At 36.5% G+C, this 144,179-nt stretch overlaps 1 long non-coding RNA gene across 3 annotated transcripts; it reads left to right on the top strand.

The window, feature by feature from the left end:
• Positions 1-28,659: 28,659 nt before the first annotated feature.
• Positions 28,660-124,662, top strand: LOC131280067 (uncharacterized). Of its 3 annotated transcripts, XR_009187650.2 has the most exons (4): positions 28,660-28,878; positions 45,554-45,646; positions 123,836-123,890; positions 124,476-124,662. It is a non-coding gene; the product is annotated as an uncharacterized lncRNA (long non-coding RNA). The 3 variants fall into 3 exon arrangements; XR_011648828.1 differs by lacking the exons at positions 123,836-123,890; positions 124,476-124,662 and adding an exon at positions 51,650-52,510 and having other exon boundaries at positions 28,660-28,864; XR_011648819.1 differs by lacking the exons at positions 123,836-123,890; positions 124,476-124,662 and adding an exon at positions 51,650-52,510.
• Positions 124,663-144,179: the final 19,517 nt, after the last annotated feature.

The following is a 144,179-nucleotide window of genomic DNA, read 5'->3' as shown; positions in this document are numbered from 1 at the left end:
AATGACACATTATTAAAATAAAGAGAAACACCTCTCTAGGCAAGCAGGAGTGAGTAAGAAGAAAACATGAGAGAAGACATGAGTAATGAGTAGAGAAATAGGCAAATGTTGAGATGTGCAGAAAATGATTTTGAAAGAATCAGAAGTTAACACATAGCAACCAACTGTCTTTTAAGTTCACTTAAAGAAAATATCTCAGTGTGTTGAACATTTCGCCGTTAGGATAACACCACTTATTGTTACAACCTTAGTCTGTTCCTCACGAAAGTAGAATTTTAGTGAAACAAAGACATATTTAGAGAAGATTTTTAACTTTATTTATTTTATGATTCCAGAGAGAAAAACATAACAGTAGAAGGTTGCTAGTAAAACAAAACAAAGCAAATAACAAAAAAACCCACATTTTAATATGAAAATTGATTTAATTTTCTAGTTTTGCAGCAGTACTAGGATGGTTTCTGTGGTGTGTGTGTGTGTGTGTATGTGATAGTTCTTTAACTTCATCTTCTTGAGAGGTAGAGCAAATGTAGTTTTTCAAGATTTATATGTATTAGCATGAAAGTAGTACATAGACCTCACATTTTCTTAGAAAAAAATAATTTCTAATCACTAAATAACATCAAATCAATAACTAAGAACTCTTTTTAGTAAATTGAAAGAAAATGAGTTAATTTCTAAAAAATTCAGAGTTTTACTATTTTTCATCCCAACCATGGCCACAGCCCTTTCTCTTGTGTCACAGGCATACTGCCTGGGGTTTTGATGCCACAAAGACATCATTGCAAGAATGCCGTGGTTTCCTGACTGCATCTGTCAATGGGCATTACCTGACTGAGGAGAAGGCAATGGCTGTATTAGTCAAGTTCTCCACAAAAATAGAACCAACAGGACATGTGGGTGTACACACACACACACACTCACACACACAGGAGATTTATTATAAGGGCATGGCTCATGCGACCACGGTCTCTGGTCAGTCTGAACACTCAGGCTGCTAGCCGGAAACTGTAGTAAAGGTGATGTTGAAGTCTTGGCTTGGAATTTCCTAGGTGAAGTTGTCAGGCTGGAAATTCTGGAAAGAGTAGATGTTGAAGTAATGAGGCCGGTTTTAGCTGTTATGACCTCCAAATGATTTGATGAGGCCCATCCACATGACAGAAATCAATCTGTTTTACTAAACGTAAAGAGGCTAATCCCATTTACAAAATACTTTTGCAATAACAACTAGGTCAGTGTTTGACCCAACAACTGGACACCATAGCTTAGCCAAGTTGACAAGTAAAATTAACCATCACAATGGCAAGGGAAGTGTAATGATGAGTTGCTCGCACCATTGTTGAAGATTTCGCTGTTACTACCACCCCTTGTTAAACTTTTCTATTGTTTTCACCTACTGAAATGTGAGCAGATGTGATGAATTTGCCTTCTGGATAGAAGCTGTGAGAAAGTGTATGTGATCTGTCACATTCACCCTGTGCCATAAGGACAAGCTATGTTGCAGAAAGTGGCTATTGCATCATATTTGGCCAGGAGCAAGGAGCTGAGATGGAGTCCACTTGTGATGGATATGTAATGTGAGTAAGAAAAAAAGCATTGCTGCTTAAAGCTACTATGATTGGGGGCTATTCACTGCAGCACTACTTAGCTCACCCTGATTGATAAAATGGGTACATAATAATTTGGCAATTCACTAGTTGCTAGTGCAGAATGATTCAATAGGTTCAGTTACTTAAGAAAATATATCTGACCATGACTTTTAAGTTATTGCAAAATTTAACCATATAAAACCAATATTTCTTAAGAAAATAAGTAATATAAGACTTTATTCAATACCTACAAACTCTAGAATCATTGAAACTTCAAATTCAATGAGATCTTAGTTCTGTACTTTAATGCCATACCCTTTGTGGACAGAAACATCTTCAATGTAGTCTTCCATCTCTGTGGATGTTTGGTAACTATGTAACTCATGGTCTTTTAGAATCAGCAAATTCTATTGTTGATAATTATAATTGTTCAGTAGGACTTCCTTAAATTTGGAGATAATCATATTCCCAGAGGTTAAATTATACTTTAATAGGAAATGGTCTTCTGAGTCACTCAATTCTGCTGCTGGACAGCTTTAATTATTAGGTAGGACTTTTTAATGTTTAGCAACATCTATTCACTGCTACCTAAAATTTGCAAGTTCTACCATGAAGGGAAGCTTATATTAAATCCATTCTACTGTTCATTTGATAATTCTTAAAATATTTGAAGGCCACTGTCATGTCCCCCAAAACTCTATTCTCTAATCCTAAATATTTGGTTTCTTTAGCCATTCATTACAGGAAATCCTTATCAGATCTTTTGAAGAAATTGATTCCTCTCTTCTGGACAACCTGGTTTACAATAGTCTTATTTAAGGTATAACAAGAAGAATATATGACATGCCAAATAGGGGCTGACAGTTGTAGAATATACCAGGATTCTTTTTCTGGAGCATTTACTTCTGTTATTTCAACCTGGGCTGAATTAGCTTTTTAAGAAGTTGAATCATGGAATTGGATAGTCTAAATTGCCCAGGACTTTTTCTTATAATCTCTTGTCAAGTTGAAGTTAACTTTCTCCTTTTATTATGTAATAAATTGTTGGAAACTAAATATAGAAAGTTAAGTTTATCTGTAATAATGTTCAAATTATTTGAAAGAAACAATTAAATTCCAAAACATGACCATTTAAACATATGATTAGTACGCCTATGTGTTCATAAATTGACATCAAAAAATGAAATATTTCCCTTAATTTATTAAATTATTTGGGTTTACATATTGATATAATCTTCAGCAATTATATTGCAACATACTCCCTGGCATGCTTGTTCAACACCAGAAGTCGACATATCATTGTGAAATTTTCATGTGGATTATTCACACATAGAGGTTCCCCATTCCATTCATGCTACTAACAAGAAAAATCATTTGCTAAAATGAGTTATTTCAAAATATTGAAAATCGTCAATAAGAGATAATCAAGGAGTTACTATATAGCAATGAGAATGAACAAACTACAATTTCAGTGCAAAGCCTGACAGTCAGATACAAAAGAGAATATATGCATGGAGTACAATATCAGGTAAAAGTGATCTGTCACTTTTGAAGTTAGTATCATGGCTGTCGTGGGGGGCTGGGCAGGTTATAACTGGAAGAGAGGTAAGAGGTTGCTTCTGAGGTGCTGATAATGTTTATTCCTTGATCTGAGAACCAGATACACAGTTGGGGAAAACTCACCAAACTGTAGTCTTCTGATGGGTGCACTTTTCTGCATGTATGTTATACTTCAATAAAAAGTTCATGTTAAGGATGTTGCAAATTTTTTTATGGGGAATTATAATCACATTTCCCTGAATTCATTCATTAAACTATCTTAAAGATAAGCTTATTTCCAGACTTTCACCAGGGAGTAGTGTTATTCCATCTTCAATGCCATCCTTATTTTGGTTACATTTTAGAGAAGCTTTGTAGAATTACTACAGTTTTGCCACTGCTAAAAGTAGTGTACGTGTAATAATTGGCCCTTCTAAACTGCTTTTCAGATGGTACCAAAGGAAACTAGGGTTGTTTTGGAAGCTGGTTGTGATTTGAGTAGTATGGTCTCTCCACTTAACCTCCCACTACTCCTTCAGGTAAGGAAGAGTAATATTTCTTTACATAACAAGCTGAAGAGTATTATATTTCTTCATTTTATTGGCTGCAGTCCTAGCCTGATACTTTCATATATCTCTGTTGGAGTCTGCTGAAAGAGACAAAATGTGCCCATTAAAAGTAATTGATTGCCGCTTTGCTTCAAAACACCGGACCAACCCATAATTAATAGTAACTTAAAAATAATGGAATCAGAAGGTACTGATGGCTACAGTTGGAAAAGATCAATAATGAGAAGAAATGAAATACAATAGAAGTACAATATTCATTAAAATAAAGAAGAAAGTAGAGAAGAGAAGGAACTGAGGAGGGGTATAAAATGAGAAATGAAGGGACATTAAGAATGGAAGAGATGAAATGTTAAAGTGATATTCCTTCCCCATCCATCTCATATCTACCCCACCCCAAACCTGCTGTAGCTTCCCTTCCCCAGTTCTCAGCTCTTAGTCTTACACTTGTTGGCTTGATTCTATTAGAAAACTTCTCAACCTCCACTCACTCAGGACATACTTCTTTGCTTTGTTATTACTTTAATTATTTTAAGAAACATTTATTGAGGGCCAGGAAATCTGCTTGGTTCTGAGGATGTACTCCTCTCAGGATAAGCATTGCATTACTAAATAATTACTTTAAAATTTATAAGCTTCTAAAATTAACACAATCATTTTTGTTTTTAAACATTTTTTGAAAGACTTTCACTTACAGGTCAGTTACAAAAGTAATGCAAACCCTATACAGGGAATTCCAACATATACCTATCCCCCAAGACACCCAGATCCACAAAATTTTAACATTTTGCCACATTTGCTCTATCAGCCTATCTATCTATCCATCTATCAATTCATGAGTCTATCTATCTCTCTATTCATTTCTGAACACTTGAGTGTAGGCTGTATACATCGTGTTCCTTGAACATCCAATACTACCATATGAACAAGGATATTCACACATTTAACCAACCACCTTATGTGCAGATAACAAGTTCAAGAAATTTAACATTGATATCAAGCTTATAGTCTATATTCCATTTTAAAAAATATTTCCTAATAATGCCCCTTTGAGCTTTTTCTCCTTTCTTATTAAATCCCATCTGGGCTCATATAATGCATTTAATTGTCATTGTCTCTTTAATTGCCCCCTTTTTTTTCTTTTTTGTAAAATTGTGGGAACAGACATGCAACATAAAATTTCCCATCTCAACCATTCCCAAGAATACCATTCACTGTGATTAATTAGCTTCACAATGTTGCAGTATGTTCATCAGCTTTCATTACTAACATTCTCCCCTCTCCTCAATGTAAATTTTACCCCTACTATGTTACCCTTGGTAACATCCCAAACTGCTGATTTATCATTACATTTTATGATTTGCCTTTTTACTTTTTACTATGGGAAGTAAAAAGTGGAGTTACAAAGCAAAAATGCAATAGTACTGGCATTTATACCTACCCATGTCATTAACCTTAGTGGAGATCTTTATTTCTTCATGTGGCTTCAATCCATTCTCTATTATTCTTTCCTTTCAATTTGCAGGATTCCTATTAGCATCTCATGTAGGTCTGGTGTAGTAGTGATGAACTCCCTCAGGTTTTGTTTATCTGATAATGTCTTAAATATCCTTTATTCTTGAAACATTTATGTTGGATATAGAATTCTTGGTTGGCAACTTTTTGCTTTCAGCACTTTAAATATGTCTTCCCACTGACTTCTTGCATCCATAGTGTCCAATGAGAAACTGGCACTTCATCTTATTGAGACTCTATTTTATGTGAGGATGTTGCTTCTTTCTTGTAGCCTCCAGAATTTTCTCTTTATTTTTAGAATTCAACAGTCAGATTATAATATGCCATGGTGTGGGTCTATTTGGGTTTATCCTATTTGGAGTGAACTGAGCATCTTGGATATGTATAATTATACCTTTTGTTAAATTTGAGATGTTTTCAATCATTATTTCTTTGAATAGTCTCTCTGTCCCTTTCTCTTTCTTCTCCTGAAACTCCCACAGTGTGTATATTGGTCTGCATCATGGTATGCTGCAGGTTCCCCAGGCTTTGTTTACTTTTCTTTGTTGCTTCTTTTTCCTGTTCCTCAGCCTGAATAATTTCAATTGCTTTATCTTAAGTTCATTGATTCTTCCTTTAGCCAGCTACAATTTGCTGTGAAATCCCTCTATAGAAATTTTAATTTCTGCTGGTTTGGTCTTAAGCTCTATGTGACTCATTTTAATAATTTCATTCTATGATAGTTTGGACCTCTCTGTAATATAGAAAAACATGTTCTTAAACTTAACTGAGGGAAATGAATGTGGTTCAAGTGACTGGACTCCTGCTTACCACATGAGAGGTCACCGGTTTGGATCCTGGTGCCTCCTGAAGAAGACAGCAAGCTGATGCAGTAAGATGATGCAACAAGAGATGTGGGGAGGAAAATCATAATGAGAAACACACCAAAGTAGGGTGTGGAGGTGGTTCAAGTGATTAGGCATCTCCCTCCCACATCAGAGGTCCTGGGTTCAGCTCCCAGTGCCTCCTAAAGAAACAAAAAAGATGAACAGACACTGCAGGTGAAACAATCAAACAAACAAGGGGCTGAGGGAAATACACAAAGAAAACCAAGTCTTATAAACTTAATTGAGGGGAGCAGATGTGGCCCAAGCAGTTGAGCACCCACCTCCCACATGGGTCAATTCCTGGTGCCTCCTAAAGAAGACAAACAAGAAATGAGCAAAAAAGAGTAAGATAAGCAAACAGTGAGCAGACAATAAGCAAAAACAAAAATGAGCAGGGAGAAGATGTGTCTCAAGCAGTTGAGTGCCCAGCTCCCACATGGGAGTTCCTAGGTTCAGTTTCCTGATGCAAAAAAAAAAAAAAAAAAAAGAGCAAAACAACAACAAGAAGCAAAAACTATGAACAAACAGACAAGGGAGCCATCTCAGTGTGTGTGTGGGGGGGAGAAACTTAATTGATTACTGTGGTTGTGTACTTATTGTAAGTGGAAATTTTGAAGAAGTTACTTCAGTTAACGTGTGGTCCAATTCAAACAGGATGGGTCTTAATCATATTACTGGAGGTCTTTATGACTGGAATGAAATTCAGACAGATAGAAGGAAAGCCACAGAGAGAACATCCAGAAGTTGAACATTGATGAAACCCAGAAGAGAAGGGAAAGCCAGGGGAGGCTGCCATGTGCATTGCCAGGTGGTAAAAGGGGCACAGAACCAAGGATCACTGGCAGCCAGCCACAGAACACCTTTGGATGAAAGCATTACCTTGATGAGACCTCAGTTTGGACTTCCGCCTAGCCTCAGAACTGTGGCTAATAAATTCCCATTGCTTAAGCCAACCCATTGCATGGTTTTTGAGCAACCAAGGAAATTAAAACACCATTTCCCTATTTTATCTTGTGTTCCTCTATCATTTTCCTGATTTCCTTTAATTCTTTGTCTATGTTTTCCTTTAGCTCTTTCACATTTAGGGCCTTTTTAAAAAAGTCCTTTTCTTGTATATCTTGGGTCTGGTCCTCCTCGTTGATGTTTAACTTTCTCTTTTCCTTAGGCCATTCCTTGCTGGTTTTTAATTTTTCTGTTTTGTAATCTTTTGCTGAAACTTGGATATTTTGATACTTTAATGTGTTCTTGCTGGAGTTTTCATGCTGAGGTATCTCCATCTAAGCTTGTATCCAGCTAGTGTTAGGATAAATCTTTCCTTCAATACTAAGAGCTAAGAAAAAATAAAAAAGCGAGGATAGTCTTTGCAGATTGCCCTGTGTGAGTGCTCTTCTTCAGAGTTTATTCATACAATAAGTTTATAAAAGAGCTTGCAGCCAAAGTGTCGTGGCCTCCCTGGTCCTTTCTACACAACCATCTTGTCTTTGGCATGTAGGCTGCCCTAAGAGTTCCCCATTTACATGGCTAGGAATGCCCACTCTTCCCTAGGAAACTGTTTCCTCATGGTTCTAGGCACTGCACTGTTTGTTCCACAGCTAACAATCCTTTGTCTCAGGCAGCCACAACCTGACTCCTGCCCCACAGTGTTCTGTAGAGCTGCCTTCTCTACACAGAGAAAGTTCTGTCCAGGCTGTTGCCAGACAAACTGGGCCAGACATACATGCTCCCAGTCTGTGCACAAGTAAACCTGATCTTTTTAAATTCTCTTTTGGTTTGGATTTCTAATTCAGTAAATATAAATAATTTTGGTTTACTTTGTAGTTAATCAAATAAATACAATTATAACTGGCTTAAGATATGTCTTTATTCCTGTTTAGTCTCTGTTGTTCCATGCTTGAAAGTTAGGTTATAGGGAAACTAATGGGTTTTAAGTGCTTATTTTATGCCAGTGTTTTCCTTTAAAAGTGGAATTGTATATATAGGACATGTAATACATTCAAAAAGAAATTTTTAAAAAAACCTATACCCAGATGACTAATTCAAGAAATCATTGGTGGGAAGCAGACTTGGTCCAGTGGTTCGGGCGTCCGTCTACCATGTGGTTCAGATCCCGGGCCTCCTTGACCGTGTGGAGCTGGCCCACGTGTAGTGCTGATGCGTGCAAGGAGTGCCCTGCCATGCAGGGGTGCCCCCTGCATAGGGGAGCCCCACGCGCAAGGAGTGCACACTGTAAGGAGAACCGCCCAGTGCAAAAGAAAGTGCAGCCTGCCCAGGAATGGCACCGCACACACGGAGAGATGACACAGCAAGATGATGCAACAAAAAGAAACACAGATTCCTGTGCCGCTGACAACAACAGAAGCAGAAAAAGAAGAACATGCAGCAAATAGACACAGAAAACAGACAACTGGGGCGGGGTGGGGGGGAAGGGGAAAGAAAGAAATAAAATAAATCTTAAAAAAAAAAGAAATCATTGGTTGGAAAACCCCTAGTGAACATTAGTTTAACTTTATTAATATTGAAGTGATTGACTAATATTACACTCTTTGTGGCATTTGTAGATCTAGAAAGCCTTAATTTTGCAGTCACAATATTTCTTTTGTTTGGCAAATGCAGACAGAAGACCAGTATCATGGGATCAAGTAGTGTTAAAAATATTTACAAATAACTTTCAGAGTGCAAATAAATAGGCAAACCTTACTTTTGTCTGATACAGAACCTGCACATGCACCCACACCACAATAGTGCATTTTCCCAGAAACCCCGACAACAGTGCTAGCTTACTTTCAGGGGCAGAATAGGGCTCTTAGGGAGCATTTTACTTCTTAGTTGTTTTTTCTGCTATCTCTGGATGTCCTGTGTGATAGTCTGACTACTTTAGAGGCCTGCACAACTATGCTCCATTCATTATCATCATAGCGAAAAGAAATCTACATAAAACATAGAATTATAGAGGTTTCTTTGCTTATTTACATTACAGTTTATGTGAGAGCCACTTTGGTTTAGATGAATATAAGTTTCCGCCATTCCACTGCAGTTTAGACATGTAAAAGTTTCCACCATTACTAAAATAAGTATATTTTATCATTATATAGTAAATTTGATTCCATGCTAATAGTCTTAAAAAATTATACCTTGGAAATCTCTAGACTTGAAAGGGCAAACTATTTGTAGCAGTTTGATATTATTGATGGATTCCAAAAAGAAGTATTGGATTATGTTTGTAAACTGGTCTTTTCCTCTGGGCATATTAGAGTATATTGGATTCAGAAGTTTTGCTTTTACTTGATTAAATAAAGATAAAGGCTTTGATTGGGCCATGTCCGTAGGATGTTGGGTTCTCATCCAGAGAAACCACACTGCAGAGAAGGGAAATTGGAATTTTTGAGCTGGAGCCTGGAGAGTGAGCACACAGAGGAGCAGAGCAGCTGAGCTTAGAGAGACTGAAGCCCCAGGGAGAGAGAGAGAGCCAGTTGCCTCATAGTCTGCAGCTGGTCTTGTGGAGAGAGCACAGCAGCTGGGCTCAGAGAGAAACAAGCTCTGGGAAGAGAGGAATCCAAGAAGCCTGAAACCTTGCAGATGTCAGCAACCATCTTGCTCCAAAACAAGGCAATAGAGTTTGGTGAGGGAAGTAACTTAAGCTTTATGGCCCGGTAACTAAGTTTCTACACCAAATAAATACCCTTTATAAAAGCCAATGGATATTGGTATTTTGCGTCAGCACCCCTTTGATGGGTTAATATACTATTAAAATGAAGGGTTTAGTAAATTTAAGCAATTAAATTTTATCCCTTAACTTTGCTGTCTAAATGGCTGACAGTTGAACACCGACAATATTAGTTGCAACCACTAATTGATGAAACCACTATAGATATTATAATTAATAAAAATTACTTCTAAATAATAAGTCAGCCAATTCATATTTATTTGCAGATGTTCTATGTTTCTTGCATGATTCTAGAACTATGGAGGAAACATATATTCCCTTAAGGATACAGAAAATACAAGGAATGTATATTTAAATGCCTAATTAGGTGTATAACTATACTTGCCATGGGCATTAAGAGAAGGGAAGAACCATGAAGCTCTGGGGTGAAAGCTTGACCCAAAGGTCAGATCAGATTTAGATGAGTGGAAGAAAGCAGGGAAGATATTTTTTGGCAAATCTGAAATCTAGGATTGGATGTGAGGCTTTGAGTGTCCACAGCAGTCGGCACATGCTGAAATGTACCAGGAGAGTACATTAAATTGGCACCTAGGGCGGACTTAGAGAGAACCCTGAAGATCTTGAAGATGAACAGAAAGCAAAAAGACAGAGAAGGGCAGGGAAACTAACATTTATTGGTCTTATATTACAAATAATAATATATATAATTTATTATTAGCTTATCCTTTGCCAAACATTGTTCTAAGCAGTTTATATAATTTAAATTATACAATCCTTATGAAAATCCTATGAGTATGTATAATTCTGATTTTCATTTTGAAGATAAGAAAACAGAAACATCCAGAGATTGTCACTAGGATGTTTTGCACATTTTGTATGTGGAATAACTAAGATTTGAAGACAAGTAATTCAGATTCCAAGCCCATATGATTTAAATATTTTTGCCATCCAACATGATGAAGAGGTTTAAACCTAATAAATTATGCACAAAATCCTGTGAAATAGGTATCATCATTCAAATTTTCAGGTCAATATACTGTGCTCATAAGCTATATAACTATCTTAGTTATAGCTGAAGATTCTACTTACCTGAAAATATGATACACTGGATTAGAAAAGATCTTATATATACATTCAACCAAAATTTATGGGCAGTAATACTGTGTCAAGCACTGTTGGAGAACCTGAAGGTTTAACTCTATGACTTTTTAATTAAATAAATGTTTCATAATGTATTTCTACACTTATCTATATATATATTTTTTCTTTTAGGATGTACCAGGTGTTGAACCCAAGACCTCATATATGGGCAGCAGGTGCTCAATCACTGAACTACATCCACTCCCCAATGAAAGTTGTTTTTTGTTTGTTGGTTTGTTTGTTTTGTTTTTAGGAGGCACTGAGGGATCAAACCCAGGACCTTGTATATGGGAAGCAAGTGTTCAACCACTGAGCTACACCTGCTCTCCTATTTGCATTTTAAAATTGCTTGGCTACTATTATTTTCTTCCTACTAGCAACATTTACGTTGACCCAGTCTAAATTCAGCCTAAGCACTGCCTACATCCATGCTTTGAAGACAAGGCAGGCAACAGGAGAAAATAGCCCATTACCAAATGAGGAAAATAACAGTGGCCAGTTTCCTCTGGGGTGGAACCAGCTAGCACGGCTTGTGAAAAAGATGGTTGAATATTCAGGAATTTTGAAAGCTGGTTGTTTCACCAATGATAGCTTGGAATTGGTCACAGTGGGAAGTAAAATTAGGGTTTTAAAAAATTTTTTTGAGCCAATTTACCAGAACTTTATTACCCTACTTCTCCCCTCTGGGACTGTCATAGATTCCCCCTCAGTCTCTGAGGTGCCCAGCGCACGTGTGAGTTGTTTCCTTTTTCAAAGAGAGCTGACAAAAATGAGGAAGGGGAAGGGAGTTAGTATTTTTTGAGCATCTGCTGTATATCAGGCACTGTGCTCATTGTTCTATGTAGGAACTGAACTGAATTGAGAAATACAGTTATTGCTCCTATTTTTGGACAAACCATTGGGTCTCAGAAAAGGCCAAAGAGATAAGAAGAGAGAGAGCTGATTTCCTAGGCAGAGTATGCGTGACTTCAAAATCTGCAATCTTTCCACTGTATCCTAACTTCAATCTGAGTAAACATGTCAGTAAGTTAATCCCCCAGTTTAGTTTAGAATTTCTAATTTTGAAATGCTTTGGTAAATAAGAAGCATATTTGCTTTGTTCATTTATTTATTCCTAAAGGACTCATGGAGAAGTGGTTGAGTCCAGACCTGACAATGAGAGGCACATTTACTACCATAGGTAGTAATGAAAGAGTTGAGAGAGAGAACTTGAACAGGAAGAATGGGGATGTGGAAGGCAATACCTCCTCTTTAGACATTAATAACAGTTAAAAAGAAGATTTTTTGGGAAAGCAAATATAGGTTTCTTGATATCCAAGAAATTCTACCACATTCTTACTTCACTTAACGTTGAGCCAGACCCTGCTGGAGGAACTTACTTTGGAGTATATGATAATCTATTTCCCCAATGTAGCAGATGAGACTCAGTTATAATTTCTCTACACATGATTCTTTTACCCCTTTTATTCAAACCTATAGTTAGCACTATACTTGTTAAATATATGTCCCAGAGACTTAAATCTCAATATGTTCATATGCTGATTGAGCTTTGAATCTCAGCAGAATTGCAGCCAACACCTACTCTCCAGTTCATCAGACTCATCCAGGACAACTAACAAAATGATGGTGATGGACACCTCCCATCCCGAAAGGTAAAGAGCATCTACAACTATAAGCAAAACAGTTCCTTCCATCTGCCCCATATCTAGGGCTCCTTTCAATCTGAAGCAGAGTGGACAACACCATCCCCAAATTCTCAAGATTGAAGAATGAACCAACACAAAGTGGGAATGCAACCATGGACCAAAGTAGACTTATTATTGTAGTAATGGAAGAACTTGTAACATTGATATGAAGACAGTGGTCACCAGAGGTTCTGGGGGAAAGGGGGAGGAAAGAAGAGGTAGAACATAGGGCATCTTTTTGGCATTAGAATTGTACTGCATGATATTGTAATGACAGATACAGGCCTTTATACATTTTGTGAAATCCTATAAAACTCTACAGTGCAAATTGTAAATCATAATGTGAACAACAGACCTCGGTTAGTAACAATGCCTCAATATTTGTTCATCGATTGTTACAAATGTACCACACTAATGAAAGATGTTGTTGATAGGGGAAAATGTGGGAGAGGTAGGAGATAGGGTATGTGGGAATCCCCTGTACTTTCAGTGTAACTTTTATGTAATCAAAAACTTGTCTAAACGTAAAATTTATTATATAAAAAAAAAATGATAGAGCCTGGAGATGGTGTTTAGTAACTTTTGCACATTTTGAGTTGTGAACTTAATAACAGAGACCCCTCTTTGTGTATTAAAGCTTAATAACATGCCACTGTTTTGATTATTAAATTTTGCTTCTGGTTGGGTTGGAAATAAAATTAACAGGAAGATGTGATAAGGTTAAAATTGTCCTAATGATCAAATTTTGCTTCAGATTAGTTGAGGCTTGTAGGTGCAGATCTCCCTATTTATTACCTATTTATTATAGTGTAACTTTGGGTAATTCATATTTTCGCTCAGTTTCCTCATCTATAATTTAATGATTATAATGATAGTCACCTAACAAAGTTGGGTGACTATAGATAATCTATATAACATTTCCAATCTACCTTTCTAAACAACTTCTAGCATTTTCTTATAGAATCTTTAATTTGAGTAAAACCTTTCTTCTTACTATGCTTTGCTTTCCTGAAATACCTTCTTTTCTCTGATTCTTCAATCTTGTGCAATTTGAAACTTCTGAGTCAAGTTCAATTTCTTTCTGAAGCGTTCTTAGTCCATGATACCTGCTTCATGGTTCTCCTTTTCACGTCTGAACTCAGTCCTTATTTTATGTCTTCCTCATCAATTTACAATTACAAAATGTCTTTGACATTTATTGTGATGGTGCTTTGGCTTTTGTGTTAGTGTTTGATACATATATGTTCCTTTCCTTCCCAGCAAGATTTTTAAATAGCTAGAAGATGGGGGCTGGTACATTTCTTTCCATTTCATATGGCACCAGAGTGTTTTGTACCTGGACAGTCTCAAAGAGCAACGATGTGGACATGTGCTAAAATTCATAATCCTTCAAGAGTGTTTAGTATAGAACTGCACACAGCACGAATGTTTAATAAGTATTACTGTAATTACTTACATTACACTTCTCTAATTGGAGCATTTTCACAGTATCCAACCTAAGCTTTGCTTAGTTTCTTGATTTGCACAAATTCCTATGAAAATTAACAAACACCATCTTAGACAGAAGAATAGATATGACTGCATTTTTTCTTTCTTTGTGCATGACCTGTTTCCCTTTGGGTCTGGAATTTTCATTTAGGATCTGGGAGTAGTCAAATAAATTCTTTTCTTTAGTTGCCTACTTGATGTTTCAAGTGCAGAGAGGCAGTATATTTTGTGAGTTTATTGCACTGGGGCCAGAATTTTTGGCTTTGAAGCTCAGTTCTATCACCTATACATTGTATCTGCTTAGACAAATCAGTTGATTTCTTTTTACCTTCATTTATTCACTTGAGTGGGGATAATAATCACATTTTTCTCATATGAATGTTGAGAGAATTAAATAAGTTAAAACATACCAGTGCTTAAAACATTCCTTGACATGTAGTAATTAATAAATATTACCTATCATTTGATGATATTTACCTTTATTAAATAGAATTTTTATTACTAGAATTTTTATTACTAGACAATTTTAAACAATTTTTATTACTAGAATTTATAGATTCATTGTATTAAAAAACTCTTAAAATATCTTGATATCTATTGGTATTCTTAACATTCCTTTTTCCTACAGAGCTAAATGATACATTTCTATAGCATGTGTGTATAAACATATCTGTATTAACCTAAGAAGAAGGAACCTACTAGCACTTCTTTTGCCAGAGGAAAGACACATTCATATGCATGGTAAAATTTCCTGGGGCTCCTCAGTCCCCTTTGTTTGCATATTTCAATCAGTGGGTCTTGAATTATCATGATGAGCTAATGAGGCAAACAGTCTGTGTAGTCCAGTGCTGAAGCAAGGTTTAAAACCTGATTTCAATTGAATATTTTTTTTTTATTATCCATGTTTTTCTCCTAAATTAGTGCTCTCAAACTAAGGACACACTTTCAAAGGCATTTCTGTAATTTGAGATTATTGCTGTTACTGCCCTTAGAATTTTTTTCCCAAGAGGGTTGTAGAACCAATAGCCTTTGCACATCGTGAGCATCTAATCAGTTATAATATGCTAATAAGTTTTACTATGGTGTGGTCTTGTGCTTAGAAGCACAAACCTTATTGTAAATGTCAAAATAATTCAGTTCTTAATATATCCCCTGTAGGGATACATTAATAAGGGCTATTGAAGCAAGTGCTGTAGTAGCTATTTCATAATAGACAAAGATGTTTTCACTGTGTGATTTGGAGACTGAAATCCAGAGAGACAATAAATAGCCAGTTTTTAAATTTCAGAATGTGATGTTTGCTTCCCCACAGCATGAAGGAATTTCCCTGGAAAAGCTTCATTTACTAGTCCACCATGACAATGCCAAGGACAATAGAATTTTTACTCGTGATTGACAAATAAATGAATAGATACACATTCATCACAGTGTTACAACGATATATGTCACAGCCGAAGTGATTTTCCAGCTAGTCTAGTCTAGCACCATTGCTTTGCAGATAAGAAGTCGAAGACATTGAGTGACAACCATAGTAGAGTCACATCTAGAACCCAAGTTGTTAGATGCCAAGTTCAATTTTAACATTTTCGTTTATTATATATTGTACCATATATAATAATGATTTGAGGAAAGGAGGATAAGTGTTAGACTTTTCTGCACAGTGTATTAAAATATTGCATTTGAGTAATTATTCAAAAGATCAAAAGATTTTCTGAGTATCCTTGGTGCTATATTCTTTATTCATGCAAACCACTGGTTATTGCTAATTTTTGTGTTTTTCATGAATCAACTTCTACAAGTTCGTTGATCACCAACCTTAATTAAGATGGAGCTTAAAACAAAATCTAACATTGTTGATAAACACTCCAGAAGTTGTGACAACATTCAACAATTCTTTATTTTATCTTGCCACCAGGAGGCAGCACAATCAAGCAAGTCTTTCTGTTTTCATTCTTCATCATATGATTTTTAATAAACCTGACAAAGGGAAAAGTTTACAGGAAAAAAATAACACTAAATAGATTGATATAACCCCATAATATATCACTTCACTGGTCTTTTACCCTGTGGGTTTAAGCTATAATGACTTCAGCGGGACAAAGGACCAGCTTTGAGAAGCAAATAACTGGAACCCAGAACTGGATGGCCCCAGTGACCAAACCCATGACTCCTGGGTCCAAGGAACAGGTGTTCTTCTATGCATCTCCATTTCAACTAGGAATGAATCTCTTTTCAGGTGTCATTATGGTTTTGAGGAAATATAATTAATTAGGCATGAGAAATCCTGGCTTTTCCATACACTAAAATCTTGGCCTTTTAACCTCACTGAAATCCTCTTGACCATAATTTTCTAACATGTAAAATGGGGGAGATGAGTTCAAATCGATTTTCTGCCCATGATAACCTTGCTGAGGTAATAGACTATGCTTCTAAGAGAAAATGGGCAGGGAAAAATGTGACATTTCTTACAACAGTGAGATTGACAGGAGATCTCCATGTGTCTGTGTAGTCTAACTCCAGTTAGGAAGAGTGATGGCCAAGTCAAAACATATCCCTTCACAAATATGGCACAGAGTTTCCTAAACCTGGAAAGATCCAGTCTTCATACCTCACAGTAGGTTTTAACGTCTCTAGAGTGCACTTCCTATCTGTAGACGTTGAGGCACTTTGATGGAAGATTATTTCTGATATTTAGAACACTGGCAGGCTGCCTCTTGGAGATTTGTAGCTACTGTGATTGACAACTGGTTTCAGATGCATTTTTTTATTGCTTTGGTTAGGTGTGATTATATATCAAAATGATTTGCTAAGTGCTTCAGAATAAAAGGAAAGGAGGAAGTTTTCTGCTTGTGTGATCTCTAAAGATCTTAAAGGAATTATTTGTAAAACAAATTGGCTAAATATCATTTATAACAGCCTTAGTGAAGGTTTCTTTTTCATATACAAAAGAGACTTGGAAATGAAACCAGCGGACTTCTAAACTGAATGTGCTAGTTTTGGGATATGAAAACTCTTATTTAATTTTTTTTTTTTATTGTCAAGACTGATATATTCAAGTTAGGAGATGGTTTCTTAGTTAATATTTCTCACATAAAATGAAGATACCCATGCTTCAAACCAACCCTCTGTTATTATTCAATTGCATGAAAATTTACTCACATTATTCAGGAATATATATGTAAGGAAAACTGAGGTTAAAGAAAATAAAGGATTTGAACAAAAACATTTAAAAATATGATATTGGCTGACTTTACTCAGGCCCATACACTACTTTTCAAGCTTAATTCACATGTTTGAACGGTTGCTGTGATCATTTTCCAGGTAAAAAATTACAAAGGGTTAGAGGACCAAAAAGCATACTCCTCTTTCTCTTTCCATTAGGGAATGCATCAATTTCATTAAAGTAATACTTTTTGCTTTTGCTGTTCAGATAATGCAATGTATTTGACTAGTAGCCAAATGGCAAAATTTCTATTTCTCTGTTACTGACTTTGTTGGAAACCTATTAGCATTTGCAAAAATATAATTGCTAGCGTTTTGATATCAGTATCCTAATGGGTTTTTTTTCCCTTCATGACTATGAAGGCTTTAAAATACTTATTTCTCCAACAGGCAGTAAGAATCCCCTTTTACACCATTTTCTGTGATGTCCCTGCAAGGGCTCCCCAAACCAGATTTTCCGTGGTTCAACCAGGTCCCTACCAGCAGAAGAGCATATTTATAGTGCTTCTAAGGTAGCACCGCACAACTCTTTTTGTGGAATTAATTGAAGGTTACAAAAAAAGATAAGAGCTCATTGGGAAAACAATCCCAAAGCGTCATGCTATTCAGATACATAGTACCAAAAGCATACAGATTAATGTTAGAAACATCATGGGTTTGCAACTGAGAGGGAATCAGAATGAGAGAAGACAATTTTTCCTTTCTTCATTGATAGCAGACTTCAAATACACACTATTTTTAGCTCTTTAAAAATTGTTCAGTGCCTTGGTCTAGCAAGATTCATCATAAAGGCATATTGTTCTTTAACAACTATAGTAGGAAATGTGTTAGTGGAAAATGATGTTATGGAACACATTATGTTTACTTTACTATGAAACCTGTTGTAGAATATGTCTTGATTCTTAATCTAGAGATCTATGGCAAATGTGGGTCATGTGGATGTTGATGTGCAAAATTCAGTTATCTTAACCCCATTTTACATTTAATAATTTTCCCTTTAAGGGTAAGGATTTCAAGGCTGAATTTGGATTTCAGAAAATACAACATCTTTCTAGGAGGCACCGGGAACTAAAGTTAAAAAGACGACCAACAGAACAGGGAGAGCAAACAACTGAGGGGGAAGGCAAGAAATAAACAAAATAAATCTTAAAAAAAAACAAAACACAAAGTACAACATATAACAAGTTTTTAACACTGAGAAATAATGTTCTTTTAAGAGTGTGATGCTGCATATTGTATTTAGTTTTCATCTTGCAACATTCCATTCACAGTCCTGGGGATTTTTCCAGGTCATAACGTGAAATCCTCCATCATAATTAGAGAAACAAACAAAATCCCCCCTCCCTACAAATTAAAGAAGCTAACAAACAAATAAAACCCCAGAACTTTCCAGTCTAGCCTCCTACAGTTTCTGTCCCTCTGCTAGCTTCGCATTGCTTGGTTCCTGCTGGTCTATGCCTAAGCAGACTGTAGACAGGTTGACCATCTGCTGCTAGTTCACAGCTGTCTCTTCAAAATTATGAAGAGACATTATGCTACTGCTCTTCTGTCCCCAATTCTAAAGGCCTGAATATTGCTATCCTGTTGTTTTTACCACCTGCTGAAAAGCTGACAAAATAGGTCTCTATTTGGAATCCTCAGTTTTGAATATTCTTTTAAGACACACAAATCTCATTTCTTGTTTTCTAGACATGTGTAATACATGCAGAGTTCTTTCTAAAGCATTGGTTTTACTGGGATATAGCTCCGGTCCTCAGCCAAGTGTTGGAGACCTAACTAAAAGTGTACATGTTCTCATTCACCACCCAATCATAACAATTTGTTTCTGCCACTGAATATGAATATTATTATAGTTGATATTAAACTGTTCTGTTTTCAGTTATTGATATGAAATTTGGACTCAGGGTTTTTGTGTTATATTAAGACAATGAAGGAAGATAAAAAGTATTCAGAGAAGCAACAGAGAATGGGAAATCTTTGTGAATATTAAATGAATATTGTAGATCTCCTGAGACTATCTAATTCTTGGAAAGATTAGCATGGCTCATTCATAGCACTCCTTCTTTTGGCCGAAATCTTTGTGCACCTTGGGCTTTCAGGTAAGATTTTACTAATGATGTTTAATAGCACAAGTCCATAGTTTTCTACTTTAAGAGTTAACGTTTTGGGAAGCGGATGTGGCTCAAGCGATAGACCTCCCACCTACCAAATGCGGGGTCCCTGGTTCAGTTCCTGTGCCTCCTAAAGAGGACAGTGAGCTGGCTCAATGCGCAGTTGCGGCAGGTTGGTGCAACAAAATGATGCAACACGAGACACAAGAAGAAAAGCACAATGAGAGACACAACAAAGCAGGGAAAGGAGGTGACTCAAAAGATTAAGCACCTCCCTCCCACATCAGAGTTCCTGGGTTTGCTTCCCAGTGTGTCCTAAAGAAACAAGGAAGACGAACAGACACAGTGAGTGCAACAACGAGGGGATGGGGATAAATAAATAAATTAATTAACCTTAAAAAAAAAGATTTAACATTTTCTCATATCTCATCTAACAAACTAAATTTTATTTTGAAGAAGTCATTTTTGTAGAGATTTAAAATAAAAAATCCAGACACATTACATTCCAAATTATCTGTTACGTTAAAACCAACCTGCTGCTGTAAAGTCACAATACTTCAAATCTCAGGATTTGCCGTTGGGAAAGATCTGTCACTAAGGATTCTTAGGTGTAATTGCTTAACTTCCATTATCAGTGTTTGATGCAGAGAGGTTTTTAATTACTCTCTTTTTTTTTTTTTGGTTCTGCTTCAAAGCAAAGTTTATCGAAGACATGCTTCCATGCTTTTTTTTTTTTCCCATTGCTTTATGAAGATTTTGCCTACAAGAGCTCAATTGTCCATTTTTATCATTTCAGAGTTGTGGCTTCAGAAATGGCTAATTTTAATCCTTATTCTGTTTATTATAAATAGATGTTGGGTTAAACTGAAGTTGGAGATAAACACTTTAGGAAAATTGGCTTAGGTCTGAAATAAATGGCCTGTTTGTTTCATGCACCAGTAGCTCTTAATTTCATAGTACAGCTTTGAGAAACATTTAATATTTGAAAGCTACATCTGACTAGGACAATTACCCTTCTTGGCAAGTTGAGATAGTAAGTATGGCTGGATTGTTTTGATGAACTGGTAGAAGCATATTTGTGGTTTGTTTACAAGATATTCACTTGCTGCTGACCTAAAAATGTATCTTAACTATTGTTCAAGGCAGGTCTGGCAGGACCTCTGCTTGTGATGATTTCAACATTTGTAATTATTGCTCTTTTTACCTGATGTAACAAAACTGTACCTCTAAGTGGATCGATACTTTTTTTTAAAACTAAATCAGACATACGTTCTTTCTCAGTCCAAATTAGTGACGTTTTATCAGAGTTGTAGTGTAATGCCTACTCAATCTGTGCTCTACACTCGGTGTTTGGTAATCCAGGGTCAGGAAGCCTAAGGAAAGGGCATTTCTGAGTGGCAACTCAAGTAGTTTCTGTGGTGGCCTTTTCACATTTGCCAACAGTCAAACATTTCTTCCATTTTTCATTTTTCCTTCTTTCACCTCGTTTCACCTTACTGTTTATACTTTAAGCTCACTGATAACTCTCATTAAGTGATGTTTAGGATTGATGAATTATCAATCCTTAACATCCTTTCCAATATAACACAAAACACTGTCCTAATTTGGATAATTTGTGCAAAGTCCCAAATCTTCATTTTAGCACATAGTGCTAGTCTTTCCTCATCACCCTTATTCTCCCAATGCCCCACATGCCTTGTAAAATTGTGATCAAAGAAATATGACTCTGAGATTGTAATCCAAAGGCTGAAACACTGATTTTTATATTGCTTTATTAGTTTTCAGCCTTTTAAATAGAGAGGCCAGTGGATTTTATCATGCAAATCACTGGCTTTCATGATAGCCAACCATATATGTTGGTATAATCTTATTTATCAGTTAAGCAATAGTTGGAAGAAAACATCTTATTTCTTTAGTTTTATGCTCACAAATCTGTTACTGAATCTCTGTCATTTGTGATGCAATATGACAGTTCACCTATATTAAAGGGGCCAAGGGAGAATGGCTCTTTTTGTTGAACACCTCTATTGTTTGGCATTTATGCTGAAATTTGTCAAATAGCCCTTCCAAAATTTTACTGGAGAAATATGTAAAAAAAGTAAATGGATCTACCTAATTTCTGTTGGAGAAAAAAAATTACAGAACAAGAGCTTAGAAACTCTAGAATAGAACCCTACAACTGAAATACAACACAAGCCACTTGACTAGTTAATTCTAAATTTTCTAGCAGTCATGCTAAAAAAGAAACAGGTGAAATTAATTTTAACCCAATGACTTAACTCAGTTTTAACTCAATGAGTCCCAGACATTATTATTTCACCATATAGAAAATATATAATTAATAATTTGATATATTACATTCTTTTCTTTGGTAATCAGTGTGTATTTTATACAGACAGAATATTTTAATTATTGTTAAGGATATTTAAGTGGCCAGTAGTTACATGTGTCTAATAGACATCAGATTGGACAGCACAGTTCTAGAGCAATGGTTGATGACTAGTCCCTCAGCTCTTTTAGAAAAGCAGATACTTCCAGTATTTATTTGCCTAATTATATTAATTTCCTGACTCCTAAAAACAAGTGCCATATAATGGGTTGCCTTAAACAATAGGATTTTAAAGTTTAAGGCTAGAAGCCCAAAATTGAGTCTTCAGCAAGGGAATGCTTTTTTCTCAGACTATGATATTTTGGGACTAGCTGACTGCCTGTACCTTGATCCTTGGCTTTTCTGTCACATGGCAATGCACACAGCATGTTCTTCTTTTCCTTCTGGGTCTGCTGATGTCCATTTACTTCCTGTGGCTTTCTTTCTCTCTCTGTCTGAATTTCATTCTGTTTATAAATGATTCCAGTAATCTGGATTAAAGCCCAACCAGATTCAGTTGGGCCACACCTTAGCTGAAGTAACATCTCCAAAAGATCCTATTTAAGGTAGGTCCATGCCCATCAGGCTACAGATTGCAATGGTTAAATTTATGTGTCAGCTTTTCTAAATTATGATGTCCATTGTTTGGTCAAACATCAACTGATCTCATTGTTACTGTGAGGCTATTTCCTGGATTTAAATCATTAGTCAATTGGCTCTATAGTTGGTTACAGGTACAATCGACACAAGATTTGCCTTCGGCCAATGAGAGAAGTTTCATCTTATCATCTGAAGGCCTTAAAGGGAGAACTGGTGATTTCAATAGTCAGAAAGAATTTCCATCTCTACTTCAGCTAGCCAGCTTCTAGAGAAACTTTCATTGGAGTTCCCAATTTACTGCTTGCCCTGTGCAATTCAGACTTGCAATTCCCACAGTCATGTGAGCCAATTCCTATAATATTAATACATCTCATAATATTTATATTCATATCTCTCCTGTCAGTTCTGTTTCCCTGGAGAATCCAAACTAATACATGGACCAAGACCATGACTGGGGAACACAATTCAATCTATCACACTAATGTGGATGATACTTGGATGGTTAAATTTTGTATAGCTAGTAAAATTGCATTCTCATGAAAAATTGAGAAGCCCAACTTGTCTTCTCATGCAAAGAGTCATTCCATTAAAGCAGATATCCATATATTGATAAGTTATGAGATTTCCTCCCTGCCAGTCATGCTGATGAAGATGATAGCTATTTGATTTATTTTCATAATTGTTTAGTTTTAGAGATGATATTAGAGCAATTAATATCTCTTATATTTAGAATTGTCACAATTTTTAAGATGACGTATATCCTATCAGATTTGAAATAATCTTCCAAAATTTAAGTTATTTATTTTGAGAATTCACTGTAAGAAAAATTGACTTGGTAATATATTTAAATTAGACAATGATCGCATTTTCTTGTACATATGGAATAACACATTTAAATGTAGAGTACAATGGTATACACTATAGAATTAAAACAAACACTACCTTCTATGGAGAGAAAAGTGGCAAGTTTAATTCCCTAGGAAAACCGCACAACTTAACATCTTATTCTTGCCAAATAGCTTGACCTCTTTAAAAGCTCTAATCTCATTTCCAAAAGGAAATAGAAAATCAATGAAAACATCAACAAGTAAAGTAAGCCAGCTGCTTCAAAGAGGAAATAGAAAATCAATAAAACACCCAGCAAAGTAAGTTTTATGGTAATAATTTGTAAAGGAAATTAATCTATGCTATAAATATGTATATATATGTGAAGTGTACAGAATCACTAAACACAAAATATTATAGAAAAGTTGATTCTCTAGAGAGTTGTATTATTATTCTTTTCTTGGTTGGTTTATGAAGCAAACAAGGGCATGAGTTAACATTAATCATAAAATAGTTATTGGATACATTATTATAATTGGGGTTGTATTTATATCCTCTGAGCCAAAATCCTTCTTATTCTATATTTTTACTTGGATTATGTTTTGATGCAAGACCAGATATAAGATGGTGAAATCAAGAAACTTCATTCTCATCAATCTTTCTATTATTCAGAATCACTCTGAACAAATGTCACTTTTGGATTTTTTTTTTCTTCTTCTGCGTTTAGTCACCAGTATAAATCTTACTACTACTTTACCCACATATGTCACAGATATAATTTTAGGTATCCTAGAAGACTTCATACATTTATAGAACAAGGCTTAACATATTAATAGGAATGTAATTCCTTTTACATGGCTTTTAATCTATATAATTTATAATGACTTTAAAATCACCTCTAGATATTTTTATATGGTAAAATCTTTAGAATTGTGAAATTGCATTCTAAATTGAAGGTAGATAATATTTTAGTTAGTTTAATACTACAGCATGGGCACTAAAACAAATGTATCCTGGAAAGATTTTTTTTTAGTTCCTATGTGAATTAAGAAAATGGTAGATATTATGAAGAGGATTATGTGGTCTTTAAAATAAATTTCAAAGCTCTGTTTTCTTTTTAAACAAAATAAACATTTTAATTTAGAACAGTTTTATATTGATAGAAAATTTATGAAGCGAAAACAGTGAGTTCCATCTACCCCACACCAAGTTTCCTTTATTATTTACATCTGACATTTGTACAGCACATTTGTTACAATTAATGAACCGGTGTTGATTCATCATTATTACCTAAAGTCCGTATTTTACTCAAATGTCTTTGTTTTTTATCTAATGTACTTTGGCTGTTTCAGCATCGCATTCAGGCTACGGCATTGGGTTTCACTGTCATGTCTCCAGAGGCTCCTTTTGACTGTGACAGTTTCTCAGATTTTCTTTTTTCTTTTTTTAATAACCTTGACAGTTTTGAGAACTTGTCAGATCTTTTGTAGAATATCTAAATTGTGGTTTGTTGACGTTTCTCTCATGGTGAGACTTGGATCATGGTTTTTCGCAGGAAGACCATAGAGGTAAAACACTTCTATTTACAAGGGGGTCCTTAAGGGTATATACTCTCCATAGTACTTATTGTTTTTTATGTTAACCTTGATTGCTTGGCTGACATACTGTTCGTTATCTTTCCGATGGCTAAATTACTTTCTTCCCCCTTTCCATACTGTAATCTTGAGAAGGAAGTCACTACGCAGAACCCACACTTAAGAAGTAGGGGTTTATGCTCAACCTCCTTGAGGGCAGAGTAGGCACAGAAGTTATTTGGAATAATTTTGAAATAACTTGTATCTCTTCTCCCCTGTTTATTATTTATTTATTCTATAATTTTTTTTTTTACGTCACTGAAGACTCATGGACATTCCCTTTATACTTTGTTTTATAACCCAATACTATTTTATTTATTTTTTTCACTCAAATTGCTCCATCTTTGGCCATTGGAAGCTCTTTCAGATGGCTCCTGCATCCTTTTGACATACTCCCATCATTTTTTCAAAGCACTTCCTTACTTTCTGGCAGTACAAGACTGCTCCAGGCTCCTTTTGTATGCTTTCTGCAACAGCTTTAGAATTAGTCATTTCTCCAAAGAGCCCTGGTTCCTTTTGTGGATAATGGTTTTAGAAACCAAGATATGGACTTTCAGTGTGCTCGTTGCTGCCATGGGTCATTGCTTCTACACTCTCTCAGTTGATAGAGCAAGGAGATATATGCGCATCATTTACATTTTGATCCTTATATTCCTATGGCTTTAAACTCTATCATAGACATAAAGAGTCTAAACCACCACTATCTTACATTTGTAGGCTGCAGGTTTTATAGGCTAATGGTGACCTGCTACCCAAAATTTCTTCTCTTCTTTGTGCCAACCTTGTTTTATGGATGGAATCACTACTTGCCTATTTCTGCTTTAAATGACAACTTTTTATTTTTCAACTAGACACACCTATTAGAGATAATGGTCATTAAACATGCAAAATAATAAGAGAAGTTTTTACTAGTTTTTGTAGAAGCACAAAAGAAGGGAAATTAACTTTACCTGCGTGAATTTCAAGGATGGATATAATGTTTTAAATGACTTTAAAAGTCATATGTTCTACATTTTACTGTCTGCAATTACTTTGAGTCTTTCCACAAAATGATTCATTCTCTAAAATATATCATATCATGTGTGATTTTGAGTACTATAATTTGCTATTACTGGCTACCAAAAGTAAGCGGTGTATCTTAGTTTTCAAAATGCACTTAAACTTTTTACTGTGCATACCTTTATATAGTAATTTCACTTTATATGTAATTAATTTCTGTATTAGTTTCTGTGGAGGTAACCACAAAAAAATAAAAATCTCAGGGGCTTATTTCAATAAATACTTATTTCTACTCTGCTCAGCTCCATGTGTCTTCTCCTTCTTGGGCCCAGGACGCTGGAGTGGTCCCATCAGGTAATGCTGTTCTCATGTTGGACGGCAGCAGTGCAAGACTGAGTCTGCATCAAATCACACCTGAAGCTTCTGCTTGGATGTGGAAACTGTCACGTGTGCTCTCATTCTATTGGACAAAGCCTAAAGTCCAAGAGTGAGACAGGGCTGTCTACTCTTCCTACAGCAGGCATAAGGTAAGGTATATGAAATGGATAAGGCCGTAGAAAATCATTACAGGGACTGAGTGAGGAGTTGGAAAAAACAGTTGAAATTCCCAACATTTGCCTAAATACTTACATGCTAGATTTAGGTTCAGCTGCACGTGGGGGAAAAAAAAAAGAAGAAACTCTTTTACTCAGCTCTATGTGATTTCATGGATTAAGATGGTTCCAGTTAACAGTATGGAGAAAGGGATGAAGAAGAACACATGACAGTTGTTTTTTCAGAAGGGTCTAGCATAGCAAACGTCTGCATTTAATTGCCAGAACATAGCCACATGGCTATACACAAATGCAAGAGTATGGCACATAGTCTTTATTTTCTATGACTGCTTCCAGCTAAAATTTTTATTCCTGTGGGAGATGTGGAGAAAGTGCCTGGAACATAAACATCCTAAGAGGACTAGGAACACATTTCTTCAGATCAATCACTTAAAGTCTGGAGAAAGAAGGAACATAAGGTAATTGAAAAAGAACAGATGAAAGAAAGGAACAGGTAAAGGAAATTCAGAAATAATATTTCAGTACAGTGCTAAACGTAATGAAATAACAAAGGACTTTGAATAGAGGAGAAATATGATATGCGAATGGAAATGCCTTTCCATTTTTAAAGAGATACAGATCAGATTCTCAAAGAGCTACAGTTCAGTAGTTTTTCTGCTAACGTAGTGATCCTTCTCAGGAATCTAATGTCAACTGAAAACTACCCCAGACTTGATTCAATTCTTCTTACAATTCTTCCTTTTTATTTGTTTTAAGTAATTCATTTCATCTGGTTTTCTAATCAAATTGCTTAAAAAGGAACTCAGATTCCTGGAGTATGCTTAGCTGTTCAAATATTTTCTGAACACGTTAATGGACTTGCAAACCAGCTGAGAGGAAAAGTTAGACTGAAAAGTGCATTCTGTGCTCTGCAAAACTGGAGAATTAAAGGATGTGTTTTGTACCTAGACATTGAATTAGGACACTGAATGTGATTCTAACTCTTAATAAAAACGAGCAAATGTTGGTATAAAAATAAGGTAGCGTATTAGAGCATAATGGGAATTTTATGTTGAGAATTCCATTTATAGCATTTTACTTAGTAACATTTCATGTGCATAGGTACACTAGATGTATTTTGTTTCTGTAGTACTTACTTAACCTTTGATACCTACTCCTCATCTTTTATAAGTGTTATTTAAGACAGATGCTAATATTTCTGGAGAGGGTTCAAAGATACTTTAAAAATAAGTGAGCACAAAAAAGTACAATAATTACTACTCATACTTAAGCAGTCTGAAGGGTGGACTTAAAGTTTATTTTTATACGCTCTCAACTGCTTGTGCTTTGATTCTTTTATTTTGAGCCTTGCTTTATTTTAGGATATGACATGAATGCAAAAAATTCTATCAGAATGCATCTGGGGAACTACTATGACCTGTAGAATACGGCATCAAAGGAATCCAGGGAAATATATGCTATGAACATTTAATAAAACAACTACCTTGACTTAGTGAATATTTTCATTCTTTTTAATTATGAAAATTTATCATTGGGATAGTGGTTGAAAGTTCACAAACACGAAAGTTGAAGAATATGTGATGTTTCAAATGTCTGCATTCACTTTTCTGTGTGATGTTTAGTTCTACTTTTATAGATGTAGGGATTATTTAAATCTATTACTAAATTTGGTAGTGTATTTTATAACAGGGATGGACTAAACAGTGATTATGTAATACTATGTATTATGTAATAATTATGTATCAACGTGGCCATATAATTTTAGTTGTTTTTTAAATTCTCATAAATTCAGTTAACTGCATAATAATATGCTAACCCACTTTATTAGATACTGTTACAAGTTCATGATCCATATTTCAGAAATGAACTGAATGAATGGTTCTGACTATATGTTTCAACAGTATTTTTTTTTTTTGCTTCTCTGACAAAGGAAGACTGAGAAATCCCTTCCCCCTCCCACCATACACACACACACACACTTTCTTTTAAAAACCGTCATCAAGAAGGAGAACATTCTTTGCTTCCCTCCCTCTACGGTTGAAAATGACATTTATAGGGTCTACAGCGCATGGGGTGCTTCCAAATTCCTTCCCCATATACCCATGCTTGCCAAATAGCTTCAACTTTGTGAAAACATCACATTGTTGGGACAATGCCCAAAATTAATCTTTCCCAAACTTTCAATTGGGGAGGCAAATATGTGGAAAAGTGCTTGGGGCCGTTTGCTGTTCAAAAGACTTCAGCTCTCCCAGCCAGCCCTTCAGTTTCTAAGCCTCTGCCACCGTTTTAGCAGCACGCTTTGCTTTTTTTTGACAGCAGGAATAGCTCTTTGGCCCAATTTCTCCTCTAAACTTTAGCTAAACTTCAAACTCTTCTGCCTTTTTCCGCTCTTTCGCTGAACCTAGTGATCACATGCTGAGTAAATAATCTGTAGACCATGATCCACTGTCCTGGCAGGCTTGTTATCCAGACTCTAAACTCCCCATGTCAGAAACCTGCCTGGTGAGTATTCCCAGGTAGGTCTCCTAACTGCCTCCCCCACTGGATACCCTCCTCAGCGCCTCCTCCTTCTAGAACTCCCTCCTAGCATGTTGGCTATATTTGGAAGAACTAATTGGTGGTTCTGGGGTCTTTGTTAGGAAAAAGTGACACTTTTTTTGAAGTTAATAAAAATCTCTTCAGCCTCAGCCTTTTATCAGATGTAACAAAACATTGTTTGAACAAATACGCTCTCAGTAGTGGTGGCAGTTCCTTTCTGCTTCTCCTAGCCAGCAGCATCTCAGGGAAGAAAATGGCAGGAGAAGTTCCTTAAAGGCATCAAATTAGCTTTTGAACAATGGCAGTTCCTGATACAAAAGTGCTCTACAAATCAATACCTCGATGAAATTAGTTTCCTATTTGACTGCGTCTGTATTTTTGTAATACCTATTTAGCTAATCTATTTCACAGTTGTTCTTAAGCAACTTTTAACGTATGTGTCGATTCTGCAGAAAACTTTTTCCTTATGTTATGGACTCTTTTGGAGGAAAGAGGCATTATTTATTAAAAGTCACAATTAGGAAAACGACTGTAATTATTCAGACATCAACAAAACAAAAATGGAATCCCTTTAGCCTTTTTAAATAGAATTTTCTTGAAAGACAATAAGGGAGAAAGATGACTAGAGCCACCAAAGGGTGGCTGGGAGGGGCCGTTGGTTTCTTCTTTTTTTCATCTTATCAGCCGACCACCCTCAGGACCCCCACGCAAGCTTGAAGCATAACTAAAAATAGAGTGATAACCTTAAGGCTGTTTATAAAGGAATTCTGAACCTACCTGTGCTCTCTAAGCATGCATGGTTCCAATAATACAGAAAAATATAAACGTTTATTCATACAGCTCTATCTACTTTTCAGGGATTTTTTCCCCTAGAAACAGAAGTTTTTTCTTTTTAAAAAATTTAGATAGTTGGTTTTATACAATTGCATAAAATATTAAGTGATCGTTCTTCCTTAACCTAATGAGGTGCCAAATTTAACTCATCAGTATTTGCATAGTCAGAAGTGATACATGAATATATTATATTTAACTGTGTAGGAGAATGTATCAATGTGAAAATTCATGTGTAGTAGAATGTACCCAGTAAAAGTTAGAAATCAATTTTTTTATAAGTTCAAATTGGCATAACTAACTTGACAAACTTAAATAGCAAGCTATTATTAACACCTTTTCCACAGGTGCATCATCATTTATAAAATTTGCAGAACTAAAAGTAATAAAGGTAAAATGAGACTTTATCAAATCCAGAAAATATATGAAAGTAAGGTGCAAAATGAAGTGAGTACTTATTCATTAATTGGACCATTCACTTAAACAAAAATGTATCCAATATCTTTTATGTAGCAGGCACTGATTGTCAAGGTGTAAGTAATATATGAAGGAATACTTTCAATGAGCTTATAGAATTAAAGCACCTCTTAATTAAAAAAATATTTATATATAGTCCAAAGCCAAAGCCAAAATAATCCAATCAACCAGCCAACAAACACAAGTTTTTGAGATATCACCAAGGAAAAGAGAGATGTGATTTTTTTGTTTGGAAAACCTAGCAAGAATTTGGTAAATTGTCCATCTTCTTTTATGGGACTGGACCAAGGCAACATGTTCATAAAGTATATTATAAGATCTAAAACTAAAACAAAACAAACCATGTTTTTCTCCTTAAGACTGAGGAATGAGCAAACATAAAGGGGGAATGCAACTATGGACTAAAGTGGACTTTTTATTACTCTAGTAATGGAAGAACTTGTAACATTGATATGTAGACAGTGGTCACCAGAGGTTCTGAGGGGAGGGAGAGGGAAGAATAAGTATAACGCGGGGCATTTTGAGGTCATTGGAATTGTTCTGAATGCATGGCAATGACGGATACGGGTCAGTATACATTTTGCCAAAACCTGTAAAATTGTGCTATGCAAAATGTAAACCATAACGTAAACTGTAGACCATAGCTAATAGCAATACTTTGATATGTGTTAATCAATTATTACAAATGGACCACACTAACGTAGGATATCGTTAATGAGGAAAAATATGCAGGGGGAGTTTATATTTTTGATGTAACATTTATGTAATCTAAGCTTCTTTAACAATTAAAAAAAAGACACCTTTTCCCTAGTTTGCATAAACAGATGTTAAAACAGAGGTTAAAAAATCTGGTTGATTTTAGTTCAGTTGACTAGAGATCAAGGACTCCTTTTCACATTTGTTTCTAATGGTCAGAAACTTTTGTTTACTTTTTATCATTTCCTCAATAATTTCAAACCAAATTCTCCCTATCCTCATCAGTCTCTTGATTATTCCATACATTAGATATGATATGTTCTGAAGTATCAGAGCATACCACAATATATCCAATGTATATTCTTTGTCATTATTAGACTTTCCTTAGAGAATCAAAATGTAAAATTTATTGCCTTTGTTTTAATTCTTCTGTTTTTGTTGTTGAGGCAAACTAAACATGCTTTATTCATTTTGGAATAATCTAGATGTATAAATATGAAATTGGGAATGACTTAGATCTTGATTTTAAAACAGGTGTTGGCAAACTCCTTCTATAAAAGACTGGACAGCAAATGTTTTAGGCTATGCAGGCCCTGAGTTCTTCTTTCAACTCTTTTTTTTTTTTTTTTTTATTTTTAAATTTTTTTATTTTTTATTGACTTTGTAATAATATTACATTAAAAATATATATGTGAGGTCCCATTCAACCCCACCCCCCCACCCCCCCTCTCCCCCCCCCAACAACACTCGTTCCCATCATCATGACACATCCATTGGATTTGGTAAGTACATCTTTGGGCACCTCTGCACCTCATATACATTGGTTCACATCATGGCCCATACTCTCCTCTATTCCATCATGTAGGCCCTGTGAGGATTTACAGTGTCCGGTGATTACCTCTGAAGCACCATCCAGGGCAGCTCCATGTCCCGAAGACGCCTCCACCTCTCATCTCTTCCTGCCTTTCCCCATACCCTTTGTCCATTATGTCCACTTTTCCCAATCCAATGCCACCTCTTCTATGTGGACACTGGATTGGTTGTGTCCATTGCACCTTTATGTCAAGAGGAGGCTCAGATTCCACCTGGATGCTGGATGCAATCCTCCCATTTTCAGTTGTAATCACTCTAGGCTCCATGGTGTGGTGGTTGTCCTTCTTCACCTCCATCTTAGCTGAGTGTGGTAAGTCCAATAAATCAGATTGTAGGTGCTGGAGTCTGTTGAGGCTCAGGATCTGGCTATCACATTGTCAGTCCAGAGATTCAAATCCCCTAAATATATCTTAAACCCCAACATTAACTGCACCTCCAGCACATTAGCATGAAAGTCTTATGAAGGGAGATCCCATCTGAGTCCAGATTCATCACACATAAACACCATTTCCAAAGAGGGGCCATCTGCCCTGGTAGTTAACCCCATTGGCCATGACCATAACTCCCATGGGTCTCTTTAGCCCTCAAAGGAACCAATATCTGGGGGTTGTATCTGCTTTATCTGTCTCTCTGACTCTGCTCAGTTGTGCATGAGGGCAAACCTTCTGCCAGCCTCCAGACTCTTTTTTAGAAACTCGTAGCCATATAAACTCATTTCTCCTTTCCATTTCCCCCTTACTTTAGGTCAAACAGCATTTTAAAGTCATGGTATTTTATGTAGACATGGATATTCTGCTGATCCGCATTGAACCTTCCGTATAAGGTCATTTTCCAGTTGCATCATCAGTTGGTAGTTGATAGTGGTCCCTCGTTGCCAGGGAGGCTCATCCCCGGGTGTCATGTCCCACGCTGGGGGGAAGGCATTGCATTTACATGCTGAGTTTGGCTTCGAGACTGGCCACATTTGAGTAACATGAAGGCTGACAGAAGGAAATTCCCAGGCACAAAGTTGCTCTAGGCCTTGTTATTATTTTGGGTTTATCAGCTCACAAGCATAGTCATTAGTATCAGGGGCTCACTGTTGAACCCTCACTCCCTCCCGGTCCCCACCACTGTACCTGGGAGACTGTCGCTGCTCCCCTAGGGACCACGACAGAGCACCACTGGCCGGGAACCCAGTACCCCCCCTACTGTGGTTTTTAATTGTTGCCACTATGAGTATATCCAAACATTACCATGCACCCTGGACATATGTTCTGTACAGCTCCCTGTCAGTCATATATCATCTGTCATTGGTATCCCATACCAGTATCCCTCCATTGCCATTGTTGAAACACTCTGTGATCCAGAACTCCCCGAAATTTGAAGCCCAATATAATGTCATGGTCCCTTACTAGGGAATGGCATATAGCGATGAGTTTAAAGGATAGATAAAGAACTTGGATAAAGTTAGATAAAGAACTTAGATAAAGAATGTTGACTTGAAAAAATTCCACATCCTATTTTTTTCTTTTTCTTTTTTTTTTTTTCCCCCCCCCCCCCCTAATTATTCAGCTTTTCTTCACAGGAGTCCTAGACCACAGCAATGTATATATATAATATACAGCACTCCCACACATCCACCAGAAAACCTTTTCCCTTCCACAGTGATACTCTTACGCCCTATTCATATCATATTTACTTAAAGTGATGTACAGAGTCTGAGACATTAGCTTTCTAACAAGGTGACATCTGTGTTTACATTATGGTGCATACTTTAGGATACACAGTTCTTTACATTTTTAGTTATCCTATGTTTTACATTATGGTTTACATTATCAGTCTGTCATCTCCTATATGTTATGGTGTAATATTACATGTTTTATATCCATCCTTGTGTACTCTCAAGAAACTCCTCTCTTACCCCCCATTTACTTTGGTTCCACACATTTAACGTCCATTTTCCCTTCCACCTTGGTGCCCTCAGTGATAGCCAACCTCCGTTTCCTGAGGAGCCACTTCCAGAGATAGATGGAATAGTGTTCAGGGCCTAACTTGCTCAACTGCCCCAATGCCCTGGGAGCCACTCTTTCTCTCGAGGGATACAGTTCCCTCTATTGGATGGCATTAGTCCTCCCCAGGATGTGGGTCCACCCCCACTCTCACTACTTGGGTTTCTACCCCATGGTGTCACCCACTCTGGCAGAATGAGCATTTAGACATTCCCCAGGAGCCCGTCCTGCATCAGACCCTCCCCTCCGAGCATTCTAAACAGGTAACCCTCTTTATTATATTTTGATATGATTTTCTCGGCATTTTACTCTCCACCAACACCTGACCCTCTCCTGTGTTCGTATGCTACCCCTCCCTCCCCCCACTTTTGGGCAACGTTACCCACCCGTCCCTCCCCAGCCACCCTCAAACCCGCAAAGCCCCAAGCAAAGGCAACCCCTTGCCCCCCTTTTATCTCTTCTTTGTGTTCATACTTACCACCATCTCGTCTTAAATTCCACCCCTGCAGACATCAGCTCATATCCTTCCTCCACCCTCCGATTTCCTGCAAGCCTATCGTTCAGTCTCTTGCTATCTAGGGCAGCTTGTTTATTTCATATCATTGAGGTCATGTAGTATTTGTCCTTCAATGTCTGGGTTGCTTCACTCAACATAAGGTTCTCAAGATTCATCCATGTTATCACATGTGTTTGTAGTGTGTTTGTTCTTACAGCCGAGTAGTATTCCATTGTGTGTATATACCACATTTTATTGATCCACTCGTCTGTTGATGGGCATTTGGGTTGATTCCAACTTTTGGCAATAGTGAACAATGCTGCTATGAACATTGGTGTACATATATTGGTTTGTGTTCTTGTTTTCAGTTCTGCTGGGTATATTCCCAGCAGTGGTATTGCTGGGTCATATGGCAAATCTATGGCTAGTTTTTTGAGAAACCGCCATACTGTTCTCCAGAATGGTTGGATCCTTCTGCATTCCCACCAGCAGTGGATGAGTGTTCCCCTTCCTTCACATCCTCTCCAGCACTTGTATTCTTCTGTTTTTTTCATAGCTGCCAATCTTATGGGTGTAAGATGGTATCTCATTGTGGTTTTGATTTGCATTTCCCTGATAGCTAGAGATTTGGAACATTTTTTCATGTGATTTCTTGCCATTTGTATTTCTTCTTCGGAGAAGTGTCTGTTTAAGTCTTTTTCCCATTTTTTAAATGGATTGTTTATCTTTTTATTTTCAAGATGTAGGAGTTCTTTATATATGCAAGTTATAAGTTTCTTATCAGATATATGATTGCCAAATATTTTCTCCCACTGTGTGGGCTCCCTTTTTACTTTCTTGACAAACTCCTTTGAGGTGCAGAAGGCTTTAATTTTGAGGAAGTCCCATTTATCTATTAGTTCTTTTGCTGCTCGTGCTTTTGGTGAGATATTCATAAATCCATTACCTATTACAAGGTCCTGTAGATGTTTCCCTACACTGCTTTCTAAGGTTTTTATGGTCTTGGCTTTTATATTTAGGTCTTTGATCCATCTTGAGTTGATCTTTGTATAAGGTGTGAGATGGTAATCCTCTTTCATTCTTCTACATATGGCTATCCAGTTCTCCAGACACCATTTGTTGAATAGGCCACTCTCTCCCAGTTGAGAGGGTTTGGTGGCTTTATCGAATATTATGTGGTTGTATATGTGAGGTTCTATATCAGAGCTTTCAATTCGATTCCATTGGTCTATATGTCTCTCCTTATGCCAATACCATGCTGTTTTCACCACCGTAGCTTTATAGTATGTTTTGAAGTCAGGTAGTGTGATTCCTCCAATTTCGTTTTTCTTTTTCAGTATGTCTTTGGCTATTCGGGGTCTCTTTCCTTTCCAAATAAATTTCATAGTTAGTTTTTCTAGTTCCTTAAAGAAGGCTGCATTGATTTTTATTGGGATTGCATTGAAAGTGTAGATCAATTTTGGTAGGATAGACATCTTAATAATGTTCAGTCTTCCTATCCATGAACAAGGAATAGTCTTCCATTTATTTAGGTCTTCTTTGATTTCCTTGAACAATCTTGTATAGTTCTCAGTGTATAAGTTCTTTACCTCTTTAGTTAAATTTATTCCTAAGTATTTGATTTTTTTATTTACTATTGTGAATGGTATTTGTTTCTTGATTTCCTCCTGATCTTGCTCATTATTGGTGTACAGAAATGCTACTGATTTTTGCGCATTGATCTTATAACCTGCGACTTTACTAAACTCATTTATGAGTTCTAGAATCTTCGTTGTAGATCTCTCAGGGTTTTCTATGTATAGGATCATGTCATCTGCAAATAATGAAATTTTGACTTCTTCCTTTCCAATTTGAATGCCTTTTATTTCTGGTTCTTGCCTCAGTGCTCGAGCAAGTACTTCTAAGACAATGTTAAATAGGAGCGGCAACAGTGGGCATCCTTGTCTTGTTCCTGAGTTTAGAGGGAAGGAGTCTAGGATTTCTCCATTGTAAACAATATTGGCTTTAGGTTTTTCATATATACTCTTTATCATGTTCAAAAAATTTCCTTGTATTCCAATCATTTGGAGTGTTTTTATCAAGAAAGGGTGCTGTATTTTGTCAAATGCTTTTTCTGCATCAATAGATATAATCATGTGATTTTTTTCCTTCAATCTGTTTATATGGTGTATTACGTTGATTGATTTTCTTATGTTGAACCATCCTTGCATACCTGGGATGAATCCCACTTGGTCGTGGTGTATAATTCGTTTAATGTGTTGTTGAATACGATTAGCAAGTATTTTGTTAAGTATTTTTGCATCTAGGTTCATTAGAGAAATTGGTCTGTAATTTTCCTTTCTTGTGATGTCTTTGTTTGGCTTTGGTACTAGGGTAATGTTGGCATCATAGAAGGAGTTGGGTAATGTTCTTTCTGTTTCGATGGTTTGGAATAGTTTCAGCAGGATTGGTGTCAGTTCTTTCCGGAATGTTTTATAGAATTCACCTGTGAAGCCATCTGGCCCTGGGCTCTTCTTAGTTGGGAGATTTTTAATAACTGATTCTATCTCTCTGCTTGTGATTGGTTTGTTAAGATCATCAATTTCTTCTTTTGTCAATATGGGCTGTTTATGTGTTTCTAGGAATTTGTCCATTTCCTCTAGATTGTCATTTTTGTTGGAATATAGTTTTTCAAAATATCCTCTTATGATAGTCTTTATTTCTGTGGGGTCAGTGGTGATATCGCCTTTCTCATTTCTTATTTTGTGTATTTGCATCTTCTCTCTTTTTTTCTTTGTTAGTGTCGCTAAAGGTTTGTCAATTTTGTTAATCTTCTCAAAAAACCAGCTCTTGGTCTTGTTTATCTGTTCAAGTGCTTTCTTATTTTCTATTTCCTTTAGTTCTGCTCTTATCTTTGTTATTTCCTTCCTTCTTCTTCCTGTTGGGTTACTTTGTTGTTGTTTTTCTAATTCCTTCAAATGTGCAGTTAGTTCTTCAATTTTTGCTCTTTCTTCTTTTTTGATATATGAATTTATGGCTATAAACTTCCCTCTCAGTACTGCTTTTGCTGCATCCCATAAATTTTGGTATGTTGTGTTATCATTATCATTTGTTTCAAGGTAGTCATTGATTTCTTTTGAGATTTCCTCTTTGACCCGCTGTTTTTCTAAGAGTGTGTTGTTTAATTTCCAAATCGTGGTGTGAAATCTGGGCTTCTTTCCCTTGCAAATCTCCAGCTTGACTCCACTGTGGTCAGAGATAATGTTTTGTATGATTTCAATCTTTCTGAATTCGTTCAGCCTTTCTTTGTGGCCTAGCATATGATCTATCTTGGAGAATGATCCATGTGCGCTTGAGAAAAATGTATATCCTGCTGTGTTTGGGTGTAGCGATCTATATATGTCTATTAGATCGAGCTCCTCTAATATACTATTCAGATGTTTTGTTTCTTTGGTGATTCTCTTTTGAGATGTTCTGTCCAGAATTGATAGTGGTGTATTAAAATCCCCCACTATAATTGTAGATGTATCTATTCTTTCACTTAGTTTTTCCAGCGTTTGCCTGACGTATTTAGAGGCACCCTTGTTAGGGGCATAGATATTTATGATTGTTCGATCTTCTTGACAGATTTTCCCTTTGACTAAAATGTAGTATCCTTCTTTGTCTCTCACAATTGTTTCACATTTAAAGTCTATTTTGTCTGATATTAATATAGCTACTCCTGCCTTTTTTTGGTTATTGTTAGCTTGTATGATTGTTTTCCAGCCTTTCACTTTCAATCTCCATGCGTCTCTGGGTCTAAGATGTGTCTCTTGTAGACAGCATATGGATGGGTCATATTTCCTTATCCAGTGTCCCAGTCTGAATCTTTTGATAGGTGAGTTTAATCCATTGACATTCAGTGTTATTACTATCAAGGAATTATTTGTGTTAGCCATATTTTGATTGGATTTGTGTTTGTCATATTTTGTTTGTATATTTTTTTTTTGTCTTTTTTGTTGTTGTTGTTGGTCTTATACTCTCCTCCAACTTTGCCTTTCCTGTTTTTTCCTTTCTTCCTGCAGAACTCCCTTTAGAATTTCTTGAAGGGGAGGTTTCTTGTTGGTATACTCTTTCAGTTTCTGTTTGTCTGCGAATATTTTGAACTCTCCATCATGTTTGAATGCTAGTTTAGCTGGATAGAGTATTCTTGGTTGGAAATTTTTTTCCTTTAGTACCTTGACTATATCATACCACTGTCTTCTTGCCTCCATGGTTTCAGAAGAGAAATCAGCACTTAATCTAATTGAGCTTCCCTTGTATGTGATGGTTTTCTTTTCTCTTGCTGCTTTTAGGATTTTCTCTTTGTCTTGAGCATTGGATAATTTGACAAGTATATGTCTTGGGGTGGGCCTGTTGGGGTTTATGACTTGTGGAGTGCGCTGTGCTTCTTGGATATGTACATCTGTCTCTTTCAGTAGATTTGGGAAGTTTTCAGCCATTATTTCCTGCAACACTCTTTCTGACCCCTTTCCCTTCTCTTCACCTTCTGGAATGCCTATAATACGTATGTTTGAGCGTTTTGCATTGTCATTCAGGTCCCTAAATCCTAATTGGATTTTTTCTATCTTCTTATTGACCCCTTCTACTATCTGTTTGATTTCTGATGTACTGTCTTCCACATCACTAATTCTCTGCTCTGTCTCTTCTAGTCTGCTGATATTTGCTGCAAGTGTATTTTTGATTTCTTGAACTGTGGTGTTCATTCCCATCATATCTGTTATGTTTTTGCGTATGTCTGCAATTTCCCCTCCAAGTGATGTCTTCATGTTGTTAACCTCTTTCATTACTGCATCAAATTTGTCGGTGATAAATGTTCTGAGATCTTTCATTGCTTGTGCCAAGTTTTGCTCCCCTTCGTGATTATTGGTTTGTTGATTGGATTCAGCCATGTTTTCCTGATTATTGGTTTGGTTCGTAGATTTTTGTTGCTTTCTGGTCATCTCTTTATTTTGACGAATTTAATCAGTTCCTTAGCTTCTTTGTCTGCTCTTGGAGGTTAATTAGTTGTTATTTTTGCACAGGTGTTATATCTTCTCTTTGTCACTTTTTTCTTCTTATTCTAGTTACTTGTTGTTGGTTAAGTTCACTTTAGAGGAAAGTATTAGTGTTGGGGAAAGGCAATTGTGTAAGCAAGGGAAAAGTGTAAAGTTGTATTGGTGATGTATGTTAATAAAGCAGGAATATGAGATCTGGAAGGATGGAGGTTAGATTCATGTAGATTGTATAGGGTTATAGCTGTAGGTAGAGTACCTTTTATGAAGTTGATGACTGAATTTGGGAGGAATATGGTATGAACTACACAGCTATTGTTTTCATGAGAGAGGGAAAAAGAAAAGAAAGGTAATAGTTTCAAGAGTGGATAATAGACAGAAAACAGAACAAAGGTATTAGAAATTAAGAGTTAGACACTTTGTGGATCAAAGAACGGGAGGTGGGGGGTGGAATATAGGAGAGACAGTAGATGATAGTGGATATCAAGATGCAGGGGAAGGGGGATAGTGTAGGTAGCCTAAATCAGTTCACACAGAAATGAGGCAGTGGAGGATGGGAAAACCCAGCAAATGTGAGGTGTTCCCTGTAGCACCTATTGTATACTTGAATTAAAGTAAAAATAAGTGGAAGATGAGGGACAAGAGGGAAAGAGAAAACCGAAAAAAAAAAAAAAAAAAAAAAAAAACACAAACTAATTATAATAAAGAAAAAAGAAAGGCAAGAAGAAAGGAAGAAAGAAAAAGAGGATGGGCAAACGGTGGGGAACGGATAGGGAGAAGAGAGATACAGGTACACACGTGTCACAATTGCAACACTATCTAAAACAACAACTTCCCCCCGCTTTGCCCTAAAACCCCCCCGTCTGTCTGCCCAAATGGGTCTGCAAGCACCTCCCTTCCCACAAACCCCCAATAGGCCGCCCAGGGCCCACGAACTCCCCAGTACTGCAGATGCTCAAAAAAAAAAAAAAAAAAAAAAAAAAAAAAGAAACAAAAACAAAAAAACAAAAAAAAAAAACAAAAAACAAAGAAAAAACAGAAACCCCTCCGCAGGCCCGGCTCCGCCCGCCGCGGAGGCTTGGACCGGCTCTGCCCGGCTCCTCACGCCGCCTTGGCCTGGCCTGGCTCCGCCCAGCTCCGCTCGCTACAGCGGCCCAGCCGGCTCCGGCATCCACCTCCCGCCACCGCGGCCTGGACCGGCCCTGCCCGGCTCCATACCCGCCGCGGCCTGACCCGGGCCCGCCCGGCTCCAAACGCTACCGCGGCCCGCAGCCGGGGCCTGAACCGGCCCCGCCCGGCTCCAAACGCTGCCGCGGCCCGCAGCCGGGGCCTGCACCGGCCCCGCCCGGCTCCAAGCGCTGCCGCGGCCCGCAGCCGGGGCCTGCACCGGCCCCGCCCGGCTCCAAGCGCTGCCGCGGCCCGGCCCGGCCTGGCTCAGCCCCACCGAGCGGGGCTAGATGCCTTGTCTCCGCCTACCCAAGAAGGGAATCCTCTACAGGTAGCTGGGATCTCCGTGTATATTTCACAGACGAATCCTCTCTGTTACCTTCCCTCCAAATCGATGTCCAGACACCTCCGGACCAGCAAAAATCCCGAAACAATCCGGTCCCAAAGAGTCTCCAACGCCGCCCAGCCGATTCCCTGCAGAAGACTCTAACAGGGATGTTCACTCAGCCGCCATCTTGCCCCCTCTCCTTCTTTCAACTCTTTAATTCTGCTTTTGTAGTGAGACAGCTACCACTGACAATATATAAATGAACAGGCATGGATGTGTTCTAATAAAACTTTATTTTCAAAAACAGTTGAGTGGGTAGGTACTTATATTGACAATGTTTTTGATGAATCATTACTTCTAAGACTGAGATCCATTAATGGTTTGGAAAAACCAATAAGCTACTTACTCCCAAACTCTTTTCTTGGGGTGGGGTGGGGAGGTAGATTGCATCATTCTCTCCCTTCTATTTCATTACCAGATACGATTTTTTTGTGTGGTCCTTATAGTTTCAAATATAGAATTATAGACTGCCAAAGCATCAGGGTTCCCCTACATCAGTGATTGCTTCAATCCTTTTTCTTGTCATGGCATGTATAGAAAAGAATATTTGTATAATACATTTGGGTAGTGATGGATGAGGAAATCATCCTAGAGCATTAGACTTCCAGGTCCCTTCCGCTATCCTCAGGATGCTCACACATATAGGAATTGCTCTGCTGGAACACACAGGTTAAAAATTTCACCCTAGTTGTTTTGTTTTTTTTTTTAAAGAATTCTTATTGATATGTATTCATATAACATGCAATCTATGCACAATGTACATTTAATGGCTTTTGGTATAATCACAGAATTCATCACCACAATCAATATTAGAGCATTTTCATTACTCCCCACCCCTTAGTCGTCACCACTTAATTGCTCTATCCTTGCCTGCCATTCATACCCACTAATCTAATTAGATCTCTATAACTTTATTCATGTGTACACTTTATATAAATGGAGTCAAACAATATGTAGTGCTTTCTGTCTGGTTCTCTCATTTACGATATGTCTCTCTTTTTTTTACAATTAATGAAAAATATTCATATGTTACTAGTCACTACAGTCCATAGTTTGCTTTAGGTACATTTTAGCACTTGCCATTTCAATTCTGCTCTTGTATACCTCCAAAATATTTTTAATCTCATCCATTGTGTCTTTCATTCCCATAAGATGTTACTTTCCGTTGCAAGCTTTCAAATTCTTCTTTATGCTCACCCAGTGTCTTCTTAATATTCTTTATCTCTTTAGCCATACTTTTCTTCAACTGCTTGAATTGATTCAGGAGATTTGCTTGAACGTCAAAAATTACTTGTTTTAAATCCTGTGTCTCACCAGGATTTTTAATTTTTTTCCTTTGGCTGGGCCATGTTGCCCAACGTTTTTAGTGTGACTTAAAATTTTTTGCTGATGTCTAGGTATCTGATTATGTTAGTGAGTTTGCTCTGATGTTCAATGACTCTCTATTGCCTAAGATTTTATATTTTATTGTTTCTATTTGATAGCTCTTTGATTCTTGATTCAACTTATTCTAGATCTTTAAAATAGCCTGTGTTTGGTATGGAAAGAAGGGACTCAGTAATGGGGCACAGACTGCATCCAGGGGGCCTGGGACTAGATACAGGAAAGATGCCTAAAATCTTTTTTTTCTCTTCACTTTTCCAGTCTGCCAACAGATGAGGCACTTTGGAAAACCTTTCCACAGAGGTCTGTGTTCTCTCCTCCACCAGGCTGTGTTTCCAGGCTGGTTAGAACTGCGATCCAAAGTCAGGCCTTGCTGTTCAAACTCCCTGAGTAGTGAGTCCACACTCAGCCCTCCACCACACCCTCCTTCGTGCCAGGGAGGAAAATGTCTGCTTCCCTCTCAGTCAGGGGCAGTTACTGTGGGTTTTACCAAGGCTGTTCACCTCGAGGGTAGGGGATGGGTGCTGTTTCCTGATAGCAGGCGATTAACTCACAGTTTTCGCTTACGCCTCTTCCTGTCTCACTTCCACTACCACCTGGACAATGTGTGGCACTTCTCTGGTCTTTAGGACCCCAAAGAGGTGTTTCTGACAACTTCTACCTTTCCCCTGCCATTTGTGTTAGAGAGGTGTGCCCTGCCAATCTACTCTACTGCCAACTTGCTGGAACTCCTGTTAGTTGTTTCAAATTGGAAATATTTTTTGGCAGGGGCTAGAAAAAGCATTGGCAATTTTTATTATGCCCTTTAAATGCTACAAATTCTTACTGGATTCCAACTTCCTCCCAATCCTTCATAGTCTTGAGTTCCATTAACCTACGCAGAAAAATAAGAAAAATAAAAATTCTCCAGGTGTGCTTATGATCTTCTAGAAGGATACATTATGGTTTATTGAAAAAAGCATTGGGCCTAATTTGGGAGAACAAGTTAATTATTCTAACTCTGCCTCCAAAGTGTTTATGTCACTTTCGGACAATCATTTAAATTCATGGACATCCATTTCCATTTTTGTAGAGAAACTGGTAGAAACAAGATGTTTTCTAATGTCTTATTCAAGACAAATATTCTGAGTGTTATTATATACAAAGTATACAGAAAAATTTGAGGTTTGAAAAATCCATCTTTTACTCTCTGAGATGAGGTATTTTATCTGGAGTCCTTGCTTTCTGTGTTAGTCAGGGTTCTCTCGGAAAACAGAATCAACAAGAGATATAAGTCGATAGTAAGAGATTTATTAGTCTCTCACGTAGCTATGGGGATGCACAAGTCCAGGTTCCGCAGGCAGGCTGCAACCAGGAGCTCCGAGTAAAGTTCAGTAAAGATTCTTGAGTTCTGGGAGATGTTGGCTGTGCAAAGATGAGCTGGGAAATTCCCTCTCAATGCTGCAATCACTTCCCCTTTTAAGGGATTCAACTGATTGGGTTAAGTGTTACTCATTGCTGATGGAAATCTCCCTGATTAATAAAATTATAATGTGAGCTATCTAAGATTTGGCTAAAGTCCATAAATGCCCTTGCATTACAGTTAGCCCAGCGCTTGCTTGACCAAACAACTGGACACAATTACCTGTCTGCGTTGACACAATAGCCTAACCATCACACCCTCCGAGTCCTTTTCGTTCATAAACTGTTAATTGTTTATAAAATAATTTCAATAAAATCAGCTTCTTCTACAGGAAAGTGAGTGCACTAAAATTTGTAAAATGATTTCCAGCATCATCTCTCCTCATTCAGCCTCAGAAACTCTACTAGTGCAGTTTATTAGTACATGAGCTGCTGAGACAAACAACCCCAAATTACAGTGGCTGGTCAAGTAAATGTATATTTCTCACATGCATCCCAGTCAGTTGGTGCAGGCATTACACAATGCAGTGGCATTGTGTAGAGGTTCTCTGCTGGATGCAAGCATCAAAGGAACCAGGCACCTTTAGCTAGGAGTCCTCAGACCTTGGAGTCTTCCACAGACAGGGAATAGGAAGCTAAGCTCAAGCATGCCTTGGGAAAGCAGATGAGGCTCAAGCGTTAGGTTCCTGCGTACCATGTGGGAAGTCCCTGGTTCAGTTCCTGGTGCCTTTTATAGAAGACAGCGAGCTGGCACAACAGGCAGGCATTGTAAGCAGATGCAACAAGAGACACAAGAAGAAAAAAAAAAACAACACACAAAATGATAGACACAACAAAGCAAGGAGCGGAGATTCCCAGTGCCTCCTAAAGAGGGCAAGCAAGACAGCAAACTGATGTGATGGGCAGGCACAGCAAGCTGTTGCAACAAGATGATACAGAAAGAGACACAAGAAGAAAAACAGAATGGGAGACAATAAAGCAGGGAACAGAGCTTGCTCTAGTGATTAAATGTCTCACTCTCCTATCAGAGTCTCAGATTTGGTTCCTGGTACTTCCTAAAGAAACAAGGAAGAGGAATAGACACAGCAAGTACAAACAACAAGGGAATGGGGAGAAATAAATAAATAATAAAATTTAAAACTAAACAACAACAAAAAGCCTTGGGAGAATTTTAAAGACCAAGCCAGGATGCGGCATACAACACTTCTGCCATGCTTCCTTGGCTGGGATTCACTCATATGATCTTACATCACTGTAAGTAATGCTTGGGAAATAAAACCTAGCTATCTGCTCAGAGGGAAAGGAACCAAGGTTTGGGAATACATAGCATGGCCTCTGGCACTTGGGTGTATGTGCACTTCTTACCTGGTGTACACGACGGACAATGGTCAAGTTAATCTTCTGATACCAATGGAGGAGCAAAAGAGAAAGCACACGTAAGTCTCAGAATAAAATGGTGGGAGCTATGACTTTAAAACTCTGAGATACTTCTGAGACACCACAGTGGGAATAAGGCTGAGCTATGCCTACCATTGCAAATTTGAGTTAACAAAAACCCTGAAGGACAGCAGTCAAATAAAGGATCTATTGCAGATAAAATCATGCTTAGTTGCAGTGTTTTTACAGGCAGCTATTCATGTAAACTGCCAGAACTCTAAGTGTTAGAAGGCAAGTCTTCTGTAATAGATCAAATGGAAATGGTTTAAAATGAACGTAATGACGAATCGGTGCATATTTGATTAATAGGTCCACACTAGTCAAACAAACACACATTCACATGCATGACCCTATACTTACTCAGCTTTCATGTAAACCTTCTTTCTTACATCTATTTCTCCTTGACTGTACTATTTATGATGTATGATAAACTAGTACCATCAAGAACTGTTTTGAGAATGATGTACGTAAGCAATGACAGAGTCTTTTTTTTTTTTTAAGGTTACAGTTGGTGAGATACTTCAGCTTTTTTAGCTTATATGAAACAAATGGAAGATGAGACTTCTTCTGCTCTTTTGGACTCTTTGTGTTCATGTAAGTGACAAAGAGATTATTGGCCGTTTCTGGACTCCTTACACTAATGCAAGTAATAAAAGGATGATTTGCTGATAGTTTCTGTTGTGCTGTGAACCTGTGTTCCCATGATTGTAGCAACTCAATCCTCAAATCACTTTTTGATACATTGGACTGTTTGTTTATTTATCATGTGCGTTACTTATTGTGGGTTCCCCCTTCTAACTTGCAAACACTGGAAGGGTAGATGTTTTTCTCTGTTGTATTTCCTTATGTATTCCATGTACCTGGAACAATGGTTGGTATATAGCAGTAACTTGATATAGATAGGTTTCAAATGAATGAATGTTCTCCCCATCTCTATTTCTAAATTGTAATATGTATATTATTAGAAAGTGTGTCTTTTTTTTTTTTTTTTAAAGATTTATTTATTTATTTAATTCCCCCCTCCCTTGGTTGTCTGTTCTTGGTGTCTATTTGCTGCGTCTTGTTTCTTTGTCCGCTTCTGTTGTCGTCAGCGGCACGGGAAGTGTGGGCGGCGCCATTCCTGGGCAGGCTGCTCTTTCTTTTCACGCTGGGCGACTCTCCTCACGGGCGCACTCCTTGCGCGTGGGGCTCCCCCACGCGGAGGACACCCTTGCGTGGCACGGCACTCCTTGCGCGCATCAGCGCTGCGCATGGCCAGCTCCACACGGGTCAAGGAGGCCCAGGGTCTGAACCACGGACCTCCCATATGGTAGACGGACGCCCTAACCACTGGGCCAAAGTCTGTTTGCCAGAAAGTGTGTCTTGTTTAAGCTTTACATAGGGTTAGTCTTTACATAATACAACCACAAAAAAGACCACCTGCAACTTTGCTTTCACTCAGATGGCTTTTAGCTGTGCTGACTATAAATTGGCCTCATGAAATTAGAAGAGGGCTATCTGAGTCTAAAAACTTTGCCGTCAGCAATTAATCATTCTTGTGCACACCAGAATATCATCATTGAACCAATTCTCATACGATTCTAAATAATTGCTTACGTATACACTGAATCCACAAATTTAACCTGGCAAAACACCCCACAAAAACCAACAAATCTTTAATTGTTTTTGAAGTGCTCTCAAATCCTCTTGGTCAAGGTCAGTATAAATAAATCCATGAAATTACTGTTGAATACACTTTCATTTCCCACTTATTTAATTATTAATTAAATAATTAGTTAATTGCCAAGGAAAGAGTTCTTAAAAACAGTCTGCCAAGATTGCTTTATCCTAATGGAGGATAGCATTATGTAGCTCTAATGTTTTTCTTTATTATTCAATTTTATGTAACTACAAATTAAATCAATTTACTTAAAAATACACTAAGAGAAGCTTTGTAGAGGATAAGATAATCACTGTAAGTAAACCAGGGGTCCACATGCAATCAGGGAAGACGTCTGAAGGCTTTGCTTTCCCCTTTCTTTTGGCTCCATTTTTCCTTCTTTAACCGCTTACTCTTTCAAAGGCTGTCTCCTTTAGATTTTCGACCAATTGCTCATATTATCTTGTCTTCCATAGGGTAAGTCTTGGGATAGCAGTTTTCATACTCTAAAGCAGTAGTTTTCAATCAATCTTGGAGTGTGCAATCTGAAGTCAATATAGTGGGTTAACTAGTTTTTTGTTTGTTTTTTTTAATACTAGAACAGAATAGGGTAAAATAGAATGGAATGGAATGGACTAATATGGGATATAATAGGAAACATCAGGGCATAGTTCTGTAGTAAGGGTAAGTATAACTTTATTAAACAGTTGTTTCAGTTATTTATTATCTGTAAAAATATGTGCATATATAGGATCATGAAAGATGATGTCATTGTACTCGAGTAGGGATTCTAAACCCAAAACCTATAATTTATGGTTTAGAGTTTTCATAAATCTCTTGAAATGGCATGCAAATCTGTGCATATGTATATATTATCTATGTATATATTTATCATTATCATCTTTTTAGGGACAGAAATGACTCTTCCATCAGGTTTTCAAATCAGGCTTGCAACCCATAATTTTAGGAACCACAGCTCTAGGAAGAGGTATTCTTATTAGATGAAGTCCAAGAGCCAGTAACACCCAAAGCCAATAAGCATCCAGTGCATTTTGGCTCTTCTTTCACACCAAGGACAGCCATATTCTGTTGGTTTATCTGTGAGCGTTATTGATCATTAAAAAGAGGATGGATTTGATAAGGTCTTAGTAAAATATCTCTTCCTATAAAGGTAATTTATTTCCTGTCACTTAAATCTCATTCAATTAAAGTATCTGTTTTTTATCTTTCGTGTCCAGGCCATCTCTCTAATACAGAGACTTATGATAAAGAGAATATGATGAACATTCATTTATAAAGTCCAGACAGCTAGGCATAGTTCTACTTGATTTCACGAGGTTCTTTTATTAGGTCTTTTCAAAAACCTTAGAGAGTGTGTTAGTCAGGTTTCCCGAAGGAAACCGAACTGACAGTGTATACATATAAATATTATGAGATTTATTATAGAAATTGGTTCATGTGACTACGGGGAATGGCAAGCCTGAATTCTGCAGGTCAGGCAGCAAGTTGGGAACTCTAAGGAAGGTTTTGTTTTAGTTTTTTTTAAACATTTTTTTTTTTAATTTTTATTTTTAAAAGACACTTAGATTATATAAATGTTACATAAAAAATATAGGCGATCCCATATGTCCCACTCCCTACCCATCCCTACAACATCCTTCATTAGTGGGGTACATTAATTACAATTGGTGAACACATTTTGATGCATTGTCACTAAGGGTGGATTATAGTTTAAACTCCCTCCGGCAAAATTTTGTAAATTATGCCAAAATATATAATGGCCTATATCCATCATTGCAACATGATGCAGGACAATTTCAATGTCCCCAAAATGCACCCATATTAAACCTATTTTTCCTTCTCCCTCCCCTCAGAACCTCGGGTGTCCACTGCCTCCACATCAATGATAAAAGGTCTTCCAGTGTTAGAATAACTATAAGTCTATAGCAGAAGAGAGGAAGGTTTTGGTAATTCCCCAGGAGAAGGTAGTGGGCTGAAGTAGAGATAGAAATTCTTTGTTCTGACTGTCAAAATTTCTCCCTTTAAGGCCTTCAACTGATTGGTGAGGCTTCTTTCATTGCTGAAGGCAATCTCCTTTGTTGATTGTAGATGTGATCAGCCATAGTTGCAATCAACTGAATAGTGACTTAAATCCACAATATATCCTTACAGCAACAATCAACCAGTACTTGCTTGATCAACAATTGTACCCCATAACCCAGCCAAGATGGCACATGAGCTTAACCACTGCAGTGAGGAAATAGTTTCACACCAGGAAATAGAGGTGAATGGGAAAAGTGCTCTACTAGCGCTGTCCCAGGCAAACCAGGACATACGGTTATCCAAAAATGACACTAAAAATATCTCATTGGTTCTCTCTCGGTTATCTTATAGCTGTAAGAACAGGAAATTGGTATTTACATGTTCTGGTTGTATCATATGGATAATTCATTGTGTATTTGTGAACAGATTTGTATAATTCTGTTATAATTTTCTATTAGTAAAATATGTCCTTGTTTCACCAAAAGTTTCTTAGTTTAATAAAGTTCAGGAATGATGAAAGAATTGAGCTAAATATAAAAGTCTTGTTCTTTGATATGTTATCATCGTACCTAGGAAATATTCTAATATTCAATATAGATGTTTAAAGATGTTATTGAATACAGATGGAGAATAATTAGGAATTAGATATAATTTTCTTCAATGACTATAATGATAATATGAACCACTACTTTAGTGGGAAGTAGTTCTTTACTTGGAGTCCAAAAATGTAGGTTTGAATCTTGGCTATATACTTTGAAATTTTGGATAAATTGTTTTATATCTTTAAACCTGAGTTTTCTCATCTAGAAAAGGATGTATGAATTTCTGCTCTACATACCTCCTAATAATACTGAAAACACTTAAAAAGGTAATATATAAATGCTTTGGAAACTATAAAGCATTAAAAAAGTATGTGTATATATGTATATCTAAAGATGTATATATAGTTATATTTATATAATGCATGTATACACATTTACATGTACAAAATCTTTGAGATGTTTCCATTCACATATAAAGTTTGTATTATTTTGTTGTATTACAGAATTTTAACCAAAATTCTAACCATTTTGTAATTTAAAATAACAAATACATTTTAAGCAAATACCTCGACTATCTTTAAAATAATAATGAACAAATAAAAAATATTAAGGCTGGTAAAATTCTAACTTATTTTGTGGAGCTGTTTTCCAAATATGTCCTGAAGATGGCACAATAAGTACACTTTGGTGAAACGTTATTAAAGAAGCAATTATACGAAAATATATTTGAGGTTAAAACACTAAATTTAAAACAAGCCTTTTCTAAGTTTGTGGAAAAGAAAATTTCTGAGCTTTTTAACCAATGCCTATTGTTTTAATGTTACAGAAGTCATTAGTTTCATTGTCCCTTAAGGAATATTACAAATAGGTAGCTAGTCAGAAAACTGGTAAGTCAGGTACTACTAAGGAAAGTCAGGTTAATTTATATTGCACAGTTTTATCAATAAATTTACCCTTGCAATTGTAAAACAGCTGATAAGCTCATCTGTTATCTTGTGCATAATGTACAATCCACATCTAAATGCCAGTTTTTATTGGACACTTGGTGAGGATAAAGGCTGGCAGAGAGAATAGATTGGTTGAAAAATAGTTTATTAAAGTATCAAATACAGTTGGGTCTATTCTTAGAAAAAATATTGACGTGTTTATTTCTGTGGGCTTGTAATACTTATAAGTTTAAAAAATGTGTATTTATAATGGGCAGCTGTATATTTCTACAGAGTTGAAGTAGAATTTGTGAAACTTCGGGTAATAGAAATATGGGCTCCTTGGGAAATAGATAGGTGTGAAAATATTATCTGCTATATTGAGTATCAGAGGCCATCATTCTCAGCCATCTCAGAGACTTATTTTTATATCACATACATATTGAATACTTATAACATGTATAGTTTAGATTCTCCTCCTATTAAGATTTAAAATCTATGGCTGAGAATATACTTACATATATGTATATATAAATATTAGGTGTGTTAATGTTTATATATATGTTGCAAATATATATTTATATGCACTCTTTTATTCCATGCTGAATAACTACATAAATGAAAACTAATTTTTGCAAGTAAAGTCATTTGTAACTGGTTGGGGAAAGAATTGATGTTCTGTGCTCATTGGGCTATTTCCTCTCACTGGAAGAGAACTTTACTTGGCTGTTGGGAATTGAACTTTAGTCCCAACAAAATTGCCATTTACTAAGATTAGAAATGAATGATTTATTATGGCATTCCAACAGCACTGAGATATGAGATAAGTGCTAGCAATGTTGACAATCCCGAAAGGTAATTATAAAATTACTCTATTGTGCATCAGTATCCTAAGACACTGAGAATTTTTTCTACATCAAAAGTGACACTATGTTGGCCATTAGTAAACCACAGATGAGTCAATAAAATCCTAGTCTAGATGAATTAATAAAAAATTAAACTAAGATGTGAATTTAGATCATTTGGAGTTCCATCAGTTTATAGAACCAAGAAATTTAAGCCTGACCAAGAATTTTTCTTCTTGTGTTTTCTTTTTGAACAGACCATTTGCTTATTTAAGATATTTTTGTAAATCCTTTATGTTCAGAACCATGGATAATAAAACACCAATATACTTTTAGAAAATTATAGTTCATGATGCTTACAAAGAAGCGCTCATAATTTATCAAAGGTAAAAATACAGTTCAAAATATCTAAGTGGTCATTAATTTGATTGTCAGTAATGTTTCAATTTGAACCATACATGTCAATTTGACAACGTGCATATAAAGATGTCAAGGGACATACTCCTGAATATAGAAGTATGCTGCCTCTATTGAAAATATTTTAAAAGAGCAATTTATCTAAGTGCATTTCTCACTGGTTGTTTCATTATTCTCTTTTAAAGAAACCAGCAAAAGTGATGAACAAATGAAACAAGCAAGCAAAGAACACCCGAAAAAGAAAAAGAAAAGGAAATAAAACCAAAAAACTCTATAACTTTATCTGACCAAACCTCAGAGTTAGCCTATTGTTTGGAAATTCTCAGGAGAATAGATCTTATTATTTGATTAAAAGGAAACATAGTTTCAGAGTCATTACTTTCATATTTCTTCAGATTCACCTTTTTATATTACAGAACAGTATTTCATAAAAATGTCAAGATTATAAAACCCTTACGCTTTGGTCTTGTGGCAAAGTCTGTAGATGATAAAATACATAGGTTAGTGCATTTTCTTTCAAAGGAGCCCTACGTGTGCCATGATGTAGATAATAAGCTCTGAGATCTACAATCTAGAATGCAGTGCCTTAAAGGACTGTCATATGTTAACCCAAGGAACATGACCAGAACATCTATATTATGAGGAGTATCAACACTCATCTGTCAGGGAACAATACTTGTCTGAGTATTACTCAGAAATAATACAAACTGGTAGACAGTAGCTGAAAGGATGATAATCTGCTGTAATTATAATTCATTGTAATTAGTATTTTCTTGGTTGAAAAGATTCTGAATTTTGATTTTCTCTGTATTATATGGGGGATAGTATAAAATGAGATCAAGTCAGTTGTCATTAACTCCTATTAATAACATCATGTATATTTCTTTTCTAAATTATTATTTTTTTATTTTTAAAGAGGCTTTGGCTTAATAAATGTTACGTAAAAAATATAAGTGATTCCTCTATGCCCATTCCTTCCTCTTTCTGCACTTTCCAAATCAGCAACATCCCTCAGTAGTGGTACATATTTTATTGAGTGGAGAGCCACACACAAAAAAAGAAAATATCTCCTTAATAATAGAGCTTGCAGACAGCTACTTGGTAAGGAATGTTCAAAAACATAAACTACTGAGGATATACATTTTATAGTCTTCTTATTTTGAAAGTGAAGTTTTAAATTTCAGGTTTTCCAAACTTTATTAATCATGGTTATATACTGTTTTGGTGATTTAATAAAAATTTTTACTATAAGTGATTAAGAACATCCAGATTTATTTTGTATATTTAAAATATATAAAGATAGACAAAGATAAACATTCCAGATAACAGATATATATATATATATATATATATATATATATATATATATCACTATAAGTGATGCTTACAAGATAGAATCTCATCTACCATTGGGAGAAATGTATTCTTTCTGGAACACAGTTGGGAAACATACATCAAGATATTTAAAAATATCTGTATTTTTTTTTTTGCTTGAGAAATCCCACTTATCAAAATCTATCCTAAAGAAATAACCGGGGATAATATCACACATATGTGTATACTGTTTGTTGAAATTTTTTTGTCTTTTTTTGGTCTTTATTTATTTTTAATGTTACATTAAAAAAATATGAGGTCCCCATATACCCCCCACCCCCCTCCCCCCACTCCTCCCCCCATAACAACCACCTCCTCCATCATCATGGGACATTCATTGCATTTGGTGAATACATCTCTGAGCACCGCTGCACCTCATGGCCAGTGGTAATGTATAAAAACTATAAAGAGCCTAAAAGCCCAAAAGTAGAAGTATGAATAAATATATTCTGGTACATTTTGATTGCAGTGTACTTCTCAGTTGTTAAAAATATTATTTTTAAAGAGCTTTGAAAATATTTAATCTTTACAATGCTAAGTAGAAAAACAAGATATAAAATTACATCTATTCTACAACTCCAATTTAATAAAAATATACAGAGCTACAAAGAAAAAGCAATGAAAAGAAATACATAATATATTAATTATCTTGCATGGTTGAATTGCTAGTGATCTTTGTCTTTTTATATTATATGTATTTCTACATCAAAGATATGCAGTCAAGTCTCTTAATTCATGGTAGTTATGGTCGATAAAAGTTGATGTGAACACTGAATTAGCTAATTCTGAGCCATTGCTCCTACAGAAAGAACATTAGGCTCCTGTGGCTTCTGGTCACAATATTTTCTCCAACTAATCAAAGTATAACATTGCTTATGTATGTTTCTGTTTAAAGACAACTTAGTTAATATTTAGTGTTGATTCATTAATTTTGAACTGACGGCCAACAGCACTGTAACTCATGCTGAAAGATGCTTAGCTAACACTTATTTTCTCCCTAATGCACTTCACAGCCTTTTGGTGCTTAGGAAAACTAGAAAGCCCTTCAGACCATGCTTGGGCTATTTTGAACAGGAAAATCACCACCAAAAATCACAGGAATGCAAAAGCAGGGCGCTAAATATAATTTAGAAAGAATGCTTGTTGAGAGTATAAGAGCGGATTCAAGGAGAATGTTCCCTCATTTGACTTGGGCTTGGAAAAAGCACGTCGGGAGATTCAAATGTTTTGCCTCTTTGTGCATGTCCATAAATGACCACGACAGTGCTGTGAGTGTTGATTTTGAGTTACGAATCAATTTTATTAAGTAGGTGAATTCGCAAACAATAAACTATTAAAATAAGCAGTTTTTGTTTTGTTCAATGGAAAATCACCATATTCTGCTCGAGCTATATTAACTTCTTATATCATGTTGTTATGTTTCTGTTCATGAAGTGCAGTTACCTGTGAAAAAATTGATAAAAAGAGCCCAATCATACAGTCAAAAAATGTTCACCTTCTTGGTGAAAAGTTTCTATAATCTTAGTCATCAAAAAGAGCGGAGATGCCAACTTCTGTGAAAAGCCTTCCATGACTGCCTCCAGGCCAGATTGTGCTTCTTTCTCTTTACTCCCATTGAGTCTGGTGTATTCCTTTATATTGGTATTAAAATGGAATTGATTTGCTTGGCTATGTTCCCCCATGGATTGCAATTTCTTTGAGGTCTACAGTGTCTTTTGTTCTTAACATTGTAGCACAATGTTCTTAACATTGTAGCACAATGTTCTTAACATTGTAGCACAACAACTGGCACATGAACAGTAATCAATAAATGTTTGTTGATTGAACAATGTTTACAATAACTTTTGGCAAGTATGTGCATGTAAAGTGAAGTTCTCTCTTGAGGCAGGTAAATTAATCTGATTTTGTTGATATTTTTGTCTACAGAAATTGAAAAGATACAAAGCTCCCACCATTCAAAGATAATTTACATAATGATACATTAAAGGCCTTTTTTTAATATCCAAGATGGAATTTTCACTGTTAAATTTGAGCCTCTAATCAATCTGAATAACCAAATTTGAGCTTTCAAATATAGAGTGTTAATGGTAGTCTTCAACAAATTTTCACACCTTTTTAGAATCACTATTAAAAATTATGAAGTGCTCTAGTGCTGTACTTCTCAACCCAAGTCACAACAATGCTTCATATATTTATTTGGTAAGGTTATTCATTAATTTGTGTGCGAAAGACAGTTGTCATGGCAATAGATTAAAATTAACTGAAACACAATCCTGTTCACATTTACTAAAGCAGGTGAATCTGCTCTATTGCAACGTACTTTTCTAGTTTAAAAATAACTGCCACAAAATATAAAGGGAATTGCCATGAACACTTACGAATGCTTTAACTATGCAGATATGAAAAATAAAATTTTGAAAATGCACAAATTTGGAAAGTCATTTTTATTTAGCATACTCAAATATTCACATCACTGAGTTTTCCATAAAGGGCATTTTTCAGAATGTTTCAGGGCAATACAACTGGACTTTAGTCTGATTTTCAGAGAATGAGTTAGCAAAATGGTTGAGGTATGTTTGGAAAAGAAGGTAAACAGATAAGATTATTTCTGTGGACAAAATATTTAATCTTTGATTGCCTGTCCAAGCTATTTGGTTTGTCATAACTTGTCATGGCTGCTAATTTATGTAACAGGATGAATGAATGTGTTTTCATGGAAGAACGCCAGATGTTAAAAATAGTTTTTTAAAAAGGCACTACCTGAGCTTGAGTAATTTCATTATTGTGCATTCAGACAGTATTGAAATCTTGAATTCCTGCTGGGAAACAATTTTTCCTTACTGAATGGATCATTTAAAAGTCCATTTACTTCAACAAACATATGTTTTGAATGTGTGTATGTGTATGTGAATTTGTTTATTTTTCTCTTTGACTGTGGATGTTTAAATTTCATTGATACAATTTCAAAAGGGTAAAACAAATGAACTAAGTTTTTTTTAAAGGTTGCTATATTCAAATAGCATTTGGCAAAAATTTTTGCTTGTAGATTTCTAGATAAGAAAAATAAAACGTCATTTTCTCTCAAACTGTAAGGTATATCATACTTTACTTGAAAGTTTAAAGATCTTATAACTGTATTTTTAGCTAAATATATTCAACATCTTAGATTAACAATCATCTTTAGAGATAAAAATCAAGACGAATCAGGCTAATGTGTGTAAAATGTGCATATTTTTAACTGCTATACAAGACACACACATACTACATACTGTACATAATCCCTACCCCCTTAACAAATGTTATGGCTGTATTCAAATTTCTGAGGTTCAAAAAATTAAGACATAGATGGAAAATAAAGTTCTGCACCAAAGTTACCAGGAATGCCATTTACATTCAAATTCACATTCAAATACTAGTCAAGATACTCTTCTAGATATCCCTTCCATATATCTCTTTAAGAATATATTTAAACAAATATCCAAAAATCCCCCCCTCCCCCAAATTTAAATCCAATTTTATCTACAGGACACTAAATGTCTGGATAAATAATTAAATTTGAATCCCCTAAAGCTAAAATTTTCTCTACATGATATGAAATGGGAAATATTTGGCAATGTCCAGGTAATTTGATTCAATTATTTATGTCTCGTGTATAATTATTAATATTGAAATATAGAGAAAGTAGATGATTTAATTTTTGGATTTAATTGCCTGAGTCTTGTCTTTACAAATGAGAAGAAAAGACATGAAATGCAAATCTTAGGTGTTGCTTGTGTGAGGGTTTTAGTTACACAGCAACAATAGTGCTTTCTCTGTGCCATACAGTCATTAAAAATAACTTCCAGAGTGCTGATTTTCACAATTACGAATAAGTACAATTTAAGTAGTAATTAAAATGGGAATGTTAACAAATGCTCTGCATTGATGCGTAATTGGCAAGTACAGTTGATGATCTCCGCTTTGAGGCAATCTGTCTCCGTGTTTAATCCTTATTTGAAAATGTCCCTGAGGATCTTCCTTTTTCTTACACAGTAAAGTGAATTATTAAAACAAATCTTAAATTGTAATTTTCTACACTGTTATTTCTTAAAATTAATGAATATTTACAATAATATTAGGGTATCAGCACCAGAATTAATTTAAGGCAACAACATCTCCTTCCCCTGCCTGCATCCCTCCACCAAACATATATTCAGTTGCACATCATATCTAGCATCTCGAGCTTGTCATTAGAAAATTCTGATATGTAGCATTCACTAATGTAACATTTTTAAATGTAAGAATGATAACTTTTTTGAGTAATTAGAACAAATTGCCTTCTTTTGGCAAAGTATATATTTTGACTATTGTATCTTACCTCTTTAGTAGATCCACACATTAGACATACCCATTTTTGAGATCCTCCAGTTTTGTTCTGCAAACTTAATAGACCTCTTTTTCAACATGTGAGCTTCTATTATTCAAATTATTTTCTTTTCTAAAGAAAAATTATTAGTATTTCAATAAGAATGCAATCTATGATTTTTCTAATGTTTCCAAAGATTTTTCTTCTGGCTTAACAGTTATTTACAAAAATGAAGCAAATTATAATTAATGTTTTCTGATGAGTTTTACTCTTACTCTCTAGAGCTTGTTTTTCCTAGACTGTTACTGTAGTATATCATTTATAATAACATGATACATTGAAATTTATAGGAAATGACTCAAATTGATGTATATTTTGGAAAGTTCAATACAAAGGGCATTAAAATAAAAGATGAAATCCATGCCTATTATGACTTGCTTTACATAAATTATTTAAAATGCCTTTGGAAGTGCGTTTCGTTTTGTTTATATTTGTTTAAGTTTTATATATGAAAGAAGTACATTTGCACAGCTTTTTATAAAATATAGTAAGTTTGATGCCTATGTATGCTTTATTATAATGTGAACACAGAAAACCATAGAGGTTATTATTTTTTCCCTTTGGAGATAAAGCAGTTGGGTAATGGATAACAAACCACCTGTCTTCTGCTTAGAGCAAGTACTCTTGTTGCTTTGTGTTCAAAGAAGCCTCCTGGCACCCATTGCCATATTCTATATTGTAAGGTAATAAAGTTACAGTCTAATGGTCTTTTTGACTAAAGTGCACTTCTGAGCCTCTTTTGCCCAAAGGGTCTTCACTATTAGTAAAGTCATTCCCAGTGCTCCTTTGATATTTTGCTTTTCTCTCCTTTCTTGTGGAAGAATTAATAAGAGCAGCAGCGTTAACTCTTCATTTCCAGTGATGGTTCCAAACTATCCTATTTACCACTCACACTTAATACCTGGGAGCCAGTCATTTCTTCAATCCTATTGATTGAATCTTGCAAAAACAAAGCAAAGTAAAGCAACACAAAACCACGAAATATTTTATTAATGGAGGCATATGTTTAGTATGTATTTTGGAGGTTTACTCAATTTTGTCTTGTTTCTTGACATGCTTTTCTTGTGGAAAACATTCATTCACATAAGCAAACATTCATGTTTAAATTATATCAGGTAAATAATCTATTAAATTTGTGTGTGCACTTTTCTCATATTTCTAAACTTGTTAACCTTTCACATTTTATGAAGAATCATAATAAATAGTTCACTGGATTTATCTTTTCCAATTCTTTCCTTTTTCAAGATTTATTTTATTTCTCTCCCCTCCCCCCCCCCACCCCAGTTGTCTGTTCTCTGTGTCCATTTGTTGCGTGTTCTTTTTTTTTGTCTGCTTCTGTTGTTGTCAGTGGCACGGGAATCTGTGTTTCTTTTTTGTTGTTGTTGTTGCATCATCCTGCTGAGTCAACTCTCTGTGTGTGCGGCGCCATTCCTGGGCAGGCTGCACTTTCTTTTGCGCTCCTTATGGGGCGCACTCCTTGCACATCAGCACTGCGCATGGGCCAGCTACACACGGGTCAAGGAGGTCTGGGGTTTGAACCACGGACCTCCCATGTGGTAGGCGGACGCCCTAACCACTGGGCCAAGTCCACTTCCCTCAATCTTTTCCAATTTTAAAAAAACAGCACTTAGATTGCATTAGGTTACCAGAATAAAAAAACAAAAACAAAAACAAAAACACAAAACAAGCAAACAATACAAAAACCATAGAATGGTACAACACAAAGAGTGAACCCTAATGTAAACTGTGGGCTTAGTTAACAGTATATTTATAATAAAATTGCTTCACCAATTGTAACAAAGGTACCATACTACTGAAAAATGTTAATAATAGGGAAAACTGTGGGTGAGGGGGTAAATGAAAACTTTGTACTTTCAGCATGATATTTCTATAAATCTACAATTGCTCTAATTAAAAAAGAAGACTGATACAGGGTGTTTATAATTGGCAGGTTGGGGGAAAATACATCAAATGTCAGATACGGGCTATAGTTAGTGGTCATATTTTGATGATGCTCTTTCATAGTTCCATAGTTTGTAACAATGTCTCACAACAATGCAAAGTGTTGGTGGTGGGGCCATGTGTGGAAGCTCAGTATGATGATATGCAGATTGTTTTGTAAGTTCACAACTTTTACTATATACTTAATGTTTATGTGTGCTTATGTATAAATGATATACTTAAATATATTTGTTTTAATAGAGAAAAAAGAAAACAGCCCAGAGAATGGGAGAAAATATATGCAAATCATATGTCTGCTAAGGGGTTTGTATCTAGAATATATAAAAAACCTTGACAGCTCAACAAAAGACAGCTCCATTAATAACTGGACAAGTATTCAAACTGACATTTCTCCAAAGAAGATACAATAATTGGCCAAAAGCACATAAAGAAGATGCTCAACATCATTAGCCATCAGGGGAATTAAAGTTAAAAATCACAATCAGATACAACTTCACACCACTAGGATGGCTATCATCAAAAAGCAGATAATGCCCATTGGCCAGGATGTGATTAAATTGGAAAACCCTTGTACATTGCTGGTGGGAATGTTGGATTGGAAAACAATTTGGCAGTTTCTCAGAATGTTAAAAATGGAGTTACCACATGATTCATCAGGTCGACTCCTAGGTACACGGTTACACAGTAACTTGTATAGGAATGCTCACAGTAGCATTATTCATAACAAGCCAAAAGTGTACACAAATCAAAAGTCTGTCAACTGATGACAAGATAAATAAAACATGGTGTATGATTACAAAGAAATAGTATTCAACAATTAAAAGAAATGAAGTGCTGATACATGTCACAACATGGATGAACCTTGAAACATTAAAACATTAAGTGAAAGAAGTCCATCACCAAAGTCCACATATTAAAGGATTCCATTGATATGAAATGTCCAGAATAGGCAAATTTTTAGAAACAGAAAAGAGATTAGTGTTTTCTAGGGAGTAAGGGATGGATGTTGGGAGGAAAGTAGGAAATGATAAGGGACTGCTAAAAGGTACAGGTTTCTTTTGGGGATATGAAACTATTCTAAAATTGATTTGTGCCTGCACAACTCTGAATATACTAAAAGCCATTGCACTGTACACTTGAAATGGGTGAAATGGGTGATATGTAAATTCCATCTTAAGAAAGATGTTAGCTCCCCATCTACACCTCTGCTACACCGTAAATGGTACAGAAGAGCATACGATGGCATTTCTGACTCTTCAATACAGTGAATGGAACTCAAGATTTCTTTGAGCCTTCAGGCAAAAGATGGTTGAGAGGGCACTCTACTTCTGTCGACCTCCAAAGAAGCCTGCCAGGTATCCCCGAGAAGATCGAGAAGATCGGCTGTACCCACCTGTGCAAGTTCTCATTGGTGGAGAAAGACTGGCCACAGCTGGAGCACTCATATGGCCTTTGCAAGAATGCACCAACACATGGTGGTCTAGGGAGCTCACTGAGCCCAGTGCCTTCCGCAGACACTGCAAGAACTGTCTGCTCTTCACTAGTAGGTGATATGCTGCGGAGGGTACACAGTTAACTGATGCAAATCTCTTCAAACAGGGGACAGTTACTAGTTCCTTCAGCCTATCCAGTTTGGTACTAGTGGTTTTGGGGGGGGGGTCTTGATGCTCTGGGAGCTCCCACCATTTTAAGCCATCTCCCCTCACACCTCTCTGCTGACATCATAGTGTTGATGGAAGACAAGTCTGCATACAGTCCAAGCCAATGCGTGAACTTGACCTCACTGGGATAAGGGTTTACACTTCTAAGAAGCCTCTGCCATAGAACTCCATTTCCTGCATGTGATACACTAATGAAAATTTCCCTGGCTGTACCTATCATGCATGTGTAATAAGCACATGAATGTATTTACTTCCTTTTTTCTTCTCTTGGTATCACTCCTTGACACTGAGGAGCTGTTTCAGAAGCACTCAATAACTAGTTACTTGGAGGTTTGCAAAATTTTACACCACTTCGCTCTTGTGTCTTAGACATGCATTCTCCCTTCAGGGTCATAGAGCAGGAAAGGAAGGAAAGAACTTGTTTTCTTTGTCTCTTCAAGTTAGCCCTCCTTATTGAAGAGTTGAAACTGGCTGGGCCCAGTCATGGTCACACCTCGAAGCCACTATCCCAGAATACAGATTCAGAGCAAGCTTGCTTTAGATGCCATCATGCTCGCTGCCACAGAGTAGTGCCTAAGTTTGTGGGAGCCTAGTATTGTTGGGTGCCCTAAGGGTTGCCTCCTGAGAACCTCCTTGTTGCTCCAATGTGACCTCTTTCTAAACCAAACTCAACATATATGTGCATTATTTTCTACCCAGTGTGGGACATGACTCCCAGGGATGAGCCTCCCTGGTACTGAGGGATTACTACCAAGCACCAACTAGCAATGCTACTGGAAAAAGACCTCAAATAAAAGGGAGAAAAAGTAAAGACAAATGAGTTTATATGACTAAGAGACTTCAAAGTGCATCTGGAGTTCATCCCAGAGGTAAATGCTTATGCATATCTCAGCAGGATCTCATAAACTGCTAAGGTGGATACTACCCCAAATAATGGGGCTCCTGAGGTCTCTGGAGACACCCAGGCCCTATGGCCAGGGCAGATAGCTCCAGAGTTTGCTGCCTTCCCAGTGGAGGCACACTTTGGAGTTTGTGCTCCTGAGATGGACAGAGTTGGACTCAGTTATGGCTTCCCTACACCTGAATCATCTGTCCCTTCTATTTAAACCCAAACTTGGTGCTGGAGTTTGTACGTGTATGTTCAAGAAATTGAATTGTTGGCCTGTCCATGTGCCAGCTGGACCCTGAGACTCAGTGGAGTTGCAACATTCACTATCCAGTTTATTGGACTCACCCAAGACAACTAACAAGAAGATGAGGATTGACAACCACCATACCAAGGAAACAAGGGAGCCTAGAACTGCAGGCAAGAGAGTCTCATCCATTGGCTGCATGGGATCAAAGCCCCCTCTCACTTAGAGGTGAAGTGGACATCACCATCCCAGAATCGTCAGGATTGGGGAATGAACTATTGACTACAGTGGACTTACTGGTATTCTACTATAGACTTATTGTGATTCTAGCAATGGAAGAAATTACAACATGGATGCAGAGGCTCTGGGGGCAAGGAAAGGGAAAAACAGGTGTAATATGGGGACTCTTTTGGAACTTGGGAATCATCCTGAATGACATTGCAATAACAGATATAGGTGACTTTATCTCTTCCCATTACATGCAGAATTGCGTGGGAGAGTGTGTAAAGTACAAAGCAAACGATGGTCCATGCTCAGTAGCAATGTCCCAGGATGCATTTGTCAATTGCAATGAATGTGCCACACTAATGAATAACACACAAGTATTATTATTGAGATTATGTTGGCAAATAACAAATGAAGTCCAACTTGGTATATGAGTGAAATGAAAGTCTGATTTGAAGTATAATTTTGTACAATTTGTTTTTCTTATATTCTTTCCTAAAAGGTATTGAAGAAAATCTGAATATTTCATAGGATCCTATTGATAATATCAGTGTATCTATCTCTTTAAAACTTTTTGTATTTTTTTTTCTCCAAGGACACATCTGTGAAATGCCATCACATTTTATTAAATGACTATTTTATAATCTGTTTCCTTTCATAATAGGATATAGCTAGTATTTTCTTACCTCGTTTTAATGACCCAGTTGATATTTATATTCTTTGTGTGCTGTTGTTCTAGGACATTAACTATCTTCATGTTGGAATGCAGGAATCAATGAGTATTTATTAATAATGTATTATATGTTCAATACTGGCAAGATACATGGCAATTACCCATGAAATTTCCTCTTATTCTTTTTCCAAATGTTGTACATTTATTTTTCTGGTCCCTACCAATACACATACATTATATCCATTCTATTTGAGTCACCTTGCTTTTCCAAGTTTCTGTCCTCTAAAATCTCTTCTCTGTGAATGTTAAACACGAGCAGAAAGTCCCTTCTGATATGTTCATCCAGAGAGGCTCTCAGAAGCTTGCATTTCCTTTACAATTATTGTATAAATTGAAAGCTGTCTTTTTTTTTTTTTCTCCCAATGATCACATAATGAATGATCTAAATTTTCACCTATTTAAATTTTAAATGTTGCATTATTGACTTGCTGGCCTATATTACATTTTTTGAGCTCTGCCTAGAGGACCTTTTATTGATCCTCAGCCAAGTGTGCATTCTTCTAACTTAGCATTCTTTTTCATTCTTTCCAGGATAACCTCTTCCTCAAGAATAACTTATTTTCTAAACTGCAAAAGTCAAAACTAAGCTTCAGTTTATTTTCTTTGATCTTTATACCACCCAAGATTGCCTATCTTAATGTTTCATTTATTACTGGTTCTCCTGAATTTTTTGGATTGTACCTTTTTTAAAATTTATAAATGAAATTCCAGTTTTCACAGGAAAGTTCTTTAATTTTTGTCAGTGAACACTTGCTGAAATTAAAAAGGAACAATTTATTTTACTTTCATTTTTAAATGTAGTTATAATTTTATAGTAAAGGGTTAGGTGCACACTCACAATGATGTGGTTGACTACAAGCATTTAATATCCTGTGTTGTCAGATGACAGCACTTCCTCCACAAGAGCTTCTCGATACTTCTAGCTCCCTTGAACTCTTTTGCCTGTGAACTTTGATAGCTCTTGAAGTTTGTATGACACACTCTTGCCCTAATTTTATGTTGTCTTGAATTATTTCATGTATATTATATTTATCTTGAGACAAATGATAAACTTTCTTAAGATAAAGGGTATGTCTCATATTTCTACATCCCCTATACTTCTATAATTCAAAAAAAATTATTCAATAAAAATGGTTGAATTTGTTAGCTAGTAAAAAGATTGTCCCTAATTTTTAAACGAAGAGTATTTATCTAAGAGATTAACTTTTTTAACAATTGCACCATAGAGATAAAGGCATTTTAAATTAAGCCTTAATTTTTATAGATAAGGAAAGTGATCCATAAAAAATAAATGAACTTTGGAAGATCATACCACAAAATTGTTCGGTTAGCCTTTATGAAATGTTCATTAGTTTCGACAGTGTACATTTTATACATATTTTTTGCCTATTAGCAACTTTTTGTTGGATAGGTAGAAATAGAATTTCTTTTTTTATTTTACATGAGTAGTTATCTAAACATGTAATTACACAAAATGTGGGGAATTTAAAAATTGGAGAATTGAAACATGAGTCAAATGAATTCAATGATTCAATTCTCACAATACTAGAATTTATTTTAATTACTATAACAATGGCAATGATGTATAAACTTACAGATGACAGTCAAATCTTATGTGGGATTAAATCATAAAGTTTGCACTAAAAGTAAGATTTCTGTATTTCTAAAATTTTTATATCAGGTAACAAGATTAAAAAACTTGCAAGTTGAATTACCAGTTTGTTTGTCTTTTCCTGAAAAGATAATTCTGTGTGATATGAGCAAACCTGAAAAGCTAAACACTGACATTTAAACTGTAAAATATATTTTTTGTCCTCTTTAGGGGAAACATATACACATATACCTATACCAGCATAGTATTGTTAATTTAGAAGTGTACATCTAAAAGTAGTTTTATTTATAGTAAAAATATTTTCTGCCAATTATTTTTCATATTCTTCCTTTTAAATAAGTGGTTATCATTCTGCCATCCTATCCTTAGGGGTCATGTCATCAAATACAGTTGTATCTGCACTTACTATTTGCACAATAGCATCATGTAGTCTTTGAATCAATGGACCTAATATCTAACATGTCCTTCAGAATGATCTTTTCCCCTTTTAAAATTTTTCCCAGTCGACTGGAGAACAAAATGCAGTTTCACTTCACAGGTTGTTGTGCTGAATTACATAATCCAATACACATGTTAGAAGCACTTCACTTACGTATCTGCGCAAAAGAGAAAAATGTGCTTTTTTCCCTCTCTGATAGACATTTAAATCCTAAGTATCAAGCTATAAACACAGGATGAAGTAGGGAGAGGAGGCTGAAGTGCCCGCTGGATGTGGTGAATGCCCTCTTGCCTGGCTGCTTGTCCTCTGACACGGAACCTTTCCAGTGAATTCGATATGAAGCTTCAATGCTGCAATTACACACTAAGCAGTGATCTTTCGCTCATTAACCACACACCCCTTGATGTTCAGCTCTCATTTACACAATGTCAATATGTTTTTTGCAGTTCCTTTTGCTCTTCTCAAACAAACTATGACCTTTAATTGAAAGGAGAAAATTAGTTGTGATATTGTGGCAAAAAAATATCCTGTGGGATTTGGATTAACCAGAAAAAATAGTAGCCAAGAGTCACTGCTGAGAGATGAAGATAGGCAAAGTGATGGGTGATACATTTATAATAAACAAATTAATATGAAATCCACATAGAGAAATATTAGATTAGTAATACCTGAAGGTAGCTTTCCTGTCTTCTCTCTCCACATTTTTATGGTAGAGAACAGGCAGCAAGCTTCTTGTGTTTAATGATGAGTGGCTTCTTCCCTTCCTTTTCTTTTTGAATTCATGCTGTTAGCGCCTTATCAGTCATGCTAATAATGTTACTGAGTACTCAGTTAACATTTGTCCTCCCAAAAGCTTAAAGCATACAAAATGTCCTGATTGACTCATTGGTTTTATTTTTCCAGCACTCTGTATGCCCTCATTGTACAGCCTCTGGGCTTAGTGATTTAAAAAAATAATAGGAACCCCCTTTTTTCACAGATGCAAAGAATAAATGGTGTCCCTACTCTGAGGAGCTGACATTGATAGTACAAATACGAAGCTGAAATGCAGTAGAATGTGTCTCACTCTCACAATCCTTCTTATCCCTTGTAGGGACAAAAGAAGTCAACCTTCCTTTTTCCCTCGTCGACTTTTACAATACTGGTTGACCTATCTTGCAAAACTACCTCTAGGGTATCACACAATTTGCCCAAGTGTAAGCAGTTGACAAAACTGAATAACAAATAATACTGCAATTGACAAATGACTTAAGGTGTCTTTCAAAGCATTAAAGGTTTTTGGGTATTGACCCTAAACAGTGGTCAGAAAAATTGGTCAGAAAAACAATTTAATAATATTGACAAATCTTCCCTCCTCCTGGAAACCTTCCTCAACTTTCCCAGGCAGAATAATTTATATTGGAAACTGCACTTATTAAAAGAAAAATTTAGCCTAATGATCTGATATCAATACATGTATTCTAGAGAGATGAAAGTTACTAAATATTTGAAATAAAAGCTATCTGGAAATTCTGAAATATATGATCATCATATGTTCCCTTTATCAAAGCCCCCCCAAATGTAGTGGCATAAAATATCAACCCTTCATTGCGCTCAGAATATCCGTGGGTCAGAAATCAAGACAGGACATAGCAGGGATGTTTCTTCTCTGCTCCATGCCTGGGGCACTTTAGAGACTGGTATCATCTGGAGGTTTCTTCACTCACAAGTCAGGTTTCTGGACTTGCTGACTTGAAGGCTTGGTTGGGCTGGTGGGTCAGAGAGCCCACACGTGCCTGCCCCATGCTGCTGAATGCCAGGAACTATGTACTAAGAGGAAGAGGCTGTAGAGTGAATCTTCCCTGCCAGCCAAATGGAAGGTATATGCTTTTATGAGCTTGCCTTGGGAGTCACATAGCTTCACTTCTGTAAGTATAGGTTGCAACAGTCACAAGTCTGCCCAGATTCAAAATGAGGGGACAAAGACCTGACTTATTCATTGGAGAAATGTCAAACCCTTTGGGGTCATCTTTTAAGGCTACCACATTATATCCATAGTTCTTTCTCCATTCTTTCAGCACGGTCTCTCTATGATACAAGTACATGCTATTTGTGCCTTTTCTTTCCGTATGACCATGAGCATATGCAGGGCAAGAATTATGTTTTACTCCTTAAAAAATTTCAGTTTCTAAAATATCTACTAATATGAGACTTGCTAGAAATATTTAATGAAGCAAGAATGATGCCTGCAATCATACCTAGAAAAAATTAAAGAGGTAAAAATCAGAGACAATGCAAATTGCATGGTTAATCTCTTATTTAAAGATAGCTATTAAATAAAGGTATTTTGTTTGACTAATGTGATAGGTAATATTCTGGCAAAATTTAACACTTAATTCATATTACTTACAAAATTTGTATTTTTTTCTTATATTCCATTATTTCCAAGTTTTCTAGAAAGGGGGAAGTGGACAATCCCACCTGTTTCTAGGAAAGTTACATGAAATAAATGCCTGGAAGACACTAAAAAGGGCTTTAGTATGAATCTACATTGTCTTGCCTTCTAGATGCAGGTTGATAAACGAATTTCATTGGCAAGAAAATGGATAATGAGCCAAAGGAATTTGTGACTCAGGAACTTTAGATGTATCTTTACCATTCACTTTCAAAGTTACAAAGGCCATCTTGGCATTCCTTGAACAAAACAAAACAAAACCATTGGGTCCTTGCATTTGCTTTCCCCTTGTCTGTAATGCTCTTTCCATAGTATAGATATGCCTCACTTTGTCACTTCTTTAAAGCTTCTACTCAAATTTCATTTCATTAACCTTTCAGAAGTACCCTTTATGTTGTACCTATTCTAAACAGTCACACTATATAGGCTGTTATATTAAGTAATTGTTATTACTTATTATAAAATTATTACTTAATATAAAATTATTCATTTGTTTATTTATTTATGTCTAGCTCCCTCACTAGAATGCAAATTCCATGAGGATAGGAACTTTCAGCTTTATTTACTACTACACCTGGCTTATAGTAACCAGTTAATATTATTTGTTCTGTGAAAGAATGAATACAAAGAACATAAAGACATCCTTAGTTATGCAAGAGTTAGGACAATACACCACCTTTGTACATTTTTTGGGAAAAGAAAAACTGCTTGAGGATGTGATCTCACAAACTGAGTGATGCATCAAAATTAAGTACTCAAGTAAGCATGCTAAATACCTAGTCGTAGAAGCAAGATATAAGATGGTTTTTATTCATTACTATTTTGAGAAAAGTAGGTGAAAATGACTTTGAAAGACATTCATGTAATACCAGTAGTTTAAAAATAGGCTTCCAAATTTTGGAGGAAATAAACATAAGCAAGCATATAGCAAAATAAAAAACAAATGGATCACAAAGAAAGCATAAATAACAAAAAAAAAAAAAGAAAAAATTACAATTATTATGCATTAAACTCTCTGATAAGATACATATTGATTGCAACCCATGAGTTGCTTATCTGTCTTAGATTTCATGGTTCTTCATTAGAATTACACTTTTTTGAGTCCTCTAAATTTCAATTTTTTCTGTCACTTCATGATTTCTATCAGACACATAGTAACACTGAATATTCCTTATTAGGATTTCTCTCTCCTTTTGCCTGAGAATATCTAGCATTGCTTAAAAGCATCCTATAACAAGAAAGATTGGTCATTCTTAACACTGTCCTGAAATGTGATGGATTTTTTTGGTTAAATGACTATTTCAAACCTCCACATGTCCATTACTCTCCTCAAGTCTCAATCTCTCTCCCCCTCTTCCTGACTGTCTTCTGTCCTTTCCTTCCTATTTCCATTTTAGTATATGACTGTGCAAGTTACCTTAGGGCTAATATATAAGCCATCTGTTTTTGGGTATCAAGTCTTCAGAACTTTTTCCATCAGTACCCACTTTGTTCTCCTAATTTCCTGCTGCACCAGAAGAGCTGCCTGTTCCCCTAGGCTCAGTCTCTCTTTGTGCGTTGCATCTCATCTACTTCAAGATCCTGAGAAGCCATGCTCCCTGGCATCATCTCACTCCCGGTTTTCCTTCTATCATTCTCATTCTACATTCACTGTCTATTCTGAAACCTCATTTTCCTCTTCCTGACTATAAAATGTTGGATTTGTGCAAAATTCAATTTGTGCCCTCTTCTATGCTCATCGTACGTTTTCTCCTTGTGCTATCTTATGCTACCTTATGCTAGACCATCCCTTCAGTTATCACCTAGACTTAAACAGAGGAGTTGCAGATTTATAACTTCAGACTGTCGCTCTCTTAGTCCCAGGCCTGTATATCCCATTTCAACTTGACGGATGTGCTTGACTGTTTCAAAATCACCTCAAATGAAGCCTGTCCAAACCATAAATTCATGGCCTTGACTCGTGGCTCTCCCGTAGCTTAGCTCTTTTTCTAGTGTTCAATCCTCCATCTTTTTGCTCAAATCAGTAACCTGAGTCATCTTTAACAACTCTAACTCTCCCACTCTCCTTAATCAGTCACCTAGTTTTGCCAATTTTACCTCCTGTATGTCTTTCTCAAGTTACATTGGTCCAGTATGCAAGTCAAACTAACCTGATTGCTTCCCGCAACTTCTCAATAGCCTCCTAATAACCCAAACAATCTATTTGAAATTGAAATGTGATTATATCACTCACCCAGTAAAACGTTCAGTGGCTCCCCATGGCTCTTAGAGTCAAACTTACAGGACCTGCAAGGTTCGTCATTATTTGATTCCTACCAACACCTCTATGCTGTGCTTCAATCACGTTATCCTAACATCGTGACTTCTCTCTCCACTCCCTCCCACGCAGGGACGTTTGTACATACTGTACCCTTCGCGGAGAGATGCTTTAATTCTCCTTTTTGCATAGTTACCATTTAGTGTTTCAGGAGAATTCAGTTCCTGAATCATTTCTTCAGAGAATCCTGCTCTTCTTTTACTGACTTGGTCAAATCTAACACAATGGTTACGACAGATGCAATTTTAGAGTTATTTGTGTGGTTTTTTTGATTTAGGTCAGTAGACTAAAAACACACTGAGAGCTTTTTGGTAGTGTCTAAATTGGCTGCCTTGCCTAACATTTTTTTCCCAGCATATATAAGACGTTTGCTAAATAAATATTTGTTAAATAAATAAATGAACATGTGAAAAATAGAGCCTGGGTTAAAATTCCTAAATTCAACTACATAGAATTTCCAAGAGGTACCTTGAAAACAAAGTATGGGGAAGGTTAAAAATATTAGGAATGAGAAAAGATTATTAGGCAAATTCATAAAAGAAAGCAACATCAACCAAATTAGGATTCACAGTGAAAAAGCAATAGATGGTTCAAAATGATATACTTCACCATGAGGCATGAATATTAATCTGCCAAATAATTTAGAAGCAGAAATTACAAAGCAAAACCCTTAGACAAGAGAAACTGACAGGAAAACAATTTTGTTTTCCAACCAGTGCCAGATGTTAAAGACAAAAATAAATAGCACAGGAAATGGACATTATAGTCAATTTTAAGTTTACTTTTAATTCTATTTTACTTTGTAATTATTTGTGGAATATTTACCTAAATCCATCATATCTTGGTCTACAAAGAAAACTTCAATACATTAAAAATAAAAAGAGAGACAAATTTTAAGGCTATATTATTCTACCATAAAAACACAGATTTGCCAGAGATTTGTCTATTATTTTTTTTACAAGGATCAACTCTTTCTTGTTTTATATCAATTAATTAATTGTTCCACTTAAATTTCCTCTTGTTTCATTTGGTACACTTGTTCTAATGTATAGATTTTATTGTTTAGTCATTTATTTTTCATTTTTCCTTTTCAAAATGACTCCGTATATGGTATTTGTTCTTGGACTTTTAACTGGAGCAGCAAAACTGGGATAAAGTAGAGGCCAAGAGTTCCCATATTCTAAAATGATGGTTTAGACCATATTTCTGCCATCATTAGACCATCACCCACCTGCAGATAGACGAAAGGTCTAAGAATTCATTAAAAGGAAAATTTAATGGCAATTTAACTGGATAAAGTTTTTTGGGAAGTAGAGATACTTCTACTCTTTAAGACAAGTGAGGAAGACATGTGGAGAGCTTGATGTGCTTGACCTAGGTTTCTGTAGACATAGGGGCTGGTGCATGACTCAGGTGTGAACAACTCTAAAAGCTTAATACTTGCTGGCAGAGCAAGAGGCGAGATGGTTGGAGTGGCCGCTGCATAGCCACTGATCATGGGGCAAAGAGGCTTGTGTCCAGCCAGCCAGGCAGAGAACACTTAGAAAGGAGAAAGAAGCTTAACGATTTTTAAAGGAACTACTTCAACAGGACTCACTTGAAAAGTGGTACTAGAAGACGGTCAGTGTGGGGAAGACTGCTGGGAAAGAGAGAGAGAGCAGAGGTGTGTTAAACCTCTAGAGAAAGTGTTGTGTTTCTGATGGGATCTACAGGTAGGAGTGGATTATAATGACAGTATCTGAGGAGTCCACTGAACGTTCTCTCCACGAGATAAAAGAAACATTGGTTGTCTTTTACTAATTATTTGAGATTGGGGAGGAGATAATGGGAAAGGTGTTAAATTGGATGAGAGATTGGTATTTGGATATTAGACAGAAAAGGACTTTTAAATCCTTAGGATATGAGATTTCTTGTAAATACCCAGAGAGACCAGAAAAAGTATCTGCTCTGCCTACTATTTCATCCGGGAATGAGGAAGAGCAACTCAAAATTGGAAAGATCTGTGGTGAGAAAAAATATAACTACTTTCCTCTTCTAACCTGTCAACCCTAGTTTAGTCAATTTAAATGTTATAAATATTTTAGAAAATATTTTAAAAAAGTAAAACATATATTGCATCGTTCTATTAAAAAAAACCTCAGCAACCCACACTAAACAAACAATATAAGTTTAAAGTTTATATGAAGCATGTATGTGTAAAGAGACATTCAAACATAGATATGGACAGGAAAACAATTCATACTAATACACCTACCTAAGTGTTAATATTGAGTTTTACTCAGGTTTGATTTATGAATGATTTAAATTTATTCTTCGTGCTTTGCTATAATTTTTTGTCAGTGAGACTATTTTTCTTTTATAATGACAGATAAAAATATTATTAAAGATAATATTGAATAAAATTACAGAATTTCCTAAATACATGTTTTTAAAAATATGTCATTTTTGATGTCTGTGAAAGTCATAAATTTCTGTTCCTGACAGTTAAATGGATTTGATGAATAAAGGTAAGTAATTAAACAAAAAGTCAGTTCTTTGATTTTATTAATAAAATATAACTTTGGCAAGAATAATTAAGGAAACAAGGAGAGAGTAGATGTGGCTCAAGCAGTTGAGCACCCGCCTCCCTCCCACATGGGAGGTCCCAGGTTCTGTTCCCAGTGCCTCCTGAACAAACAAAAACAAACAACAAGCAAAACAAATGAAAAAATCAACTCAGGGAAGCTGATGTGGTTCAGTGGTTGAGTGCCAACTTGCCGCAAATGAGGTCCAGGGTCCAATCCCCAGTCTTTGGTACAAAAAAAGAGTGAAGATCCAGATAAATAAAATGCAGAATAAAAACAAGAACATAGTTATAGGCAACCATGTTTTGAAAAGTAGAAAAATAATTTAGGATCAGTTTAATGGCAATAAATATTAAAATCTCAACAGCCTAGATGAGTTTCTGGTGTAAGAAATTGAGATTGTAATCAAAGAGCATTTTGTCATCAAAACAACCTTGAGTTGCTTTACCAATTGAGTTGTACTAAGTCTTCATGATACAAAAAACTCTTGTTTTATGGAATGTTTCCTTAATAGAGAAAAAAGAATGAAACCCGACAATCTTCCTTTCAATTAAGCAAAAATAAATATGATTTTACAACTGGATCTTAAAAGAAATAAAAAGTCTCATGACACTTGTACACATGGATTCAAAAGTTCTATATAAAATAGTACTACCGTTATGTGGAAAAGTGGGATTCATAGTTTTATTATAAAAAATGTTATTAATCTTGCCCATTCATGGCTAATCTGTGGACCTTTCCTTCCCTGCCTTGGCTGCAGTCTCAGGCAAGACCTGCACCTTTGCTCACTCTTAACAAAGTGCTGCCACTTGCATCGTTTTTTATCACAGTCATTTTCAAAAATTAAAATTTCCTGTTCTGGGGAAGTGGATGTGGCTCAAGCAGTTGGGCACCTGCCTACCACACGAGAGTGCCAGATTTGGTTCCTGGTGTCTCCTAAAGAACATGCACATGACTGTGAGCTGATGCAACAGGATGATGTGAAGAGATGATACAATGAAAGAGATACAACAAGGAAACAAAATGAGAGACACAACATCCAGAGAGTGGAAGTGGCTCACGCCATTGGGCACCTCCCTCCCCCTAGAAGTTCCTGGTTTTGGTTCCCAGTGCCTCCTAAAGAGAAGACGAATACATTTATCAATTGAAATGAATATGCCACACTAATGAAAGAAGTTGTTGATGTGGGAAAAGTGGGAGGTGTAGGGAGTGGGGCATATGGGAACCTCCTATATATATATGTATTATTTAAAAAGATTTATATTCATTTATTTACTTATTTCCTCCCTTGCTGCTTGCTTGCTGTCTGCTCTCTGTGTCCATTCACTGCATGTTCTTCTGTGTCTGCTTGTCTCCATTTGTTGAGTCATCTTGCTGCACCAGCTCTCTGCGGGCGTGGGTTGTCAGCTCCCTGTGGGCACGGGTCGTCAGCTCTCCATGGGAGTGGGCCAGCCCGCCTTCACAAAGAGGTCCTGGGAAATGAACCCAGGGCCTCCCATGGTAGATGGGAGCCCAATCGATTGAGTCATAGCTGCTTCCCCTATATTTATAATGTAACATTTTGTGTGATCTATGTATCTTTTAAAAATAAATAAAAATATTTTAAAAAAAGGAAGACAAGCACACGATGAACAGACATAGAGAGCAAACAGTGAGTGCAAACAATGGGGAGTGAGGTAGAAATAAATAAATACAATAAATCTTTTAAAAAATTCCTGTTCTCTGTAATAATTAATACTCTGAAATTTAAGGTTAAAACTTCTCTCCTCTTCCTAACTTGGGTAAACTTGAGGCTAGATGCTTGTTCTGGATAGGGAAGGGATAAGACAAGGTTTGACTCTTTTCTTTGTGCTTTGTCAGTTCCTTCCTCTCTTAACACTCAGTTCTGTCTCTGATTCCTCAGGTTTGCCGATGATAAGCAAGGAAGCAAAGCAAAAATTTAGGAAACAATGTTGTGGGTTGAGTGACATAAATGCAATCTTTTTTCCTTTTCTCTGGCCCTGAAAGATGTTTAGATCTGACTTATTCTCTTGTGTGAGTAATATTTTGAGTCCTTTAAAGTCCTATACTGGGAGATTTGACTACACTTCCCGTGAAGCAGATGACGTTCTCTCTTCAACCTCTTAAAATTGGGTGGGTGGTCTATCCCCCTGTTGGGTTACCTTGTCCTTTAGGTAAGATTTAAATTTTCTTACGTAGATTTGATTGTCAAACAGCCAATACTGAGTGCATGACAAACTCTCACTTGCTCTTGTCCCCTGAAGGAAAGAGTAGAGATGGTTTCTAGCACAGATGAGGCTTTGTTTGCATGGTACCCTCTTGTATATCACCACAACTTCTCAGTTTTACTTGGTAGCCTTTGTCAGATCCTACACAACTGTTTTCATGAAAATACTGAGACCATATGTAAAACTTTCAAAGGTGCCTCTTTGAAGCCATTCAGTAAGCTTAAAATGCTCCCAATCCCTTCCACGGGGAAACTGGAAATCAGTACAGACTATACTTAATAGTTTCTCTAAATAAAGCACCTCTTCATTCTCCAACCTCACTGAATTTCTCCACCTCTTTCATAAGCTGGGGGTGGGTGATTAGCTAATGGTTACATGTGTCCAAGTTTGCTTGGATGATCTGTGGATTCTGGGAATGATTGATACCTATTTTCCTAGGAATTAAGCCATATATAACATGGAAATAATCCCACCTGAGGATACCATTTCATTAGTTTGCCGAAGTCAACAATTTGTTAAAAAGAATGTTATAATCAAATAAGGCTTATCATATGAAGGAAAGGATAGCTTTACTTCATAAAATATGCTAATTTAATTCAACTCATTAATGGACTGAGAAAACACAGAAAAACTATGGAATTGCTAAACAAGAATTTTATAAAGTTCATTATCTACTTTAAATACCTATTTAAAATAAAATCCATAAAGGTGAGAAATTTATAGAGTTCAATTTCTACTTACAAGATATATTTTTAAAACACTCAGAAAAGAAGAAAAGTCCCTTAATGTATTAAAAGCTTATACAAAAAATTTCACAAATGTCATATTTAAACATTAATTTTGGATACATTTTCTTTGATTAGGAACAAAACAACATGTCCAGTTTTCATCTTTATAGTTTAACAAAATACTGGAGATTATGGCTAATTCTTTAAAATATAAGAAAAGGATATGTGAGGTTTGAAAAAAAAGGAATGAGTAAAATCCAATCAGTTCCAAGATAACTTCTACATAGAAATAAGAGTTGATAAAATATGAGTGTTAGTAAGAGAACAGAACGCCTTTGTTGACCATGAGGTTAACTTATTCAATTTCCATCAATCATCTGCATAAATAATGGCCAACAAAAATATGTAATACAAAACAAAATCAATAAAAGTTAAGTAAATAGGTAGACTTTAACCCAGGAAGAATGTATTAAGAAAAAACTCTTAAAATGGAATATTTAGAATTGTAATAAGGAGAACAAAAGGAAACCTAAAAAAAAACACCTATTCACGGAGACACAACAATATTGAAATTAGGCTGCTTAATAACCCTATAAGTGTTCAAGTGAAAGGAAGAATTGAAGGTCTGTCACTTCAAATCAAAAGCTAGAAATGATTAAGCTTAGTGAGGAAGGCATGTGGAAGCTGAGATAGGCTGGCCCCACGTGCCAAAGAATTAGCAAGTTGAGAATACATAAGAAACGTTCTTGAAGGAAATTAAAAGTGCGATTGCAGTGAACACATGAATGACAAGAAAGTGAAACAGCCTCATTGCTGATATAAGGTTTTAGTGGTCTGAGTAGAAAATCAAACCAGCCACAACATTCCCTTAGGTCAAAGTCTAATCCATATCAAAGCCCAAATTCTTCAATTCTGTGAAGGCTGAGAGAGGTAGGAAGCTGCAGAATTAAAATTTGAAGCTGGCAGAGGTTGGTTCACGAAGTTTAAGGAAATAAGCTGTCCACATAAATCAAAGTACAAGGTGAAGTAGCAACTGCTGAGGTAGAAGCTGCAACAAATTTCCCAGAAGATCTAGCAAAGGTAACTGATGACGGTGGCTACACTACACAACAGATTTTCAATGACGATGAGCAGCCTTCTATTGGAAGAAGATGCCATATAAGAATTTCCTAGCAAAAAGGAGAAGACATTGCCTGGCTTCAAAGTTTCAAAGGACAGGCTAACTCTCTTGTTAGGGGCTAATTTAGTTAGTTACTTTAAGTTGAAGCCAATACTCATGTATCATTCCAAAATACTAGATCCTTAAGAATTATGCTATGTCTACTCTGCCTGTGCTACTATGTCTACTGTGTCTATATATGCAACAACAAAGTCTGGATGACAGCACATTTGTTTTCATGGTTTACTGAATATTTTAAGCTCACTTGAAATTTACTTCTCAGAAAATATGAATTCTTTCAAAATATTATTGCTTATTGACAGTGCACCTGGTCACCCAAGAGCTCTGATGGGATAATCAATGCTAACACAATATCCATTCTGCAGCCCATGGATCAAGGAGTAATTCTGACTTTTAAGTCATGTTATTTAAGAAATATATTTTTAAGGCTATAGCTGCCATAGACAGAGATTCTTCTGGTGGATATGGGCAAAGTTAATTGAAAACTGTCTGGAAAGGATTCACCATTCCAGATGCGATCTGTGATTCATGGTACGAGGCCAAAATATCAACATAAATAGGAATTTGGAAGAAGTTGATTCCAACCTGCATGGGCGAACATTGTGGAAATAGCAAGAAAATTGAATAATTAGAAGTAGAGAAGGAAGATGTGACTGAATTGCAGCAATCTTGTGATAAAACTTGAATGGATGAGGAATTGCTTCTTACGGATGAGAAAAGAAAGTGACTTCTTGTGATGGAATGTACTCTTGGTGAAGATGCTGTGAGCATTGTTGAAATGATAATAAAGGATTTAGAAATACATCATCAACTCAGTTGATAGAGCGGCAGCAGGGTTTGAGAGGATTGACTCTAATTTTGAAAGAAAGAAGTTCTACTGTAGGTAAAATGCTATCAGATGGCATCAAATATCACAGAGAAATCTTTTGTGAAAGGAAGAGTCAATCCACAGAGCAAATCTCATGTTGGCTTATTTTAAGAAATTGCCACAGCCACTCCAGCTTCAGGAACCATGACCCCGATCATTCAACAATCATCATGATTGCAAGACCCTCCACCAGCAAAAAGATTACAACTCGCTGAAGTTGACTGCTCAGATGATGGTTAGCATTTTTTAGCAATAAAGTATTTTTGTGATAATATATTTTGTGAATGGGTGAGTAGTATCTTCTTTTTGTTTTATTTTACATTTTTCAGATGTTGCAAATCTCTGTACAAACTTGGCAGTCATTTTGCCCCTATTCGTGTTGTGTGCCAATTTCCCTACTAGCTTCCCTAACATTTTGGTGCTTGGCACATACTCTTCATATAGTTTCAATAATAAATCCTTTGCAAATAACTTGCCCCAATCTGTTATCTATCTGTTAATTCTTCCTGTGATGTTCTTCTCTGAACAAACATCCTGAATTTTCATTTAGATAAATTCATTTCAATTCAATGACCATGTGCTGTGATTTTAGGGTTCTGTAAAGAAATGTCTACCAAAGTGCATTTAAAAAAAATGGTTTTACTATTTACACTTAAATCATTAATCAGTCTGTAGTTCAGCTTTGTATATGTTATGAAACAAGAAGCCAATTTATTTCTCTACTTAGTGTGTCTGTTTTCCCAAAATACCTTATGAACTGTCTAAACTTTCTCTACTTGTATGTGGTACCACCTCCATTGTATATCTCTTTCCAAGATCAAGGGGTTTCTATTTGAACTCTATTTTGTTACATTAATCTTTTTGCCTTTTCACATAGTAATAGTGATTACATTTATTACTTCTTGTCAACTAAGTTTTTACAGATATTTATGTATGTATATTCAGTTTCTCAACATGTATTAATGATTTATTTCAATTACATTGAATTCATTGCTTATTTTAGGAAAAAGGCATCTTTATATTACAGGCATTCATCAGGAATATTGTGGATTTGGTTCTAAACCACCACAATAAAGCATTTATCACAATAAATAAAGCCCAATGGCTTATTTGGTTTCCTAATGCATATAAAAGTTATGTTTACATTATACTGTAGTCTATTAAGTGTGCAATAGAATTATGTAGCATAAAATGAGAAATACCTAAGTGTTGACAAGAATGTGGAAGGATGTACAAAGTGAATTTGAATTGCTTATATCTAATTATTCAACAGTTGATCTTTAATATATACTCCAGATAATCTGGTCCCCATTTGCAAGCAGGGATTTATTTGACGATGTGAAAGTAGAGAAATGGAGACAACCTAGGTATGTGTTACTGGGGAAATTAAAAAAGCAAAATGATTTGGTTATGTACTATGGAGTACTCCATTGTGATGGTTAGGCTATTGTTTCAACTCGGCCAGGTAATTGTGCCCAGTTGTTTTGTCAAGCAAGCACTGGGTTAACTGTAATGCCAGGGCATTTATGGAGTTTACTGCAGTGGTAAATCATAGATAGCTGGTTATGATTACATCAATCAGGGAGATTGCCATCAGCAGAGAGTGACGCTTAACCCAATCAGTTGAATCCCTTCATAGGGGAAGTGATTCCAACATTGAGAGAGAATTTTCCAGCTCGTCTTTGGACAGCCAATGTCTTCCAGAACTCGTCAAGAATCTTCACTGGACTTTCCTCGGAGCTCCTGGTTGCAACCTGCATGTGGAACCTGGACATGTGCATCCCCACGGCTGCGTGGGAGACTCTGATAAATCTCTTACTATTGACAGATATCCCTTGTTGGTTCTGTTTCCCTAGAGAACCCTGACTAATACATTCACTAACGTATCTGATTTTTAAAACTTAGTATTGACTGAAAAAAGTGGAAAAAAAGATAGATATCACAATAGTATTTGCAATACTTTTACAAAATATTATTTTTGTTTTAGGAAACAAATCACAATCTAAGGGACACAGTTTAAAAACATGCAATCAAGCACCCTATTGAAGTGAAAGGTGAATGAAACTAAGACTCGGGTAGGAATGCAAGAAAGATGAGGTAAAATACAATGGGATACAGTACAGTACGATGCAATACAACGCAACACAGCACCGCACGATAGTATCTTTTCAGAGTGATGATGAAAGCATATGATGCGAGTACAATATTTCATTCAATTCTTTGAACTTGGGGTACAACACCAAGTTGTTATGTTAAATCATGGTTTAATATATTATGACAATTGGTCACACGGAAATATAATACTGTCAATATTTTTTGAAACCCCTCTAGAAAACCAAGTTGAACTCTATGTTGTTCCTTAAGATTTTCTGAATATTAGATTTTTAAATGTCAGGTGTTTTGATTATGGTATGGATAATCTGATGATTAAAGCAATTTACTTGTATACTTTCACCATACCACCAAATACACAACGACACCTGTAATATCTTTCTATCATCATGTATTGGAAAACTTAAGAATCCACTGTTCTTATTTTCTAATGCTAATCACTATTTTCATTATGTGAAACTAAAGCTTGCCAAGTCCAAATTGTGCAGATGCACATTTTACTTTTTTCTTTCTGAGGATTTCGTGTCTTGTTATTCTTTCTGTAACATATTTTAATCATAGCCTAAAATAATACAATACTCAATTCCCTCTGCCCTTTTCTAGTTTACTCTTGAAATCCAAATCCAACACATTTATAAAATAAAGGAATATTTTGCCAATATTTGTACCAAGTTTATCACATACTATGATAGTTATTTATTCTCTTTAAAGTCACAGTGGGTTGTGGCCCATATCTGATTTGAAATTTCTCTCTTTGCATTGTTTATTACATAGGAAAAATAAAGTAAAGTAGGATAGAGATAGAGAGACCAGGTATTCCCCAAATAATAAAAATGAGTTATAAAAATATAGTATTATCATTCTTAATTAAAATCAAATATAAAACTAATCCTTTTATTGATTTCTCATGATTAAAATCTCATTAAATAATAATGTAGTATAGCCTACATGATAAAGTATTCATGGAAGAAAGTAACAATTTTCTCAGTATGTTGCATTGAAACTGAGCAATTTAAAATGTGGTTTGGCCATTGGCAAACTGTATTTGTACTTAATAAAATCTTCACATGTTGCTACTCTTCCATTTTGCAGAAAAAGAAAAACCTGCTATTTTACTATGTTAAGTCTTTCTCTGTGTTATGTTTTTAGGAGTAGAAGAATTCATTTCTGAGCTCTGCTTCTATTATATGGTATTTAATATAATTTTCAAATGGCAGGAAATACAGTTTGTTGACCCTCATTAGTAAATTTTATTTAGTTTTCTGCCATACTTACCTTTCCAGAGATTGTCTTTAAAATATGCATACTTTGGCACAGAGCCTCCCAACAGCTTGTATGGTACTTAATATCAATATATATATCTTCTTATTTTTTCACCCTGGAGTTTCAGAATGTCAGCTTCTGGTATGTCCTTTGAATATTATGGATTAAAAATTTTGTCATTCTTTAAAACATCATGTAAACTATGATTCATTTATATTAAAATTAAATCCACAGGTTATCAGAAATATAGTCTTCTCATATTTTGTTCTCACCTAAGTAATAGTTCAAATCAATGTGCTTGGCCTTCTTTCATGTCCTACTAAAAATAACTGGTTTTTAAATAATTTTAGTTGTAATTACAACAATAACTGCATTTTTCTTTATCTAATGTACTTTTTTCCAGATGGTCTATTTTTATCTTGACATTTTTGTCCATCCTGTGAATTTCATCATGGGGAAGAAACAGCAGTTTGTCTTAGAGCAGCTCAATTTCGATCTCCAGGTGACAAGCTGATATTTCTTTCCTTTGAAGAAGCTTTTAATATGATGGGTTAAAATGTCAAGGAAAAAAACCCTATCATATATTGAACTTGCTAACCTCATTTCTCTTAATATTAATAACATATTGACATTTGATTTTTAAAAAATGATTTTTGTCATTTTTTTATAGGTGTAAAGATTTTTAAAAGCACGCATCTATTTGGGTATCTTTACCTTGATACAAATCATTTAATCTAATGACAACATAGAGTATATATGAAAGAAATCATCTACTTAAAGGTGTTTACTCATCTTTAGCCATACTACAAGTTTTTAAAGTAAAACTTTGAGGCTTTGGATTAAAATTTCTAGAATAGACTTCAGTCATTTTAATTCTAACATGCTTTCTGTTATGAAAAAGCACAGAGAGAAAAGACCAATGGAGCTGAAAGAAGAAATAAATTTCACTTATTAGATAAAAGCAAAGTAAATTATGAACAGAGAGTTTACAGTGATTTATTTTTATTTTTATATATTTTTAAAGATTTATTTTATTTATTCCTCTCCCCTTCCCCCTGTTGTCTGCTGTGTCCATTCGCTTGTGTTCTTCTGCGTCTGCTTGCATTATCCTGTGGCACTGGGAAACTGCGTCTCGTCTCTTTTTTGTTGGGTTTTGATGCATCAGTTCTCCGTGTGTGCGGAGCCACTCCTGGGCGGGCTGCACTTCTTTTCATGCAGGGTGGCTCTCCTTGCAGGGCACACTTCTTGAGTGTGGGGGACCCGTATGCAGGAAGCCCCTGGTGGCACGGCACTGCTTGTGTGCAGCAGCACTGCACGTGGGCCAGCTCGCCACACAGGTCAGGAGGCCCTGGGGATCGAACCCTGGACCCTCCATATGGTAGATGGACGCTCTATCAGTTGCGCGGTGCCCGCTTCCTACAATGGTTTATTAAACTTTACTGGCTCTTCCTTCAGTAAACGTCACAAAACAATTTTTGTCAGAAACACAAATATTATTTAAGTGTTGGAAAAAGACAATGTTATGTTGTTTAATATCCGTTTACCTAATGCCATTAATTACACAACAAATATTAAACTCACTGAGACCCTTCCTTTCACAGTTTTGTACCATATGGGGAAGTAAAATCAGAGATGGCGCTCATGATTTTCACTTAACTTTAAAAAAAATGAAGTGGCATGGCTATTTTTAGCCAATTATATAAATGCCATGATTCCAACTTATACCATTACAGCCCTCCAGATAGCTCTTTCTCTCCCTCCCTTCCCCGCGCTCCAACCATACACACACAAGCATGAATAGAATTCATGTGTCTATTTGGTGCTGTCAATATGATAGCCACTAGTCACATGTAGTTATTTAAGTTTAAATTTAAATTAATTCAATTTTAATACAATACAAAATTAATTTTCTTAGTCACATTAGCCACATTTCAAATGATCAACAGCTACTTGTGGCTATTGTATTGGACAGTCCTGGTTTAGAACATTTCCATTAGCACAGAAAGCACTGGTAATTGATTTCACAGTATGACAGGAGGAGTCTTAGAAACACATCTTAGATTTTTTCATGGCATTGCCTAATATATTTTCAATATTTTAATACCTTGTCATCATTTTATTACAAGCTAAGAACTGCGATGTGCATCCATGTACATTTAAAAAGCCTCTACTTAAAAATATCATCACCACCCTTTGCTATATAGTTTAAGCTCTTCTTTAAAAGTGTTTCCATGAAATTAATAAGACAACTTAATTATTTTTTTTAAAGATTTATATTTATTTATTTATTTCTCTCCCCTTTCCTCCCAGTTGTCTGTTCTCTGTGTCTATTTGCTGTGTCTTCTTCTTTGTCTGCTTCTGTTGTTGTCAGCCACAGGGGAATCTGTGTTTCTTTTTGTTGTGTCATCTTGTTGTGTCAGCTCTGTGTGTGTGGGGCACCATTCTTGGGCAGGCTGCACTTTCTTTCACGCTGGGTGGCTCTCCTTACGGAGCGCACTCCTTGCGCGTGGGGCTCCCCTATGAGGGGGACACCCCTGCGTGGCAGGGCACTCCTTGCGTGCATCAGCGCTGCGCATGGGCCAGCTCCACACGGGTCAAGGAGGCCCGGGGCTTGAACCGCGGACCTCCCATGTGGTAGACGGACGCCCTAACCACTGGGCCAAGTCCGCTTCCCCAACTTGGCTATTAATAACACTACATGAAAAAGAAGATATATTTTCTTATGGGAAATTAAAAGAGTAAGCATGCATGTTTTGTTATACATGTATACATTTTAAAAAATAAACTACCTATTCACTTTGATTTGTGTGAAGGAAAATCTTTCTAAAAAGGTTTGCCTTTGAATAATTTTTCTGCAGACTGTCTTACTTTGTAATTGCATTTTGAAGTCTGACTTTCTGAACAATCTTGTGAAGGAATTAGCTTTTCCTAACCTGAAAGATTCTTGTTGATAAAAGTCATAGTAACTCCAAGCAGTGGAATATTTATTTTATTAAAATATAAGGGACAGGCTTACAATGCTAGTATGATATGCGTGATGTCATTTTTAAGTAATTTAAAATTATAAGTTAATATTTAAAATCATCCGAAATTATTCAATATAATGTTATCTCTCTATCAAAGTAGCTAACCATTTTCCTCTTAGGGAGAGGTAAACCTGAAGTTCAAGGAATTGCCTAAATTCACATGTAATGGCTGAAGAGTTTGGATTTAAGTTTATGTCTGTCAAACATCAAATTTCTGTGCTTTTAATTCACAGCGGTATGCTGTACTTCAAAAACATTTTTTAAAAAAGCTCTATTTTGCAGCATTTGCCAATTTTTGGATGAATTTGGCCAATTTCAAGCTACCGATGGTTTAACAAGCAGTTGACAAAATTCCAGAATATTAAGCAATCAACTTTCCTGAGCCAGTATAAGCTGCTGCAGCTCAACTCTGCTAACTCAGCTTGTCAAACGTGCGGACTATTTCTGGGTGAAGTGGATTAGGTGGAATGTTTTACTAAAAGTAAGACAACTATGGAAAGATGCATTGTCATTCTCCTCTGCCCCTGAATTTTCTTGTGATTGTCAATTAGGGAGAAGTATCTGAACTTTTATCAAGGTATGATTATTATTGAAGATGATACGGCAACTTCATTATGATTCTCTCTGTTTGAACTTTGTTGCACGGTATGGATCTTAGAAGAGAAATTCTGGTGTACTATAATTCTTACTGAATATTCTGAAGGGGGAACACAGGCATTCTCTGGGTTCTTGCCTGGGCAGAGATTTGAAGTCCACACCAAGGTTGATCACTCCAGGGAAAAAGCTTTATTCATCCAGCAGAGGTCAGGAGACAAAGTGTCAAATCTGCCTCCTTGAACAAAGAAGTCTAGGGTTTTTATTATTTTCAGACAAAGAAAGGTGGGGATAGGGATGTTGGGATGCCAAGGGACATTGATTAACATCCATTAGGAATCGACAAAGTCCAGCTGGGAACACATAAAGTTGTAAATGGTCCAATCCACCTAAGATAATGCTAAACTAAACAAAGTTTGGATGGGATATAGAAAGTTGTAAATCACCTAATTAACATGACTAAGCTTAACAGAGCAGACTTCAAGGGGTTGTTAAGGGTTGACAAAATCTATGCAGGGTGAGATAAGGGAATACAAAGGAGTGAGTTATGAGTTAAAAATTACACAGTTATAAAAAGAAAGCATTGGGAGTGTCTCCGTCCACTCAGCTCTCCTGTGGGAGGTGCTGGGTTCAGTTCCTGCTGCCTCCCGGAGAAGGTGAGCAAAACGATGAGCAGACAGAGAACCATCTGGGGGAAGAAGGGATAAATAAAAGTAAATAAAAATAAAATGTAGCATTTCGTATGAAAGAAATAAGTTTCAGATGTTTGTCTCCAGCTATTTTAAAAAGTTAACAGTTCAGTGACTATCGTTATTTGTTCCCATTCTGTTTGTAAGCTCCTCGATGTTGGCACGCTCAGACAAAAAGTAGAGTGGAAAACAGGATCTTGCTAGATGCAGATAAAGGAAAGGGAAAACAGAAATTTACTTTTTGACTAATACCAGTTTCTTCATAACAAGTAACAATTGCACAACTACATTGTTAGGAGTTGCCAGAGTGAGATTCCATAGTTAAAACTAAAATATCACTCATTAGCTAAATCTAAAAATCAAGGCTGCAGTGTAGCCTATAATATGACTACTTTTGGTTTCGTTCCATTCTAACTGAGACTCTCTTTTCTGTTGTCTTGACACACTTATATCAGGCTGTTGTTGTCTGACAACAGGAAAGGAATTATGGTAATTAATAGAGTAAAACATACCAACCAGTCTCCACATATATCTAGTGATAGATACATTTCCACAAAGAAGTAGTAACCTCAAGACTCAATTGACCATATTATCTATTATCTGTCATAAAGAACAGACCATTAACAATACAATATTAAAATTATTGTTTTATTTTAAAGATATTCTCTAAATTATAATGACAAGTAATTAGAATTAAAAATTCCACGCGGTAGACTGATTTGTTCAACTGCAAATGAGTGCATGTCTTGAAGCATGCATCCTTCTCTGGGTTTCCCCAATCTGATGCAGCATTCCACAGAGTGCAGAAAATCTTTGATCGAGGTCAGTGACCAGTAAGCCACTGGACTTAAATGATACTCGTCTTACTCAAACCTCAGTGTGCCTGAAGCCATCTGTGGAGTTTGTTAAAAAGGCCGCTTCCAGGCTCTAAGGCAGCAGTGTTACCTGATAGCTCTGGATTCTGGGCTTCTAGGTTCTTGGCTTATGTCACAGAAAAGAATTTAAGGACTCACCACAGGGTAAGCAAGGGAATAAAGCGTTTATTAAGAAATAAGAACATGAAAAAGCATACGGTCTGAGGCATGAACCGTGGCCTCCTGCAGGGTGAGTTGCCTGCATGGGACCCCAGGTCAGGGCTTTTTAAAGCCTTTCCTCCTCTCCCTTCATAACGGTGGGGCAGGGCCCCAGCTGTTTGCTCTTCTGATTGGTTGCTCACCTGTCAGTTCTCGGGGGCCAATGGTGAGGGCTTTTGAGGGTATCCGGGGCTTTCCCTTGACCCAACATGATCATGTGGGTCAATGGGAACTTATTTGTCCAAATGGGATCTCGTGGCCAGGGTTTCGCAGGGTCTTTCTGGCAGCCTTTTTCTCAGGAGGTTCCTGGTGGTCTCCTAGCCATGTGGTCCATCTGCCATGTTGTTCGTCGGCCATGTTGCCTGCAGGGCCAGCCTCCTTCCCCCTTTCACTATTCTAACCTGCCTCAGTGGGCTGTGTCAGTGGTTGAAGAACCTGCGCTTTTCACAGTCACACCATATGGCTTTGATGGAAATTTTATTCTATTAAATAGAAATAGAACACAAGAAAATGACATACCCAAACCTCTAACTTAAGTTCCCTGAACACATGAAGCTGCTCCATTTTCCAGGGACGTTTCATCCCCTAAAATGAGTTCCTTTTCTTCCTCCTACTTGACCTTTAAAAAGGTTTACTTTTTTTGTTCCAATTTATTTTTTGTTATGCATTTTATATATCACCTTTTATGACCCCACCCCAAGCTAGTTTATTTTTCCTTCCTCTGTGTCCACATAACATCGTGTACATGTATTTCCATCTATAACTTTGTAATATTCTTTGATTTGCTTTGTTTCCTTTCTGCCTTCAGGTTTCTGGAAAGCAGAAATTACGTTCATTGTGTGTTCTCTATCAGTGACTTGCGTATAGCGCTCATTGACTAAATATGTTGAATGTGTGAATAAATCATCTTAGTTGCTACAGAAATTTCCTTCTAAGTGATATTTCACTGTTATGTCTTTAGACCATTAAAAAATTCCTTTGCATGTTTTATAGGCACCATTATTGAAAAATGACCATCAGGTTTCTGCATGTTTCTTACATATGAACATTGTTGATAAATTCCCTCAAAAAGGTTTTGTCCCTCTTGAGAAGTTCGTATTAACATAGACTCAAAATTTTATCTACGTTTGAATCCTGTCTTTACCAGTTATCAGTTATGTAACCACAGACAATTTAAGATTCCTGCATTTCAGTTTCTTCATCTTTAAAATGCAGGTGTAGTCATAAGTATATCTGGAGTTTTAATGTGAGGATAGTGAATTAATGCATGTAAACTACTTGGAATGCAATGCTGCAAGTGTTGGCTCTTATTTCTTTTTTTATGATTTTGAAGATCATATTTCTCTATTATGTATTTCATCTAGTCTTCTAGAAAACCTGAAACAAATTTTAACACTCATTAACAGTAACCAAACAAATGATTAGTACATTTGTTTTCTTCTACTATTTTAATATCATATTTCTGTATTAACTGGCTTATGACATGCTTACTTTGTCTTTTATTAAAAGTTTTCTTGAATAGCTTGTAGAGCATTCAGAGTATAAATTATTAATAAAAAACTAAATGGTCCTAGATATTCAGGCTTTCAGTTAATATATGTCCCCTTTGTGTATATTTTTCTTTCTGTATTCTCACTCACCAGACTTTACATTTTGCAGTTGTCAGTCACTCTGTCTAATCTCTCCATCCTAATTTGCTACTGTGTTTTGGGTAAAACAAATAATCAGAAAGTCCATAGATGTTTTTTTTCTGTGGAAGGCCTCTTTTAGGAGTAATTAATCTTAGTAAATAGCACATGTGACATATATTTTTGGCTAACTTTGGGAATCTATCCCCTGATTTAAATAGATGTGTTTGACAGATAAATAGCCCTGGATAACTGAGGAGTTAAGACTTACTGCATTCATTTGTAGCATCTTTTGTCATTGCTAAAGTGAAATCCAGAGAAGTGTAAATAGGAAGATTTGAAGATGATAAATGGTAATAAGAAGGCAATTTGGAAATGTAATATCTGCAAACTGACTTGAATTAAAAATTCTTAATAAAGATTTTCATGGATAATAGAAGCAGTAGAACACAACATTCAAAAATTTTCAATATACTAATAGTCAATAAAATGAATTCTTAGAAGTGAGATCCAACCAATTGTGGGACTTCAAGTTCCCACAGTTTTTAATGTCCTGCTTTTACTCTTTTGCTTTTGGAATACTGAGCAACAGAATCTTAGATATGACCCCTGAACCTCCAACCATCATACCTCAACTTGAAGAGGGGACCCCTGAGTTTTCACATTTGCCAGAAGATTTTCTCTTCAGAATTGAATGAAAAACTTCAGTTCATCTATAAACTTGGCAGATTGTTTAAAACAGGAATGGTGCATTTCTAAAAGATAGGTGGCAGAAAGTTTAAGCTTCAATCAAAAGGAAATGGAAAGGAAAGAACTAAGGAAAGAAGCTCTGAAAAGAAGATTGGTTTTGAAAAATAAACAAAAGACCTGAAATATTCCATTAAAATAATGAACAAAGCTATCACCTCAGTGTTTAGCTAGAGAAAGAAACCTGTGTAGGATAACCTGGGGACAGAGCTAGGACCTAGAGCTGGCGTTCTGCTTTTATACCTATTTAGCAACATTTCTCACGAGTTGCCATATTAGTTATGGGAGGTAACAATACAACAAATGTATACTGGTGTGGTCCTGATAGTCACAGTTTGTTTAGATCCCGGGTCAGTTGTGTTAGTTGTGAAAACACATAAAAGAAGTTGAAAAAATATAACGTTTGTCTGGGTTATTGATTTGTGAAAAAATATTGAAAACATCATCAGAATTGAGATTTCATGCATATTTCCTCCTCTTATCCTCCTCAGCATTCCAAAATCCATTTGCTAACTCAGTTTTTGTTTCAGAACTGAAGTTATGATGAATCTATACTCATCACATATATTGATGAGTCTATATTCATTCCCTTCACCCCATAATTGCACAGGTCTTGGGCATTGATTCCTTTGCTTACTGCTGCAGAATCTTTCCAGATCTTGTGCTGGGTTTACTTGTCATTCCTAGAGAAAATCTTTGTTTATTTATTTATGTAAATTGGGTATTATATCTGCATTTGCACAGACATCTGGGACCTCATGGGACCTCAGTGAGTCTTTAAATATTATGCATGATCTTGCAATGATGGATACAGGCCATGTTAAATTTCATCAAAAATTTATAAAAGCATATGGTCTAAAATGTAAACCATAATGTATACTATTAAGCATGGTTAGTATCTATGTTTCAATATTTCTACATCAGTTGTAACAAATGTACCATCCACATGTAGAAAGATCATTAATAGGAATGGGGAAAAGGGAGAGGATGTTGGTATATGGGAGTTCCCTATATTCTGTATGTGACTTTACTATAACCTAAAACTTCTTTGATGACATAATGAAAAAAAAAGTAAGACACTGAGAAATAAATTGAAGAAATTGCCAGTGTACATACAGGACAACAGTTATTATAGTGATGAAAGGCAAAATGCCAAAAAATTTAAAAAATATATTTTTCATTTATTTAATAACCCAATTTTTTTACTTTATTTTAGTTTTTCTAAATTATTATGTATTTTATTTCTTATATTTAAACCTATCATTATTATCTCATTTTCCTATTAATTGAATTTGGCAATATATTTGGGTTCATTTTGAAGAAGTTTTGGATCACCGAAGGGTTCAACTATGGCAAGAGAGGATCATTGGTTTGGGGTGTCAGTGATGGGAGATTCATGAGAGGAAGTTCACCTGGGCATACATATAAGGTATATAAATATGTTCAAATGTTCAAGGGACATTGCCACAGTGGGTAGAGATTCATATAACAACTGAAAGAAAATTGAATTCCCATCCTGGGGAGCTCTGCCACATTCTCTAATGGAATAGCAACAATTCACCAAGTACAGGGTCAATGACCATGAAGAAGGATGGCCCATTGATGGGCCCTTGATACCGAGGACAATGCTGATGAGCCTTTTGTGCTTGAAATTGCAACTTAGTCTAGCACAGTGGGGTGCCTAAGAGTTCCGTCCTGGAGCCTCCGTGTTGTCAAATGTGACCACTCTGTAAGCCAAACTCAGCATATAAATGCATTACCTTTTCCACAGTGTGGGACATAATTCCTAGGGATGAGCCTCCCTGGTACCAAGGGATTACTACCAAGCACCAGATGGTGATGCAACTGGAAAAAGACCATGAGTAAAAGGAGGAAATGGTAACGACAAGTGAGTTTACATGGCTAAGAGACTTCAAAATGAGTTGGGAGGTCATCAGAGAGATAACACTTAGGCATGTCTCATCAGGTTCTCTTAGACTGCCAAAGTAGAAATTACACCAAATAGTGGGGCTCCTGAGGACTACAGAGATGCCCAGGTCCTACAGTCATGGCAGATAGCTCTAGAGTTTGGTGACTTGTCAGTGGGCATTACTTTGGAGTTTGTGATCCTGAGTGTGATAGAGTTGGACTCAGATGTGACTTCTCTACACATGTCTCTTCTGCCCCTTTAATTGAACCTATAGTTGGCACTTGAGTTGGTAGATGTATGGCCAATGACTCAAATCTCTGGGCTGTCCATGTACCAGCTGGGCCTTAAGCCTCAGTGGAGCTGCAGTACCTATTCTTCAGTTCATTGGACTCACCAGGACAGCTAATGAGAAAGTGAGGATGGACAAGCACCACACCAAAGAACTAAGAGAGTCTATAACTGCAAGCAAGAGAGTCCTATCCACCAGCCATATGGTATCAAAGTCCTGTCTCAATTAGAGGTGGAGTGGGCATCATTATTCCAGAATTCTCAGGATTGGGGAATAAAATATGGGCTAGAGTGGATTTACTGGTACTCTATTATAGACTTATTGTGATTCTAGCAATGAAAGAAATTACAACATCGATGTGGAAACAGTGGCCAGTGTTGTTGCTGAAGGCATAAAGAGAGAAAAAGAGGTGTGATATGGGGGCACTTTTGGGACTTGGAATTGTCCTGAATGACATTGCAAAAACAGATACAGGCCATTATGTATCCTGCCATAACCTACTGAATGGTGTGGGACAGAGTATAAACTGCAATGTGAACTATAATCCACGTTGTATGGCAATACTCCAAAATGTGTTCATTAATTGCAATAAATGTACCACACTAATGAAATAAGTTGTTAGTGTGGGAAAAGTGGGAGGTGTATTTTTTTAAAGTAATATTTTATATAATCTAAGTATCTTTTAAAAATAAATAAAAATATATTTAAAAATAAATGTAATAGGTAGCGGCACTGATATTTAATCAGCAGTTTCTGAGTGCTCTAGGGTGGATTTCATCAGATTACTTGATAGCATGTAGCTTGACTAAGTACTTCTTCACCAGTTAAGCTACTGTTAAAAATTGGTTTGCCTTCAGTGTTGAGATTTATGTGAGGCCTGTGATCACCCTTAATCCCGTTTTGGAAAGGAGAAGAAAATACAGTTTAAAAAGTCTGCCATTTGGGACATCTGGTTATCTATTTATTTTAAAATATTTGTTAGTTTCCCTTGAAAAAAATTGTGTATGCTTAGATAAGCCCCACCAGCTTTATACAGAAGGCAGTTTTGTGTAGAGCAGTGAGTAAGATTTAGGGAAGGGCCATTGAAGAAAAGCATTCTGGGTCCAGAATCCTAGCTTTGTCACTTACTCTCTGTGTGAATTTTTTCCCTCTTTGTGTTTCAGTTTCTCCATCTGTAAAATAAAGCCATGGTGACTACTTCACACTTACTTCCAAGAGTCATTTTAGGGGTTATGTGAGTCATTATATAAAGGGCTTAGAACAGTATACAGCACATTGTAGGCCCTGTGAAGATTAGTTCTTATTGAAATTTATATATCTCATATTACAGTCCATACATACATATATACAAACATGGCATTTTATTTCCTTTGTATATTGCTAATTTCTCCATACAATTACATATATATTATAGATGTTGAAAGGATAAATTAAAATTGTTTTTAAAAATATTACTTCATACATTTGTATATAAATATATATAGATTAGTAAGCAAATTCATTTTATCATACATGGTGTGTATATTAATAAACTCTTTGTCTCTATCATCTATGTATTTATTTACTTATTTAATTTATCTCTATCTCTATCTAGCATCTATCTATCTATCATTTTATTTCCCTTGAATTTTAGTACTTATCGTATATATTGTACTATTTTATTTGGTCTCTGGATGCTTCTAAAGCTTATTTTGCATTTTTCTCACTTGCAGTTTGTATAGAATTGTTTTTGAGATTTAGGTTTTAAAGTACCTGTTCTTTTGTCAAGCTGATTTCCTGCACAAAATTCACTCCTTTCATGATTCTTTTTAATCATCTAATATTTCTTTATACAAATTTACCTGTTTTCCTTACGCGTTTTTTTCCTCTAATCTCTTAGATCTTTTCTATTGTTTTTCTGGGCTAATATTTACATTTTTGGAGAACATTTTCTCTCTCCTGTAATTTTTCCACACTTTCATGTATAAATTCCTAGTTGTTACTCCTCTATTCTTAGAATACACTAAAATGCTAAATTTTCTTTTTATTGTTGTTATTGTTATTCTTTTTGTTTTCTTTGTACAGTGTACCCCCTATGAATGTATTAAACCTTTTCATCACATACCCAATGACCATTTACTTTTTACTAGGATTTTCTCTTTTTACCAATTGGCTTCTTGAATTCCATGCAGATTCCATATCACTGGCACAGAAGATAGTGTCTTTTTTCCTTCTTGTTCTACTTCTAATGATATTTGAAAGATACCTCACCAAGACTTTTATTACTCATTATCATTGGTTTAATTATGTATTCCTGTAATTCTTTGCTGAATGTGATTAAGTATCCTCTTTTCTCATTATTGTTCCTGGTACAGCTTCTCAAATCTGCATCAGCTGATTGCTTTCTTCATCATTACAATTTAAAATCACCTCTTGACTATGTTCATCCTTCACTAAAATTAGTTCCAAGTCCCGTCGTTGGATTAATGCCTTCTCCCTGCATTGCACTATACTCTCCTTTCCTTGGGAGATAAATAGGTAAGTAGCCCATTCCATAACCATCAAATCATGAGATTAGAAGGTAATGCTAGAGGTTATTTAGAGTTGATCCCCCTGATCCAGATGGGAGGGAGGCTATGAAACGGTCTCAGTTTGATGGCTATCTGTTGAGAAGGAGATTTGGGAACGTCTTAATACGTGAATACATTTATTTCTATGCAGTGATGCAGAGTTACTGAAAGCGAAGGTTCAATTAACAGCTACAAATTCAAGTAAGTTTAAATCACATTACTGCCAATTATCCTTTGCTGGTACGTGCCAAAGGGGAATATTAACCAGGAAATTAGCATGTTGAATGCTTCATTCATATACAAATCAAATTCAAACAAGGTGCCTCTTTCAAGGAGAAAAAACAAAGCATGTGTCCTTAGCAATTTTTGTAGGACAGGAGACTCAATGAGTTACCAGTTTGTAGGAAAAAAAAAATCCACCTTTTAAAGAATTTTATATTTGTTTTATAGTAGTATATAAAGGCATTCAAGTGGAAAATGTGTTTTCAAAGTTGGCATTTATAAGTTTTCTACCTTCTTATCTATCTTGGAACTAGTCGTGTCTTTATCTGTGACTTGCAACATCAGCAGGATAGCCCTTCCAAATCAACCATTTCTTTCTTTGTTGATGAAGCCACATACTGCAACTAAATGTTGGATTAAAAAAAATCAGAGAGAAGCATCAAAATTTTGCACCGTGTTAATGAATAATACAAGAACATTCTTAGAGCTGCTTCTTGCCTCTGTACTTTCACTTACCCTCTCCCCTCTTCCGGAGATGTCTAACCATCTCTAGTCACCTATCACTGTTTAAAGGCTCAACTGAAATATTACCTTCTCCAGAAAGTTTTCATCGATTCTCTCAAGTTGATCTGACAACCCTCTCTATGTTGTCATCACACACTGACTGTGGATTTATCATAGCAATATTTACAGGGACTTTTCTATGGAGCCGTATCCTGCCCTGAGACGGATGATTCTTAATTGCTCCAGCATCATTGATGGCTGCCACAGCTTCTGACATTTAATAGAATTGTGACCCTCCCCATTTTATTATGTTAGTCAAAATATTAGCCCATTAAGAAGAAACCGTATTGTATATATGATAACAAAATCTAACAAACTTGCATGTAGAGAATAGGCATTACAAAAACGAAAAGAACTGAAGTACTATAAAAATCTGGTATAGTTTAGATATTAAGGCATTGCACTGTACCTTAGGAAAATTCAGTATGACTCTTGCTCACATGTCAGATTTGATATTAACCAGATTTAGCACCACCAGAAATGTATAACAATGCACTTCCTTCCTTACTGTACCCCTACACCCTTTGTACCTTCCCCCATCCTTATCACCCCAAGATTACTCCATCCCAGGTACCATGCATATTTTAAGATTAACTGAGAAGGCAAAAATTAATTTTTCTGGACCCTTCTTAGAAATGTCACCCTAATGGCTAACTTTCTTTGTTTCAGCTCTTAGCCAGGAGGCTCGTTTGAGATTGTACATGCCCAACTTTCTACTGGTGAATAAAGCCACTTTTCCTTTCAAGCTTAGTTCGGTGTGTCTGTCTAGTCTGTCACGCTGAGGGTACAAACCCAGCTGAGGGCTGCCCAAGCCCTGCTTTGAAAAAGGACAACAAATAGATGAAATGAATAATTGAAAACAGGAAGTTAGAGATGGGTATAATTAGAGCAAATGAATTTGCCAAATGCTATATGAACTGCTACAGATTTCATTGGTTTATTTTGTTGGAGAAGTTTAAAGGAATAGATAAATTATCTCATTTTCAAAAGTGGAATATTTATTTATAAGAAATTTTAGATTACATAAATGTTACATAAAAAATATAGAGGATTCCTATATTTCCCCCTCCCTCTGCCTCCTACACTTTCCTGCATTAACAGAATCTTTCATTAGTGTGGTATATTTATTACAATTGATGAATTCATATTGAAGCATTGCCACTAGCTGCGGCATATAGTTTACATTATACACTCTGTCCTGTGCAATTTTGTAAGTTATGACAAAATATATAATGGTCTGTATCCATCATTGCATTGTTATTCAGGACAATTCCAATGTCCTGAAATGCACCCATGTTATTATTTTTTGCTCTCTGTCCCCTCAGAGCCTCTGGTGGCCACTGGCTTTATATCAGTGACACAAGTTCTTCCATTGCTAGAATAGCAATAAGTCTATACTTGAATAATAATAAGTCTACTTTAGTCTATTGTTCTTTCCCCAATCCTGTAGTTTTTGGAACGGTGATACCCAATCTCTGCCTCTAATTGACAGGGGGTTTAGATCCCATGGGGCAGATGGATGGAACTTTCTTGCTTGCAGTTGTGGACTCTCTGTTCCTTGGGATGGGCATTGTCCGTCATCACCACCTTGTTAGTTGTCCTGGGTGAATCCAGGGAACTGGAGAGTAGGTGTTGCAACTCTGCTGAGATCCAGGACCCAACTGGCACATGCATGGACCAAAGTCTCTTGGACGTACACTAATCAAGTATAGTGCTAACTATAGGTTCAGATAGAAGGGGCAGAAGAGCCATGTGTAGGGAAACCACAACTGAGTCCAACTCTGTTACACTGGCGAGCATAAATGCCAAGGTAAGGCCCACTGCCAGGGTGCCAAACTCTTGAGTTGTCTGCCCTGTCTATAGTGTCTGAATGTCTCTAGAGTCATCAGGAGCTCCACTGCTTGAGGCAATATTTCCTGTGGCAGTCAAGGTTGGAATAGAATAAAAGTGGAATTTTTATAGGAGGGACACTAAGGAGAGATGGCACCTAAGAACATTCCATGGATATCTCTGTCCTCTATCTCCCCTGAGGCTACACAACACTCCAAAGGGCTAATAATATGATGGTGGTGGTCTGGGGGGAAAAGTTTGATTCCCTGATCATGGTCTCAAAAACAATCCATCTACGCATTTGAAGCATCGAATTTCCACGTGATGATTCATGTCAGAGCTTCACATGGAGTAAAGGTGTGATTCCTGATCCTCTGGTCCAGTTGGGTTAAGAAGGGATGGAGGGCAGCTAGAGGGCAGAGGCAGAGCTTAGGGAATCCACACTTAATTAAATCCTTCAAGAAAACAGGATGAAGGTCATGTGGCTATACTGCTTGTCCACATCATATTGACACCCAGAGGAGGTGTGGTAGCTTGTCCCTGAGTGGGCCCTTGTGTTGACAAACAGAGGAGCAGGACTGAGACTTTGACAATTTCAATGCTCTGCAATGATCACTTTTCACAATGGCAGTTTATTCCATTGGCAAATGTTTCCCCTATTTTTCCTGTGTATTGCTTCAGACTTCCAAAATGCATTTAATCTGATCCTGGGAACTTGTCTTTTATCCAATTTTCCAGTTTTAATACTCCCCTTGGCTACTACATGAGAGGTAAATTTTATTTATTTATTTACTTTTAAGGATTTATTTTTTTATTTGTTTCTCTCCCATCCCCCCCGTTGTCTGTTCTCTGTGTCTATTTGCTGCGTCATCTTCTTTGTCCGCTTCTGTTGTTGTCAACGGCAATGGGAATCTGTGTTTCTTTTTGTTGTGTCATCTTGTGTCAGCTCTCTGTGTGTGCAGTGCCATTCTTGGGCAGGCTGCACTTTCTTTCACGCTGGGTGGCTCACCTTATGGGGTGCACTCCTTGCGTGTGGGGTTCCTCTATGTGGGGGACACCCCTGCGTGGCACGGCACTCCTTAAGCGCATCAGCACTGCGCATGGGCCAGCTCCACACGGGTCAAGGAGGCCCGGGGTTTGAACCGGGGACCTCCCATGTGGTAGACAGATGCCCTAACCACTGGCCCAAGTCCGCTTCCCGAGAGGTGAATTTTAGTGCATGAGTGATTATAAAATGACCCTTGAGGGAAGAAAATGTGATCAAGCATTTGGGTGCCCACCTACCATAGAGGAGGTCCCAGATTTGGTTCCCGGTGCCTCCTAGAGAAGATGAGCAAGTCAGCAAGCTGGCATGATGGGCTGGTGTGGTGAGCTGATGCAACAAGATGACACAAAAAGGAGACATAAAGAGGAAACACGATGAAAGACACAACAAAGCAGATTGCTGAGGTGGCTCAAGTGATTGAGTGCCTTTCTCCTACATGGGAGGTTCTGGGTTTGGTTCCCAATGCCTCCTAAAGAGAAATGAGCAGACACAGAGAATGCACAATGAATGGGATCAGAGAGTAGACAGCGAGCACAAAAAATGGCAGGGGGCCAGGAAAAAATAAATCTTTTTAAAAAACGACCCTTGAAAATTGTAACCACAAGCATAAAAGAATTAAATGTAGTCACTTGGAGGAACCATTCTTGGGAAAGAAAAAGCAAACTACAATCATAACACACAAATGGAAACCCAAAATAAACGACAACAACCAAAATCGTGAAAAAAAAAAAGGGTAAGTTCCTATACAAGTGAAATTACAATCAATTGACAAGAGAACAGTGTTTCTAAGACAGTTTATTAATAGTTCAACATAAAAGGAATGCAGAGGATTTAAGAGGTTTACTAAAAATATCACAGCAATGTTTAAAGGATTGGATAAATTTGAAATACTTCACCTGCGAAGAGATGATTAAGAAAAAGCTTCCAATAATTAATGATTTATTCTGGAAAACAAGACAATTATAGAACAATATGAAACAATAGGCAATGATTCCTAGAATTGTGAGGTTTAGACTAATCATTACTTATCAGTTCAGAGAAAGGGTTCGGTGGATTTGAAATAAGCAGAAATTTAAATAAAAGAGAGAGGATTTAATCTGAGTGTTTTAGAACGTACAGAATTTAGATGAGCATTGCAGAGGGTATATTGGCACATTCCACATAAGGAATAATAAGAGAAAATATAAAAAAATATTTAATTTGGCATAATGTGATTTGATTTCACAGGAAAGATTTTCATAATAAAAGGTTTCAACATTTTGGAATGTAGTACTCTAGGGTGTTTTCCATTCAATAATTTTGCGTTGTTTACATGCCATCCTAGATGAAATCAGGAAAAGAATGCATTTTTTTCTCCCTTGCTTTACTTTGAATTTTATCAGATTACCCCGATTAAGTAAAGAATAACTGTATTGCACAAGTCATTATGTGTTTGTCCAAAAATAATTATTAATAGAATGCACAGCCATGAAAATGTTCACATTTCAGTTATAGATCACTTGTTTTAAAATGAATTAAGAGTGACAGTCTTTTAAAAGTTATTTCTATCTTGACTGTACCATAGATTTTTTTTTCCATTTAATTAATAAGCTCAGGAGGCACTTTTTCGTAGCAATCCCTTACTAGGTCCCTTATGTCTCTGAATTGCTTGTATTGCGAGTGAGGGGAATCAATTAATATAAGCTTACTATACAGCTGAGCAGCTTGAAAATCCCCCACTAGACCTTTCGACGGGGTTTAATCAACCAGGTAAGACCCTGTTGGGCTGGCAATTAGGCTTACTGTATTTTTTATAATGGAAATGCTGAGTTTCAAAATATTAAAATGCTATTTAAAAATCACGATGACAAAATCAGAGGTGCTATTTAAACCACAAATCAGAATCCCACACCCAGCCCATCCTTGTAGTTCATGATAGTGATTTGTTGAGTTAATAACTAATAATTTGCCACTGAATTATGATGAGGAATTTGTCTCATTCTATATTGCCATTGGAATGAGAAAAATATTTGGGATACTCATAGATGTTGCACTGCAATTGATTATACTCAGTTTTTTAACCCTCTATATCTCTGCACTGAGTTAACATTTCTTTTTTAGTTCTGAGGCAGGTTAATATAGGGAAAAGGAAGATTTAGGTCACAGCTGAAGACCCAGCAGACAAGATGGCTGACAGAGAAGATGGCCGACAGACAAGATGGCTGAAAGACAACAAGGCCTGCCGAACCCCTGGCTGTGAGGCCCCTCCCAGAAAACTCCCGAGGGATCCTGTTAGACCCTGGAATGAGAATCTCATTTGGAACAAGAATGCCATTTGGAATAAGAATCACAGTCAGGGTCTGTGGGAAAGTCCCTGAAAAAGTCCCTGGAAAGGGAAAGTCCTGGAAACCCTCAAAAGACTTCACCATTGGGCTCTGAGAAACTCACAGATGGGACGACCAATCAGAACAGCAAACAGCTGGAGCACTGCCCCAACATTAGGTGAGGAGGGAAGACTTTAAGAAGCTCTGACCTGAGGGAAGTGGATATGGCTCAAGTGATTGGGCTCCCACCTACCACATGGGAGGTTTGTGGTTCGGTTCCTGGTACCTCCAAAAGAAAACAATGAGCTGGCCCTACGGGCAGGTGTGGCAAGCTGACACAACAAGATGATGCAACAAGACAAACAAGAAGGAAAATAAAACATAATGAGACACACAACAAAGCAGGGGGTAGAGGTTCCAGGTGCTCCTAAAGAGGATGAGCAGGATGGCAAACCGGCATGAAGGGCGGGCATGGTGAGCTGATGCAACAAGATGATGCACAGGAGACACAAGAGGAAAAACATAATGAGAGATGCAACAAAGCAGGGAATGGAGGCGACTCAAGCAATTAGGTGCCTCCTTCCCACATTGGAGGACCTGAGTTTAGTTCCCAGTGCCTCCTAAAGAAACAAGATAAACAAACACAGTAAGTGCAAACAACGAGGAGGTGGGGAGAGATAAAGAAAACAAACTAGGGAAACAGACTTGGCCCAGTCGTTAGGGCGTCCGTCTACCACATGAGAGGTCCACGGTTCAAACCCCGGGCCTCCTTGACCCTTGTGGAGCTGGCCCATGCACAGTGCTGATGCGCGCAAGGAGTGCTGTGCCACCCAGGGGTGTCCCCCGCATAGGGGAGTCCCACGCGCAAGGAGTGCGCCCCGTAAGGAAAGCCGCCCAGGGCGAAAGAAAGTGTAGTCTGCCCAGGAATGGCGCCTCCCACACTTCCCGTGCTGCTGACGACAACAGAAGCGGACAAAGAAATAAGACGCAGCAAATAGACACAGAGAACAGACAACCGGGGGAGATGGGGGAATTAAATAAAATAAATAAATCTTTAAAAAAAAATAAAGGAAAACAAACTAAAAACAAAAAGCCCTGACCTGGGGTCCTGCATGCACAATTAACCCTGCAGTACACTTTTCTTTTTCTTGTTTCTTAATGAAGTCTTTACTCCCTTCCCTACCCTATGGTGTTCCCTTAAATTCTTTTATGCAACATAAGCAAAGAACCTAAAAGCCCAGAAACCAGACATCTGGTAACAGCTTTGAAAATTATATGTATATAAACAAATATGCATATGTGACATGTACATGGCAAAAATTTCAAAGTATACAAAAGAGTTACTATTAAAAAGTAGTTTCTCTCTTTATTCCTCATTTTTAAGTTGCAAACAATAGACATTACTCTGATTGTTAATGGCGACATGGGATGGCTAAAAGATTCTCCAAGATGACTGGAGAGTCTAAATTGGAAGCAAACATATTATGACCATTAAATCAAGATAGGCCAATGATCTAGCTTGAAAAGTAAGGTAGGACATTACCAAAATGTTGGGATGATTTTCAAAACATATTGGACAGTTAGAAATATCCAAAGTTCACTACATCCTCCTAGCCCTGTCTTTCAGCTACCTTATTCGCAAATATATTCATTTTTATCAGCTTTGTATTCCATCTAGATGATCTATGCATATTCAGTCAGGAAATATAAATTATTGTACACACTGACTTGAATATTGTTTTTAAGTTTTTTTCCTTGAGCAATCACAGAAATATATAAAAGTGTACAAAATATAAATGTACAACCCAAAGGATTATCAAAGCTAACAACAATATAATCACAATGCAGGTCAAGAAATAGAACATTGTGAAAACCCCAAACCACTGCCCTTTGTGGTTCCCTGATCCCCAGGAACAACTCTCTTCCTTTCCCATTCCTGTCTCCTAATATCATATTTCTTAACTGTTTTTGAAGTTTGTTACTGTTATGTAGAAATAGAACTGATTTTTACATATTTACCCTGTAACCAACAAATTTTCCAAACTCACTTTTTAATTGCAATATGTAATCTGTAGATCCTGATGGATTATTTATGTTCATGAGCATTACTTTTTAATGTGACAGTATGAATTAGAGCTCATCTTATTTAGAAAACAGAGCTGAATAATTCTTGTCAGTGGCTATATAGTGTTCGGTTATATTAATATGGCTTGGTTAAGACTGGAGACACTGGTCAGTTTCCTGGGTTTGAATCATGAGTCCACCACTTAACTAGCTTAGTGACCCTGGGAATATCAGTTAGTCTCCCTTTGCCTTACTTTCCTTTAGGAAAGATTTCTTCCTTGGTGTTGTTTTTACAAACACTGTTGTGGTGAACGCTCTTGAGAATGTCTCCTTGTTTATATATGAGGTGTGTAAATTGATGTGGGGCTCCAGATTAAAATTTACCAAATATTTGTTCAAACATTTCTCCCAGAAAAAGACTATACTAATATATACTGCTATCAGCAGTTTATAAATGTTCTTATTACTTCACATCTCTGCCAGTACTTGATATTGCTAAATTTTTATATTTTGAAAACATTATCAAACTGTTAAATATTCACAAATAGAAACTGTAATTAAACTTTGTTTCAGTTTCCTGGCTAAGGAAGCAAAAAGCATGCCATGGGTTGGCTTAAACAGTGGGAATTTATTAGCTCACTATCGGGGGGCTAGGAGGAGTCCAAAGTCAAGGTGGCATCAAGGTGATGCTTCATCCCAGAAGAAAGGACCGGGGCTGGCTGCCAGAGAGCCTTACTCCTTGGCTGTTTTGTCACCTGGCAGTGAACATGGTGTCTCTCCTGACTTCTACTTTTCTCTTCCTGGTGCCATCGACTTTCAGCCTCTGGCTGCTCCCCAGCCTGTCTCTATCCCTAAAGGATCTTCAGTATTAGGATTGAGAACCAGCCGGGTTTAGCTGGGCCATGCCTTAAATGGAGTAACCCCACCGACAGGTCTTATTTACAAGGGTTCCCACACACAGGAATGGATTAAATGTAAGAACGTGTTTTTCTGGAGTGCATTATCCCAAGCCACTATAAACGATGCCTTATTATTGTTACAAGCGGCATTTTTATGGTTCCTAAAGAATTTAAGAAACTTTCCACATGCTTGTCAGTTATTTAGTTTTTCTTTTCTGCTATTGCTTGTTCATTTTTGTCTATTCTTATAATGGGTTGTTTTTGTTTTTCTTATCAATCTAAAGGAATCTTTTAAACATATTGAATACAAATTCTATTTTTGGTTACATAGATTATAAATACCTTTTCCACTTTGTGGCTTCTTTCCCACTTTGTGTTGAGTTTGGTTATATAGAAATTATTTAATATTTTGTACGAAGTCTTGTGATTTTTTTTGACTTGTATAAAAATCCTTTCCCATCTTGAAGACATAAGATACTTTTGCATGTCTTAATCTCAAAATTTTACAGAAATACACGTTACATATATAGCTTTAATGTATCTGGAAATTATTTTTGTGTATGGTTTGAAATATGGGTCTAATTTCATTTTGTTCATTTTCCACGTAAGTAACCAGTGCCCCCAGAATAATCCATTGAAAAAGTTTTCATTTCTCCACTGATTTGCAGTAACTCTTATACCAAGTTTCTAAAACTCCCTGGTCCATTTCTAAGCACTTTTCAGTTTCATTTGTCTTTTTGTCTATTCCTGCACTTGTCACACTTTCTTATTTACTGTCTTTATCATAGCCACTAATCCACACTACCAGTGTTACTATTCTTTAAGAATATAAGACTATTTTGGTTAGTTGACTACTTTGAACCCTTAAACTTTCATTTAAATTTTAGGATAAATTTGTTAAGTTTCTAGAAAACAAAAAAGAATCATAAATGCTATCTTTTAATGTTGAAAGTAATTATTTTGGTTCCAGAGGTTATTTTGAGGAGAACTGATAATTCTCCAAAGTTGTCTTCACTTTACATACACAGTGTATCTTTTTCATGTATTTAAAATTCCATGAAGCTGTTGCACATTTTTGTTAGAGTTTTCTGAGATAAATTGTTAGTTTTATTTGCTATCATAATGTTGAATTTTTAAAGACTTCTTTTATTTATTTTTCTGCTGCTATTTTACAGGAAAACAAATGATTTTTACAATATTCTTGTCATCAAACTTGCTGAACTTGTTTTTTAGTTCTAAAAGTTTGTACATACTCTCAGATTTTCCTTATAGAAAATCATAACATACAAACAAGGAGGTTGGGTTTTTCATTTCCAATATTTAATAATAAATATTTTACCTCTTTTCCTCTTCTTATTCCACTATTTAGGAACTACTATGAGTACTGAATAAAAGTAGTGATAGTAAGCATCCTCATATATTCTCAATTCTTAAAAAAGGTCTCTAATATTTCACCAGGCTTTGTGATGTTTGATTAAGGTTTTTGACAGATACCATATTCAGTTTAGGTAGTATTTTTCTATTATTACTTTGATGCTAATTTTATTTTTTTAAGTTACGTAATTGAGTTGATTTTTTTCCTGTGATTTTTATCTATCTACTGAGATATGCTTATGATTTTTATAATCTCTACATGTTTTTAGATTGTTGAGTTTTCCTTCATCCCTCTATCTGAATGTCCTTGGAAATTTGATCATACTGGGTTTGCAAAATCAAATTTATCATATAATTTTAGGTGAAAATTACATCCATTTTCAGTGTCCAGTTGGTTGAATTTTGTTTTGTTTCACTGCCAGCACCCATGTCACTGTTCATCTTAGTATGTAGACCTATATTGATATTTTTGTTTGCAAACACCAGGTGCCATGATGACTGGTGCTGTTATTTATAGTCCAAGCTGCACTTATCCACTTACGAATTTGCTTTTTGTTGTTGTTTTAATTTCAAAGTTTGTAAAATTTACAAACATTCTGTACCCACCAAGCAAAAAGTTTACTGCAAATGGTTCCTTGGGATACTTTGTCAGTCAGTCTCTCCAATGCTCTGCTCCAGGAACCACTGAACTAATCTCAATCACTATAGATAAGCTTTGTCTGTGCTAGAACTTCATGTAATGGAATCATCTCATATGACTTCCATAGGCCAACGTAATGTTTTTGAGATTCATCCATGTTACTGCATGCATTAGCAGCTCATTCCTTTTATTCTTAAGTAGTATTCTCTTGTATAAATATACACAATTTGTTTATCCATTTTTCAGTTGAGGGACAATCAAATGTTTCTATTTTGAGACTGTTTTGAATAAAGTTGCTATGAAAATTTGTATACAGTCTTTCTTTGTACAAATATTTTCACTTTTGCTGGGTAAATACCAAGGAATGAAATAGTTGGATTGTAGAGAAATGTATGTTTAAATTCATGAGACACTGCAAAAGTGTTTCTACAATGGTTATACCATTTTACATTCCTGCCAGCAATGTGTAAGATTTCCACTTTCTCCATATCTTTCTCAAACTTGGCATTGTCAGTTGTTTTCAATTTAGCTGCCCTAATGTGTGTGTAGTGGTACTCTATTAGATTTTACAGTGCATTTCTTACTGAGTAAATATACTGAGCATCTTTTCATGTGCTGGTTGGTTATTTGTGTGTCTTCTTTGATGAAATCTTTTGCTAATTTTTAATTGACTTGTCTTCCCATTTTTGAATAGTAATAAATCTTTTAACATTTTGGGTTCAAGACCTTGCTGAAATACATAAATGTCTTCTCCAGTCTGTGGATTGCTTTTCACTTTCTTAAAGTGATATTTGAAAGAGCAGAAATTTTAAATTTGATGAAGTCCAGGTTTAGCATATATATATTTTTCTGGTTGGTGCTAACGTTACCTGATCTGGGAAATGTTTGCCTATCCCATTGTTGCTAAGAATTTTTTTTTTTTCATTTTTGGAGGTTTTGTACTTTTAGCTTTTATATTTGTCTAGGACCCATTTTGAATTACCTCTTTTGTATGGGGAATTTTGACCCAAGACAGACTGTATGCCTATAACGGATTTATCTGAGATTTTGTAGTTAGCATTGCTAGTGAAATGTTTTAAGGTTTTTGAGATCTTATGACATAATGACTGTATTTTGCGTAGGGAAAGAACATGTCCTTTTGGAATACAGAAGTTGGAGTGGGACAATTTGAAGTTCTTTCATGCATCCCCAAAAGAGAAAGATTATGTTTTTGAACTAATCTATTCCTGTGAGTGTGTGACCCTTTCAAATGGACTATGTTAGTGAGGCATGAGCCAGCTTAGGTCTCTGCCTTCTTGCTGGCTCTGATATAAATGGACACAGACAGAAAGAGGTGCACAGGCAAAGGGAACTCTGCCATTTTTTTTCTTTCTTTCTTTTTTTTTGAATGTTACATTAAAAAAATATGAGGTCCCCATATACCCCCCATCTCCTCACCTCACTCCTCCCACATCAACAACCTCTTTCATCATCGTGGCACATTCATTGCATTTGATGACTACATTTTGGAGCACTGCTGCACCACATGGATAGTGGTTTACATTGGAGTTTACACTCTCCCCCAGTCCACCCAGTGGGCCATGGTAGGACATACATTGTCCAGGATCTGTCCCTGCAGTACCACCCAGGACAACTCCAAGTCCTGAAAATGCTCCCACATCATATCTCTTCTTCCCTCTCCCTACCCTCAGTAGCTACCATGGCCACTTTTCTCCACATCAATGCTACAATTTCTTCTATTACTAATCACAATACTTCCATAGTAGAATATTGGTAAGTCCACTCTAATCCATGCTCTATTCCTCCATCCTGTGGACCCTGGGATGGTTATGTCCAGCCCCCCTCTACATCAAGAGGGGGCTTAGTTTCCACATGGATGATGGTTGCAATTCTGCTTGTAACTGTAGGTACTTTTGGCTCCCTGGTGTGGTGGTTGACCTTCTTCACCTTCTTGTTAGCTGGCCAGGGTAAGTCCAATGAACTAGAGGGTAGGAGTTTTACAAGTCTGCTGAGGCTCAGGACCTGGCTGTCACATGGAAAATCCAGAGATTCAGGTCTCCTGAGTATACATGAACCCCAGCGCCAACCACGGGTTCTGTAAAAGTAATTGAAGAGGCATGTATAGAAAGGTCTTATCTGAGTCCAACTCTATCACACTCAGGAACACAAACTCCAAAGTAGGGCCAACTGAGATGGCACTGAACTCCAGAGTCATCTGCCATGACCGTAGAACCTGTGGGTCTCTGTAACCCTCAGGAGAACCAATACCTGGGCTTCTATCTACTTTGGCTGTCTCTGGGATCTTACTGAGGTGTGCATAAGCATTACCCCTCTGATGACTCCAGACTCTTTTTTGAAGATTCATAGCCATATAAACTCGTTTGTCCTTTCTATTTCCCCCTTATATCCAAAGTCATAAAGCAGTTTTTAAATCCCGATATTACATGTAGGCTGAGATATTCTGCTGGTCTGAGCTGACCCTTTTATTCAAAGTCTTTTTCTTTTTCTTTTCTTTTTAAAGATTTATTTATTTATTTAATTCCCCCCCTCCCCAGGTTGTCTGTTCTCTGTGTCTATTTGCTGCGTCTTGTTTCTTTGTCCTCTTCTCTTGTCGTCAGCAGCTCGGGAAGTGTGGGCGGTGCCATTCCTGGGCAGGCTGCACTTTATTTCGCGCTGGGTGGCTCTCTTTATGGGCGCACTACTTGTGCGTGGGGCTCCCCAGCACGGGGACACCCCTGCGTTGCATGGCACTCCTTGCGCGCATCAGCACTGTGCATGGGCCAGCTCCACATGGGTCAAGGAGGCTCGGGGTTTGAACTGCAGACCTCCCATGTGGTAGACGGATGCCCTAACCACTGGGCCAAGTCCGTTTCCCTCAAAGTCTTTTTCTAGCTACATCATCACCTGGTGCTAGGTAGTAATCCCTCAGCACCAGGAAGGCTCATCCCTGGGAGTCATGTCCCATGCTGGGGGGAGGTAATGCATTTACATACTGAGTTTGGCTTAGAGAGTGGCCACATTTGAGCAACATGGAGGCTCTCAGGAGGTAACTCTTAGGCACCCTACAGCTCTAGGACTAGTTCATATTTCAGGCACACAGGCTCAAAATCATAGCTATCAGTATCAAGGGCTCATTGTTGGAACATCTGTCTTTATTGGTCTTTGCCATTGCACTTGCCATTTTTGAACCTTCAATATGAAAGAGGACTCTAGGATGGCTTATAGCCAAGGCTGAAGCATGAAGTCCCTAAGAGGCTAAAGTTTGAAGATATGAGTTCAGGCTGAAGAGATGAACTATATGCCTGATAGCTCACAGCCAAACTCTGAAAGAAAGTGGAGCAGCCAAAACAGAGGAAGGAGGCCCCGTAAGAGACAAACCCTATGCTTGGTTGCCCACAGTTGAGCTCCAGAAGCTGGGCTCTAAGGGATCTTGAGCCTAGAGGGGATGGCAGGGATCTAGGCAGAGATTGCCCACCATCATATTTCACCACGTGGCAGCTGATTTTGGTGAGAATGCATCTTTGAAGGTGCCTTGATTTGAACATTTCATGGCCTAGTAACTGCAAGGTATTACCCCAAATAAATTCCCTTTATAAAAGCCAACATAGTTCTGGTATTTTGGATCAGCAGCCTTTTGGCAAACTAAGACAGCACCCACCATCCTTTTCCTTTTTTTTTTTTTTAAGATTTATTTATTTTACTTATTTATTTCCGCTCCCCCCACCCCCCTTGTTGTTTGCACTCACTGTCTGCTCTCAGCTCTATGCGGTGGTGTGGGCCAGCTTTCCTTCACCAGGAGGCCCCCGGAACAGAACTTGAGGTCTCCATATAGTAGACGGGAACCAATTGCTTGAGTTACATCTGCTTCCCCATCCTTTTCCTTTTGAGTTACCTTGGCACTTTTGTTGAAAATGAGTTGATGTTATTTTTGTGGGTTAATATTTGGTTGCATTGTTCCATTGACATATATGTCTATCCTTAATGCCAATACCACATTCTCTTGAGAGTGGTAAGTTTATTTCTTCCTTTCAAGATTTTTTCTTTGTTCTATCTAGAAGTTCATCACTTTTTACAAAAAAAATCAACTTCTATATGTTTTATTGGTTTTCTCTATTGTTTCCCCATTTCTTATTTAATAGATTTTTTAAAATGTATTTTTATTAGAAAGGTTTTGAACTTACAAAAAAATCATCACATATGTGGAATTCCCATACAACACCTTTCCACCAATACACTACATTGTTTTGGAACATTTATTACAGATTATGAAATAATATCATCAGACTATTACCACTAACTATGGTTGATAGAGTACATTTGGTTTATTTTTTCCTTATCCCCTTTTAGATACACAGTACATCTTTGGCACTCATGTAAGAATATTGCAGTTTTGCTATTGACTGTAGTTCATAGGTTACATTAACTGTAGCTTTTCCAATGCTTCTCCACATTCTTACTGTCTTGCAAGAGTGATATACATTTGTTTTAGGTCATGGAAGGACATTCTTGCTTTTTACCATTAACCGTGATTCTCATCCACCTCTGGATTCACTATGTTATTCAGTCCTTAGATTATTCTCTAACTTTCTTTCAATCGACATTTACATCCCTAGATTAATCTGTTTAGCCACAATCTCATTTATAAACCAGCTGCATTAGTTTTATTCACTGTAATGTGTCACCAACAACTCTATCCTTTTCCACACTTTTACAGTCAGGTTAACTATAACTTCTATATATATTAAGCATCAATACATCTTCTCAGCCCTTCTCTTATCTATCTCCTAATAATCTATACTATAGGTTTTAACTCCATGTATTTTTTCTATGTATTTAGTTCATATTAGTGAGACCATTCAATATTTGTCTTTTTGTGTCTGGCTTATTTCACTTAATATAATATCTTCGAGGTTTATCAATATTATCATATGTGTCCCAATTTCATTTCTTCTTAGAGCAGCATAGCAGTGCATCATATGTATCGACCACATTTTACTTATATCCATTCATCAGTTGATGGACACTTGTTTACACCTTTTGGCAATTGTGAATAATGCTACTATGAAAATTGGTGTGCAAAAACTGTTTGCATCACAGTTTTAAGTTCTTCTGCATATATTTCTAGTAGAGGGATTGCTGGATCATATGGCAGTGCTATATTTAGCTTCCTGAGGAGCTGCCAAATTGTCTTTCACAGAGGCTGCACCATTTTACACTCCCACCAACAGTGAAGTGGTGCTTCTATTTCTCCATATCCTCTCCAACACCTATTGTTTTCTGTTTTTTTTTTTAAATAATGGCCATTCTATGCCATATCATATCTCACGGTTGTTTTCATTTCCATTTCCTTAATAGCTGGTGATAGTGAACATTTTTTCCATGTGCTTTTTGGCCATTTGTGTATCTTCTTTGGAAAAATGTCTTAAGATTTTTGTCTATTTTTTAATGGGATTTCTTGCTCTTTTATTGCTGAGTTGTATGATCTTTTTATATAGGATAGAAATCAAGCCCTTATAGGATATGTGGTTTCCAAATATTTTCTCCCATTAAGTGGGCTGCCTTTTCACCTTCTTGGCAAAGTCCTTTGAGTCACAAAAGTGGTTAAGTTTGAGGAGGTCCCATTTATCCAGGTTTTCTTTTGTTGCTCATGCTTCCAGTGTAAGGTTTAAGAATGTATACCAACTACCACCAGGTCTTGAAGATGTTTCCTTACATTTTAGGAACTTTATGTTTGTAGATTTTATAGTTAAAGTCTTTGATCCATTTTGAGTTAATTTTTGTATAAGGTGTGAGATAAGGGTCCACTTTCTTTCTTTTGGCTATGGATATCCAGTTCTCCCACTCTATTTGTTGAAAAGACTAATCTGCCCCAGCTGGCTGGGTTTGACAGCCTTGTTCAAAAATCACGTGACCATATTTGTGAGGGTCTGTTTCTGAACATCAATTTGGTTCCATTGGTCTATATGTCTGTCTTTATGCCAGTACTGTGATGTTTTTAACACTGCAGTTAGGTAATATGACTTAAAGTCCAGCAGTTAGAGTCCTCCAACTTTTCCTTTTAAGGAGTTACCAGTGGGGAAGCAGATGTGGCTTGAGTGATTTGCTTACCATATGGGAGGAACTGGGTTTGATCCCTGGGGCCTCATGGTGAAAAAGAGAAGAATGCTTGTGCAGTGAGTCAGTGCCCACATGGCGAGTTGAGTGCCTGCATGGTGGGCTTAGCTCACGTGGTGAGCTGAATGCCCTCATGGTTAGCAGAGTGCCAGTACCTGTGCAGGCGAGTCTCACAGCAAAATGATGATGCAGCAAAAGAGAGATGAAGGGGAGAATCAAGGTGAACAGCAGCATAGACCAGGAATGGAGGTGGAGCAATGAACAGGGAACCTCTCTCCACATCAGAGGTCCCAGGATCAAATACCAGTGAATCCAGAGGAGAAAGATGAGAAGAGAAGACAAAAGAGAAATAGATATAGAAGATCACGTGGCAAAAGGACACAGACAGCAAAACCAGCAAGGCAGGGGAGGTGGAGGGGACGAAAAAAAAAGGAGGTACCAGTCATTGAGCCCAGAATCTCATACATGGGAAGCAGGTGCTCAAACACCTGAGCTTCACCCATTCCCCTCATTCTTTCTTTTTAAGATGTTTCTGCCTATTTGGGGTGGGCCTCTTTCCCTTCCAAATAAATGTGATCGTTTTCTCTTCTGTTTCTTTAAATCCTGGTGGAATTTTTATCAGGATTGCATGAATCTACATATCAATTTAGGTAAATTGATATTTAAATGATATTTAGTCTTCCATTCCATGAGCATGGAATATTCTTCCATTTATTTAAGTCTCTTTTGATTTCTTTTGATTGTAGTTTCCTGAATTCAAGTGTTTTACATCCTTGGTTAACTTTATTCCTAAATATATTATTCTCTTAGTTGCTATTGTAAATGTAATATTTTTCCTGACTTCCTCTCCAGATTGTGCATTTCTAGTGTATAGAAACACTACTGATTTTTTAGTATTAATCTTGTATCCTACCTCTCTGCTGAAATTGTTTTTTAGCTCTAGCAGCTTTGTTGTAGATTTTTTTGAACTTTCTAGGTATAAGATCATATCATCTGCAAATACCAAAAGTCTTACTTCTTTCTTTCGCATTTGAATGCCTTTTTTTTTCCTTTTCTTGCCTTATTGCTCTAGCTAGAACATCTAACACTATTTTGAACAACTGTGTTGACAGTGGGATCCTTTTCATGTTCTTGAATTCAGTAGGAAAGCCTTCAGTCTTTCATAGCTGAGTACAATGTTAGCTATGGATTTTTCATATATGGCCTTTATTATGTTGAGAAAATTTTATTCAATTCCTATCCTTTGTAGTATTTTTATCAAGAAAAGATGCTGCATTTCATCAAATGTCTTTTCTACATTGATAGGACTGTGTCCATTTTTAATGTGGTGTATTATGCTGATTGATTTTCTTGTGTTGAACCACCCTTGCATGCCTGGTAAAAAATTCACTTGCTAATGGTGAATACTTCTTTAATGTGTTTTTCAATTCAATCAGCAAGCATTTTACTGAGGATTTTTACATCTGTATTCATTAGAGAAATGGGGCTGTAAATTTCTTTTTTTCATAACACCTTTATCTGGCTTTGGTATTATGGTGCTATTGGCTTTATATAATGAATTTGATAGTGTTCCTTCTTGTCCAATTTTTTGAAGAATTTGGATATGATTAGTATTAAATCTTCCTTAAATGCTTTGTAGAACTCACCTGTGAAACCATCTGGACCTGGTCTTTTCATTTTGGGGAGTTATTTGATGACTGTTTCAATCTCTTTTCTTGTGAGTGGTTTGTTTAGGTCATTTATTTCTTCTAGGGACAGTGTAGGCTGTTCATACATTCCTAGGAATTTTTCCATTCATCTACATTGTCTAATTTGTTGGCTTACAGTTGTTTATAGTATCTCTTATGACCTCTCTTATTTCTGTAGGGTCAGTCTTTATGTCCCCATTTTAAAATTTTATTTAGTTGGCATCTTCTCTCTTTTTTTCTTTGTCTGTCTAGGTAAGGGTTTGTCAATTTTATTATTTCTCTCAAAAACTGGCTTTTTTATTTTTTAATTCTTGCTATTGATTTTGTTCTTGATTTCATTTATTTCTGGTCTGATGTTTATTATTTCATTTCTTCTACTTGCTTTGGGAATAGTTTGCTGTTCTTTTTATAGTTCCACCAGCTGTGTAGTTAGGTCATTTATTTTAGCTCTTTCTTCTTTTCCAGTGTAAGCATTGAAGATTATAAATTTCCTTCTCAGCACTGCCTTCACTCATCCCATGCATTCTTATATATTGTGTTCTTGTTTTCATTTATCTTGAGATATTTAGTGATTTCTCTTACAATTTCTTCTTTGACCCACTGATTATTTATGAGTGTGCACTTTAATCTCCATATATTTGTGAATTTTCTAATTTTCTGCCTGCTATTGATTTTCGTTGTTATTCTATTATCATCAGAGAAAGTGCCTTGTATAGTTTTGATCTCATTGAATTTATTTAGTTCTACTTGGTGACCCAACATATGGTGTGTCCTGGAGAAAGATCGATGAGCAGTTGAGAAGAATGTATATCCTACTGGTTGGGGGTGCAATATTCTGTATATTAGTTTTATCATATTTATAATATTATTCAAGCTTTTGGTTTCTTTATAATACTCTGCCCAGATGTTCTATCCAATGCTGTGAGTGGCATATGGAAATCTCCAACTATTATTGTACAGGCATCCATTTCTTCCTTCAGTTTGCTGGTGTTTGTCTCACCTCATATAATTTGGGGTATCCTGGTAGGCTGCATATACATTTATGATTGGTGTTTCTTCCTGGTGAATTGCCCCTTTTATTAATATATTATGTTCTTCCTTGTTTCTAATAACAGTTTTGCTTCAGAAGTCCATTTCATCTGATGTAAGTATAGCTACTCCAGCTTTGTTTTTTGGTTACTGCATGTGTGGATTATCTTTTTCCATTATTTCACTTTCAGTCTATTGATATCATTGAGTCTAAGGTGAGCCTCTTGTAGACAGCATGTAGATACCTCATATTTTTTTAACCATTCCACCAGTCTGTGTCTTTTGACTGGGGAGTTTAATCCATTAACTTTCAATGCTATAACTGTAAAGGCAGTTTTTACTTCACCAAATTTGACCTTTGGGTTTTATCTGTCATATTTTATTTTCATCATTCTTTTTACACTTTTAGTTATTTTTACTGATATAATCATCATTTCTAGACTCTCTTCCAAACCTGTCTCTCCTGTCTTTTTGGGCTGTAGCACTCCCTTTAGGATTTCCAGCAAAGCTTTTCTCTTGATTGTAAACTCTCTCAGTTTCTGTTTATCTATGAATATTCTAAACTTACCCTCATTTTTGAAAGATAATCTTGCTGCATATATGATTCTTGGGTGGCAGTTTTCCCTTGCAGTATCTTAAATATATCATATTACTGCTTTCTTGCCCTCAGGTTTTCTAATGAGAAGTCAGTACTTAATCTTATTGGGTTTCTGTTGTATGTGATGCATCACTTTTCTCTTGCTGCTCTCAGAATTCTCTTTGTCTTTGGCATTTGACATTCTGATTAGTAAGCCTCTTGGAGTAGTTCTATTCAAATTTATTCAGATGGGAGTACATAGTGCTTCTTGGACATGGATATCTATGTCCTTCAATAGGATTTAGAAATTTTCAACCATTATATCTTCAAACATTCCTTCTGCTCCTTTACCATTCTCCTTTCCTTTGAGGCACCCATTACACATATGTTTGCATGTGTTTTGTGGTTATTTGTGTCCTTGAGGTCCTGTTCAATTTTTTCCATTCTTTTCTTAACTTGTTCTTTTGTATGTTCACTTTCATAGATCATATCTTCAAGCTCACTGATCCTTTTTTCTGCTTCCTCAAATCTGCTGTTATATGTCTACAGTGTATTTTTTATTTCATTTATCATGCCTTTCATTCACATAGGATCTGCTATTTTTCTATTTATGCTTTCAAGTTCTTCTTTGTGTACACTTAGTATCTTCTTAATATCTTTAAATCTTTAGCCATCTCACTGAATTTCTTAAGGAGATTTTTTTTGAACATCTATTATTAGTTGTCTTAAGTCCTTTATGTCTTCTGGGGGCTTATTTTGTTCCTTTGACTGGGCCGTATCTTCCTGTTTCTTGGTATGGATTGTAAATTTTTATTGTTGTCTTGGCATCTGCTTACTTTGATGGGTTTATTCTGGGCTCAGTTTTTCTCTTCATTTAGGGCTTTCTTGCCCTTTTTCTCTTGCTCAATGTGTAGGACCTGAGGATGTAGTTGGTGCTGTAATCTGAGGAGATTGATGTTGTCCATATTGCTACAGGAACCAATGAAGCTTCTCCCACCTTTCTCCTTTAGGAGGGTTAGGGACAGAACCACTGCCATGTGTAATAATTCAAGCAGTGCATGCCAAGGCCATCTGTAGTTGTCCAGAGAGACTAATGATACTTCGCACCCCTTCCTTCTCTGCCTGGGGCATGGATGGAGATGCTGGTGTGGGCAGCAAATGAAACCATGTGGGTCTAAACTGACCACAGTGTCCCAGGTAGACTGACATAGCACTGGCTTCATTCCTCTCTGCCAGGCATGGGGATGGACCCTCCAGAGTTCTCAGAATCATTTGGACCTAAAGCACCGGCAGTTGCCCTGAGAGACTGAAGGCATACTGTATCTTCTGCCCTTTAAGGGATGGGAATGGTACTGTAGGTGTTTAATACAACAGTCCATGTGAGCCTAAACCACCTGCAGTTGCCCAGAGAGGCTGAGGAAGCACTGACCCTTCCTATCCAATTGGAGTATGGAGGTGGAGTCATGAGCACACAACAGTCTAGTCTGTACAGGTCGAGAGTGCCTGCTGTTTCCCAGAAAGGCTGAGGAAACACAGCTCTCTCCTATCTCATTGTGGGGTGGGAATGGAGCCAAAGGTATCTGACTACTCAGTCTGTGTGTGCCAGAAGCACTTGAGATTGCCCAAAGACACTGCTTCCCTTTTGTCCTATCGGGGGTGGGGGTGGAGTCATAAGCACCCAGCAGTACAGTTTCTGCATACCAAAAGTGCCTACAGTTGCCCAGAGAGGCTGAGGAAACACCTGCCTCCTCCTCCTATCTTACTGGGGGGGCAAGGATGGAGCCCCAGGTGACTTAATATCCAGGCTATGCAGGTCAAAGGTGCCTGCAGTTACCTGGAGAGACTGGTGCAGATCCCACCAGCTCCCTTTCTGCTGGAGGTGGGGCTGGAGCTTAGGCAAGGCTGCAATTGATCTGGGTGGAAAGGAGCCAGTCCTTCCTGTCTCTGGGACCAGCTCTGCTTCTCCACATGCCTGGAGTGGAGTTAAAATGGTGGCTACTGAACTCTTTTCCACTTGGACAGGTTCAAACTTTAGCTGTTCTTGAGATTCTAACTGAGCCAGCCAAATTTGCTCTATTTTTGCAAAATAAAACTTCAAGATCCAATCTTGGAATAGCTCCCCAGGTGGCTTATGCCACCAGTGGAGAATGGGCACCAGCCTCCAGGCCATGGAGTGCTCTATTCAGGAATTTTGAATCTTCACTGCAGATGGGCAGTCCCTTCCTTCCTTCCTTCCTTCCCTCCCTCCCTCCTTCCTTCTTCTTCCCTTCTTCCCTTCCTCCTTCCCTCCTTCCCTCCTTCATTCCTTCCTTTTTTAAAATGAGGTACTGGAGATTGAATCCATTACCTTATACATGGGAAACAGGCACTTAACCACTGAGCTACATCTGCTCGCCAATGAGAGCAATGGTTTTCTCATTTGTTTGTTTGTTTTTAGGAGGTACTGGGAATTGAAACTAGGACCTCATATTTGGGAAGCAAGCACTCAAGCACTGGAACTACATCTGCTTCCTTCCTCTTTCCATTCTTTAAAGGATGTTGCAGGATATTCTTCTTGCCTCCTGGCCCCCTCAAACAGGTGTTATAGATAGCTCTGGGTGAATACTAACTGCCCTGTGGGATGAGCTGGCTCTTGGAGCTCCTTACTCTGCCATCATCTTGCCCTCCCTGAATTTCATTAATTTTTGTGCTTAGCTTCATTGTTTCCTTTCCTCTACTTATTTTTGATTTATTTTGCTATTTTTTACTAACTTTTTAAAAGACAGAAACTTAGATAATTGATATTGGTCTTTCTTCTTTTCTTATACAAGCACTTAAGTAATTTATATTTCCCTTTAATCTCTGGTTTAGCTGTATCCTACAAATTTTGCTCTTTTGTTTTCATTTTTATTCAGTTTGAATTATTTTCAAATTTTCCTCCTTATGACTACTTCTCTGACCCATAAATTATTTAAATGTGAGCTTTTATTTACGGATATTTCTATGTCATTATGAAAAGATTGTATATTAGCTAATATTTTGCTTCAGTGTTATATACATATGTATTTAGATGATCAATATCTCACACCAATTATTTTTAAGTATTTTATATTTTTCTTTAACAATTGCTGAAAGAAAAGTAATAAAATATCTTTTCAACTATGATGATGGATTTTTCTATTATCCTTGTAATTCTATCATATTTTCCTTCATATGTCTTGAAGCTAAAGCAACTTTCTGGTGACTGAGAGAAATATCATTACATAACAACTATATTTATTCTTCTTAATTATTTTGCATTACAATATGATAATAATGTCCCCATAACAGCTTTTATATTTTTAGCACTTGCCTGGCACATATTTTCTTATCTATTTAATTTCAAGCTGTATGAGTCATCATATTTTAGAAGTATCTATTGAAACCATCCTATTATTTTGTTCCTTATAACCACACTCCTTTTTCCCCCTATGCATCTTCTTTTCTTCTTTCTTTATTTCCTTTTATTGAAAAAAAAAAAACAATTTTACTTATTCCTTTTATTTCTTTACTTGTTTGGAATTTATAGTTCCTATTTCTTTTTTTGGGGTTATCCATAAAATTTTCAACTGCCTACTTGCCTTAGCAATTCTCTCAGTAATGTACATACCTATTCTTCTCCATATCAAAATAATGCATTTAACTGCATTATTTCTAACCACCTCTTTCATGTCTTACAGGCAACTGACACGTTTTAATTCCCTTGTTTCTGTGCTTACTGAAGTGTCTATTATTATCAATTTTATTTATGTTGCTATGTGGTGGAATTGAATCATATATTCCAGAATAAAGCATGTTCTCAATCTTAATCCCATTCCTGTGAGTATGAACCCAGTGTAAATAGGACCTTTTGAAGATGTTATTTTTAGTTATGCTGTGGCCAACCAAGCCAGGATGGATTTTAGTCCTATTATGGGAGGACTTATAAAGAGAGAGACAGGGAGGAACCGAAACCCAAAATCAAGGGAACCCAGAAGACAAAAGGACGGGAAGGCCAAGGAGCCAGAGTACTGTTAACCAGCCAGAGGAATATTGACACCAGGAGGAAATAAGCCTTCAGCCTCTGGAACTATGAGGCAATAAATTCTTGTTACGCCAACCCACCGTGCGCTACTTGTCTCAGCAGACAGGGAACTGAGACATGCTGTCATCACACAGTTAATGATTTTTAAAGTTTTCTACAATTTCAATAATTCTTTGCCCAGCTTTCCTGTTTCTATTAATGACATTCCTTATAGATTCAAATTCCTTATTTCTGTGACACTTCTTTTATTAGTACTCACAGCAAAGACCTTTTTGTGGGTGATAAACCCTCAGTCAGTCCACATTCCCTCCTTGGTCTGAAAATATAGCCCTTTTGCTCATTTGCATTTAGAGAGCTTCTTGATCTTTTTATCTTTTCTTTTTATAGCAATGATGTTTTACTTTGTCTTTTTTTTTAATTAGAGAAGTTGTGGGTTCACAGAATAACCAGGCATAAAATAGAGAATTCGTGCATATCGCCCTATTATTTATTAACACCTTTTTTTGGTGTGGTACATTTGTTAAAATTGATGAAAGGCATAATTTTATAACTGTATATCATACGTGTTTTAAATTAGTCTTATTATGTTTTTGATTTGGCTGTTCAGTAGTCTTTCATTTGACTAATTACCATTCCTTTGAAAGCAATCTGCCTTACTTAGTATTTCTTTTAAGATACTTTCTTTTCCTGCTTAATATTTAAATATTTATTGTAGATTTATTTTATTTATCTTTTTTAAGTGATTTCTTATACTACTGAATCTCAGGAATCATATTTTATTATTATTTAAGGAAAATTCTTCAAATGTACCCTTTAAATGTTCTCTCTCCTCCATTTTTATTCACTTTAGGAACTTATATTAGTCATATATTGTATTTTATTACTTTAATTTTTATATCTAGTACATTCTCATACTTTCCATGTCTATTTTCATTTTCTGCTAAGTTTTGAATAATTATATCAGATGAGTATTCAAATTCATCAATTTTCCCAGCCCAATCTAAGGACTGTTTAACGTTTTCATTTAGTCTTACTACAGTTAACATAATTTTCAATATTCAAGTTTCTATTTTTTTCCCAAATGTCCCTGTACTTTCTATGGTTTCTTGATCTGAGATTTTTATGTTTTTGATGAATTCTTTTATGTTTTAATCATTTTTGAACTCACTATGCTATCTATATCTGGTAGTTCTATTATGTAGTTCTTGAGTCTTTCTTCCTACTAGCTGTTAGGTCAGCTGATTCATACTCATGTTGTGTTATTTTGTGGTTTTAAAAGTTTAGTCCGGGTGGGAATCTTTAGTGAGACTTTATCTGAAATAAATATTTGAGACATCTATAGAGGACTTGTCCCTTAAGACAAGGTTTTTAATTCATGTTTGTCAGGTGCTGTGTCTCAGCAGCTAAGTTGTTATTTAATGTTGACTTTTTGAAGTAAGGATCCCCTGATCATACTTGAAGTTCAGTTCTCAGGCCCATTGTGCTTATGAATTTCCAAGGGACTTTAATTTTTCTGACCAGAGTCCAGGCTAAAACAAGCAAAAATCATTTTTGGTCTTCCTCTGTCTGTGGGACTATAATTTATTTCACTCTTTTCTTGAATTAACCTCCAATCTATATGTAGTATTTTTTTTTTTAAAGATTTATTTTTATTTATTTAATTTCCCTCCCCTCCCCCGGTTGTCTGTTTTCTGTGTCTTTTTGCTGAACTCTGTCCGCTTCTGTTGTTGTCAGCAGCACTGGAAGTGTGGGCGGCGCCATTCCTGGGCAGGCTGCTCCCTCCTTCCCGCTGGGCGGCTCTCCCAATGGGTGCACTCCTTGCGCGTGGGGCTCCCCCACACGGGGGACACCCTTGCGTGGCACGGCACTCCTTGCGCGCATCAGCACTGCGCATGGGCCAGCTCCACACGGGTCAAGGAGGCCCGGGGCTTGAACCACGGACCTCCCATGTGGTAGATGGACGCCCTAACCACTGGGCCAAAGTCCGTTTCCCATATATGTAGTATTCTTGATAATAATTACCCAAGATCTCTTTGCCTGTCCTCATGTATTGTTTTACTCAAGCCTCTAAGATATTATCAGCAGAATCCTTTAGTCAGTCACAGCTTTTGCTCCTGTGTATAACCATTTGTTCATCCTGGGGTATTTTCTTTAGTGTTTTCTAAACAGTTCTTTACTTACGGATATCACACATCCACACCTGCCCTACACATACACATGCACACAGTTATTTCTGTGAATTTTTATGTTTTAATTGAGCAGAATTTCATGGGTTCATCCAGGCTTCTCCCCAGCTGAGTATGGAAAAGAAATGAAGAAGTAAAGCTCATTTGCCTTGTAGATGGATTCCTGAAGCCCTTCTGTAGTTGGTGGATGGGCTTTTGCCATCTTGTTTGGAGAAGCCACTTCCTGGACCTAGTATATAGAAATACATGGGCATCTTGTGGCCTTTTTCTGGTTCCCAGACTCCTCAAAGGAGAAAGAATTTGAAATAATGTTGCCACCACAATTCATAGATAGAGAAGCAACAGTTGCTAGATTTAAGCAGTCTTAGCTTCTCAGGGCAGTTTTTTCATTTCGTGGTCAAATAAGGTCCCCGCAGTAATTTGTGAGAAGGATCAGTGGAGTAAGTATGACACATGCCAACCACCCTGCATATCCTTTGAGTAAGAGAAAGGGGAAGACCCTCTAAATAATCTTTTTTTTCTCTCTCTACATTTCTTCTCTGACTATGACTCTATTGGATTGGGGAGATATTACATTACACAGTGTGTTTCTCTGATCGATATGCCCTGTATCAGATTCTTATAGTTATTTTTTCCCTTTAAGATTGGTGGAGTGCTCGTTCTGAGAAGCCACAGTACTTTTACACTGAAATACAATGTACATAAGTTGCTGACCTTAGAAGTTATAAGACATCTTCCTGCACTCCTAGAGTCTTGTTGCAAAGTTACAATGTTCAGTTAAAAATATTACTTTTTTCATTTGAAAAATCTAATAACATTATTCAATGTGATCCTTCCATATTATAACAAAATAAAATGTCTTATGCATATAATGCATTAAAACAGGGTTTTTCCAGTTATATTGTAATGATGATTTATGAATGTATGGAGTAGCTTATGTAGGAGAGAACTATATCACCATTTGACCTTCTGTGTTACAAAAATATGTAGATGAAAGTATATGAAGAAACAATTTTTTTTTTCTATGCATTAATAGTAGCAAATGCAGTTTGGTCAACTTGGTAGCCCTTGATTTCATATGGAATTATCCACAAATGAAGTGTAAAATTAATAGAAACCAGAGTATGTACACTTCATCAATAGGGGAATCTGGACAAATACTCGTCTACCAACTTACTGATTTAAGATTAATTTATTTTAGGTGTATGACATTTTATTAAGTATTAAACATACAAACATGAGTGTTGGTTCATTTCTCAAAGAACACATGGTCTGGTAAGAAAATATATAAGTAAATATAAATAAATAAATTAATAAGTAAAGCAATCAAATTGTAAAGCAGATACAAAATTGTGAGATTGTAGAAACACATATATGAAATGTCATGGAAATATAAACTTGGGAAAGTCTAACTGCCTGGCTTAGGGAATATGGAAAATTAGGAAAGGATTCTCTAAGGAGGCCACTTCACATTTTCTTATTTGATACTCCAATGTCTTCTCACTTGTCCTCAGTATCAGCTTACTTTGTATTTCCTGAAAAATTGAAGCTTTTAGAAGAGAAATTCCACAGATTCCCATGACTCTTCTCTGTCTCTTGCACTTAGACTTGACATATTCTGATTTTCTATTACCATAAATAGAATTGCTATCATACCATCTAAGACCAAGGTCATCTTTTCTCTTCTCAGTGTCACAACATCTATTTCATCTTGAAATAGCTAACTCACTGTGTCCATTTCTTCTTTCCCATTATTTTTTTTTCCTGAAATATGCTTCTATCAAACTTTTACTTCCACTTCTCCATCAAAATTGCTCTTATGATTCACCAGTCCCTTCCATGTTGGTCACCCATTGGTGATTCTTCAGTCCTTGTTTTATCTAATTTAGCAGCATTGGTATGGGGATGATTCCTTTGTCCTTAATAACCGTTTCTTTTTTTTCATATGGGCTACACAAACCACATGTCTTCCTTTTCCTCCTACATCTCTGGGCATTCCTTCCAGGCTCCTTTGCAGGTAAGATGGAGACTAAGAACTTATTTTTTTTTTTAATGAAAGGAAGAACTGCATATTTGCATGTTCGTTAAAAGTAATGATGTAGAAAACAAAGAAATAATTGCTTTGGTAAGGTCGTAGAACACAGAAGAGGAGAATGATCTAAGGCAAAGTGGAGGAATTTGTTTTGGAAAGATCAGAGAACCTTCATCTAAATGAAGAGACGAGAGAATAGATCGTATCGTGTAGCTTCAGATGCTTGTTGATAGTAGATATGGTGGTGAGAGTCTATTGTTTCCTTGTAATTGTTCCATTTTTCTTTGTGAAGTAGGAGTAAAATTATTAGTTTAAAGGGATGGCTAGAAGGATGGAGGAGGTAGCTTTGGGATATTAACAGACAAGACAAGGTGTGAAATAGTGTTTCCATCAACTCTAGAAGGATGACTTAAATCCCCCCTTTCCATACCATGATCCCCCATCCAGGAGTTTATTCGATGGCTGCACTAACGATAGGACCAACACCAAACACAAAGATCAAAGTATATTATTAACACTAAGACCAACGAGGAGAAGGAACCAGGTGGTGACAGGGAAACAAGAAAAGCAGCAGAACAGAATGTGAAGACTGTGCATTAAGTAGGGAAGGTCTACATTTCCTATTTGTCATCACCTGATGGGATGTGAAACCTTACCAACACTCAGAGATGACATCTAAAAGGGAATTTGGTTTTACTAAACTTATCATGGCATGTGGGCAAGGGTGACTTATCAACATAACACCTTTGAGTTATCTGGGTGAAGGGAAATGGGGAGAGACAAGATGGCACCCCTGGGTCAAAGGGCACTTAGGTCAAGCAGTTGTCACTCAGATGTAACTAATGGGTCCTGTTACCTGAGGGTATAGAAAACAGATTTTTAGATCTATATGTTATTCTGTGTGATTTATCTATTAATCAAGTTTTTCAGTTAGTTTAAAATCTCTACTCAGTAGAATTTAAACTCCTCAAGGGCAGGCATCTTTTGGTCCTTTTGAATGACCAGCACCCAGTATCATCCCTGCCAATATTTGGCACTCAACAAATGTTTGTTGAAAAGTGAATTTTATACTTCATTCTCATACAGTTTGTTGGGATTGCAGAATCAATGTGGCAGCCAAGAAGTAATTTCAATGTAACTCACATTATTACATTTTTCAAACACTGCGTTATTAATTGGTACTCTTATTTTCTAGTGACTATCAACTGAAGTTAAAGTATTTTATTGAAAAAATATTTTCTTTTTCTTAACAGAACTGAGAAATTCCAGAAATTGACTAATTTAAATTATGGGTGGATCCAAAATTTCCTGCTGCCAGGGCTCTGATTTGTTTTCCATTTCTGGCTCTGCTGGACCTTTCTAGGTATATTCCCTGGGCAGGAAGCTGGTGGAGAAGGGGAGCGGTAACATGAGATTGATTTGAATCCCCAAGTTGGTAACTTCCTTTCAGCTTTTGATCCCAAGATTACGGCAACCCTTGCAATTTAGGTAGAGAGCGAAAACTAGCAGTTCACAATCTGTTCATAATTTACTTTAGTGGGTCACCCACTAAAGGATCAGTTTGGGAGCATTCAGGCATGGATACATTTTGGAATTTATAATGGAATTTATGATGGAATTTAGAATGCTTAATTTGCCTCCAGTGCACTTGTCCTTCCCTTTTATAGGAATGACTTACTTACTTTCCTTGTCTGATGAACTTCTATTCAGCTTTCAATACTGTGTTCTGATTTGCTTTCTCTGTGAAATGTATTTATCATCTGGGTTTGGTGAGTGCAAGTATAAGGGAAACAAGGGATTTAACATAGGAATTAGAGTTTACCTGAATATGGTACGGTTTGGGAGACCAAAGCCTTGGAAGGCTGAGGCTGGGAGATTGGAGAAATAAGACACCAGGCTGGGGCAAGCTGCCAACCTTGGCTTCACAGAGTGGTAGCTCTAGGAGTGGTCTGGAAACCTGCTGCATAGGTAACCATGAAATGCCAAGTGTAATGATTTTTGCTTCTCTTCCTTCTTCCAGTTCTGCCACGAGTTCCTCTGACTGGCAGTTTCTAACCTGGCACTGTTCAGGTCAGGTGAGTTCTGAACACCTTAGCTTCTAGGCTAAGATAGATTCTGTGGGGATGTTACCAAACTGACAGCTGCCGGGGTCCTCCCCAAGCCAGCTGACCCACAGAACAGGACAGAGAAAATACCTCCTCTGCTGTATCCCAGTTGCTCTTCCACTGACTGCAGTGTGCCCCTTGGCTATTTGCTACTAAAGCTCTTACACATTATTATAATGATTTGTTTGAGTAGCAGTCCTACACCGTTGTGATGGTAGGAGCTACTTTCTTACTCATTTTCATATCCTCAGAACCTGATGTCTGTTGAGTTAAACTATTAGAGTAAAAATATTTCAAAACTTGTAAAGGAAGGACCAGGATATCATTAGCTAACAGAAAAAAAAAGACCTAAGGATGCCATAGCTGGACATTGTGAGAAGTTTTGTTTGGAGAAGTTGTCTACGTAATAATGTGAAAATGCCAATGAAGAAACAGGAGAAGGCTGACCCAGAGTAGGGATAGAAGTGACTGGTCATTTTGGTGTTTATTTGTTTGTAACTTTGTTTACTTTAAAGAAAAATGTCAAAGACATAAACCTTTTGTTTTTTTTTTCAGAAGTGCGATTTTCTTATGATGTAAAAAATCTCTCAACCTCAGTATCAAAATAATGGAAAACAAAAGAATACTGTATCCTTATCTAAAAAGAACAGTGCTTTCAAAGTTGTTAGTTAAGTCATTGTAAAGTGATGACTTAAGTCATTTATGTTCTGGGGAAAAATAAAAGAATTACTGATTTGTCGTATTTGCTTAACATGACAAATTTTACAAAAACAGGTTGGGTCATCCATTAGATATCCTATATGCCTTTAAGAAATCCATTATTGGTCAGTCTGTCACATTTTTAATTCAGTTCTGCAAAAGATATTTAAGATACATGTGACGATATATATATTTTAGTGCTAAAATTTGGGCTACTTTCCTTTGAATGAGCCCTTTGTCTTGCATTATTTATCTTTCTCACTACTGCATTGTTTTAGAATTTAGTCCTGAATTGAATTCTGAATTATGTCACTAACTTGGCTAACTTTGCCCAAGTCGCTTTTCTACCCAGGGCATGTGTATAAAAATAGGCATCTAATCTCACTCTATTGAAAAGCCTACAATAAAGTTTTCAAAGCACTGTATATTCCTAAGGCAAAATGCACTATATAAACCCACTGTTTCATTCTTTCTGTAACTGAATTGAAACTAAAAAAAGTTTCAATGATGGAATTTCTTTTCCCTGCATAAATAATTAAAATGGCATTTTGCATGAGACACTCCAGGGTCCACCAAATTAACCACTAACTCATTGTTTAATGCTGGCGCCCACAGATGCTTCAAGAGCAATACCTGCGGCACACAGGAGTCAGTTTCTCATTTAGTTTTAGGTATTTCTTCACTTCTAATTTTTCATATTTCAAATGAAATAGCAATTATTGGGGGGGGACAAACTTTGAAGAGTTCCCAGTTAATTGCTAATATTTTTGTACTTTTCCATAAACAGAAACCTTTGCCCCCTGTGCAGCAGAGTGTGCAAGGATTTAAAATACATTACATGATTGGACTCTTGCTTTGAAATCATTTTATAAGCAATATGCATTTACAGGAGGCTGGGGATTACATGGGTAAGGCATAGAACAGGGAATTGTAGGTCTCTTGCATCAGTTGGAGGAGGAAAATCTTTAATGGGTATTCTGAGTAGTGCCATTTGCATACATTGAGTGTCCACAGTGTGCATGGTATGATGCACAAAATATTTTGCGTTGGAGGAGGCTGAAGAAGGGAGAGCACTGATACTTAAAAGTTGAAAGTCCGGAAACATTCTTCCAGTTCACTTACTCAGTTTTCCTCAGGAGTGCTTTTTTGATCTATTAAAAATTTCAATCTATTATTTCCTCCATATATGTGAAATTTAATGGCTCCTTCTCTTTTTATATTCTTTCACGTCTGTTTAATATTCTAAAATCCATCACTCCAGCCATTTCCTTTCCTTTACACTAAACATCACTGTTCCAATTCATCTACCTGGCAAAAACCCAAACTTTGCAGAGACCCAAACTAAGTGGGTGAGATCCTCTAGAGATTGCCACTAAGTTCATCAGTGACCTTCCAAAGTTTTTTGTAAAAGACCCATACTTCCTAATAAGACTTACAAGACTTGGGACATCCTGTTTCTGTAAGTTCACTTCTTGATACTTTCCCAGCTCACACTAAAGGCATGGTATAATTTTCAATGGGATGCCCAAGATATCCAGGTTTATTTTTCCCTGGAGTTTTACTCATTCTTCATATAACCTCATTGCTCTTCTCTTCTATATTACAGAAAATCATTCTGCTTTACCCTCAAACTTGCTCTTTGACAGTTGACTAGTACCACCCTTCTTAAGATACAATTTTGAAACCATCCTTTGTTACAAGACCTGTCTCTGGTTGTTGTATCAGTCAGGGTTCTCCAGAGAAACAAAATCAACATGATAAATGTGCTTTTTTTATACACATATACAAGCACACACATACACATTCATCTCAAGGAACTGGCTCATGCAATTCTTGGGACTGGCAAGTCCAAATTCACTTAGGCAGGTTGGAGTGTGGGAATTCTGATAAAGGCGAGGTTGAAGTTTTCGGTCCAAATTCTCCAAGTGAGCCTGGCAGGCTAAAAATTCTGGCAAGAGTAGATGTTGAAGTCTTTTATTTTTAATATACTTTTATTTTTTAAAAAGATACTTAGATTACACAAAATGTTACACAAAAATAATATGAGATTTGCATATGCCCCACTTCCCACACCTCCCACTCTTCCCCATATTAACAACTTCTTTCATTAGTGTGGTACATTCATTGCAAATGATGAACACATTTGGAGCATTGCCGCTAAGCATGGATTATAGTTTACACTGTAGTTTATACTCTCTCCCACTCCATTATGTAGGTTATGGCAGGATATATAATGACCTGTATCTGTCATTTCAATGTCATTTAGGACAATTCCAAGTCCTAAAAATGCCCCCATATTACACCTCTTTTTCCTGCTCCCTGCCTTCGGCACCTCCAGTGACCACTGTCTCCACAACAATGATATAATTTCTTCCATTGCTAGAATCACACTAAGTTTATAGTAGAGTACCAGTTAGTCCACTCTAGTCAATATTTTAGCCACCAATCCTGATAATTCCGGGATGGTGATGCCACTCTACCTTTAATAGAGAAGGGGCTCTGATGGCTGATGAATGGGACTCTCTTGGTGCTTTGGTGTGTAGATTGTCCATCCTCACTTCCTTGTTAGTTGACCTGGGTGAGTGCAATGAACTGGAGAGTAGGTGTTGCAATTCCGCTGAGGCTCAGGGCCCAGCTGGCATATGGCTAGCCCAGAGATTCGAGTCATGGGACATATATCTACCAGCTCTAGCACCAACTGTAGGTTCAATAAAAGGGGCAGAAGAGGCATGTGTAGAGAAGTCACATCTGAGTCCAAGTCTGTCACACTTGGGAGCACAAATTCCAAAGTAAGGCCCACTGGCAAGACACCAAATCCAGGAGCTATCTGTCATGACCATAGGACCATAGCCCCCAGGAGCCCCACTGTTTGGGTTAGCATGTACTTTGGCTGTCTATGAGATCCTGCTGAGACGTGTGTAAATGTTACTCTGGGATGACACCCCGACTCACTTTGAAGTCTCTTAGCCATATAAACTCATAGGCCTTTACCTTGTCCCCCTTTTATTCAAGGTCATTTTCCAGTTGCATTGCCAGTAGATGTTGAAGTCTAGAAGCAGAAATTCTTCTCACTGGGACCCTCAGTTCTTGCTTGTCAAGACCTCTAACTGAGTGAATGAGGCCAACCCACATTATGGAGAGTAATTTCCTTTATTTAAAGTCAATTGATTATAGATTAGACTTTAATCCCATCCTTGAAATATCTCTACAGATATTTGACAAAGCAATTGGACAACATAACCTAGCCAAGTTAACATATTAATCATCATGGTTGGAGAGTCTGGGGAGATGTTTTATCATGCAGTTGAAGAGGCTTTTCAATATATCCGTCCCCCACCCCCCCATTATCTTCCCCAGAATAATTAAATTAAATGTGTGCATTTTTTTTTTTTTTTTTTACCCTTCTGTGAAACACTGTTTGATTCCACTGCTCCCTTTTCCATTCTGACAAGTGTTATTTTGGCAGGTTATAAGATTGAACTGATTGAGTCCAATTCAAATTCATATTATTCAACAATAATTGGATACTCACTGCAGCTCCATAAATCTTGTCACTTCCACTTAGCTTTTGAATTCTGAACAGCAGCTGTCCTAAAAGGCTTCATTCCCATCAAGACCTGTCTTTTCTTTTTTCATGACTTTGTCTTCTGTTTTAATGTAAACGCCAAGGTTATCTAATGCCAACTCCTTCTGTTATGTCTTAAAATGTCCTCATTTTCTTCCCTTTCTTAATCTTCTCTGTCTGAGAGGAAGAGTACTCCAAGAGTACTTACAAGATTATTGTCGGTGCAGTAATAGTGTAAAAAACCAACTGTAAGAAGAATCTTATGATTCCTCCAGTTTTATTCTAAATTGAGGGAAGAGTGGTGAATTCATCAAAGTTGGTATTGGATGCCCCATTCTCCAGATTGTGTTTTCACATCTCCTTCCCACCTTCCTAATTGTTTCAGGTGCTTCCCAGGTTCCCAGGCTTTCCACATCTCCTCTCTTCCTTCCGTGTCCCCATCCTCCACTCCCAGCTTCATAACCTTAAAGGATTGAAATTTTACTTACTTTTAAGATCCATCTCACAGTTTTCCCTCCTATTGTTGGTACTCTAGCCTATTATCTCACTGCATTATTGTATAACTATTTCTTTGCAGATTTGTCCATCCCTCTATACTGTTACCTCTTTGTTTGGAGGGACTTTGATCTGCTTTAACCATTGTCCACTGAGTGTTAAGTTGGGGATAAAAATGTGAATGATCCATGCAACTTATTACAAGGAGTCCTTCTGGTATGAATCATTTTAAGTAAGAAATGGTAATGAGCAAAGTCAACATTAATTAATGCTGAACTCAGATGCGTAAATGGTCTGATCTTCTACTTCTTTTTGATCAGTAGGCAACGTTCTGAATCCTTGAAATGTCTCCTGTTAATTTCGTAACAGAAGGAGCAAAGCTACGATCCTATGAATTAGCAATACCACTAGAATTTATTCAGAGTGAAAATGGAAAATATGTTTCAAAGTTTTGGGGTTTGTACAGTTTTTAAGGTCACTTTCCTTATACATTTGTGATATATTAGTTCTATCACAAGCTAATAACATTCAGTAGAGAAAATTTAAAAGGGACACTACTGGTCTTCTGCCCCTTCTACTACTTCTTTATGGACCTTCTCAAACAAAACTGGTTACCAGGACTCCAGAATCTTCATGGTGTACCTGGTTCCTATGTACCTCTCTGTTGCATATCACCTGGGTTTAAATGGGCTCGATTTTTGTTTGTTAGGTTTTATTTTAAACTCCAGAGTAGAAAATCTTCTGAAGCGCTACCTGACTTATCTAGATGAGGTTATAAACTATTACTCAGATACAATTTTCTATGATAATATATTGTTATGTAAGATTTTAGTGTTACTATAACATATTTAGAAAGTGGTTTCTAAGATAAGACATTTTAATATTGATGATGTATCATTTTAGGCATGAAGGCAGACCGATAAGAGTAGTAATTTTAGACATGCTAGTTTTTCAGCAACTTTTGGAGCATATTACTGGGGCTAAACCATCGTGTTTTAGCTTAGGTCTTTGGATCACAAGGGAATTCATAGAATGCATTCAAAGAACCAAGTGTATGCAACCACAATTTATGAATGTACATTTACATTTTTTTCTGTAAAGAGGGTCTAAACCTTACTCATATTCTCAATGATATCTGAGACCTCCCAAAATGTTAAAAATCCTTGACCTATTTTGACTAACTGCACAGTGCACTTATGTGGAGGAAATATAGGATAAAAATTAGTGAAAGGTTTCATTATTTTATTTTATTTTATTTTTACCTTAGATATAGTCACTTTATACAGCATTGATATTTGGTACATAATAGATATGGTGTTTCTTAACATGAATAGTTTTTCACACATTGGACGTTTATTTGCTACTCATAAATGGGGCTATGCAAGGTGGCAAAAAGTTTTCATTAATCTGAGAATCTTAAATTCTTGTGGGTCATTTTTATTTCCAAATTTAGTTATTCTCCACTGAAATCCTTTTCTCCTAATAGGTCGCAGATACTAATCTAGTAAGCTAGCAGTTATGTTAAAAAATCACAAAATGGTATTTACTATGTTTTGCTTTATTTTGTTTACTTTTTAAAGGATTTTATGTTGTGTTTTGACTTAAACTGTTCACAGAATATATTTTAAAAGATATATTTTAGTCCTAAAACTATATATACTAACTATTAGGGTGGAATACAAAACTGTACAAAGCACCTGACATACCTAACTCATGAATTTGAATATAGATTGCTTAATAATATTGCCTAGACTGTTACATTTAATGATAAAATAGTGAAATAGAAGATATTGTTAATTTAACAAAGTTAACTTTGCGTTTTGTCAATGTTTTACATTTCTTTGCAATTACACAGGGCATTTCTGTGACAAATAAAATACCTCAACTGCAGTCAAAACAGACGGGCTTGCAACATCACCTGACAGTTCTATTGGTTGAGCTTAAATAGCTCTTTGGTTTTCCCACAAAACACTAGATGTACTGCTGGACATGTTTTTGATTTCTTTTTTTAAAAAATCTATTTTTATTAGATATGTTGTGAACTTACAAAATAATCATGCACATGTGTGGAATGCCTATACAACACCTCTTCACCGACATACTACATTGCTGTGAAATATTTGTTACAAATTTGGATTTCTATATTTAATTTTAAAAATATGCATACATATAATTCCATTGATTATAAAGATCTTTAAATGCATTTTAACGTTACTGTGTATAAGTTATGTTTAAATTGGTTGTCCTAAACATTTATTCTACCAGAGACAGTACTTATTGCACTGAAAATCGTGTTTATGCATATAAATAGAAAGTATCCACTAGAAGTAATATTCAGAGTGCACCTTCACCATTTGATGTCAAGGTCTCTTTTGCTATGCTCGATTAATTGTCACTGAGTGCAATTTTATCATAGTTAAAATGAATTCAGACTTATTTCCCAGTTGTAATAATTTGAGGGGATTAGATAAATTAATATTCCTCAAAACTAATTAATAATCTCCAAAGAATCATTTGCATAAAGGATGTTAGCATCTTATAGCAATTATGCATTGTGTGTAACTCATTAAAAAAGTCCATTTTCATTATTCCAAGTAGGGATGAGGTGACAGGTGTAACTATTTCAAATGGCCGAGCAAAAGGTTAAATGTTTGAGAAGTCATTTAGTATCACTTCATCGAAAACTATCACACTGCTTTTCAGTAAGTTCTGTTAAAGAAAGGAGGGAAGGAAGGAAAACAGAAGGAAGTTAGGAAAAGTAAGCCCACCAAAATAGCGATAAAGCTCTTTGCACATATGCCTGTGCTATCTGCCATTAACTTCAGAACTTTCCATGCGATTCTGCTTGAGCCAGGTTCATTTCTGCATTTTAAAATTCAACTAGGCATCACGATTAAGTGTTGATCTCACCATACACTTGCATGGAAACAGTGTCATTATGTGATAAACATTTTTATATTAGCAGAAATAACTTTCTAACTTTTCATTTTCTTTGATGTCAATTTATTGCAAGAAACTCTTGCCTGGAAATAGAGCTATTGTGCTGCTCTGCCGAAAATTACTGTGCATAACAGACTAAATATGTTAAATTTGTTTGACTTATTGGTAGAGCCCACCAGACAGACTCTATACGAAAGAACATAATTCTTAGCAGACAGAAGATCCATTCATTATTTCTAGTATAATTACAGTGAAAACATTATTGATAAATCAAACCAAAATAATTATTCTTTGAAAATGAAAGGGTATTTGTAGTTTTCTAATGCTATGGAAGAGGCCATGTATAAAATCTGTTAGCTTGCTTACTCTCAAACTCTCTGGGACAGCACAGAAATACCAAATGCAACTTTCCACATCATTTCCTCCACCAAACTTCATTTCCACAATCAACAGTGATGAAATTACAAGCCTTCAAACAGAACAGATTGAACAAAAATCATTTTATCAGAATGGGAATATAACATCAACCCCCTACCCCAACCTCAAGCAAAAGAAAACAAAATAAGGGGTTTTGATAGCTTTGAAGACAATCCACAGGAGGTAAATTTCTCCCCATAGCAAAACCCTACTGAAAAGTGTGTGCTAAGAAAGCATTTCAATTACCAGCTAGCTGAATATAATTCACAATTCTCAACTAAACTTTTTTTCCAGTTCTCTGAATATGTAGAAAATTACTTGAAGAAATAACTACAGAAAATAAGAATGCCAAAGTCAGCAGTTGAAAATGGGGAGAGTAATGTTGAATAGCTTGCTCAAATAACTTAAAGTTATTGTAACCCCTCTAAATACATTACATCGATTGGCTCCATATTTGAAGATAAGACAACTGACTGATGTCCACTGTTGTTAGCTTTGGGCGCGAGGGTACCTGGGAGGACCCAGGTGGAACCAGGAGCCTTTTTTTTTTTTTTTAATGTACTTGTGAAGAATGCCTTTTGGCTTGGGGAAATGGTTGTTTTTTGGCTTATCCTCTTCCTTTGAAAATGCCCAAGGCGTTGCTAAATGTGAATGACCTCATTTCTGATTGCTGTGTGCTAGCTCGGTCTGTCTGCTGTTGTTATTTCCCAGAAGTCGACAGTTACTCCACGTTGTTTCAAATTGTATTTCTGAATTCTTAAAGCTTTTCTTCAGACTGCTGTGCTTATAACCGTTGGAGGGCATTCGAAGCGCAAAGCACTTTCCCGATCATACAAAATATAAGAGGGAAAATACAAAACTTATTTCAGGCACTCTACCACACAAATTGAGAACCTTTTGCTTAAAAAATGTCCCTAAAGAATGTAGCTGAAAATTTGCATCGAGAAAAATCTCTTTAATTGCATAATAGCAAAACAATGGCTTCTACATGCAGATAACAGCCTAGGTTAGCTGTGGTTTGAATAATCCCCCAAAGAAATCTAAAATTCTTACTAAAATAGACAAAAAATGCTGCCATGTTTACATTATAAAAGAGAATAGAGACACTCCACAGTTTACAGCCTTGGATTAAGGGAATTATGTATAACCTGATTTTGAAGAGGCCATGTAAACAAAAATACAGAGTTTACTTTAAGGGTTATAAAGGGCTGAACTATAAATCAGCAGTTTTCCTATTTCTTCGTAAAAATAAACTGGACATTTCGTATATGTAGACAGAAGTCCTTTTTAAAGTAATCAGAAATCATTTGGCTCCTCGTTTTTAAAAAGCCTTTTAGAGTAGATTATCTCTAAAATATTTTATTGGATTTTATACTATGACTTAAAGGTCATTGCAGGGTAAGCCAAAAATTAATGAATATGTGTAAATAATAATATAGTATTTTAAATACATTAAGTATAGTTAAATATATCAAGGCTTGTCAGAAAGGAAATAAAAGACTCTCTTAAAACTATAAGAAAACTGCCATCTCCCATTTTGTTATAATTAATTATATCAAATAAAATTATGAAATGTTTTTTTGTTTTGTGAGATGGCACATGAAATTATAATCGTGGGTTGTAAATCACAATGGATGTAATTTTTCTCTGTGTGTTGGGACGTGAAACTGGTAGTGCATCTGTCTGTATTCTTGGCCTTGTCTTATTCTAACAATACTTGTCCTTCTTATTAAAAATATTTACTACCGTTTAGTTTACTACTCTCTCTTTTGTTCCTTTACTCATTCATCAGTGAACTGTGTTCCCACATATCTGGTAGACTTTGACATATTAAAGATGAGGAAAACAAAAACTATTGGAAGAAATTCAGAGTCTAATGGAAAAGACAGCCAGGAAATATTGTGTTACACCTCCTGTCTGCAACAGATGCGAATTCTCTTCTCCCTTCCCTAACTGTTCTTGCACATCTTTCTTAGAGATTACATGTGGAACAAGATTTGAAATGATGGCACTTTTTAAGAAAAGAACTCACAGTCCTTACTTTGGCTACAGTTTGCTGGGTCATGGGCATACATAGATTATCTCTACTACATTTCTGAATTTATATTTGGGGTATGGAGATTGTGGAATGCAAATTAGGGTAATGTACCATATAGATGATAAGTTAAGAAGCCAGTCTACAGACAGAGAACAAGGAAGCTTGTAGGCAGGAACAGCGACATAATGTGACCATGTTGAGAGAAAGAGAGAGAGAAGATAAAGAACTGTCTGCCAATATCTCCATTCCTTGAAAGCTCTATTATATCTTACACAATACGATCATACATATGTATATGGGTATATATAGCACACTATTTCTCCCTGTTTCTGTATATATACACACATATACGTACATACATTAGGCTGAATGCTATCTCTTGCAATGAATAACATTTTGACTCTCTTGGAAAATGACTTACTACTTGTTGGCCAAACAAAAGTGAAGAGAAACAGATATTCCTTATGGAATAGTCCATGCTGAGACATGGTGACATGAAAGAACAAATTGTGTTTGGGAAATCCATGTAGGTTCTAAGTACAAGAGACCAGGGTATGTCTGGAACAGCAGCCAAAATTATGCTGAAATGCAGGGCGAGAGCCAGATTAGAAGACACTATGCCTTTCCCCTTAAGGGTATTCTGAGTCAATGAAGGTTTTAAATAGGGGAGTGATATCATCAGATTTTCATTTTTGATGATTTTATATATTATTTAGAGAAATTATTTGCCAGTCATCCATTCCTGTTACACCATTTTTTAAGACAAATCTATTTTATTGATAATATTAATAAAGCATAAAATTCAACCAAAGTATACAATCAACGGTATTTGATATAGTCACATAATTGTGCGTTAAACATTTCAGTCATTATTAGAGCATTTCGTTATTTCAATAATAAAAAAATAAACAAAAATTGGACAAACAAACAAGAAAGTTCTTCACCTTTCAGTCTTTCTATGCTTCCTTGCTATTTCTGGCTATTCTTGCCTATTTATTTATTTATTTATTAAGCAGTTTTATTGAGATACATTCAAATACCATAGGATCTACTCAAAGTGTATAATAAGTGGCTTTTAGTATAATCACAATGTTTTGTATTCATCACCACAAAAAATTTTTAGAAATTTCATTCCTCCAAAAAGAAAAACTCCAAGTTAGCAGTAACCTCTCAATCCCTCTAATCTTCCACAGCCCTACAGGTCCACTAATCTAATTTCACCCTTATAAAATTGATTTATATTTATGTTTTATATAAATGGAATCATACAATATGTAGTATTTTGTGTCTGATTTCTTTCATTTAGCTTAATATGTTTTTTTGGTCTGATATTAACATCTTGTGGTATTTTTACATTTGTTCAGTTTCAAAGATAAATGATCATGTATATACAGTTTTACCCATGTTCATACTTCACATTTGATTTTACCATGCTATAAGTCCCATATGACATTTTTTAGCTTTCCTTTTAGTAAACAAGACCTTAGACTTTCCCTTTAAACCACTGACATAAACATGTAATAGTACTGCCAGTTACAAACATTATATTGTGTTATACCATTTTCAAACTAAAATGCTTTTGAAGGTTTCCTTCCATCCCCACTACACACAGAAATGTTGAAAATACACCATGACTATAAAAGTCTAAAAATAGAAGCCTGAAATTGAGAGGCGATCCCATGAACTGAAAAACTGATGTGGCTGGAATGATACACGTAATCCTGGCCTATGCACACTTTAAAGATAAGAAGAAGCTAGGCAAGACAACGCTTACTCACCTTGCTCTAACTTGGAGTAAAGGACATGTACAAATTTCACACATACAGCCACCTCCACCTCTGAACAGGAACTCTTCTGATGTGGGAGGTGGACAGAACAGCATGTTAAAATACCATCTTTCACATATATTGTGCATACATTCTATTTTTTTCTGAAAGAGGATTGTGATAAAAATGGTTTGGAGACCATCACTTTCAGGACATTTATGCTGTTTTCAGAATCATTGAACTGGACAGATGTCGGAGGTCCAGTATGTCACTCCAGATTTATCCTGGTTACTGGCAGCAGGGCTAAGCGTTCTGTGCTCAATTGTCTTCTGGTTTTAAATTTGAGAGAAATGTCTTCCCAGCTATGACATATTAAATGAAGTTGAGAATAAGGGGAGGAGAATTAGGAAAAAAATGTTATTTTTTTGGCAAAATTCAGATCAAAAAAGAAAAATCCACATTAAGAAAAAAGAGAAAATAGGTGCCATACTAATGTGAAATCTTTTAAAATCTGAAACAGGAAGGACACGTTGCATTGAAAACTCAGATAAAGCATTTTTGAAAATCAAGTAAGGAAGCAGATGAAATAAAAATAAAAAATTCCTTCATGTTCATAAAATGATCCAAAATACAATATCAAAAGAACAAAAGGAAACACCTATTCTACTTCCAGTTTACATCTCTGCTTCCAGTTTTATCCATCAAAATCATTCTCCCACATAAAACTCTGTAATAATTCTCCCTCACTCACAGGGTAAAATCCAATACGGATCTCCAGCCTCACTTCTTATCACTGCCAACCAGGCCCTTGAGGCTCACGAGTAATGAATTGATAGTACTTTCTCACAAAGGTGTTGGTGCTTCCAAAATGCATTCTGTCTGGAGTATCTTCCACTTTCCATTTCATGTGGTGAAACCCTATTCATCCTTTACAACTTGTCTCCAAGAAGTGTTACATGATTCCACCAGGGTGGGTGAAGGACCTTGCTTGCTTTGGTGGACATGGAATGTTCTTTACACATTTCTATTACCTCATTATCAGAGTGCTTTTCAGTTGTCCTTTTTGCTTTTCTTGTGCTAAAAACAGAATGAATAGGTTGAAAAGGGGGTATAGAGCAAGTTCATTGAGCTAACATAGCATTATTGCAGAGCAGTCTCAAAAGAAGTTTCTGCTCAACAGGATGAGCCGGGGGAGCAGCCTAAATGGCAGCTTGAGATGAAGGGAAGGTTGGGGAAATGGGGAGGAGCGAGGCAGAAGGGAGCTTTGAGGGGGTGAGGGAGATGTGAGCTATTTGAGCTGTGAGGGTGTTCCAGTTGCCTGGGGCAGTATGTCCTTGGGTTTCAGTCTGTTAATCAGTAAACTGTATAAGCAGGATGTTTGTGCAAGACTGTGGTCATCCGGTGAAGGTTAGTAGACTTGCTGGTGTCAGCTTGATTTATTTGTTACAGTTCCTCCTTCTTAGCAGGAGCTGGGGTATTTATTAGCAGGATCATTTGTATATCAGCCGATTTCAGTAAACCTCATTTCTTCTTTGTAATCCTCTGGATAAACTGGAAGCTCGAGCAAATCACGATGGTTAATAAAAGTATTTACCATTCCAATTTCATAGGTCTCCTTTCTGGAATGTGAGCTCCTTGAGGTCAGCTACAATGTCATATCTATCCTTGTGTCTTTAGTGCTCAGTGTGCACCTTGGCATAGAGCAATAAACGAGAAGACAGCCTGCTTCGAGGAGGGCAGAGAAGAAGAGAGAAATTTTGATGAGAAGAAAGACGTATCATAAAATTGAGTGTTTGAGCACTACAGGAATCAGTACAGAGCTGATTGATAGAAAATTGAATAAGTGAGTCAACTAATAGATTTCATAAGTAACTCTATACTACAGACAAAAGTGATTAGAGATAAAATAAAAATTGGAAATGTAGAGTATAAATATTTCATATACTTATATGAAAATAAAATCTTGAATCAGAAACTAAAACAAATGGAGCAATTGTAAAACAGAATGAAGGCAATAGGAATGAAAATATTATTTAATGCAGTACAAAAAATTCTGAGGCTGAAAGGAACTGCTATTTTCTAGAAAAAATTTGAAGAACTCCTTAACAAGAAATATATGGGTGATATTTTTAACCTCAATTACAAAGAGAAAAATCCTATTGGTGTTCAATCAGGAAAACAAAACAACTTAATAGTAAAAAACAAAGGACTAGTTACTTAAAAATCTTAGAATAATATTCCTCTATGACATGAAACTCCAGAAGGCAATGGAACCAAAGACTTTTGAGAGAAAATGTTTTTGAAACAAAATGTTCACACCCAGCCAAATTGTTGTTTATATATAAGTGCACATAAAAAGACTGTCTTAGAAATATAATAGTTTGGGGGTGATGGGTTGATGATGGTGGAGTGACTTACTCACTGCACAGCTGACCAAGAGATAAATCCAAATATAGAATTCAAGAATGTACAATTCATCATACTAAGGTGCTACTCATGAGTACTGGATTGCTTTAAACATGAAATAGCAAATGTAAATAATCTATCCCCTTTTAGATGAAAAAATAAATAAGAAAATTTAGGATGTCTTAAAAATAAAATGATTATTTGGGCTAATAATTCGAGATTGATTTATCAAAACTAGAAATGAGTGGGAGGTAGAAAACCAAAGATTTATTTTTTCTCCAGCTCAAGGAAAAAAGAGGTGAAAATTTTTGTCCATTTGTTTAACTTTCATATTAAGAGAACTAGGCTTTTGTAGGGTTTGCAAAAAACTTATACAGATAGCAGTAGAATTTAAAAATGAATGCCTGACTTCCAAATCATTACAGAGAGTTAAAGAAAGAATAATTTTGTACATAAAATCATGGGCTGAAAATAACTAAAGAAGGGAGTCTAATAAACTAAATGTGTAAAACAAGGCAACAGAAATAAAACAAAGAACTGGCAAGAACCAGACCAGACAAGTCTGTAAAATTTCCCAGCCAGATCATGTGCTTTTGCTACCAATTATAATCTTAAATAACCCTTTCTAAAAAACAAAAAGCAAGCAAACAAAACAACACCCCATAGAACATGCTTAAGACACCATTTTATTAATATATGACACAAGGTCTGGCCTGAGAGACCTCTGCACATGGTCTGTCATCAGGCCTGCACCATAAGCCCTTCCTTATCCATCCAAAACACATAAAAACCCACATTACCCCATGACTGGGGAGACAGACTTGAGCCTTGCTTCCTGTCTCCTGATTGGTCAACCTCATAATAAAGCTCTTTCTTTTCTCAAAATCTTGGTGACACAGTTTTGGCTTTTGTGCACATTGAGCAGCAATCCCATTGCTTGGCAATATTGCTATACATTTTAATAGTATAAAGTCCCCTCCTGAACAAAAAATGCTCTTAATTCTGTGAAAAAAATAAAAATGAAAATAAATTAAATCATATCCTGCTCATAACAGAAAAAACTAAAAGCATCGATACACTGAAAGTTTTGAAAGAATGGGCAAAGATGTACTAGACAAAGAAGAGGAACAATAAACAATAAGCAGGGGATGCCTTAGAGCTAGACAAAAAAGAATTAAAGAAAATATAAAGGGTGATTTTATATTGATAAATGCTGCATTTTATAATGAGATTACAATTAATGAACTTCACTAAAACGTGAATTTCTTGCAGATAGAGGCTATCTCCAAGGCCAAACAGTGACAAGTGTTTAGCAGCCATTCACAAAAAGCTTATTAAATGAAATGGTGCCGAGACAGTAATTTTTTATTTCTAAGAACTAATAATAATCACTCCTGTTTTCTGTATGTGTCTCTTTATTTGCATTAACTCATTTAGGTCCGACTCATAATGAAGAAAATCTGATCAAATAGTAGGGCAGTAAAATATTTTTGACAAATGCCAGAATTTTCACCATGACTTAGACTGGATAATTCCATGAGGAATTGCCTGGAAGACCAAAGTTTGGTGTCAACTTTTTGGAATATTTTATTCCAGCACAGATTCTCTTTTAAATTCTGCCCCTTTTCTCCCCCATCTCCCCTCCCCTCCCTCTGAGTGCTAATTTAGCATTAAGTGTTAGGGCTACTCCTAAACTGAAGTTATAATGGCTTTGGGTAGATAATGTTATTGCATATTAGACTAAATTTGATTAGCTCCAATATTCTATTCTTATGTGTATTCCATGTATGAGTTTGTATGAGTGTGTGTGGGGGCCTGGGGTGAGTGGGAATTTATATATAAAAAGCACTAAAATCTGAATATTCTAGATTTGCTCTCTGGATGATGTTACATCCAACTTGTTTTGAGAATCATACCTTGGAGTGAGGCCTTCAGAAATCACTTGTTCTTTCTTTGTATATTAACTGTATTTAAAGTGTAATTTTTTTGTGAACAGTTCTTTTAGATACCTATAATTTGAAAATAATTCTATAAAATATGCTAGTGGTTATTTTTTCTTACAAGAAACATTTGCATACCACGTATGGTCTAAGACAGTACATCCAAACCTGATTTAGAGTTTGGCATAAATTTCTAATGGTTCCCTTTTATAGAATTTAACTTGTGAATTTATTAAAATATCTTAAACTTGCTCACCCTCAGGATATGTAAGAATGAGCTTCTGTATTCCTGGGAGCAAATTGCATATCAGCATTTTTAATGCTGCCTAAGATCCTTTGTGTGTGTATGTTTTTTAAATTACCAACATAGATCAAGTTTATGTTAATTGTATGAAAAAGCAACAGAAATAATCAGTAACGTTTACACAACTTTTAGTAGTTAACTTAGTTCTGAGGCAGCAGAATTATTTAACAGTCAGCACCTTAAAGTAGGTAAAACATGTAATAAAGCATTTCCTTTTATTAGAGGTTTTTTTCTTTATTCTTAGGCAAGCAAAGTTGTGATGTATGTGTTAATGTAATATTATAGTGCTGTAGTTTAAGTCAATTTATCTCCATCCAAACTAAATGTGTTTCTGTGAATGTCTTCTCTTTTTCTTCAAAGGTTCCATGTAGCTCTTTACAGGAGTTGAAATGTGACAAAAGTGACAGTATAAAACAGGCACAAGAACTCCCCTGTGTAAAATTACATACTCAAAAAACAGAGCAAAATACCTGTACCTTTAAAACTTTGCAAGAAATCAACAATTTTTGAGTGCTTAGTTCTATGCTTTATTGACTGAACAATAAGCCCAACTTTTTCCTTGAAAGGAGACCCCTGAGTAATGCAAAAAAAGAAACAAATCTTAGAAATGAGTTACTCTATACTTCCTCAGGGGCTATGCAGCATTTTCTTTCTAAGTTATACATTTCTCTATATTATCACATTGTCCTTCCAAATAAATTTATGGTTTGATCAGAGAAAGATGAGTAACAGTTCGTTTGTAATTCTTTATTGAAACATAGATGTTAGAAGGAATATAGCTCTAATTCAATACTACTAGCATAAGCAATGATGTTCTGTGATTAATTAAAAGTCCATAATGTTCTAGAACTATTACCAATTGTTATGGATTGAATCATGTGCCCCACGGTGACGTGCTCAAGTTCTAACCCTGCTGTTGTAAATATGATCTATGAAGATCCGATGAAGATGATGCCAAACTGAATCAATGTGGGCCTTAATCCCACTGTAGAAAGAGACAGATAGGGAGCGAAACGGCCATCTGAAGGTGGCAGACATTGAGTTATGGAATGCTGGCCAGCCATAACCAGAACACTGCAGAGAGAGCACGATCCTGCCAGCACCTGGATTTTGGATTTGTAGTCTCCAAAACTGTGAGATAACCCATTCCTGTTGTTTAAGCCAAGCAGTCTGTAATTTTTTATAGCAGCCTTGGCAAACTGAGACATTAAACTTTGAGGGATTAAAGTGGCGACCTTACACGCTAACCCTACCCATCCTTCCACTCTATCTCCTGGTTGTCTTGTCGCCACGCGGGAGCATTCACAATGTATCCACCATGACAGAATGTAGCTAGTGTGTTTTATTTACTTTTACCCCATCAGGATTTCAGAAATTTCTCTCTTAGACACACACACACATATACACACACGTACACACATACAATGTCTTTTAGGACACTTTAGACCATGGCAGGAACTTGGGCTTTTGTTTTGTGTGACGGGAAGCTATCCGATGGACTTGACCAGGAAAGTAACAGGACCTGTGCTTTTAAAAACTCACTCTAATCTTGTGAAGAGTAGTTGTAGGGAAGTAAAAGTTGATGTGAGATGAGTTATGAGCCTATTGAGAGATAAAGGCAGCTTGGATTAGAATGATAATAGTTGAAACTGTGGTATGTGGTTATATTTTGGGTTATTTGTTCATAATTGAGGCTGTGTTGAGGATCAGTATGCAGACAATATGGACAATCTGCACATAAATCTTAACGCACATACTGAAAATATAAAAAGGCATGTAACTATAATTCTTTTCTAAAGTTCTTCCAATTACTTTCTAGCTTAATACTTAGAGACAAATTTACTTAAGCAGATATAAAATATCTTCAAATGTTGGTAAGCTTTTACATCACAAGGCCTTTTGATTCACAACCACTGCATACTCAAAATTTCAATCATTCACGGCACAGAACAAAGTTATATGGAAAACTGGCCTTCCACAACCAAGGATGGTACAGAGTGTACAGAGTTCTGAGGGAGAGCTGAGACCAGGAAGTTGTTTCTTAAAGAAACAGTTCTACTAAAAAAGAAAAAAAAAAAGGAATATATGTAATTGAAGATGTTTGACATATTAAATGCATGACTGTGACTCCAAATTGCTATATATAGTAGGTGTTGTGTTATAGGATATAAATCTGCCACCTCCCAATATATGGAATTTTTGAAAAAGATTTATTTATTCCCACCCCCCTCCCCCCCATCTGCTTTCTGTGTCCATCTGCTGTGCATTCTTCTGTGTCTACTTGTCTTCTCTTCAAGCAGAACTGGGACCAGTCCTGGGACTTTCCGGAGTGGGAGAGAGGTGCTCAATCTTTCGTGCCACCTCAGCTCCCTGATCTGCTCCATCTCTTATTGTCTCTTCTCTCCTTTTGTTGCATCTTGCTGAGCCAGCTCTCCGCTTGGGCCAGCTTGCCACATGGGCCAGCACTCCTGCACGGGCCCACACTCCTGCGTGGGTCAGCCCTCCACATGGGCCAGCTCTCCACTATGGCCAGCTCGCTGCATGGGCCTGCTTCCCTTCACCAGGAGGCCCTGGGAATTGAACCCTGGACCTCCCATGTGGTAGAGGGGAGTGCAATCACTTGAGCCACCTCCACTCTCCTGGAATTTTGACATCCCAGATAGTCAAAGTGTCCCCTAATTCTACATCCCACTATTTTTTGCTTTGACTGATGAAAGAAATTCTTTTCATGGAATTTAGGATCTCATGGCTTTATTGAGTGATTCATGATTCAGGCAGAATCCCATTCAGAAAGCAAAAGGGAACCCCACCAAGGGAGTGGAAAGGGGGAGCTCAAAAGGGGGGGCAAGTGAGGAAATGTTCTAATTGGCTGATTTTAAGTTTCCATTTTACGTAGTGGGGTCTTATATAATGGGGAGTAGATACACATTGATTAGCATGATATGCTTGTCCGTTTTGATAAGCTAATGCTGCCGGACCAAAACAAGTTTACGCCCAGGTGCTGTCTATCTGTAATCCGGCAGGTGGGTTCCATTTCCTCAGAAAGCCCCTGTCCATCAATTGTTTTTCCTTCTAGAAAAGCCTTTCTTGGTAAGAGGTACTTTCAAGCAATGACCAGTGCAGATAACCATTTTATTTTACTTAGTCCCCCACTGAAACTGGAAACTTGACCACAACACTCTGTCACCACCATTGATTTCTTTTCTTGTGAGGCAGTTGAGTAGGCTCCGTCTACTCAATTTTGCTCCAATTTCCATTTTCATTTTTATGTTTGTTTCCTTTCTTGATTACAGTGAATTTTGTTGGATGGCTGTTCAATTAAAATGACCCATGGAGTAGAGCTACTTAGTTGAGTAGATTCCAAGTATGGTCTTCTTTCCCAGTCAGGGTGTCTATTATTTTAATTTTATTTTAGTCTTGATACCTTGTAGATAGTCTCATTTCTATCTCATTTTCCTTTACATTAGCTATTTTAAGAGCTTAAGGATGACAAGGACTTTGAACAGAATAATGAAACAAAGTTGGAAAACAAGAAACATAGGCTGTAATCACAATTAAAAGCATAAATCAAAACTATTATAGTTTGTCCCCATATTCCATTAAACCAGGGGTTCTTAATAAGGGGTCCATGCGCTTGAATTGAAATTCGAAAAAACATTATTCTTGTGGGGACGTGTTATGCAGGTGTG

Source organism: Dasypus novemcinctus, chromosome 1 (genome assembly GCF_030445035.2).
Source record: "Dasypus novemcinctus isolate mDasNov1 chromosome 1, mDasNov1.1.hap2, whole genome shotgun sequence".
In the NCBI taxonomy this organism is placed as follows: domain Eukaryota; kingdom Metazoa; phylum Chordata; class Mammalia; order Cingulata; family Dasypodidae; genus Dasypus; species Dasypus novemcinctus.
This window is presented reverse-complemented; position numbering and strand designations above follow the sequence as displayed.